At 42.8% G+C, this 123,014-nt stretch overlaps 1 protein-coding gene and 2 pseudogenes across 3 annotated transcripts; 2 read left to right on the top strand and 1 right to left on the bottom strand.

Annotated features, from left to right (window-relative positions):
- The first annotated feature begins 5,318 nt into the window (after positions 1-5,318).
- Positions 5,319-14,451, top strand: LOC138443252 (E3 ubiquitin-protein ligase TRIM36-like; annotated as a pseudogene).
- Positions 14,452-15,705: 1,254 nt separating this feature from the next.
- TRIM36 (tripartite motif containing 36) lies at positions 15,706-48,187 on the top strand. 3 transcript variants are annotated; one of them, XM_069595283.1, is made up of 11 exons: positions 15,737-16,261; positions 18,289-18,523; positions 25,326-25,346; positions 26,173-26,498; positions 29,003-29,149; positions 33,183-33,278; positions 36,537-36,790; positions 37,023-37,147; positions 40,541-40,831; positions 43,974-44,271; positions 45,865-48,187. In XM_069595283.1, the coding sequence occupies exons 1-11, from the start codon at positions 16,235-16,237 to the stop codon at positions 46,214-46,216; spliced, it is 2,172 nt and encodes a 723-aa protein (XP_069451384.1). In that variant the 5' UTR covers positions 15,737-16,234; the 3' UTR covers positions 46,217-48,187. The 3 variants fall into 3 exon arrangements, with proteins under 3 accessions (XP_069451385.1, XP_069451384.1, XP_069451383.1); XM_069595282.1 differs by lacking the exon at positions 25,326-25,346 and adding an exon at positions 21,884-21,913; XM_069595284.1 differs by lacking the exon at positions 25,326-25,346 and having other exon boundaries at positions 15,706-16,261.
- Positions 48,188-97,728: 49,541 nt separating this feature from the next.
- On the bottom strand, positions 97,729-108,236 carry LOC138444030 (GTP-binding nuclear protein Ran-like; annotated as a pseudogene).
- Positions 108,237-123,014: the final 14,778 nt, after the last annotated feature.

The raw sequence follows: 123,014 nt of genomic DNA, 5'->3' as shown, positions 1-123,014 counted from the left end.
TAGCCTAATGTCTTTAAGGTCTGTCCATATTGTAAACATATATCAGAAGTTCCTTCCATATTATAGACAAATAATATTTCATTATATGTATCTATTATACTATATTTTGTTTATCCAGTCATATGTTGATCAACATTTGGGTTGTTTATATCATTTGGTTACTGTAAAAAATGCAGCAGTGAGTACTTGTGTGCAAACAAGTATCTCCTGAGTCCTGCTTTCAGTTCTTCTGAGAGGTGGAATTGCTGGTAATTTTATGTTTAACTTTTCGAGGGACCACTGAACTCTTTCTCACTGCATCATTTTCTACTTCCGCCAGCTATATACTAGGCTTCCAATTTCTCCACAGCCTTAATATATTTAAAAAACACTGAAATCATTTTTTTAAATGATTTTTGTTCAAATTAGATGAGAAATCAACAGAAAGAAATATGGGAAATCTAAATTATTTAGAAATTTGGAATAATTTGGAAATTAAGCAATATATTTCTAAATAGCCTGTGAAAAGGGGAAATTAAAAAACATTTCTCTAAAAACATGTATGTATTTTTACTTTTGCCTGAGATGGGTGCTCGTTACTGTGCACAGGCTTTCTCTAGTCTTGGTGACGGGCAACCCTTTGCTGCGGTGCCCGGGCCTCTCAGCGGGGTGCTCCCTCTTCTTGGGGAGCAGGGCTCTAGGGCGAGGGGGCTTCAGTGGTTGTGGCACACAGGCTTAGTGCCCATGGCATGTGGGATCTTCCAGACCAGGGATCAAACCCATGTCCCCTGCCTTGGCAAGCGAATTCTTAACCACTGACCACCAGGGAAATCCAAGATTGTTTCTAAATGAGTAAAACAAACCCACAGTATACTAAAATTTATGGAATGTAGCTAAACCAATATTTATGGTTAAGATAGAGGGCTTCTCCCCTACCATTAGGAATTGGCAGGGGTGTCAATTCTTGCCACTTTTATTCAGTATTATAACAGAGGTTCTAACTAGAGTGATAAGGCAAGAAAAATCAAGGTATAAAAACTGGAAAGGAAAACGTAAAACTTTTTCTAATTATGAATTAATGAATTTTACAGTATTGCAAAATACAGTCTACCATGCAATTATTAGTTGCATTTCTATGTACAAACAATAAATGACCCCAAATGAAATTAAGAAATCAATTTCTTTCACAATAATAAGATACTTTGCAATGCATTTAACAAAAGCAGTGCAATATATCTGAACACTAACAGCTATAGAGCACAGCTAGAGAAATTAGAGAAAATTTCAATAAATGGAGAGCTATTCCTATGTTTTAGAAATAGACTATGAGATACCTGAATAACTCCATAATTTAATAAAAATTACTAAATTATACCCTTATAATTGGTGGGTTTTATGGTATGTAAATTATACCTCCATAAAGCTGTTAAAAATTGTTTTTTAAATGACCTTTCTGGGTATAGGTGCTTGATGCATTTGTGTCAGAAAGCTATATTTTATAATATGTTTGTACTCAAAGACTGCTGAAGTAAATATGCAAGTTTATTAAAGCCAAGGTATTTTTATATCCCTAATTCCAGTCTCTAAGTCTTAAACTGCTAAACATTCATCATCATAGATTTCAACTTCTAAACTTGTACAATTATTTATTTGTGTCCACAGCCATAAAAAAATTGGAATGGGTATTTTTTGTATTATTTGTTAAAACTACTGTATTATGTTGTGTACTACAAGGAAAATAAAATAGGGTGTCTTGGGTGAAAACGAAGCCAAAAGTTGTGGCTCTCTACACGTGCTAAGTTGCTTCAGGATTCTCCAGGCAAGAATACTGGAGTGGGTTACCATGCCTGGCTCCACGGGATCTTCCCAACCCAAGGACCAAACCCGTGTCTCTTATGTCTCCTGAACTGGCAGGCAGGTTCTTTACTACTAGTGCCACCTGGGAAGCCCGTGGCTCTCTATAGGTTACAATTATTTCAGTAATCCACATGGCAGTCAAGCCGTTATAGTGAAAAGTTATGTCCATTAGATGGAAACTGGCAATTAGATTTCCCACAGCGAGGGACTCCTCGATATTGCCAGACTTCTCAGTGTGAAAAATTCACACATCATGTAATCCCTCTATTAAATACCTTCCTTTTAGGTGAAGCAGCACCTGCCTTGTTACCTTTATTATTTTCCAGAAATGTGAATTCAATTTTTTCTTAATTTTGGTTTCTCTGGGGAATGAAGTTAGATATTACTTTGTATACTAATCTTACTGTCTTCTTAGAAGTAAGAGAAATAATAAAGCCAGTTTTGTTGGGTGCCTGACCCTGTGTCTTTGAAGTCCGTACAGAGGACTTCAGGAAGTGTTAATGCTGTTTTCACTTTGTATGCCCCTCATCTTTGAAAGGGCTTCCCTGGTGGCTCAGATGGTAACGAATCCACCTGCAATGCAGGAGACCTGGGTTCAGTCCCTGGGTTGGGAAGATCCCCTGGAGGAGGGCATGGCAACCCACTCCAGTATTCTTGCCTGGAGAATCCCCAAGGACAGAGGAGCCTGGTGGGCTACAGTCCACGGGGTCGCACAGAGTCAGACACGACTGAGCGACTAAGCACACAGCACATCTTTGAAAAGTTCTTAATGCTCCATAGTGCTGTTCACACACTGACTAAATAAAGAGCGGTAAATACCACCAGGCATCTGAATACATAAGTGCTCAGTGCTCAACTTGTGGACACCTATCTAGACTCTCATGGGCAGTCTCACTCCGTGCCTCTACAGCAGCTGATTCTAAGACCCTTGCCCCCAGTCCCATCTTGGTCTTGCAGGCGGAATTCAGGCAACTGTTAAGCATATTGTGCCTGAAGTATTTCCTAGTAGCAAGTGATTGGGTGGACAGATCTTTTATAATAGCAGTTTTTTTCGGGGAAAAGAGGAGCAGCTAGTGCTGCCAGGTGGCAAAGGGATCCTTAAATGGGAGATATTAATAGCACTAAGACCATGAAGATGTAGGTTAGAGACCGTTTAGTACAACATCAGTCATTTTACAAAAGAGAAAGTTGAAACTCAGGAAACTGAGTGGATTTACCCCAGGGGTAGCCAAAGCTGACAGTTTCCTACTCAGTATTTGTTCTTCTTCCTCACTAATGAACCCTGGATTTTGTTTAGAGTGGCAGTATTCCCAGAGTAAAAGAATCACCTTCTCAGCCTTCCTTGTGGCTAGGGATAAAGACATATGTCCCAGTCCTCACAAGGGAGATGTAAGCAGAGGTCACTGGATGGGGTTTTGGAGAGCTTTCTAAAGGGAGGCATCAGACTTCTTTTTGTCTCTTCCTTCCTCCTTCCTGTGTGCCATGCAGACACAAGACTAGTTTCTGATTTTTATTATTTCTGGGTGTGAAAAAACTTTCTCTTTTAAAGCAATACCTCTTTCTGGCAATCTATCAAATGTTGGTGTAGAAGGAAATGGCAACCCACTCCAGTATTCTTGTTTGGAAAATCCCATGGACAGAGGAGCCTGGCAGGCTACCGTCCATAGGGTCGCAAAGAGTCTGACATGACTGAAGCAACTTAGCATCAAGTATTGGAGGAATCCATTCATGAATGCTACAGCTGCTGCTGCTGCTGCTGCTGCTAAGTCGCTTCAGTCGTGTCCGACTCTGTGAGGTCTCATAGATGGCAGCCCACCAGGCTCGCCGTCCCTGGGATTCTCCAGGCAAGAACATTGGAGTGGGTTGCCATTTCCTTTTCCAATGCGTGAAAGTGGAGTTGCTCAGTCATGTCTGATTCTTAGTGACCCCATGGACTGCAGCCTACCAGGCTCCTCCATCCATGGGATTTTCCAGGCAAGAGTACTGGAGTGGGGTGCCATTGCCTTCTCCATGAATGCTACAGATCTTACTTGAATTCTGTACCTAGCTTTTCTTATGGAAGCAAAGGACATACCAAGGTTCTATAGAACCTGAGAAGGACAAGAAGCTTATCTGCAAGACATATACTTGTTTCTCAGTTTCTACTGAGCCCTCACTGTGAACCCCCAGCATATTAACTTTTGCTGCTCACTGTAAGAGGGGATCAGCAGCAACTCAGAGAGGACAGTAACACCACCACCAAAAAGGCAGAGAGGGAAGTAACTCACTGAAGAAGGAGCAACGTTCTGGTGGAAGAAAGGGGCAACGTTGTTAGAGCTTTATGGAGAAGTATGTATGGAAAAGAGAAATCATTATATACTTTTGGATTTCTGGGCCAGAGAAGAAAGGGGTTTTCTTTTTTTTTTTTTTCAAGAGAAAAGTTCATGCCCTTATCACTTTTCTCCTTTTCAAGAAAGATAAAGAGACTGCATAGAGTGCAGGAAGAGAGTAGGCCTGACTTTGTTCCGCCGAGTTTTCTTCTCAAGAGAAGCAAAGACTGTCAGGTTTGAGTGAAGCAGAGAGAAGCCTAAGAGGCCGGTTTCAGCTGCAGCCTGCTAGGGGAGCTGCTATTTTAAAAAATAAGTATAAAATGTGAGAAGCACAGCACTTAATGTTTAACTCCATGAAATGAAAATAATTGGCAAGTGCGTTAGTAGTAGCTAAAGGGTGAGAATGTTTATCCAGGAAGCGCACCTTGATGGCCAGAATCGTCTTTTTTTTTTTTTTAAATTAAAGGAAAGTTGAGTATCAAGAGGATATAGAGATATAATCGACCTTTACACACTTTGTGTGTTTAAAATACACCCCCTGGTGTTTGTTCTCATCTCAGGAGCGCTGGCTTGGTCTTTGTCACCTATCGGATTTCAGGAAGGCTGACTTGAGATGCGGCGTTGCCATTTCCTGGGCCCTCACTTATTCTTTTTCTCCCGGCGCTGTCAGCCAGATCCTTTGTTGTGCCTGCTCTGCGTTCATTCTCTCTGCCCTCACACCTCCAGACAGTGGGATGGGGATTTTTCCCGGGCCTTGCAGGAAGAGCTCCGGACGGCCACCGTCTCAGGCATCAGATAAAGGACAGCTTTAACCAGCCAGTGGGTGTCGGGGCTGGGTCGGCGCCGCGCCGGGAGCAGACACGCTTTTGCGTCGGTGTTTGTCTCCGCGGCCGTCTGACCCCCTGGCGGGAGGCGCGGGCGCGACCCCCGAGGAGGCGGGGCCTCCGAGCCGGGCTCCGCCTGGTGTGGCTTTCACGGTCGCCGCCGCCGCCCTCGTTTGTTCCCGTTACATCGCCCCGTCCTGAGCAAACAGTCGTGGCTGCCCAGGAGCCCTCCATGGCCTTCCTCCCACCCAACTCCGCGTTTTGCTTTCCCCCCTCGCTTTCTCATTTTTCCTCGTTAACAGCATCCTGGCGGGGCGCTTGGCAAAACTCAGGCTAAAAACAGAGAAAAGAGAGAAAAAGGACACATTCGATGCGCCTGCCTCCTTCCTCCAGAGTTTGCGAAGGATCTTAACCATGTCTGAGTCGGGGGAGATTAGTGAATTTGGCTACATCATGGAATTACTAGCCAGAGGCAAGGTAAGTGCCGGGGGCGCGGAGCTGCGGCCTGGGTTCCGCCCCCGACCTCACCCCCGCCCCCGACTCCGGGCGCTACTTGGCCTGTGGCTGCAGGTGTCCTGGGCCTGGCAGCCCCCGCGGAGGGCGGGACTGGAGTCCCAGGTCCGTGTTCTCAGCCGCTGCTGAAAGCAAAGCAGACATCTGACCTCCCACCCTCTCCACCCCCATTAATAGCGCGGCATCTCTGAAATGAGCCGAAAAGGAATTGGCCAGCTGGGTGACGGCGGGGGCTCTGGGGACCGAGAGGGGCAAGGGCTCAGCCTGCGAAGATGGGGAGGAGGGCCGGGCGTTGGCCAGGGGGCGCTCCTCGACGCGCCCAGGGCTGCTAAGCGTGGTTGACATCGTGTGGTTGACCTGGTCTGTCCCGGCGCAGAGCGCGGAGGGAAGGCTGGACCAGACGGTGGATAGGCTATGAGGGTGGGATCGGGTTCACGCAGTCCGACCTTACGGCGGATAAGTAGGGGCAGAACCCCGGTTCGCCCAGCCCTGGTGTTTTCAGGTCCTCGGCCGTTGTCCCAGGCCCGGAACATTTCAGGCCCCCTTCCTTTGGAGGGGAGAGGGAGATGCGAAGGCTCCGGGTTTCAGCCAGGCACCTGTTCTTTTCGGAGTCCTTTGGAAACCCAGGCTGGCGCTGTCGGTGGCGCCTGGTGACCCCGCCCTCAGCCGGGCGGAGTGGCGCCTCGCTGAAGCGGAAAGCCTTGCCGGAGTCTGCCTTCCGAGCTACATCTGAGAAAGCGCCTGTAGAGGCTCCTATGTGGTTCACAGGCGGGAAGAACTGGGAAATGTGAAAGTCCCGGGATTCGTCTGTGCCTAGAAAGCGAGAAACGGTCTTCTGCAGCTGGAGTTTCGAGAAAAGGTTATGGCACAGATGAGAAAAGGATGCCCTGCGCAAGGTCATCTTGAAAAGAAGGATGCAGCTGTGCTGTGAGCCCCTGGAGCATGAGTCTCATATCTCACCAACCCCAGCAACGCGGATGCTTCAGGCCAGACAGTCCCACGGCTGGGGAGCAGGTTAACTTCCCCCACCCCACCTCCCGCGACCAAAGGGTCCTGGGCTAACTGTGGGCCTCCTGAATTCCCTCTCTTGTGCAAACAGGGAATACACTCACCCAAAACAGAATGCTTATTCACTTTTCTTTAGTAGAGTCAGTGTTTCAGGCCACCCCTGCCATTTACACCTCGGACCAGAAGCAGGAACGGAGGACACCGGTTCGACTTTCTTTCGTGTCCCGAGGCTCCATCCTACACTTCGAGGAGCCTCCAGCACACGCGTAGGGACATTCTGGCCAGCATCTCCAAGCTCTTTATCGCCCCAAACAGCTTCCCCTTGGCCACGAGCACCTCCCTTCCCCAACCCCGGTCTGGAGTGCCTACCACAACCTTCTCCACCCTCTGGAGGATTGACCCTGGGGAGAGAAGTTCCGAAGGAAGTGCTGAGCGAGGAGGCTGGCTTCCAGGGGGCGAGCCTGGCCTGTCTAAAGAACACAGCAGGACCCTGGTTGCCCAGGAACCAACCAAACGGGGCAGGAGGATGCCTTCAGTTGGTTACAAAATCAATGGCCCACCCTAGGTGGGATCAGGAGCAGAATGACTGAGGAGTCAGTTCAGGCCCCTGGTGCTCAGGTATTCTTCAGAGTTAGCTGGAATTGTATTCCTTGGCTAATACTGTCCTTCAGTAAGCGGGCAACACTTGATATTAGGAGAGAATAGTTTTGAGGTAGGATCCAGGGATCTGCAAGTTGACATCCCAGGTGATTATGAAGCAGGCAGGTGAACTTCTCATGAACACTAAATGGGCAAGGAGGGTGGAATCATTAATGAACCCGTAAAACGTCTTATAATAAAGTCAGGTGAAGAAAACTAACCTCTTGCAATTAGCATTGTGTGTCAGAGTACGCTCACTGTAGTGAAAAAACACAACTCAGAACCTTCTGGCTTTATCCACTGAATTTCTCTGCCTCACTCTCCACTAGGTGGACCCTCTTCAGTAATGGGCCTGCAGCTGCAGTGGAGACGTGAGCTCAGCTGACTTCGAGAGTCAGAGGGGCAAGTGTGCCTGTGAAATCTCTGGAGTGGGAAAGTGGGCTCTCACAGTAGGGTCTCTACCTTTTATCTGGTGGAGTGAGGGGTCAGGAGTAGCCTCTTAACCATTACAACTCAAGCTGCTTCTTTGCCCTCTTTCCTTATAACTCTGCTCCTCCCAGTTACCCTCCTCATATATGTGATTATACAGACTTTGAACACTGAATACCTTACTGAGCATTAGCCATGGACTAACAGACCTTTGAGGTTTGACTTGCTTTCTTTTCCTCTGAGAAGTTAGGTTCCACCTTGTAGCTCAAGTTGGTAATGTAAAGAATAATATGAAATGGATCTAATTACACCAGGTTTGTGAAGTTTAAAACGAAAGAGTTGAGGCTCCTGTCTTCCTGCCCCCTCCCCTTTCCTCCCCTTCCTTCAAAGTTGGGACCAGTAGGTTGACCATCATCATAATTTCTTTCACTTTTCTCTGATGGCTTTAAAATTTTAAAACATTTAATATATGGTCATTGCAAAATATTCAAACTTTACCAAAAACTTTACAAAGTCAAAGGTGGATCTTCACTCCCACCTCCAATCTACTGTGTTTCTTTGTGTCTACTTCAAATTAAATTAGGCTGCTGCTGTGTTCTCTGAATGTGGGAGGTGAGCCTTTCATCTCAGAGTAACATAAAACCCACATGATGAGCTTGATCAGCTTACTGACTCTACTGTGACGATTACTTTAATATTTAAAGTACACAGTGATCTCTACCACTGTGGTCTTTCAGTTCATCCAACAATAGTCTACGAGTATGGGTGATACCTATGATTATTCTCAAAATCAATGTAAATGGACTCCTTATATTTCACTATCACAGAAATTTGTACCATTTCTGGAAGCCACTTTCTGAAGTTTGCGGGGGTTTTTTTCCCCCCCAAAAAAACTTCCTATTTTGTGTTGGGGCCTAGCCGATTAACAACGTTGTTAGTTTCAGGCGAACAGCACAGGGATTGTCATACATACACTTGAGCTTTTCTCCCCCAAACTCCCTTCCCTTCCAGGCTGCCAATGACATTGAGCAGAGTTCCAGGTGCTGTACAGTAGGACTTTGTTGGTTATCCATTTTAAATATAGCAGTGTGTAGATGCGGAGAAGGCAATGGCAGCCCACTCCAGTACTCTTGCCTGGAAAATCCCATGGACGGAGGAGCCTGGTAGGCTGCAGTCCATGGGGTCGCTAAGAGTCGGACACAACTGAGCAACTTCACTTTCACTTTTCACTTTCATACATTGGAGCAGGAAATGGCAACCCACTCCAGTGTTCTTGCCTGGAGAATCCCAGGGACGGGGGAGCCTGGTGGGCTGCCGTCTATGGGGTCGCACAGAGTCGGACACGACTGAAGCAACTTAGCAGCAGCAGCAGCAATGTGTAGATGTCCATCCCAAATGCCTTAACTATCCCTTCCCCCCATCCTTCCCCTGTACAGCCCGCTGGCCTGCCTCACCCAGAAGCCACAAGTTCCTTCTCTGAGTCTGTGAGTCTCTTTCTGTTTTGTAAGTTCACTTCTATCGTATCTTTTTAGATTCCACAAATAAGGGATGTTATACGATATTCCTCCTTCTCTGTCTGACTTACTTCACTCAGTGTGACAGTCTCTAGGTCCATTCATGTTGCTGCAAATGGCATTATTTTATTCTTTTTAACGACTGGGTAATATTCCGTTGACACAGGCACCACGCCTTTTTTGTCCATTCCCCTGTCAGCCTGTGAACATCCACGCTGCTTCCATGTCCTGGCCCTTGTAAACAGTGCTGCGATGAACACTGGGGTGCAGGTATCCTTTCAGATCATGTTTTTCTCTGGATATATGCCCAGGAGTGGGTCATATGGTAGGTCTATTTTTAGTTTTTTAAGGAACCTCCATACAGTTTTCCATTGTGGCTGTACCAATTTACATTCCCACCAAGAGTAGAAATGAATTCCCTTCTCTCCACACCCTCTCCAATCTTATTGTTTGTGGATTTTTTTAAAATAATAACCATTCTGGTTGATATGAAGTGATATCTCATTGTAGTTTTGATTTGCATTTCTCTAATAATGAGCAATATTGAACACCTTTTCCTGGGCTTCTTGGCCACATGTATGTCTTCTTTGGAGAAATGTCTGTTTGGTCTTCTGCCCATTTGTTGATTGGGTTGTTTGTTTTGGTGCTGTTAAGTGTCATGAGCTATTTGTAAATTTTGGAGACTAATCCCTTGTTGGTCAGATCATTTGCAAATATTTTCTCCCAACCTGTGGTTTTATTTCGTTTTTCTTCTGTAACTCATCTCTTTGGATGAAAAGAGACCTTTCCAAATCTGTGATCAAAATCTAGCATTGCACAATGCAGTGTTTTCACACTGTTTTGGCCTTTAGAAAGATGTACCTTATTAATTTGCTATCATCTTCACACATTTATTTTTTCCACACCATTGCATACTTTTCTAGAATCATATAATGAAACCTTGATGACAGGAAACCTAGAAGACTTTATATTTAGTGCACGTCTTTATTTAGAGTTTAAATACATTTATATTTATGTATTCATAGCCAGAAAGCACTTATTTCCTACAGTTCAATAGTTACTGTTAGGGCGCATCCAAAGAGTATGATAGTTTGAGCAAAATAGAGAGGCTTTGGAAAGCTTACATTTAATTTTAATAGAGAAACAGTGATGAATCCATTAGTTGGTGAATTATTACTTTTAACTTTGAATATCTTTGTCTCACAAAGAATTGAAGAACTTTTATAAACACAAAATTTGCTTTCAAACAAGATGCTTAGACATCGAAAGAAGTACGTTTAGAAAACCCAAAATCTAGTCAAATCTAGACTAATGTGAAGTCTTAAACATCTCCTGGGACTAAAACAAAAATACCACCAAATGATCTGTTTCCGAAGACTCAATAGATGGTTGCTTACACAACTGAATCTAAACTGGGTGATAATGCTAAGGTTGTATCCACTGCAAAGTGTTCTTTAAAATATTTTCTTATATCTTGGGATTGGGTAAAGTGTGTGTTTGTGGGGAGAAGGGAACACAAAGAGAAGATTTAGGTGTTAGCAATATCACTTGAAAACGGCTAATTTTGTAAATATTAGAATTTTCCTCTGATGTTTTTTCTATATTGCTCAAAGATAATTTGGGAGGGAAAAACTTTCTGTGAAATGACTTTGTCAAATAATGTTTAATCACATTTTCTATGAAATTGTAAATTATGTGTTAGTTGCTTACCTGTGGGCAGTGCTAAAGTAGGGAGGCTAGAGTGAGTCTCAGGTTTGAATCTTAGCTCTTGGTATGTAGGCATGTGTCCTTGACAGTATTACTTAATCTCTGGACAAAGCTGGAGAGAAGTTGTCATTGTTACATGTCCCCTCTGAAGGGAAGTATACCTATTTCACAGGGTTATTGCAAGGATTAAATGAATATTTTGTGCCAAGTTCCTAACGCTGTTATTAGCACCTAGTAGGCCTTCAATAAGTAAAGCTATTACATCTACTTACTTTGACAATAGGTTTTGGTCTTGAGACACCTTATATGCAAATTATGATCATTAACAATGGAAGGTAGAGGTGCCAGTTAAAATGCCAGATGTAGGGTTAAATTTGAATTTCAGGTAAACAACCAATTTTTGAATCTAAGTATATCCCATTCAATATTTGAGATATACTAAAAAAAGTTCATTATGTATGAGAAATTCAGATTTATCAGGGTGTTCTATGTTTTTATTTGCTAAAACTGGAAACCCTAAGTATAGGAATAGTGAGACGCAGTTATAGGGACCTGCTAACAGCTTCTAAAGTATTATTGATGTTCACCCTAAGTTGGCTAAAGGACCCCGTTGTCTACCAGTTACGCAGCCAATACACTCCTGTCATTAATGGGAATATACTCCTGTCATTAATGGGAACATGTCTACCAGGGCAGCGCTGTGTACCTCCTACCAACTCTGAAATTATTGGTCTGGTGCTACCAGTTAGCCAATGAATGCCTCCTGGATTTTCTTTTAAACAAACAAAAGCTTGAAATGGATGGGAAGATAACGTTTATAAAAACATCAAACACGAGTGTATGGAATAAGAGCATGTAATTGTGTAAAACTGAGCGGTAAGGGGTGCGCTCCAGCAGCTCAGAGTAAGGGGAACTGATCAGTGAGAACTAGACTCATGAGGATGGAGACTAGATCTGCAGCTTGAAAGGTGAGCAGGAGTTGGCCCACCAAGGGAAATCTGAACTTCCTGGCTGGCTGGACTCCTCTCCTCTGAGGTTGTTCCCATGGAAACTCTTTATGGCAGGTGAGCTTGGCCTGCCAGAGACTTAGGTCAATAACTGGTAAATGTCGTTTATTGTCCCTTTACCTGTAACTTCCTGGTACCCAGCAGCACGGACCGTGCATGTGCCAATCTACTGGGATGTCCTGTGGCTGACTTCATTGCCACCTTCCTCACCACCTAAGTCCAGTGCTCTCTTTATTGAAAACCCAGATCGTTTGCAGACAGGGGGCAAGGTTTAGGAGCATGCTGGCCATGTCGCCTGGTTGCTCATTCTTGCTCAGGATATACTCACAGAATGGTACTCTGGCTGTTTGACCTCAGACTGAACAGATGATGAGCCAGTGGTGCCTCATGGCACTGACTGAGATACGCACGATAGCCATCAGGACCTGACTCAGCCTGGAATTTAGTCTTTTGTTGGGTATTAGGAATCAGTGTGGAAAGAGAGCTGGTTAATTTAATGAATACTGTATAGCCTAAAGGGTATCAGGTTTATATTTTTAAGTGTGAGCTCATGAACATTTTTTGGGCCTCTATTTTACCAGACCTGAATAATATATGTGTGTGTGTAAGTGTGTGTGTGTGTGTGTGTGTGTGTGTGTGTGTGTGTGTTTCGGGAGTGGTGGTTGTTAGCAGGTGAAGGAGGAGAAATTGTCCTTTTGGACTTCATGAAACAGATAGATTCGAAACAGCTCATGGCCCTGTGATAGAAGAGCAATTACACAATGCCAACAAGCATAAGATATCATAATGTAGGCAAGAGTATAAAGGTCAAGGGACTGAGTGGGTGACAGATGTGGAATAGGCTTCCTTGTGTTGAATTTTGACCCACGTTTTAAAAGAAACTTGGAAAAGAAGGTACTAGGATACTCCAAACTGAGGGGGAGGAGGCACCAAGGGATAGTATATGCAGGACAAATTGGGAGAATAATGATTTATAAAACAAAACAAAACACATCTTTTGTGTCATTCCTACTTAAACATCTCCAAAAGCTTCCCAGTACCTACTAAAAAGCAGCATGGTAGTTCTAGGCCCTGCATACAATACTGGACTCTTGTGTTTCTGCAAGAGCATTTGAAGGCTGTCAGAGAGAGGTATGGGGAAAGCAGAGAGAAGGATTTTTAAAAATCCCCAAACCCACAGGATTTTCAGTTGAGCAACTGAGAAAGATCTTGGTTCTCTTGGATAACTGGGAGGCTGAGATGGATGGATGTTGGGAGAAAGTGATAAGATGACCCCGAGCATGGCAGCCATGGGAAGAGAAATGACTAGGTAGGTGGGAGACTGGTAAGTTTAGATTGGTGGTTTTCAAGTTTGCTGTCTTCTTACCAATATTCACCTGCTGCTGTTTTGCTTTTAAAAGTATATGGATGAGTTTACACAAGTATAAAAACGGTTATGGGTTAAATTACATTAAAGAGTTTCTATAACTAAAACAAGCACATATTATAAAGCGCAAACCATACAGTGTGGATGGAAAGTGTCTTCCACACCTGCTTCATCCCCCAGCTTCTTCGCAACACTGTTAGCATTTCTTGCGCTCTGTTGCAGACATTTTTATTTGCTTATTTGTGTACGTAAACAATATGCCTCTCTCTTTGGTTTGGCACTTTTTTTTTACACTATTTTAGACGTCCTTTCTCATCAGTGCATTCATTTTAACTGCTGGGTAGTATTCCATGATGTGAATGTACATTATGAATGGTAGATATTTAATTTCTACAAATAAAGTCCCTCAGAGATCTTTGTACGCATTTTTGTGCACACACGCAAGTTTTTCAGTGGGAAAATTATTAGAAGTGGAATTGCTTAAAAGTAGAAGCACTGAAATTTTTTGATAGGATTTGCAAAATTTCCCTTCAAATAAGCCAAACCAGTCTGCACTATCACAAAAACGTTTGAAGGTGCCTGTTTCCCCCATTCTCAACCAAGTGTATCGAGGTAACTTTTGAACTTGGAGAATAAGATGGAAAATAGCAACTCACTGGCACTTGATTTGCATAATGGAAGGACTTTCGAGTTGATTTTCAGCCAAATCTTGTCTCTACAGTTTTTTCCTTTAGTTCATGGTAACGAAACCTTCTAATCTCTTTTACTCTGTACTTTAACAGATTCGTTTTGGACTAACGCACTATTCAAGTTGGGTGGTTGTAAGATTAGAGCGACAGAGTAGTTATTGAACCCCCAAACCGTAATTAAAAACAGAGACTGACTTATGATGCTTATTAATGACTGAGCCTTTTAAAATCTATAGAGAACATGGTGTCAGACATCATACAGGTTACTGTTAGGCAGGCATCTGTTTTCCTCAGTTCCCCCGGATCAGGACGATTCAGACCCCGTGGGGAGGAAGCAGCCTCAACTCCAGCCCGTAAAGCCACGCAACCAGGCATTACTCGGGGAGGTGTCCATCCTCTCTGCACCTTATCTGTAAACAGGGCATTCCATTAAAGACCATTGCTATGGTCCGTTGCTGTTCTCAATTGTACCCTGCCTCACTGTCATTTAATTGTCGGCTGGAGAAGAGGCTACCTCTGCTGACAGTGCTGTGGGAAGACGGCGGAACTGGTCACAGCGAGAGGCTTGTCCCAAATAGGAAATAAAAGTGGGAAGCGGGTCAAAACCTAATCAGGATTCCGCGCTACAGCTCTGCGGTTCCCTCGCCCAGCTGTTTGTTTAGAGCGCCTGTTTTCTCAGTCTATACAGAAGAGAATGGAATTATTTAGCCCGCTGGAAGGGCAGGGGCGTGATCTAACAAGACGGCTTTCAACAGCCCCAGGTTCATTCGTTTTCGATTTGTCTTGAAATCTGGAGGAAACACGCTTGGACTTCAGCAGGTGAATTTTGCGCAGCTAGTCTTCGAGCTGGAGAAGGCAATGGCACCCCACTCCAGTACTCTTGCCTGGACAATCCCATGGACGGAGGAGCCAGGAAGGCTACAGTCCATGGGGTCACTGAGGGTTGGACACAACTGAGCGACTTCACTTTCACGTTTCACTTTCATGCATTGGAGAAGGAAATGGCAACCCACTCCAGTGTTCTTGCCTGGAGAATCCCAGGGACGGAGGAGCCTGGTGGGCTGCCGTCTGTGGGGTCGCACAGAGTCGGACACGACTGAGGTGACTTAGCAGTAGCAGCAGTCTTCGAGCTGGAGAAGCTGGGCCTGAGCACTGGCTGGGCGCGCCCACCAGCGGGTGCGTGGGTGCGGGAGCAGTTCAGGACCAGCTGTCCCCATTTCCCCGCACCCTCCATGCCGGGGCTGGGTGGTAGGGACCCGCAGAGCAGCGGCGGCGTGGACGGGACGCACACCCTAGGTCGGGTAGGAAGGCTGCCGCCTCTAATTCCTGGCTAGTACCCAGGGAGAGGGACTCCTACCCTGCGGCGTGTCCAAGCGCCACTTGGCAAGAACGTACCGTGCGTGACGGCGCCGCGCCCTGGTGTGTAAAAGAAGCAGCAGAGCATGAGTGCCTGGCGAGCAGTTAGGGGACGTGCAGCTCGCCCTGCGCATCGGGCCGGAGAGGAGGGGTGCGGGGCGGGGATAGGGACCCGCTCGGGGAATCCCCCGGCCCCGGGAGGGGCGGTGTGAGCCGGCTCTTTCCCTGGTCGCCTCCCCGCCGCGCGCGGCTTCGGTGCGACCACACGGGGAAGGAGGCCTGGGCTCGGCCTCGCCCCGCCGCCCCGTCTAGAGTCAGGAAGTGGTGCTTGTCTGTGATGCTCCAGGCGCGCTTTACCGAAGGCGCGGACGTCCGGAGGCAGAGCCGAGGGATGGCGCGGAGAAGCGGCCCAGGATGCAGGCGGCTGCGGCGCCGCGGGACAGCTCCACCCCGGCCCCGCCCCGGCTCGGCCCTCCGCCTCCGCCGCCCCTTCCCCGCCTTCGCTTCCGCCCCTCAGAGGCTCCCGACCCCGTCAGGGTGTTTCGGCCGCGGCTCGGGCGGGCGCGCCGGGCGGCGGGGAGCGGGCCGAGGCGGCGGAAAGCGCGGGGATCCCGGCGCGGGCCACACCCGCCCGCCGCGCGACCGCAGGCTTCCCCGCCCCTTTGTGCGGTGGGCGCTGTCGCCCGGGCGACGCCGCCGCCCCGCCCCGCCCCGCCCTCCGCGGCCCGCGCCTGGGTCTCCGCGCGGCCGCCCGCCCCGCCGCAGTCCGCCGGAGCCGCCGCCGCAGCAGGTCGCGGGCCGCGATTCCCGGGGCCGTCGCAGGAGCAGAGTTCGGCTCTCCGCGCCTGTGCTGTAGTCCGCCCTGGCCTCCTCCTGCCCGCGTCGGTCCGCTGGCCGGGGCCGGCTGACCAGCTTGCCCTCCGGCTCCGAACCGAGGCTCGGCGGCCGCCGCAGGGACCTGCCCGCCAGAGCCTCCCCGGGGCCGCGCGTCTGCCTGCTGGGGCCCTGCCGTTGATGACACCTGGCGGGAGGCTGCCATGGAGGGGGACGGCTCAGACTCGCTGGTGGGTAGGGGCGCGGGCGGCTGCCTCAGCCCCGAGGGCGGCGCGCCGGGGTCCCGCGCGCTCGGTCCCCGCTGCCCTGAGCCGGGAGCGAGCCTCTCTTCCCGAGGAGCGGGGGCGGGCGTGCGGTGGCCCCGCTTCCTCTTCGCCTTCCGCGCCCCGGGCCGGTTCCGCAACCCCGGGCGCCCCCTGTCTGCCCCTGGGAGGGGAAGGTCGGATTCGGGGTCACCCGGGCCCGGAAGGGGGCGCCCCTCGGGCGCGGCGGTGGCCCACCTGAGAGCCTCGGGGAGTTGGGGCGGGGCTCTCCCGTGGCCTTCAGACTGCCGAATTCGTCTTAAGGAGTCGGGGGCCCGCCGCGGCCCCGGGCGCCGGCCCCGCCGCCCTTTGTCCCGGAGCGCAGCGGGGCTGGCTCTCTAGTCCTCGGATCCCCGCGAGCCCAGCCTGCGGTCGCCGCGAGCGCAGCCTCTTCCCCGGCTTTGCCTGTCCGCGCGGGGCGAGCTTGCTCCGGCAGCTGTCGGGGTTCAAGTGCTTTTGTTTCAGGGAGTCGGGTGTGCAGTGCAGTTCTTCTCAACTTGTTGGTTTTCTGTCGAATCTCATTTATTTGGAAATGGCTTAATTGGGGGAGCCATCACACCACGTTTCTCATAATCAGATTGCTTCCCTTCAGTGTATGTAAAATGAACACTCGTTTTTCTTTTGCGTAAGAATTGCTTTATATCCATCGTGATTAGAAAGCTTACACACTGCTTTGTGTACAAGAAAAGTGGAAATAGTTTTAGATCTTCCAGTGAGAGGTAAACCTCCCATAAAATGGGGCGTGAGAATCCGTTTTGGATTTTGAAGACAATATTTCCCTTTGAATTAGATGTCAAATTCTTTATGAAATGAGATAGGATGTGAAGATTCTGTATTCTTGGGTGTCATTCTGAAGTGTGGCTATCTTCCAGATTTTTTAAAACTGACGTGATGCGGGCTTTTACTAAATAATTTATTGAGTGATGCAGCAAGAATCGCTGCATTGCACGACCCACGGATAAAGACTGTTGGCTGAAGTACTGTCGTCAGGGATTATTAGCTAACTCGGTGTCATTTTAAGGGGAATAGACTTGCATACATATTTATTTAACTAAAAGAAGTGAATTGATTCAGTTTTAATTTTCTGTGTGTTTCCAGTAGTTGAAATGGTTGACTAATGTTGTACCATTATTACAATTGCAAGGATGCTAAATACAGATTCATAGCACCTGAAGCTTGGGATCCGTGGAGGGAAAACTGCCCAGACAAAGGATGGGAAAGCTGGTATGAGGTTGTTAGACCTTTATAGTTGTGATGAGTCCTAAGTGTTTCTCATTGAAAATATTGCAAGCTTGTACCATGGAGAGCACTTATAGTGGTTCTTTGTAATCCTCCCTACCCTTTTAGTATTCCTAAAGTGCTTTCAAGATAACTGCTTTGGTATTCAGCCTGAGAACCTCAAGTATTTTACATACATTACAGTTTCTGCATGTGGAAAATGGCCACATTTAATGTAGAAAATTGCTGATAATTCAGCTTGTATGTAGATTTCAAATAGGGTCCAGGAACATAATGGCTAGTCCAGTTTTTACCAGCTCCTGTTACTTGTCAGTTACAGAGCTAATGTGCTAAATAGGAATAATCCTGTTCTTAGTGCTGTATCCTTTTTTTTTTGGTGCTATATTCTTAATTTTTATTAAAGTAATCTACTTTCAGAATTTCACTGAAGGTGAAATATTATGGATGCCAAATATTTTATGCTAATTTTTCCCATATTTCAAATATATATATATATATATTTACCATCTCACGTCCGTTCACTTCTAGGCCATGCAACGATGAGGGGTGGATAAATAATGGCATAGACTTTCATAGCCCGAAAAGAAACTTCAGATTTTAAAAAATCTTTAATTCTTTTCGGTAGTAATTATACATGTATTTATGCACGGGGTATAAGCAAGTTAACGTATTTACACACTAAAAGCCTTTTATTCTGATTTCTGCTTCTCATTAAGGTGACCATTAAGAATATCGAAAGAGAGCTCATTTGCCCGGCATGCAAGGAGCTGTTCACCCACCCGCTGATTCTCCCTTGTCAGCATAGCATCTGTCATAAATGCGTGAAGGAGCTCTTACTGATGCTTGATGATTCATTCAATGACGTGGGGTCTGACAACTCCAATCAGAGCAGTCCCCGACTTCGGCTTCCCTCCCCTAGCGTGGATAAAATTGACCGAATTAGCAGACCAGGTATGTGGCAGAACCGGGTGATGGAGCTTGTTTGTATGTTCAGAGATAATTGTAGAAGGGAAATTTCATCATTTTGGGGGTTAATCTTTCCAGGTGAATAACTTAAAACTTATAAAAGAATCTCTGTCTCTCTTAAAATGAACTTTTAAAATGTCAGAATGAACTTTTAATTGTCTTCTGATATTCATTTAAAGTGGATATTGGATGTTGAACACCAGCTTTGTGTTAAACCCATTGTTAACTGTGTCTGTATTTTAGGGCGTGTTCTATAACTCTGTGATGTCCTTTATAGGAGGGTTGAAATAATGGTCCACTGAAGTACTTAATAGGGACTCTTCTATGTTTGGTAATAGGTAAATACATATGCAAAGTTAAAGGATGAGACTGCGTAATGCCTAGTCCTGGAAGCCTTTTAGAGTAATGTTATTTGGCATCATTCTAATACATTTTATTCTTCAGCCATTTTTTGGATCCAGATTTTAAAATAACGATTTTGAACATCAGCTAAACAGTGGAATTCTGTAGTAGTTTATAGAAGTAGATCTCAGTTCACTTCAGTTGCTCATTCGTTTCCGACTCTTTGGGACACCATGGACTGCGGCATGCCAGGCTTCCCTGTCCATCACCAACCCCAGGAGTTTACTCAAACTCATGTCCGTTGAGTTTGTGATGCCATCCAACCATCTCATCCTCTGTCATCCCCTTCTCCTTCCACCTTCAGTCTTTCCCAGCATCAGGATCGTTTCCAAGGGGTCAGTTCTTCGCATCAGGTGGCTGAAATATTGGAGTTTCAGTTTCAGCATCAGTCCTTCCAGTGAATATTCAGGACTGATTTTCTTTAGGGTGGACTGGTTTGATCTCCTTGCAGTCCATGGGACTCTTAAGTCTTATCCAGCACTATTGGGATGGTGTTTGTTTCTTCTGAACATCTATTGCAGGATTAATGTAGATCAAAATGAATTTGAAATCACTGGGAACAAGGCCATTGGAAAATTAAGGGCCAGAACGAGCAGTGAGAATCAAGGGGAGGCAAAGGTTTGGATAGAAATGTCACAGCCTTAGGTTCAGCACTTCCTTCCTGTTGAGGAGAGTCCTCTAGTGGCCATGAGCACCAGATCTCAGGGCTTCAGCTCTGCCCAGTTTGGGCTTTGAAGTTTCCAGTTTCATCCTTTGTCCACTCTCTTTCTCTCTCTTTCGTTTAGGAGTAACTTTCTAATATTGTTAAAAAAAAAAAAAACAACCCAAAAACAAAACACTTTTTTTTGAATCAGAAAAGGATCTTTCTCTCATTTGCGTGTTAGAGAATGCCATCACTTTCGATCGTGCTGTGATACGGACTTTCGATCGTGCTGTGATACGGAATCTCCTTGGGCAGTATTTGTGTCTGTGTGTCCATTAGAGAGTGGATGAGAGGAGATTTGTTCTAAGAGTGGTACTATGGTATTTTAAATGCATGAGTTTTTCTTTAAATGGTAATCACTAGTTGCTTGGAGGATATTTTCCGCACATAAGAGTTGTATGTGTGTACATAAAAGGGAGCATTGGGTAACTGGGAGGTGCAGGGTGCATGAGGGTGGAGAGGGTTTTGCTCTTTGTGAAGTCATCTCTTTTATGTTTTCCTCCTGGGAGGAGACTGGTGTACTGAGGAGGGTCGGAAAGACGGTGATAGCTTGAAACCATTCTGCCAGATAAAAGTTCATCTATGAGTAGATTCTTAGAGAATAATTGGGCACTCTGGCTTGATTGATGAACAAGATCCACTTTTTGTATGTTACTGTTCAGCACAGTCCATTAAATGAGATTCTAGTTAAATACTAGTAGTTTTACTGATCTTTAGATTGGGCTCACGTGTTTATTTCATGAAATTCTTTATTATATTTAGGCTTTTAATCTTAAGACTTGGTTAGTTTTTATAGAATCAATATGAAATAGGAATGAAAAGTAGTTAACTGTTTCTGTTTCCAGGAACTTACCTAGCTCAGCAGCTGGTAGCCATTCAGTAAATATTTGTGGCATGGATGTTGAGTGGCAAACGTCTGCTATGAGATCTGTATAGAGCATGCCATAATGGCTTATCTTCATTGATAATGGCATTTTTTTCCAGGACAAGAGATCAAAAATAGATTTACTAGATATGTTCTTTCCTCTTCTTTAGGAAGAGCCCTTTTAAGCTGAACTGTGTCCTGACAGGGGACAAGTTAGAAAGCTGCTCTGTGGAGAGTGATTAAAGGAAATAAGAATGTTTAGCTGGGAGAAGGGTGTGACTCCAGAATATGAGGGCTCTCTCATGAAAGAGTAGTAGTGCTCTGGGTATCTTCGCAGCAGGCATTCCAGATCGTCCAGGATACTAGCCACATACAGCTCTTGAGCACGTGAAACACAGTAGTCTGAATGGAGGGATACACTTGGAACTCTTGGAAAAAATGAACACAAATATCTCTAATAATTTTATATTGATTACATTTTGAAATGATAGTTTTTGAATATATTGTATTACTAAGTGTGTGTTTCTAAAATTAGCTTCAGTTGTTTATTTTTACTTTTTTAATGTGGCGATTGGAAAATGGAGGAGGAAATGGCAACCCACTCCAGTATCCTTGCCTGGAAAATCCCATGGACAGAGGAGCCTGGCAGCGTACAGTCCGTGGGGTCGCAGAGAGTCGGACGTGACTGAGTGCACACACATTGGAAAATGTAAAATGATGTGTGGCTTACACTTTCACATGTATTTCTTTCAAATGTTTCATTTGACACATTTTAAAATAAAAGGATGCCTTGAAAGGAGAGCAAGATTTGTGTATATAACATTAGCATATTAAGTTGTAAAATCTAAAAGAGCTGTATAACTGTTCGTTTTGGGTCATATATGTGTGTGTGTATATATATATATACACACACACAAGATTTTTCTCCCATTTTGTTGTCATGTCCCATTTGTCTGTTGTCATTAAGATACAGTCAGTGTTAGTAATATTTATTTACTGTGCTAATTTTGGTCACTTAAAACAAGCAAAGACACTTTATTTTGACTTTGTATTTTCAACAGTCGCGGTGAGTAATTGTTTGAAAACACAAATGTGTGATTGTTTGAAAACACAGATCACAGGGCGAGGTATAGGCTCTTAATTGCTGCACCAACATTGTTGAATTCTGAACTGTGATAAAATAACCTTGATGAATGCTTTACATTGGTGGCTTTATATAAATACCATGTGTACCAGGAGGACCGCATTTTTTACTGTCAATTCAATAATTGTGTTATGTGTAGGACACAGTTACTGCTTTATCTTTTGTTAACATGTTGTGAATCTTCTCTTTGAAATTAAATTCTAAATCCAGCTTTCTGTTCATTGTTCACAGCATCACAACGGAGATCTTTGGGGTGGAGAGGTAGAAAATGCTTTATTGCTTGTGTGGCCGCAGGCAGTATAGTGTTGGATTTAAATTAAATAACTTTATAGAGATAAATTTAAAAAAGTCATCATCAGTGGTCAAGTCTTCAAAATCATGTAGAAAGTGAACAAATTGGGCTGACATGACTTAAAGGTCAACAGGACTAAATTTTCAAGCAAGTTCTGATGTTTTTAAAGGGGGTTCTGATTATTAGTGCTTGCATTCTGTCGTATTTGCACGCACATGTGTATGTATCCATGACGGGATATTTTTAAAGAAAAAGACATCCCCTTGTTACCGTTTTTAAATGTTACCCTAAAAATGCGTTACATTTACTTAATGGAGCAAAGCTTAAATTAACAGCCATATTGCTCCCTTGCGGAGGTTAAATAAGTCAGTACCTTAATTTGCTTAAATGTCTTGATAATTTCCTTGGTGGCTCAGATGGTAAAGCATCTGCCTACAATGTGGGAGACCTGGGTTTGATCCCTGGGTTGGGAAGATCCCCTGGAGAAGGAAATGGCAACCCACTCTAGTATGCTTGCCTGGAGAATCCCAAGGACAGAAGAGCCTTGCAGACTACGTCCATGGGGTTGCACGGAGTCGGACATGACTGAGCGACTTCACTTTGTTTCACTTTATTGATAATTTTGGTAGTTAATACCATAAATCTTTGCTTGTTTATGCATATGGTGTATTTTTGTTCATATTTTAAATTATTTGGGATCTAAGTTTTAACATTTGGGTCTTTCTCATTTGTGAATAATGTACATTGCTTTTGTGTGAAAGGTGGGCCAACTCATCATATTAAAATAATTTCTTTCTTTATTCCAGTTGACCTTTAAAGTAAAATTGGCTACTTTTTTTTTTGAGGGAAAATGCTGGTGATACCTTAAATTTTGGTGGAGAAAATAAACATCTGAAATATTACCCTTTTCTGTTTTCCTCACCTGCTTCTACATGCCTCGATTTAAAAATCTTAAGCCACCTCGAGAAGCCACACATAATCCATTCTCTTATAGGTTTTAGTGAGCCCCTGAGAATATGAAGTGTTGAAACTTAATAATTAGGAGGAGAGGTAGGAACAGTTTGCTTAAAAAAATAATTGCTCATTACCCACTTTTGGTTCAGAAGGTAGTCGAGAAAAAGTTTTTGCAGTTTGAAAATCTAATACTCAAAGGGATAATGTAACTCATAGGCATCAGATGGTCAGAATGTGGCTGCATTAAGGTGGTGCATAGGCGGCCGCTGTTGCACAACGCCAGGGAGCCAACGTGATGTCAGCTGAGGAGATACCGTCTACTACGTGGCCAGGTAGCAACTGTGGGGAGGTTGTTTGCAGCCAGAATATGGCAGAAGATGATGCAGTTGGAATAGGTCTGGAATTTGTGATGAATTCTTGTTTTGAAATACTCTATTACTATTTCTTACCATTTAAATGGGAAAATGTGATGGAAAGATGACTTTTGAGGGAGGATTTGCTATAAACCAGTTTGAAATAATTTTGGAGTCTTCATTTTTACGATTGTGTCATGGTTTATGCTTAACTGGTTTAATCTGTCTTTGAAGTTAAAGGTATAGGGGGAAAGTGTTGATTCTGTGAAATGACCGTGTTCAGATAATTAGCAGATATCATTAACCCCATGAATGGAGTTTGACTTGGAAAATTGTCTCGCTTGGCCTATTTTGCTGCTTTACCTTTCTAAGATGTCATTACTTACCCACTGTTATACCATGCGTTTGGGTAAGTACTGTCCATAGACCTTTGTATGATCATAGAAACGCTTGACCCTGTGCCATACAAGATGGTAACCAAAAATGGCTTTTGACAGTTTTAAATCTGAGTACTACCAAGGAATTGACTTTTTATATTAAATTTTAAGAATTTAAATAGCCGCACTTGGCTAATAGTTACTATATTAGCAGAGTTACAGAGAAATATTGGTTCTGTTAGATTTCATTCTTAGTTCTACTGACTTGATTTTTTTTTCCATCTGGCTTACTTCTCAGAATATCTTTAGATTTGTCTTGTTTTCTTTATTGCCCTGAAGTATATTTTATTGTTTATTTTTATGAAAACGATGGTAGAAGATAAGACAGACAAAAGTTCTTTAGTATTCATGAAAAAATTTTGAGAGCTTTTAAGATCTGTTTTGAAAAATAGCTAAGATAGATTGAATTAATGGTTTGTCTGGTTTAAGAAGTTCAGTGTGATGCCTTACACCTTGTTTTTTATTGTAAAAACAAAAGAGGTTTACAGAAAAGGGATAAAACTTGTTTTTGAAATTTCTGAACATGAGGGTCAAAATCCGGGTGTCGCCAGTGTACATGTTAAAGCATGATTTTACTGGCATAATTTACTTTTGTTTTTTCCCCATTACTTAATTGAGCACAACCTTCAGTTCATGAACCAATAATTCATTTTTTGACAACGTTGACTGTTAAGATTAGTTATCCATTTTAATTTTTATCACCTAGTTCATGTGTCGAAGCATGTAACTAAATATGAATTTCCATTTGTTTAAACTTGACCACTGCACTGTATCACTTCCAGAATTATTTGGCTTGTTTTTTCACTAAATGAAATTTTCATTGGCATGTGTTTTAAAAATAGTTCTGCTGCTTATTTTATTATGTGCCTGCTGTGGTGTGAAATATCTCATACTCTATTGCATGTTTTTAGAATTATTACAAGAATATATTTTACATAGGATTTTCACATTTTTATGTGACTGCTTTCTTGGTTATATTTTTAAATGTGAAAGTTTAAAAATGTCTTTAACTTTTCTGAAGATATTTAAAATTTAAAATAATGCAGCTGCATGCTTGTTGCATAAGTAGCTTTGGGGGCCGAATGCTGTATTGCATGTTGTAAAGCCACTTCAAATGTCTCATACCGTGGACTGATCACTAAATTTGACCTGTAGTGATTTATGTAGTGATATGCCAGACATCTTTTAAGACAGTCTTCAGTGATGATAGTAATGTTGCCTAGGCAATATTAATACAGCTGTTTAAAGACATTTTCTAAATGTGATTTACTAAATTTAACCACTCACTTTTGGTATTGGATAGTAGTATGAAAGAAGGCTATAGCCAAAACAGTTTGTGTTTATACTTAGGGAGTTATTTTGTGGGCAACCAAGACTACCTGCTTGGACTAGACTTATACAGGAGAGGAGGAAGCAGGGATAGGCATGCCCCTGTGTTAAGCAGACCACCCCAGACTCCTGCGAACCTGTGGGTAAGGACTGTCATGCCTTGGTTTCTTGATTTGGTAAAATCAGGACACTACTGAGGAAAGGTGTGATGTTTAAGGTCATTCAGTGTGTTGTAAAGTTACTTGTAGTATTTTTGGTGTATCTTTTGGATTACTGAATTAAACAATCTTAATGATTCTTTTTTTCAGGTCATAAGAAGATATTAAATGGTTGGTTCCTCTTAAAGTCACTAGATTCTAGGTTTATGAATAAGCTTTTCACTCTTTTATAGATTGCACTGAATTAACTAATGCTTTTGCCTACTGAATTTTCTAGATAAAACAATACTACAGTGGGATACCCTCTATTGTGGTGCTTCTTAACAGTTTTGTTGTCACGTATTTTTCTGAGAATCTGAGCTATGGATTTGATTGTTTTTAAAAATTTTTAAATTTCTTTTTATTTTTTTGTGCTATGGATTGTTTAACCAGAAACTATGTATGGATACATAGACACAAAATTTTGCATGCAATTTCAAATAGTTTACTAAACTATTTGAATCTTCCTGGAGTCAATCCATGGTCCCTGCCTGGGTGAAGGGCTCCTGCCCTTTTATGTGTAAACTCAGTTCCTATCAATCAGCTAAGGACATTTTCATTTAAATGCAAGCCACATTCAAGCCATCATTGGGTATGATGTATAAAAATAACCATTTTTATATAATTGTGTACTTTCAAAAGGTCTTGACCCTGTGTAGTATTGTATGCTTTGTCCACATACCTGATTTAATATGGGATTTACTATAGAATAATTTCTTTCATCTTTGATTTGATAATTTGGTAGCTTGGGCTTATCTTTTGTATACCAAGGATAAACCATTTAAAAAAAAGGATTTTCAGTATACGAACTGATTCATATGCAGCCACTTTGAGTATTATGTTTTTGGAATATATATGTAGATACATATCTTTGCAAAACATGACTCCTTTTTTTTTTCATTCTATTCTATTCATTTTCCTACCTATGTAACTAAACAAGAACTTATTAATTACACAGGCTGGAAGCGCAATTCACTGACCCCTAGGACAACCACTTTTCCTTGTCCTGGCTGTGAGCATGATGTGGATCTTGGAGAGCGGGGAATCAATGGTCTGTTTCGAAATTTCACTTTGGAAACTATTGTTGAAAGATACCGGCAGGCAGCCAGGGCAGCCACAGCCATTATGTGTGACCTTTGTAAGCCACCACCTCAAGAATCCACAAAAAGTTGCATGGACTGCAGTGCAAGCTACTGCAATGAATGCTTCAAAATTTACCATCCTTGGGGCACTGTAAAAGCGCAGCATGAGTATGTGGGTCCAACTACGAACTTCAGACCCAAGGTAAGTGAAGTTGCTATGAAGTTAGTGTATTAAACTTTATATGGTGAGATAAATTATACCAAGTCTAGAACCTGACAGAAAGAAACTAATTTTAAAAGCTGAGAGGAGAAATTAAGGCCTTATAGTTGGATTGCTGCTGCTGCTGCTAAGTCGCTTCAGTCGTGTCCGACTCTGTGTGACCCCATAAATGGCAGCCCACCAGGCTCCGTCGTCTCTGGGATTCTCCAGGCAAGAACACTGGAGTGGGTTGCCATTTCCTTGTCCAATGCATAAAAGTGAAAAGTGAAAGTGAAGTTGCTCAGTCATGTCCGACTCTTAGTGACTCCATGGACTGCAGCCTACCTGGCTCCTCCGTCCATAGGATTTTCCGGGCAAGAGTTAGTGTGTTGCTAAACATCCCCAGAGCTTAGAAGGCAGTAGTATTGTTCACTCTATTAAAACACAGGGATGTAGAATACCTGAATATTTGTAGTGATTACTGAGAAATAGAGGAATAGTTATGTCAGATATAGTCGATACTCTTAAGACTGAGATAGTTAAAGTTAAAAAGCTTTTGTCCTTTAATATGACAAGCCTGTCGTTGTCTAAAAGGTGTGGTTGGGCAACATTCTGACATTTTTAGTTACCTAAATTGTACCATGAATAAATAAGAGTAATTACAGCCTAATAGAAGCTTATGACATAATGGTTATATAGTATTGGAAGTGGAATTTGCCTTTTTAAATATTTGGGTAGTTTCTGTAATAATGTACAAAGGAACTTCATGAATGAAGTTATAGATGAAACAGAGTTGTCTCTGAATGGATATTTGTTGAAGCTAGATAAGGATACATTGTGATGTATTTTATTATTCTTCCAGGTAAATAAATAAATAAATATTACTCTTTTTTTTTTTTGAAAAAGGATTCTATGCATTGTGGTTTGCCCTACTATGTGATTCAAAAGCAGAATGTGTTTTTGATATCTTTACTTAATACTGCTTTCTGATTTATATAGATTTAAAACATGTAATTGATTCTTTTGATTGATGTTCTCATTCGCCTAAACCTAGTAACTTGTGTGAGTATGAATTCTATTTATGTTCTTAAACGTAAGACACTGCACATAAGACATTTCCATAGAAAAATGGAAAAAAGAAGCAATCTTCAAAGTTATCTTGAAACTGTGAGCTGAATACTTCTCATTTCATATTAAATGGGGTAGGACTGGTGGATTAAAACAAGAGCAGTCTGTGTTTGTGCTTTTGGAAATGACTTCTTTCTCAAATTATGCCAGTGTAGCAATAGACTTATTAAATACTTTAAAATTCGCTATTATATTCCTTAGCTCAGCTTAAATGCTCAACCTACTGTTTGATGTGTCTTTTAAAGTATTAATCAAATTGATTAGTACTATTCTATCATGAAGGAACCTACAATTATTATGTTTTTGGGAGTTAATTTCATGAAGTTGACCATTTTTGAGTATAAATTACAGTCTTGTTCTGTTTACAAATGTAAGATTGATAAGAGAATGAAATATGAATAAGTTATATCAAGAAGTTTTTTCCCTCCAAGTTTTATTCACTGTAGAAAAATTCTAAAAAGGTGTCTCTTATCCTATAGAATATTTACTTGTAATTTTGAGTTCTTGCATTCTTTCCATGAAGCCAAGCTTTATATTCTATTGTAATGGCTTTGAGAATGCAGGAACCTGGATATGCCTAAAAATTTGAAATCTTTTCCATTATTTTTTCTGGAGCTACAGATTAGTATTAGGACTTTTTGTATTAGAATTAAAAAAAAAATATTTCTAAGCTATCAGACCAGTTGTAGCTGCTTAAAATATTATCTTTTGAAATAATGAACAGCTTTTTGATTAAAACAATCCTTTTCTTCCAAATGAAAACAGCTATATTATATAAAATTCAATTTAACTATGATGATAGTTTATGGAATAAATAAAAAGGTAGAAACTAAAATCAGGAAAGCACAGTTCTAAATTTGTTCAGTGTGTGGGTAACCAATATGCAAAAGCAAACATTTGGAACCTTATATGATGAGTGTTCCAAGTTCCTTAGTAACAGATTTCTTGTGAGGATAATGAAGCGATAGGTTCTCATAGTTGTTTGTTTTAATACTTTATAAACATTGATCATAATCATGAATAATTGCCTAGTCTTTGTGGTCAGAGGACCTTTCTAGATTTGTTTAGGCATTTTACTGAAGTCTGATAGGAAAGGAATTTTCAACTTCTCAGCACTAAGTTTAGTGGAAATAACATTTACATAATTGAGCATTTGAACCCTTAAATTAAAAAACAATAATTCTAATGTAGACAATTTTCATACAATGGACCAAATGCTTTTATTTCTTTTTACACTTTTATTACTTTAAATGGCTTTAGTTAGTGATTTTATAATGCAAATCCTTGTGTTTTGGTACTTTATCCAATTACCTGATGTCTTTTGAGTGTCTCGTAAGCTATGAGGACCCTTAATCCCACTTTTATCCTTTATTCAATAGATTTTGATGTGCCCAGAGCATGAAACAGAGAGGATAAACATGTACTGTGAATTGTGCAGGAGGCCAGTCTGTCATCTCTGTAAGTTGGGTGGGAATCATTCCAATCACCGCGTAACCACCATGAGCAGTGCCTACAAAACCTTAAAGGTAGAGCTTATTTTAGAACTAAAATTTAATTCTTTATAACTTTAGACCTTTAACTTTTTTTCTGTATAAAATCATGGCAGACTGTGTGATCTGTTTTACTGAAATGAGTTAACAGTCTGAAGCATTACTTAATGATCTGCTGATGTTAGGTTGTTAGTATATGTGACCAGGCAGCTCTTTGTCCTTGTAATGTGCTAGTTCTAAAGTCTGAGTGCTGAGAGGGACAGAGGACTCTTCATTATGATCCATCCCTGTGTGAGCCCAGCTCCATGGCCTTGAGTGTGGTTAGTAGCTTTTTAAAAACGCTTGATTCTTGTTGCTTGCCAGTAGAATAAGTATAAACTTTCTTGTCTATTCTGTGGATACTAGCTAAACCTGAGTTACTTGCTGTCTGTTAACATTATACATGGCCCTCTTAATACTTTTAAATTTGTTTTTTTTTTTTTGTTTCATTCATTCCACCACCCATTTAAATTGTTGTCTCCTTTAACAATATATGTATGTGTGTTTTGGCCTGTATCTAGTTTGCATATCTACCTACAGTTTCGTGTTTTGTGTTTAATGGATCTGCCATGCTCAGCCTGGCCTCTTGAACACGTGGGTTACAGGTTTTGTTTATTGTCCACCTTTGTTTACCTAATTCTGTCAGCCTGTGTCATTTGTAGGTCAATTGTGACTGATTTTCCTCATCATTTTGAGTTGGATTCCCCTCCTGCCTTGCACGCCTGGCAACTTTTGATTGGCTGCCAGGTGTTGCAAAGCTTACCTTGTTGAGCACTGGTTGTTTTTGTATTCCTACAGTTCTTTGAGGGTTTTCTTCTAGTGTATGATTCATTTACTTGGGAACAGTTTGCTCCTTTTGGGTCTTAGTGTTAAGCTTTGTTAGGCAGGACAGAACAGAGCTTCGGTCTGGGACTAATTTTATCTGACTATTAAAGTAAAGTTGTTTGTTTACTCTTCCCAATACCCTGTGAATTTTGAGGGTTTTAATGTTTTTTTTTTTTTAGTCTGGCTGATGGGGAATAGGCGCTGTTCTCAATTTGAATGAGCTCTGAAATTGTTTGTTTCAATTCTTCTGGGCGATATTTTCCCCAGCCTGTGGCAATTTCCTTACACACATGAATTGACCAAAGCTCTTGTGAATAAAGAAGAGAGGCCCTTGGTAAATCTCTGGAGTTCTTTTTTTTGTGGCCATCTGTTCTTAGGCATTACAGTCTATAACCTCTGGCTTTCCCAGACTCTCAGCTCCATCTCCTCTTCTCACAGGAGATCCTGAGCCTAGTTTGAATTCTCTGCGTGTCTGCATCAGGTCTGGGAAGTCTTCTCCAGACAATAAGCTGGGGCCACCATATTCCCTTCTGGCTCTGATGGTAAAGAATCCTCTTGCAATGCAGGAGACCCCGGTTCCATCCCTGGGTCAGGAAGGATCCCCTGGAGAAGGGAATGGCAACCCACTCCAGTATTCTTGCCTGCAGAATCCTATGGACAGAGGAGCCTGGTGGGCTCCAGTCCATGGGGTCGCAAAGTCTCGGACTCAACTGAGCGACTAACACTTTCACCACTGGCTCATCTTGTTTCCCATCCCTCAAGGTCACTGCTTTTTGTTTCTTGACGTCCAGTGTCTTGAGAGCTGTTCCTTTGTTCTGTTAGTTGTTTCAGGTGAGGGAGTAAACCCTGTCTTGGTTTCTCTCTTGTGCCTCAGAGTGGCAGTACCACTGTTTGCTAATTTTAACTTTGGCTTCGTTTTGTTTCTTACTGGTTGAATATTACACAAGTTGTCCAAAAAAGTTTTTTTTTCTGTTACCTGAAATTAATCTTTGGCAATAATATACACCTGAGTTAACCTTTGCATTCTGTTGTTAATTTCTCTCATTTATGTTTCAGACTTTAGAAAAAATAGACTCTCTATGGAGTTTTTAGTTTATTCACTTTTTAGTAAGGATAAAATGATTTAAGTTGGCTAAAAATAGCAAGATCTCCAAAGATCGTCCTTCTTACTTGGTTTAGGTTTTACGTCAGAGGGCTTCATGATCTAGGTGACAGGTTTATGACATCATTTCAGTTTTGCTCGCTGGAGTGTTGCAGGGGGCGATTACACACTCTGGTGGGCCTTAGAGTCTCCTGGGACACTTAGTAAAGTTACAGAGGCCAGTGCTGACCTCCTTCAAGGAGCTTGGGCGTCTGTGTTCTCATGGGTTCTCAGGAGATTGGTACTCACCAGCATTTGAGAACCAAACTATCTTTGAGCAGCTTTGGGGTCCTTGAGAATTTACCCTCTCATCAGTTCCTGGAGAGCTGGGGTCTTAGTAGAACTAAGGGGTTTAAACCTGCTCCCCAGATGAGATGAGCTTCCCGGGTAGAGTGTCTAGTATCAGTGTCTGCTGCATATACTTTTTGGAGGCTTATGAATAAATGGGCCACTGATTCTTGGTTACAACAGATCTCGTCTTAGCATAGACTGCCCAGGTTTAAGGGGACTCAGAGGACTGGAGCTGTCTCAGGCAAAGGCTGCTGTGGGCTGTGGACTTGCTCTCAGCGTCACAGCTCACTGGAACCACTCAGACCGCGGACCGTGTTTCTGAATTCTGTCCTCTCTCCTCTAGCCTGTTTAGCCCTGCTAACACCATCTGTTGACTTAGAACTAAGTCCAGTTCAGTTTAATTGTCCAAATTCCTTTCTTTGCTGCTGTAGCTAAAAAGAGTGCCAGCACTGACACCCAGTGGGTTTGGTCCTAACGTGAGCCAGACAAGGGTGGGGTCCTGGAGGAACTGTGGTCTTCCTCACGGCTTGGTGCGGAGGCAGTGCCTCTGCCTGTGGCAGCGTGGTTAGTGTGCATGAGGAAGTTTCTAGTTCAGCTTCTTATGGTGTCGGGTTTGTGTTCAGCTTTGGTTTCCTCGTCTGGGAAATGCTGTATTAAGACACGAGATTTTAATGTCTCTTCTGATCCTTAACACCTGCAGTTTCCTTCTTGGTCCCATCCTGCCCTGATTCCTCAGAAGTCTTGTTCCTCCACCTAACAGGCCTTTCCTCTGTCCCGCTATTGAGTCATGAGGGGAACTCCCTGGGCCTGATCCTGAGCGTCCCAGGGAGTTGTAAAGGTGGGTCCTGCCAGAGAGACCTGTTACTTTGATTTCTGTGTTAGACCTTGTAACATGGTCTAAGTGAAAAAAAAAAAAAAAAAGATGATACAGGAAGGAGACTCATTCCTAAAGCTTTGATTCTCTGCCCTGCTTCTTAATAACCCTTCTCAGCCCTTGGTCACCAGTTGTGACCAGAAATGCCCAGATCTTCTGTCAGGGCTGCAGCTTGCGAGGTGTTTTCTGGATTTTCCTAGTCTTGCTTAGACTCAGAATACGTTGTCTGTCGCGATTTTTTAGCCCATCATGCTTCAGGGTATGATTGTTTTAAAATGTATTTTAGGCATACTGTGTTTTGTGGGCTGTGCTAGTGATCTCCCCAAAACCTGTGACTGTCTCTATGGTAAACTATGCCGGTGCCAAGGTGACTGCTTTATAAGCAAGTTATTCAGTAAGCTCTGAAAGTTGCCTGTCATTTAGACATCTGTATTTTCATCATCGTATATCGTGTGACTGTTTAATGACTATCTAGGCTGGGATGGACCATGAAGGTTACTTTGAAAGGGTCTCTGTTGCTTTTCTTGGTGTGTGTGGGGGGTGCCAGTGTTTCTGAGTGTGTTGTGAAATCTAATGGAAGAAAGCACTGTTTGGATTGCTGCTCTCCTGTTTACTTTGAAGCTTTGTGAGGAGTCATTCTGGGAGTAATGATGGGAGACAACAAAAATGTAGTCTGTAGACTCGGAATTCTTGAGTGACCTACCTTGCTCTTTTTGTTTGTGTGTTTTTAGGTAGCCTAGTTCTAATTGCTCATGTATCTTTGGGCCTGTGTGCTTAAAGCCAGTTAATAATAGTAATCACTGTAGCTGAGAGAGGAGGATGCTGTGTTAAGAAAATTCTGCAAGCCCTTTGTTACACTTCTCTTTCTACTTATTTGTGTTTCTAATATGTTCTAACAGGAGAAGCTTTCAAAGGATATTGATTACCTTATTGGCAAGGAGAGCCAGGTGAAGAGTCAAATTTCTGAGCTAAACTTGTTGATGAAAGAGACAGAGGTAAGTGATATTTTCCTTTTCTTTTATATGTCAGAGGTGAGGTTTGCATATTTTTTTCATTTATTCATCTAGATATTCATTTATTCATTCATAAAATCCTAAGGGTATTTTATGAGCTGGGAGTAGAGTTGTGTTAGATTTTCACCCCTGTTTTTCTGGAACTAGGAAAACAAAGGTAAGGAATGGAATGCTGTGTGATCAGTGCTGATAAGAGGTAGTGATTATCATGATACTGAAACACAGATGAAAACATTATTTTCCTTATGTTGCTACTTTTGAGACCTTTTTTTTTTGAGACATGTCTCAAAAGTAGCAACATAAGGAAAATAATGGCTTTCAAAATTATTTTTTTTTACAAAACTAACAAATTGCATTTGAAAGATGTATTGTATGTTAATAGGACTAAGTTTATTTAAATTTCCCAGATATTCTTAAATATATACCTATCATATGTTCACCAAAAGACATGTATTAGAATGTTCTTAGCTGCAAAAAAAAAAGAAGAAAAGGATGTTTGTAGCTGGATTATTTGTAATAGCCGCAAAATGGAAAGCGCTCAAAAGCCCGTCAATAGTGGAATATAAAGAGCGATGATGCATGAGCATCTACAACTGTGGGCAACAGTGTAGAGAAATCCTGCACTAACATTGAAGGGAAGAGGGCAGACACAAAGGAGTACTTGCTGTGGGAGGCTAAGAAAGGCAAAACCAGGCTGTGGTGCTCAGGATAGGAGCTGTTGAAGAGGTGGAGGGTTAGTGCCTGGAAAGGTAATCTGGGATACTGGTAGTATTCCTTAATCTGAATGCTGGTCACATGGGTGTGTTCACAAAGACTCTGTGATCCTTACACTTATGTGTACATTTTTCTCTTTGCATATTATTTTTCAGTAAAAAATTGGAAAGATTGATAGCATTTTAAAAATATAGCAAAAGAGGATAGAATTAGGCTATTTTAAAATTCTAAATATTCTTCATTGACTTTGATCCCTGTTTCTTTTCTTTATTTGAAATAAATTGAAGGTCGTTTACTCTTGATCCCTTTAAAAGTTTTTCTTTTTAAATGTTTATTTTTTATTTATTTATTTGGCTGCACAGGGTCTTTTGTGGCATGTGGGATCTAGTTCCCCCACCAGGGATCAAACCAAGGGCCTCAGCATTGAGAGCTCAGATTCTTAGCCACTGGACCACCATGGGAGTCCCTAAACGTTTTAATTAAATATAAAAATATTCTGACTAGCTTGAGACTTATGTCTTAAAACAAATTCTTTCTAAAAGTGGGTTAAATTATTGAAAAATTGGGTGAATTAGCATGTTACCAGTATTGCTTTAGTTTTTAATATTTTACTGATTGCTTTCACCATCCTAAGTAAGTTGGTTTTATGTGTGATTTAAAAGGTAGGGTTTTGCTTTTCATATTGGTGTCTGATTGACAAACTCTTCACAGTTTACTGTAATCCCCTAACACGGGGAGAATTATCACCCAGACAGTAGGTCTTCAGAGATTATCTTTCATAGTGTTCTCAGTCATCTGCCTTTACTTTTTAAAGCGTGTTTTTGGCTGTGCTGGGTCCTGATTGCTGTGCAGACTCTGTCGAGCTGTGGCGAGCGGGGGCTCCTCTTGGGTGCAGTGTAGGGGCTGCTCATCGCAGGGGCTCCTCTCGCTGTGGAGCACAGGCTCTGGGGCCTGCAGGCTTCAGTACTTGTGGCGCACGAGCTTAGTTCCCCCACGGCATACGGACTCTTCCTCGACCAGGGATCAAACCGCGTCCCCTGCATTGCCAGGCGGACTCTTAATCTACTGTACCACCAGCGAAGTCCTGCCTTAACTTCTGAGATAAGGAAATCCAGTGTTTATTTTTGAGTTTGTCATTCAGGAGCTTGAAAACTGAGGAATTCAGGCATTAAGTATTCATGTAGGCACTGACTCCTTGAGACCCCAGAGAAATTATTTAACGTTTTTTGTACCTTTGACCTCAGCTGTATTTGTAGGTTTATCAGAAAGAGTCTTCTGTGCTAGAAAATTTGTCTCCATTCTCGGTAAAGATTGCCATACTGTCTTTTTATCTATAATTATACTTTGCTGGAAACAGTCTCCTCTTTACCTGTGTATAATGATATTTCTGAATTTAATGTGATATGTCACTGAAAAACTACCAGAATGCCATCACCTTCTTTCTCTCCTCCCATCCCCCCTTTAAAAAATTGGCTGTTGGGGTTAGAAAACAAGAGAAGTAAATCTGGGAAAAATTTCCTTTCATTATGAATGTTGGCCAGAAGCCACTGAAAAATGTACAGCGCACTTGTGCCACATATTGTCAGCTTTTAAGAATGTTCTCGAAGACTCTGTACTGTTGGCTGCTGCTGTGAGTGTATTATGAGTGCTAGTCTTATTTCCAAAGTCAAGTCAATCTCTGATGTTGTGGACTTCCAAAATGTTCAATAGCATCTTACAGAGAGGATCATTTCACGGCAAAGTAGTGGAACAGCTGTGTATGTAGTGAAAATATGTGACATTGAGCTATGCAGTTATGTATTAATAATCTTTCTCAATCTTCAGAAAAGCCTGCGTGGTCTCTCTTATTCCTAGTTTTCAGAACAGAAAAATAAGACTAAAGAAGTTGATTTGCATAACATGTAATTAAATCAGTATTAATTAAATTACAATTTATTTATAGTTACTGGGTTGTCTGAAAAGTTCGTTTGGATTTTTGCATAAGATGTTACAGAAAAATCCAAATGAACTTGTTGGGCAACCCAATATATCACTAATACTAATTTGAAGAGAAAAGTTACAGTTTTGTATCTTAGTAATGTAACTTTTTTCGGTTTTATGTCTGTGGTTTACCTTTTAAAAAAATTGGAATATGGTAGAAAGAATAAAATTTCTTGAATTAGAAATGAATAAATAACTGCAGAATTTTTTTTTCCTGTGTCCTCAGTTAAATAAGATAATTTCTGCCTAAGTTCCTTCATATACAAATTGAACATTGCTTTTTATTTCATTGAATACACTGTTTATTGCTGGACTTTGGAGATTGAAAGCTTAAGGAAATAGTTATTATAAAATAAAAAACTATGTCTAAAAGTTGCTGATCATCCCTAATTAAGTGCATTTGATGTCAGGTTATTGTTCTGACAGCTTCAAGGCGTCAGACAAAATCTTCTTCCTTCCAGGACTTGGGTTTGTCGCGCTGAATTTTGACATGAAAAGACATTTGGATTTAGCAGATGAGCTAATGCTTTGCTTGTTTTACAATAGTGTAACGGAGAGCGGGCTAAAGAAGATGCAATTACACATTTTGAAAAGCTCTTTGAAATCCTAGAAGAGAGGAAATCATCTGTTTTGAAGGCAATTGATGCTTCTAAGAAACTAAGATTAGACAAATTTCAGACTCAAATGGAAGAGTACCAGGGGCTGCTGGAGAACAATGGGCTCGTGGGGTACGCTCAGGAGGTGCTGAAGGAGACGGATCAGTCTTGCTTTGTCCAGACGGCAAAGCAGCTCCACGTCAGGTATTTTGATTTGAAATGACAGTCTCTCTAGCAGCGTCATTAAACACTGCTCCGAGTTTCTTTTGTAGCTCTGATGGCTTCGGAATGCTGGGTCGTGTGCAGTACCTCTTGCTTCACTCTTAAACCGAGTGCTGAGTGAAGTTTTCTTTTGTTAATCTCATTGCAGATATTTAGTCTAATTTTTCTTCTCAAAGAATCATTTTTATATGAAACATTTTTTATCTGTCTATAGAATACAGAAAGCTACAGAGTCTTTGAAGAGCTTTAGACCTGCAGCTCAAACTTCTTTTGAAGACTATGTTGTTAACACATCTAAACAAACAGAACTTCTTGGAGAATTATCTTTTTTCTCAAGTGGTAAGTTTTAATCAGCATACCTTCGCCTTTTTGGTTGGAATTCACACTGTGTGGACTACACGCGGGCTTTCCTGGTGGCTCAGCGCTAAAGAATCCGCCTGCCGGTATAGGAGATGCAGGTTTGATCCCTGGGTCGGGAAGATCTCCTGGAGAAGGAAATGGCAACCTACTCCAGTATTCTTGCCTGGGAAATCCCGGGGACAGAGGAGCCTGGTGCGCTACAGTTCTGGGGGTTGCAACTAGTTGGACTTGACTGAGCGACTAAACAACAGAATCCACACAGATTCTCTTCAGCTTGACTTTATAAAGCAGCAGCTCAGTTGCCCAGACCTTCCTGTCCTAAAGTTGTATGCCATCTATGTTTTTATAATCATGTTTTTATGTCCAAAAGCTAGGTTCTGTTGGTTTGTATGTTTTTAGACATTGTGTGAATGGCATCACACTGTATGTGTCTTTTTTTGGTAAATTGCTTTTTTGAGAAATTAGGATAGATATTTGTTAATGTATGAAGTTCTGGTTTACAACTGTATTTTAGCTTTAATATTCCATCATATAAATAACTTTCCTACTGAGCGACAGTCTGTTCCTGTTTTTTTATCTATTGTAAACAGCTCTATCAAACATCTTTGTCAGTGTTTCTCTGTGCCTGGGTACGAGTTTCCCTAGGGCAGAAGCCTGGAAATGGTATCTCCAGGTTAAAGGTGACTCTAAGATGTTTAAGCGTTTACAGTGCTGTATGAGTTTGCTAGGGCTGCTGAAAGGAAACACCACTGATTGGGTGGTTTAAACGCCAGAAATGTGTTTTCTCAGGCTCTGGAGCCTGGAAGGCTGGGACGAAGCTGCTGGGCAGCGTTGGTCTCTCCTGATGCCTCTCTCCTTGCAGAGCAGCTGCCGCCTCTGCTTGTGTCTTCACATGGTCTTGCCTCTATGCGTATCTGCATCCAGATTTCATCTTGTAAGGACTCCAGTCATATCAGTCACGTTGGACTAGGTCCACCTTAATGACCTGATTGTAACTGTGGTACTTCTTTAAAAGCCCTCTCTCCAAATAAAGACACATTCTGAGGTAGTAATACTAGGGGCTAGAACCTTGGCAGGTGAATTTCAGTCCCTGATGTTTGCTTGTGTTTGTGTTCTGCTGCTCACCAATAGGGAGGTAGTCCGTTCCTCTTTCTTCTCACCTGTTCATCTCCTTCAGATTTCTCTTCATGGAGAACAATTACAGTCTTTGGAAAAGTATGTGTGTGTGTCCTTAGTTGCTCAGTTGTGTCCGACTCTTTGCGACCCCATGGACTGTAGCCCGCCAGGCTCCTCTGCCCATGGGTATTCTCCAGGCAAGAATACCGGAGTGGGTTGCCATGCCCTCCTCCAGGGGATCTTCCCAACCCAGGTCTCCCGCATTGCAGGCGGATTCTTTACCATCTGAACCACCAGGGAAGCCCAAGAATACTGGAGTGGCTATCCCTTCTCCAGGGGACCTTCCTGACCCAGGAACTGAACCTGGGTCTCTTGCATGCAGGCAGATTCTTTACCAGCTAAGCTACAAGGGAAGCCCTTGGAAAAGTATAAGTTTAATTATTGTGTAGATATAGATGTGTAGATTTGTATTTAGTCAAAGGAAATATGTCTTGTTAAAAAGTTACATACTGAAAGATTATTACTATGACCATCTTTCTCTTCCAGTCAGTGCCTGAATCTCCTTTTGACTATATACTTTTCTTATCTATTCTCTTTTTCCAAAATGTATACTTGAACTGCTTTTATATGTATGTTATTGCTTGTTTACTTAGGAGTACAAGGTCCTTCCTCCTCTGGGTCGGCAGGGGTGGGGGTCCCAAAATTGTCTTTGGAAGGAGGAGATTGAGGTTGGGTAATCTCAGGCTATGCCAGTGCATAACGAAGAACCAGTAAAACCTGTGGGTCAGGATGTAAAATGGTCACCCGTCTTCCGCCTGCTGGGTGCTCTCCTCACTGTTCCCTGCATGACCATTTTTTTAGTAAACTGGTTTAAAAAAAAAAGAAAAGAAAGAGGTATAGGCTGAGGCACACCGGTCAGGATAGCTGCTTTTAACTTTAAAATGTAGTCTGGCTGACTTTTTAGATCCCTTGGCTGCACAGAGACATACAGACAGACTTACGCTCTCCATTGCTTGCACACAGCTGGAGGATAACGGAGACATCTGCTTTTCACTCCGCGTGTTTCTCTGTGATTTGGTATACGTGTGTGTCTGTTTATGTGCGCGTGTGCACATACAGCCCTTTCAGCTTATTTTTACCATATGACTAAAGTGGTTAAGCTGTTTGGAATTTATGGAAAAGATTATGAACACACACAAATATTTAGCTGTGAAATTTTGATCATTGTGTTTTTAGTGAAAAATTAGAAACATGTTTCTGAAAATAGTTAAGTGTTGCTACAGTGGAATACCACTGGGAGAAAAATACTGGCAGGAGCTATACAAAATTATTGTACTGATAATCTTTGAGTTACTTAATTTGTGTGTGTGTGTGTTATGTAGTTTCTGATTTTCTTACAAAAATATGTATCTTGTTAATGCCAAGAAAAAGTCATTTTAAATTGCTTTGCAATTCTGAGAAAGATAATATGAAAGGAAATTATATAATATTTTGACATTTATTATTATACTAACCAAACTTAGATTTTAAAACACTTACTAAAATAACTTAAAAGAGGACAGAAATTAGAAATTTTATGTCCAGGGTTGTTATTTCAGTAGATGGGCACTGAAGGGTATATGGTTAAAAATTTTGATTTATGACATTTTAGAATTAATTTGGAAAGCTAAAATTGTTTTACTAAAATTGTCTTATTTTTCATTCTTCTTTCCCCTTTCAGTTTTAAACATAAATATACACCTTTAAAAATCTCTTTTTTTATTTGAAAATTTTATTGTGACAAAACTTATCCTGAGATCCACCCTCTTAAATTTTTGGTATAGAATGTGGTTTTGTTGTCTATAGTCACAGGGTGTACAGCAGATGTCTAGAGCTTATTCATCTTGCTTAGCTGAAACTTTATGCCTGTGTATTAATAAGTACATATTTCTCCCTGCCCCCCAACCCCTGGTAACCACCATCCCACTCTTTGATTTTGTGAATCTGGCTATTGTAGATCCCTCACATAAGTGGAATCATGACATCGGCATTGGTCTTTCTGTGTCCTTCTCGCTTCATTGAGCCTGTCCTCAGAGTCCATCCATGTTGTATTTGCAGGAATTATTCTTTTACTTATACACTTTATTCTAAATATAGAAAGGTCTTGGACAACAGAGAAATCCTTTAGTTTTTGTCAATAAATCATTTTTACTGAGGAAAAAATAAAGGTTCTGAAATAATAGTTTAATGTTGTTTTCTGTTTTATAATTCTTTCAGGTGTAGATGTGCCAGAGATCAATGAGGAACAGAGCAAAGTTTATAACAACGCTTTGATAAATTGGCACCATCCAGAAAAGGATAAAGCTGATAGCTATGTCCTTGAATATCGCAAGATTAATCGAGATGAAGAAATGTTGTCTTGGAATGAGATAGAAGTTTGTGGCACAAGTAAAGTTATTTCTGATCTTGAGAGTAATTGTAACTATGCTTTCAGAGTAAGAGCCTACAAGGGTTCCATCTGCAGTCCTTGCAGCAGAGAACTGATTCTTCATACTCCTCCAGCTCCAGGTAGTGTGAATATTGGGGATAAGAAAAGCGTACAGTTGGAAGAGACCATGATAAAAAATAAACCTGCTGATATGTCTGTGCAGACCTACATTAAAGCCACCTCTCATTTGTAAAAGATTCTAGAAAAGTAGATTCTATATCCAGCTAGGATTTAGAAATAGAATGAATACTTGAATTTCACCATGTAAGCTGAGAATAGGATTAGACTTCTAACTGATGACAGGTACAGAATAACATGACATTTGAATGTTTAGGGTTATTAATTTAAAATTAAAATAATGTAAATGCTACCTTACAAATTTTAGATAGTATAATTCTATTTTTTTGATCAGTTTTTAGAGATCTCTATTAGCATAGGATCTGGGTAGGTATTTTAGACATTTATTGGTGTAATAACATGAAGTATAATTTTAGTTAACCTAATTCTGACTTGTCTGGCTTTTCTAACCCAGTGATTACCAGCCCATGGGGATGGAAGGCACGTATTAAAGCCACATGGATGGCCCTCCTTCCCCTTCCCCCACAGGGAGAGCGCCTTCTACCCAGCACTGCCTCTCCTTTCCAGCTTGGTAACCCCCGGTACTACTTAAGCAAGGCCTGTACATGTTTATAGAATGAGAATGACTTACGGGTTAGCTGATGTTCGCTGACAGTGTTCCCATGGGTAAGGGACATACAGAGGCAGAGTTACGCTCGTGCTGGTGAACGGGTAATCACTTTGCCCTGAGATGTTCCTTCACTTGGCTCTTGGACCCCGTCGCTCCTGTCCATTTTTTGTGGCTTATGTACCCAAATTTTGTGCACTCTGCCCTTCCTTGCCGTTTTGTCCAGGTGTGCTAGTCACTCTTTGTTTTTCATGTATATTGTAGCCAATTAAGAAAAAACAACCACCACCACCAAATGCATAAGGTTGGCTAAAATTATTTTTCTTGAATTTTAATAATATCCAAAAGAGAGTTTTAGGGTGCATTTACAAGTATTAAGTAAACATTTTATGGTTTATGCAGTTTCCACTTTGTTTTCTAGTCTGACTGAAAGTGGAAGGAAAAATAAGCCTGAAAGTAGCTGCTGTTTTCAGCGAAGTGGAGAGGGGTGGGGGAGGGGAAACATGGAAGACTGTCTTCCTTTTCTCCGGGAGAAGCCATATGAATAGGGTGACCATCTAAATTTATTTTGCAAACTGGGAGACATTTGAGATTGAAAGCAAGTGTGAATTGTCATCCCAGGACAATAGGCATTACCGGGAAGACTGGTCAGATCTCATTCATGGAAAATGGTTTTAGCTTGTTGGCAACATAGCAACCCACTCCAGTTTCCTTGCCTGGAGAATCCCCATGGACAGAGGAGCCTGGCGGACTACTGCAGTCCATGGGGTCGCAAAGAGTCAGACATGACTGAATGTTAAGATTTGTCATTTCAGCTGTTTTTAACTGGATGCATCAGTGGCATTAAGTACATTCTGTGCACCCATCATTATAGCCTCTGGAACTTTTTCATTTTTCCAAATCAATACTGCATCCATTATACAGTAACCCCTCCACCCACCCTTCCTCCAGAGCCTGGCAACCTCTATGCTGCCTCTGCCTCTGTGAATCTGCCTATTCTAAGTACCTCGTGTGGGAATGGATTTGCACAATCCTTTTGTGACTGGCTTATTTTCAAGGTTCCTCCATGTTGTGACATGTGTTAGAATTTCCTAACTTTTTTAGGTTGAATGGTATTCCATTGTATGTATATCCCACTGTCAACTTGAAAAAAAATCCCCAATGGGAGAGTGTTATTGGGGGCAAAATGAGGACTGCAGTCTGGGAAAGCAGCCGCTCAGATAGCTCTGAGAAACTGCTCCAAAGAGGCAGAGGGGAAGGTCAATACATGTGTGATTTTGGTGAAGGGAGAGTCCTTGCAATCAAGCACATTTTTTTTTTTTTCCTTCAGAAGGTTTCTGCTAGTCACAAGGAGCAGTCGTCACCGTGAAGGATTTTAGTGCTTTTTTAGATAGGAGGCGATAACAAGAACTGGGCTCATAAACTAGGCTCCTGAAAATAGAGGGGTCCTACAGTCCACCCTCCCCGCCTGCCCCCCCCGCACAGAGGGCCTCATTTCTGCTCTCCACTCTGAACTCGCATCAGGGGTGTTGAAAACCAGCAGCTGCAGCAGCACATGATTTAATCCTTGCAGAGATGGATGGCAAGTGCCGGTGGCAAGTGCCAATTTGAAGTTGACACCACATTTTCTTTGTGCATTCATCTGTTGACCGGCATTTGGGATGTTTCCACTTTCTGGGCTAGCCGCCAATGAATGTTAGGCTTAATGGGTTTAAGTTGAGAGGCTTAGGAGAGTAGTGTTGTCTCCATTCCGCAGTTGAGGAAATTAAAGTTTAGGTTAAGCTCCAGTTAAATGTTTGAGCTAGGAATTCAAACTCAAGTGTCTCTGAACCCAAAACCTGTGCTTTTTTTTTAAAGCAAAACACTGTTTCTCGTGCCTGCCATCTTGATTGGTAAGGAGAAGACCTTATTAAAATTGCTAATATTTTCCGTATTTATAAAATTTGGGCTTCCCTAGTCGCTTGGTTGAGAAAGAATCTGCCTGCAAGGCAGGAGACCTGGGTTTGATCCCCAGGTCAGGAAGATCCCCTGAAGAAGGAAATGGCAACCCACTCCAGTGTTCTTGCCTGGAGAATTCTGTGGACAGAGGAGCGGGAAAGGCCACAGTCCATGGAATTGCAAAGAGTCGGACACGACTATGCTAACTTAGAGATAAAATTTGGAATAAATTTTAAGAAAACGTGCAGATATCTTTGAAAATACACAACCCCTTATTTTAGGATAGAAGAAGAACAGGTTCAGTAGTATAAGGTGTTTGGGGGTTTAGGTTTGCTGTGTCTGTTCCAAGGAGCTACAGACATAAATTTCTCCTACACCGAAAATGTTTCTTCCACTTTGAAATTTCTGAAAATTTTCAGGTGTAGAGAATTATTGGAAATCATTTCTAAGTTGGGGTTTTGATTTGTGAGTAGGGTAGAATAATATTCTTCCTCCTATCTCTTTTTAGTAATTTCTATTTGAAAACCTGTTAAATTTTACCATAGAGTGCAGAAATGCTAGTAAATAATTTGCAGGCTAATTTTAAGCTCTGTTCGCAGTTTTCAGTTTCCTCTTTGATGAAAAATGCGGCTATAATAATGAACACCTCCTGCTGAACTTGAAGAGAGACCGTGTGGAGAGCAGAGCTGGATTTAACCTCCTGCTTGCTGCGGAGCGGATCCAAGTGGGTTATTACACCAGCTTAGACTACATCATTGGAGATGTTGGGATTACTAAAGGGAAGCACTTTTGGGCCTTCCGTGTGGAGCCATATTCGTACCTGGTGAAAGCGGGCGTCGCTTCCAGTGACAAACTGCAAGAATGGCTCCGGTCTCCCCGGGACGCAGTTAGTCCAAGGTAGATTCTTTTATTGATCTAGATGTTGATAATTCTTTAATTCTGTAAAATGTAAATATCCTGGTTTAGCAAGGCAAGCCTGAAAGTGGACTTGGATTTACTTTCTGCATTTAGAGTATTTAGTATTTAGAGTATGCCTTTCTTAGATTCAGATGTTTTGGCTGTGCTTATGTGGCTGGCTAAGAAAAGATGTCATGTTATCTTGTATCACACCATGACTAATGAGCTTTAGCAGTTAAATTCTAATGCTGTGAGGAAACAAGTCTTTTTTGGGTACAGCTCTTGATTATGGTATATTTTCACAATTTAGAATACTCAAAGGCTTTCATATCAGTTGTCTTAATTATAAATAAAATTGCATAAATAATGTTTTTTATTTATTTTAGTCGCTCAGTCGTGTCCGACTCTTTGCAACCCCATGGGCTGTAGCCCTCCAGCCTCCTTATTCCATGGGATTCTCCAGGCAAGAATACTGGAGTTGGTTGCCTTTCCCTTTGCCTCTAAATGCCATATTTCACAATTGGTGCTAAATGGATACAATTTCTTTAAACTGTCCTATAAGTACTTTAAAAATTTGGTCACGGAAAACATATTCCCATGGCAAAGAATTTCAATTTCTTGAGAGCGACTATTTAATGTTCTGTACAGTTTAGTTTTGTTACATGATGTGGTGTGAACTCGTCCAGACAGATAATTTCTGATCACTTAGGTCTGCAGAAATCCCAGAGTAACAATCTAAGTGACAGGAAAAACTTGTTGCCCTAAAATGAGAAATTGAAATAACAGCGGAAATTGAAATACGGAAATAGTTACGTAAACATAGTGGCATGTCTACTTGGTAAATTACTAACAATGTTAAAAAGTTTATAACGTGAGAAATGCTGGAAGTGAAAAGACCTGATTGAAATGGCTGATGTGCTGTGCTCACAAATGTACTGATAGGAGGAGCACACTGCCTAGGGAGAAAAATGGAGGAACTTTGCATCAAAATTTTCTTTAAGGTGTTACTGTTTTGTAATCAAAGGAGAATAAAACTGTTCATGATACTTGCTTGCATCACAGAGCCATGTAGAAAATCCCAACCAGGAAACGACAGTTCTTGGCAGGTGAATGAAACATGCTTTTCTCTCCTGCTTTATTTTGTAGCGCCCATTTATTTTACATAGTCTGATAAAGTCTTTGGATTAGGGGGTCTGTGTTGGTTACTGTTTTCTTATATATGATTTTATGCTATAAATATTTAATATTTGTCAAGTCTCTTCCATTTCATCCCCCTCCCGCTTTATTTTTGATAGGCCAAAATTACTAATAATTTTTAACTTCTCATCTGTTTGTTTATATATATAGGTAAAAATGGATGATACTTTATGACAGAATTTGGGTCTGAGTCTGTGGTTTAATTCTGAGTGACATTGTGTAGTCCTTATGTTTCTAACTGATTATGGTTTAACAGAAAGGTTTTGATGTAAAAGCAGTTACAGTTGATTTTAATTTAACTCAGTGTATATTATCTGGTGAAAATGTTCTGAAACGACTTGCAGGCCTTTGGATGAGGATGCAGATGGATTCTGCTCTGTCTGTGCTGTGTTTTAGGTACGAGCAGGACAGCGGGCACGACAGCGGCAGCGAGGACGCCTGTGTTGATTCTTCTCAGCCCTTTACGTTGGTTACTATAGGTATGAAGAAAGTCTTTATTCCCAAGTCACCTACTTCCAACGAACCTGAAAATAGAGTCCTTCCCATGCCAACAAGCATAGGAGTTTTCCTCGACTGTGATAAAGGCAAAGTGGCTTTCTATGACATGGATCACATGAAATGCCTCTACGAGCGCCAGGTGGACTGCTCCCATATGATGTATCCAGCGTTTGCCTTGATGGGCAGTGGAGGAGTCCAGCTCGAAGAATCCATCTCAGCAAAGTACCTAGAATACCAGGAGAACATGTAGTCTACGCATTTGGTGTGATTTAGGATGGAGAATGAGCAGAATGCTGCCTCGGTGTTGCCTTCGTAACTAATTATATATCATCTGAGTGTCGTGTCACCACACTTATTTTTTGTGTATGTTTCTTCTTCAAACACAGAAAACCTAAGCAGCCTTTCTGCCTTTCACAAATGCTGGGGAGAGACGTTCTTTCCTAGTTAACACTGAGATGGGTGACTGGACTTTCTTTTTTATGCACAGGAAATCTAATTTATTTGTATCAGCTTGTGTTGCTGTTACTTAGACATTCCTTGTTTTGGGCTGGGGGGAAGGGATCCAAAAGTATTTATTACTCTTCCTTTGGGTTTGGTTTTTCATTTTTGTATCATGTTTACGTCCTCAGAGAAGATATTTTTTAAATGCCTTATGGATAGGAAGTGTAGTACTAAGCATGGTGTTGTGCATTTGTTTTTAATAGGAAAACAAAGGTATAGATAGATAAAATGAAAAAGGCCATAGAAATAGTAGTATATTTAAATGGAAAATTATGTATTTAAGAATATATTGCCTAGAAAATGAATACTACTGTTTGTTCTTTTCTGAGACCACAGACTATAAGGACATTTTAAAGAGTTTTCTTGGCTGGTAATGCCCGTACTTGCATGTGTAAGAAATATGGTTTATCGCAGGAAACACAGAATTCTTGGCTAACACATGCAGCTTTTCACTTTGTATGATTTTTTGGGAAATTTTTTTCTTCAATTTTTTTTTTAGTTACTCTGTGAGCATATTTGAGCTTGTATCAAATACTTATTTTTCATAAATACTAGTGACAATAATGATGCCATTCTTTTGCTTTTTGTGTCTTGTAATTTTCATTTTGGGACACAAACATTACATATCAGATTGTCTTGGTTTATGTTTACATGTTTGAAAACTTCACAGTATATTTTCAGTGTCATTAAATATATTATAAAATGTGAAGTAACTATCTGGTCAGTTGTATGGCATTTTCTATGGCTCATTGGTAATAAGCATTTATTCTATAAGGAAATAAAAGTATAGATTTGTTTAGAAATAATAACTGAAATCATAATGACTGTGTATACCCTTCTTAAAAGTCGAAAGTTCTTTGAAGAATTACATTTTATCTAAATTTTATCCTCATTTTTGAAGGATACTCTTTTTTGGGTGGTTTTATTTAAACTGGTTAGTTTTTTTTTAAGTTAGAGTATTCAGGAACTAGACTGTTAAGTATATTTAGCGTTAATCATTTCGGAATTCTTTTGATACATTTTAATTGACTAACCAAAACTCTTAGCTCTGGCTTTTTTGTTGTTGTTATGTACATATATTAATGGAAATCTGTTATTCAGGTTGGTAGCACTAAATTCGTACCTTTTCCCCCAGACCCAGGAAGGAAATATCATGGAGAGTTTCAGTGTTGAGTAAGCTTTGTTCCTTTCTCACCTGTGAATAGCACTTTATGACATAGGCTGAACTAAACAAATATGCAGTGTTACGTGGATCGTTGTGCAATAAAGCTGCTAACGTCACGTATATGGTGATGTCTGATGGTCTCAAGCCTGTGAAGTGCATATCATGTAGACATTTTAAATATAAAGCTTCAATAGGGATAGGAAAGCTGCTTAAAACATTGTATGCTGCTGCTGCTGCTGCTAAGTCGCTTTAGTCGTGTCCAACTCTGTGTGACCCTATAGACGGCAGCCCGCCAGGCTCCCCCATCCCTGGGATTCTCTAGGCAAGAACACTGGAGTGGTTTGCCATTTCCTTCTCCAATGCATGAAAGTGAAAAGTGAAAGTGAAGTCGCCCAGTCCTGTCCAACTCCTACAGATCCCATGGACTGCAGCCCACCAGGCTCCTCCGCCCATGGGATTTTCCAGGCAAGAGTACTGGAGTGGGGTGCCATTGCCTTAGCTGCATATAAATTGTTCTCTTGAACTTCTTTCATTTTTAATAAAAATTAAAAGTAAGTCACATGTCATTATTGAAGTTTGCATTCCAGGAGTTCTCAGTATGGAAAATAGAAGCAGTGTATGAAAAGATGTTTGACTGAATATATTAACCTAGAGGTAAAGTTCTATTTAAAATTACTTGAGGCATTTGCTAGCTTTAATTCTTGTGGAAGGAAGGGATCATTAGAAAAGCTTAACATCAACAGGGACTCTTGAATAATGCAGAATTAGGGGGGGTCCCCTCTGTATGCAGTTGGAAATCCCAGTGTAACTTTATGATTGGCCTTTTGCATCCTCAGTTCTACATTTAAGGACCCAACCGACCGGGGATTGTGTAGTACCATAGAATGTGTTCATTATAAGTGGACCCCTGCAGTTTAAACCTGTGTTGTTGAAGGATCAACTGTCTACACTGATCAGTTTGTCTAATATTTCTTTTTAAAAAGTTATCTATTGTTTCTGACTGCTCTGGTTCTTCAGGGTGGCACGTGGGCGCTTCTCCTGATGTGGCTCATGGGCCCTGGAGCACACAGGCTTCGGTAGCCGTGCCACGTGGGCTTAAGGTCCCTGGCATGTGGGGTCTCAGTTCCCCGACCTGGAAGCAAACCCGAGTTCCTGGCACTGGAAGGCACTTTCCTAACCACTGAACCACCGGAGAAGTCCCATCATATTTCTTCTTTGATCTATAGTAGGTCAGATATTTTTCAGATGAGTAGCCCCTCTGTTCACATTTATACTCTTGGGTTATGAGGCTCTGGTAGTTAAGTCTGAATTGCAATGAATTGTTACTCATGGTTGATGGGCCTTAATTTTAAAATAAGAATATATTCACAAATATCCCTATAATAGTGTGTAATAACTTCATTCTCATATTCACAACTGCTTTCTTGAAAGTAGTAGAAATCAGACTACTTCTGGGGGATTGAACACCATCTGAACCTGTTACTTTTCTAATAGCCCCCGTCATCTGATAGCCCCTGACAATGCACACTGTGTGGGAATAGAATCAATCATTGGATTGCTACAGGAAGCAGTTGTGAACTAGTGTTGTGGGTAGGAATACTCTTAAGAAATGATGTTCCACCAGACAGATTTGCATTCATTTTAAATGAGTTTTACCTGCTTATGGGAATAATATCATATAAGAATTGGAGGGTGTCTTGGGACTTGAATTAAACTTGAAGGACTCTTTTTCCAAGTTTGACTTGGAACTATGTCATTTCACAGAAGTCTTGGACTCCTGCTCTTATTAGACGCTGTGCTGTGTAATGGGTAAAAAGTGAACGAGAGAGTCTGGTTAGGTTCCTGCCTTTAGGAGCTTTCTAGGAAGGAGAGATGATAAAAATGAAAGGGACCAAGGGGGTGCTGGAGGTGGGAGCTAATACTCGATTTGCGGTCAGGGGAGCCCCTCTGAGGAGGGTGATAGGAGTCTGACACTTTATCTCCAGGAGCTGGTCGGTGTACGAAGGGCTGAGTGCTGAGCATGGTAGGTATAGTGAACATGAAGTGCAAAAATGCTTTGAGATAATAGAGTTCTGGCTGGTAATAGAATTGCCCTAGCTGGTTCAGTTGGAAAGAAGTTAATAGAAGAGTTGCTTAGAGATAAGGCAGCCTTTAGTCGTGAGATGGCTGGCATGAGCTAGCCACAGCTTAAAGCTATTACCGCATCTAGAGCAAGGAGGACAAGGGGAAATAGTGTTACTAGATCCCAGGGAGAGGGAGAACGGGAAGGGGGGGTTGCCATGGAGGCAGCTGTCGCCACGGGTGGGTGCCAGGCGGGGAGGGGAGGAAGATATACCGTCCTCCGGATCTGCTGGGCTGCCTACTGACCAGGCCCGACTGGCTGCTGCCGGTGCCCTCTGGAGATGCTCACCGCCGGAGTCTTCCTGGGGCAGAGGTGGGGTGACGGGTCTGTGGTGGTTGTGGTGGGGTTGGTGTAGTGGGAGAGCAATGAGCAGAGTGGGAAGGAGTTCATTGTCTTTGAGGGAGAAGAGGGGAAGCTATAGGCCACTGTCCTGGCTGCTTAAGTGAGGGCATTTATAATCTGAAATGTAAATGAAAGGAGGCATTTTGATTCCTAAAGACTTAGACAGCTAACGCACTTTCCCCTTTTAGCTTCCTGGTACTTCTCTTCTTTGCTGCCTGTTCTTTACTGAGATCTGAGTCTAATGATGTTGCTTTTTTCCCCTGAGTTTGCTGTCTCTTGTCTGAAATACCTTTGAATAGGGAAGAATAATTAAGTGTGATGGTTAAGAAAAAAACGTTTCCTTGAAGTTCTGGGCTAGACTGATGCCTGCATGTAGAAGTAAGTTTGTAACATACTGTCAACATAAAATTGCAATGTCCCATAAGTGAATTTTAGACTATAGACTACCCGTGGATACTAAAAATATTTTTAATACAATTATTTCCCTTTTTTTAAAGGTGCATTTATTTATCTTATCTGAACAGAATGGTTTATTAGTTTTTCAAATGTCCTATTGCATATTTTTAGAAGACCTGAAAAAGTTCCTTGGCTTTGTTTATGTTGGGATGTGGTTCAGTTGAGTTTGAATCTCTGCTCACTGGCCAGATTATGACTGTTTCTGAAGATCTGCTTGCTTTTCTTCCAAGTCTTGGTCTCATTAAAAGACTGTAAATCTTTTAAGTGCAGAAGTAATGTCCTTTGGAATAGTGTACCTGACATGTGATACTAAAACCGTTGGAGCAACACTGATTTTCTTTTCTTGGTAGGGTGGTGAGTACTCTTAGCTGCGGTAGAAATGTTTTTTCTCTCTTAAGTAAAATCTGTATGTCTCCAAAATAATAAGTGCAGGGTGTATAAAGTTAAATAATAGTAAAAAATGCTTAACCAAACCCAGAGACCTCCCGAGCCCCCACCTGTACCCCTTCTAGCTCCCTAGAGTCAGTGGCATTGGCTCTCATTTGTTTCTTCTGTATTTATAGTAATGTTCGTTTCCTCCTAATACGAGAGATTCCTTACTTCGCAGCATCCTGTAATACTGGATGAAGGTTTTAGCTCTCTCAGTAAACATTGCTCCATACTCAGCTAGGTAGGTCTGCTACGTCTGTCTTTCTTGTACAACTTCTGTTTCTCTCTTGGAATTAATAATTGCCTGTTTTGTTGACTGAATTTTCTTTTGCTGTCTGTCTCGCTAAATTGTCCTACCTCTATCAAAGATTTGTAAAATGCCTCTAATATGGCAATTCCAGAGGTCAAACATATTTCTATGTTTTTATTTTTCCTGAGGAATCTGCTAGAGCTGTGTCCTCCTGCTCCAATGTGGACTGCTTGGTTCCTGGGCCTGTTATGAATACATAGCTCTTTTGGGGCTTCCCTTTGCCTTTATGCTAGGAATAACCCATCCTTCTAAGTTGAACCCCATTTCCTGGATCCCATATTTTTCTTGTAATTGATTTATGCCCTCATTTTATAAGTAAGTATAAGTAAGTATCTTGAGAGATGGTTCAGGGAAGGTAGAATTTTTTGGAAATCTTGCATTCTAAAATTTCTTTATTCTAACCTCCCAGTTAACTATTCGAAATAATTCTCCTGTTTTTCAAGGAACTTGTATCTGGTGAGTAGATTCAGTATTTGATAAAATTGGGGCATTTTAAGACACTGTATGACACCTTAATTTGTTTTACCTATTTGAAATCTTTGTACCCAAATGCTCCCTCCATTTTTAAGCACATCTGACTTAAGTGGAAATATTTGTATTATAGAAGTTATTTTGCTGGTAAAATTTCTTGGGTTACCAGTTCTGCCCATAACTTTGACATGTAAGCATTTGAATTCCTTCTTGGAGAGTCCCTAATACTGAGCAACTTTCATTTTCACTTAATACACCCTAAAACTGCTAAGTGACAGAGAACATTTAAAAATATTGTGAACGTCAGTACATCACGGTATCTAAAGGGTGATATGTCTAAGAGCAGTTTATAGGTATGGAGGAAAGGGGAGGACTCCGTGAGCAAATAAGTTTGGCTGATACTCCATAAATTTAAGTTAGATACTTGATGTGTTTTTGATTGCAGGAATTTTCACAGCATTTACTGCCTGTTGATTTGGCTCAGTCTCAGAGAATTCTGTGGATCGCATGGACACAGTAGCAGTGGTTATTGTGAAGTTGTGGCTTGGACTTATATCTGAGATTTGTCATTTAATAACTGTATGACCTTAGACAAGTTCATAGCCTGTGAGCTTTATCTTATCTGTAAGATAGCTCTAGTGCCGTGTACTGAGGCTTGATAATGTGCACGAAGTACTTAACACAGTGTCTTGTGTACAGTAAGTACTTCTATATATATGGTGGCTTCACATACACATTCTGCTTTTAAATAGCGCTTCTGAAATAGTATTTAACTTTATAAAATATCTTTTACAAATGATAGAAATATATGCGAATACAGAATTGTACTAGGGAAGTCTTAGAGTTTTCAGCTGCTATTATTTGCTTATAAAGTTCAAAACCAAACTGGAGAGGTACAGCGGTCCCCCCTATCCACATGGAATATGTTCCAAGCCCCTCTGGATGCCTAAAGCTGCAGATAGGGTTGAACCCTATATATATATATATTTTTTTTTTCCTGTACATACATACCTACTGTAAAGTTTAATTCATAAATTAGTCACAGTAGGAGAATAACAACAAACAGCAATACAATATAACATTTGCAACACTGTGTGTAACTTAGTCGCTCAGTTGTGTCCAAACTCTTTGTGACCCCCCTGGACTGAGTCCTGCCAGGCTCCTCGGGATTATCCAGGCAAAGAATGCTGGAGTGGGTAGCCACTCCCTTCTCTAGGGGATCTTCCCAACCAGGGATTGAACCCAGGTCTCCTGAACGGCAGGTGGATTCTTCACCATCTAAGCCACCAGGGAAGCCCCTTTGTAACACTATCCTGTAATAAAAGTTACCTGAATGTGGTCTCTCACTGTATCTTATTTGCCTGTACTCATCCGTCTTGTGAGATGTTAAAATGCCTACATGATGAGATGAAGTAATGTGATTGATGGAGGCATTGTGACTATCGCTAGGCTGCTGTTGATCTCCTGATTCTGGATGTCTGATGTGGACAGTGTTGGTGGTCAAGGGTTCTGGGCAGGGGGCAGCCAGACAGCATGAGTACATCCCTGTTACTCAAAGCAGCACACAGTTTAAAACTCATGAATTGTTTCTATCTGGAATTTTCCATTTAATATTTTTGAACTCTGGTTAGCTGTGGGTAACTGAAAAAGCAAAACTGTGGCTGAGTGGGGGACTATTGTTTATGAATAATCAACGAGGAATAATTCAGCCAGTAAGATAATTCAGTTTTCTGTGAGATCAAGATAATATGGTCCATGTGTTTCTTTGCTTGTTACTTAACGGGCGAGAGAACGTAAAAACACAAAGGAAAAGGGCTCGTAGCCTGTGTCGCCGCTTCAGGGTCTCAGATAAACTGAGTTCACCCTGCATCTTTCAGTGGCTCCTGGAACATCATGTTAATTAAAACGCAGCATGCACAGGGCTTCCCAGATGGCGCTAGTGGTAAAGAACTCATCTGCCCATGTTAAGCACTGTGGGTTTGATCCCTGGGTGGGGACGATCCCCTGAGGGAGGGCACAGCAACCCACTCGAGTACTCTTGCCTGGAGAATCCCTTGTAGAGAGGAGCCTGGCGGGCTGCAGTCCATGGGGTTGCAAAGAGTCGGACACAACTGAAGCGACTTAGCACAGGACAGCACACGTGTACTGCGGGGCAGCGCTTCACTGTACCTCTTCAGTTAACACTACAGGCAGTGTTAACGTGCCTGTGGGTCACCTGGGGGCCTCATTAAAATGCAGATTTTGATTTGGGAAGGCTGAGCGGGAGCTTAAGAGCCTGCATTGCTAGCTGGCTCCAGGTGAAGCTAGCTTCTACAGACCGCAGTGTGAACAGCCGGATGTGGAGAGCAGGACACGATTAAGCGACTAAGCAGAGCCCAGCCCAGCCTAGCGAGCAGGATGGCTCCTCTCTGCGAGTGTGGCTGGGGAGCCCCGGGGTAGAAGAAACTATAAAACATAAGGCAGTCTCAGCGCAGCTGGACTGGGAATTATCATCTGAGTTCGGCTTCATGAGATTTACAGGTAAATCTTCTTTATGTGTTAAAGAAGCTTTTGTTACGCCCAAGTCGCGAAATCTCCCAATGACCACCAGGGAGCCGATATCCGATGCAAAAGCAAGAGAGTTTTTATCACCAAGCTCGAGCTGGGGCCCCCACCGTTACCGACGCAGTGGCTATAGGGAGGAGCCCCGGGTTTTGGGTTACATTGCTTATATAGGGAGTGTTCATGACAAAAAGAATTTCTAGGTAGGGGGATGTCTGATTGGTCACTTTCTTTTGAAGGGTTGTGTGTTGGTTTTTGATTGGTCCCTATTTCCTAGGTAGACCACAAGTTCCTGAACCTTAAGTGAGGAGATTCTGGGCTGGGGTCCGATTGGCTCGTGGGTGGTGGGGGTGAGGTCAGGGTATTTCCAAAGGCTTTTTTCCTGGAACCTTACAAAATGGAGTTTTTCCTGTTAACAAAATGGAGTAGCTTAGATTCTTCACTTTGAATCGACTCCACACTTGGGCAAATATTCAATTGAAATTTCCAAGCTACTGAGCTTTATGGTATTAAGAGTGAGTTTGGGCTTCCCAGATTAAGTCCATGGGTTACAGAACCCATCCATTTAAAACAAACCAGCTGAACTCAACACGCGTCTTTGAGAATGTACCTTGTGTAAAATTGCTTGATCCTAAACTAAGATCATGGCATCTGGTCACCCATCACTTTATGGCAAATAGATGGGGAAACTGGAAACAGTGACTGACTTTATTTCTCTGGGTTCCAAAATCACTGTGGATGGTGATTGCAGCCATGAAACTAAAAGACGCTTACTCCTTACACCTCCTCTTGGCAGAGAACTCGAATTCTGGTTCTGGTCTGGTCTGATTTCTGGTAGGGCCGAGTTCGAGTCCTCCCTTCTCTGGAGGCCCAGGGAAAAGTGCCATAACACGAGTATCTGTAGGTGGCAGGAGACGTCTGTAAGGCCACCCCTTTTGCCCCCCTCTCCTGCCTCCTCCCCTTTCTTTCATACTGGCTTCCTTTCCTCCCCTGAAATCTTTGATGTTAGTACTTGGATCTGAAGTTCTGTGTCTCTATAGGAGGTTTTCTGAGAGACTATATTCTTGTATTTAAGGGCTTCCCTAGTGGTGCAGAGGTTAAAGCGTCTGCCTGCAATGTGGGAGACCTGGGTTTGATCCCTGGGTGGGGAAGATCCCCTGGAGAAGGAAATGGCAACCCACTCCAGTATTCTTGCCTGGAGAATCCCATGGATGGAGGAGCTTGGTGGGCTACAGTCCACGGGTCGCAGAGTCGGACACAACTGAGTGACTTCACTTTCACTTTCTCCTTGGAAGGAAAGTTATGACCAACCTAGACAGCATATTAAAAAGCAGAGACATTACTTTGCCAAAAAGGTCCATCTAGTCAAGGCTATGGTTTTTCCAGTAGTCATGTATGGATGTGAGAGTTGGACTATAAAGAAAGCTGAGTGCTGAAGAATTGATGTTTTTGAACTGTGGTGTTGGAGAAGACTCTTGAGAGTCCCTTGGACTGCAAGGAGATCCAACCAGTCTATTCTAAAGGAGATCAGTCCTGGGTGTTCGTTGGAGGGACTGATGCTGAAGCTGAAACTCCAGTAGTTTGGCCACCTGATGCAGAGAACTGACTCATTTGAAAAGACTGATGCTGGGGAAGATGTGGGCAGGAGGAGAAGGGGACGACAGAGGATGAGATGGTTGGATGGTATCACTGACTCGGTGGACGTGGGTTTGGATAGACTCCGAGAGTTGATGATGGACAGGGAAGCCTGGTGTGCTGCAGTTCATGGGGTCGCAAAGAGTTGGACACGACTGAGCGACTGAACTGAACCTTTCGTCCTTGGTAATACTAGAATGAGGTAACTGCAAAATACGTCCACAATTAGCTAAAAGATTTGTTAGAAATTTGTTATCATTGATTGACTGCTGTATTCTTGGAACTGTGCTTACAACTATGTGTATATATATGTATATATGCTTACGACTATACATAGACCTTATTTTAATTCTCATAACTTTCATAAGTGTTTTGTTTTACCTATTTGACAAGTAACCCCCCTAATGTCTCAATGCTAGTTGGTGGCAGAGGGGGATTTCAACTCAAACCTTACTACAAAATCTAAATATTGAACCGTTATCTAACTTTCTTGTTAAACTCACTTAAATGTTGAGGAATGTTTGTAAATAAAATGATGACAATAATTGAAAATAAATTATGCCATCAACTCTTAGAAAAGTTTTAAATGACTCTATAGCATTTAATTGTTGGATCTTGTTGAGGTCCTTTAGTGAACCAGAACCTGGTGGTCCAGAGTCGACCGATAAGAAAGTAAAGGAGAGAGAAAGAGGCTGATATTCCTTGGTTTACACAGAAAGCCAGTAAAGCCCGTGCACGGGGCTTGCTCTGTTCACGAAGGCCTCAGGCACCCTCTCGATGGGGTGAAGGTGCAGAGCGCCTTCGGGAGAGGGTCTTAGAAGCCCGGGCAGGAAAGTGAACTCAGAGAGCCTCTGCGCTCCAGGGGATCAGCCTGAAAAAGAGAGAGGGGGAGAGAAAGAGAGAAAGAAAGACATGGGTACCAGAGCTCTGATGGAGCAAAGGTGTTTTAGTCAGCATGGTGTGGGCATATATACTGTCTTACAAGGTCGTTATTCTCAGCAAAGATAAAGATTAAAATTCCAGACTTAGAAAACGTAGGCGATCCATATTAAAGAGAGAGAGAGTTGTAGACAGTCACTTTTACTGTATGGCTCACAAGAAGGAAGAGGGTACTTATCACCGTATTGAAAAACTAGTGAAGGAAATGCCTGGATTCCCCAACCCCCCGGGAGAGCCTTGCCTCTCCTCTTAATTCAGGAGTATTCAGGAATTAATAAGGAACAGAGAATTCCTGACAGATCCAAAACAGCACACAGGAAGCCTCCTGTTAAATGCTTCCTGACAGCTTTACCTATTTTACGAGTAACCCCCCTAATGTCTCAATGCTAGTTGGTGGCAGAGGGGGATTTGAACTCAAACCTTACTACAAAATCTAAATATTGAACCGTTATCTAACTTTCTTGTTAAGCTCACTTAAATGTTGAGGAATGTTTGTAAATAAAATGATGACAATAATTGAAAAAAATAAATTCTGCCATCAACTCTTAGAAAAGTTTTAAATGACTCTATAGCATTTAATTGTTGGATGATAGATTTTCTAGTCTTTGCTCTTGTTCATGTTGCTTTGAAGAATGTCCTTGGTACAGGGGTTTCAAAGTGACGACTCCATGAGGAATGTACCTGTATATATATATTTTCCTCATCTGTAGTGGGAAAAATGCCCATCTTGTAAAGAAACAAAACTTGAATTTGGACATTTTTCCGCTTTGGGGCAGGGCATATACTTTGCATTTTAGGGTCACATCTAACCTTTGTAACTTGCCCTGCCTCTGAAAGCCTTTCAGTTTTTCAAGGCTCATATAAAGTTTTGAAGAGATGTTGTTGTCATCTTGGAAGATGAGAAATAATCAGTCTTTTCAGTATTTTTAGTAGACTCAGCCTTTATGTGTTTTTGAAAGAAACCATGCCTAAGTTGGTGTTAACACAAATGGTTTGATAATTCTGCTGATAAGAAATCATGTTCATAGGCAATTTGCAGTTTCATCGATTCTAAAATGGTTGGAGTTACTAGATTCAAGCTAAGGAAAAGCTAATTATCTGCAAAGTGTAGAGATGTGTGTACTTCCGTGACAGTTCTCAAATCTGTGTTTATTCATTATTTGCTTTGTCTGCAATACCCCATGCCTTTTCCCTTTACCTTGAAATAGAAGTTGCTTCAGAAAAGAATTTAATCTCTGTGTAGTCTTGGTTGAGTTCTTTGAGAAAATTTCCCTAACTCCTCCGAAGCTCTTTTTGTTTCCTCAGTTTTAATTCAACCGTCTGCTACAACCACTTCCCTACAGTTTTTCACCTGTCCACAGTCCATTTAGTTAGTAAATTACTATGTATGTATGTACTTAGTAAAATTACTTTATACTTCAAAGGGTCATTTGTGAAACTAGAAAACTTCCGGTCTGTGTTAACTTTATTCTCTCTATATGTTAGCATTCCACTGATGTACAGTTTAATTTAGGGACAACTGAAATGAAAAAGGCATTGATTAAAACAAATCACATTGAAGATAGTCAAAAATATTTTGATGGTGGAGATAAATGTTACAATTATTTGAGTCAGTTTTGTCGGTTCCTAATCTCGTAATGTAATTGACTCACCTGGACTTAACTTTTGGCTTTTAATAGTCTTGAATTATGTTGACCCATGAGTTTGAATTTTTTCCCCCAATTGATCAGTTTCCTAAGGATATTTCCAAGTCTTTCCCATCCAGGCTACCTGTGAATAGGGACGTGAGCAGTTAGGTGGCTTTAGATGGGAATCTAGACATCTGAGAAATCTGTCCTTGTATTAATGGAAGACAGCAGCAGCCACAGAAACGCAGACTAAAGGATAGGTTCCTACAGGTACTGTGAAAAGATAACTGAAGTTAGGCTGCCTCTCCTGGTCTCCTGTCCTGAAAGACTGGATTGCAAATGAGTTAATTTGAAGAGATTAGATCTCTTATAAACAATTAAGTCTTTGGAGGAAAAACAGAGACTCTGGATCATGGCGTTTTTCTGCTGCTGACATTCTGGGAGAGAATCTTGAGTCATTTTGGACCATCTGTGTTTGCTCTGGGTGTTTAGGACTTTGTAATTCCAAACTCTGAATTGATTAACACTGGAAGCAGGGTGGGGCCCTGACTCACACATCATCTTAATCCCTTAGGTGCTATCATGTTTGCACCTGGCTTCAGTCATGTTTCCATAGTTTATTACCTCCAGCCTGTATCTCTCCTCTATTACCCAGACCATTTATTTAACCGCCTACTTGCCGTGGACAAGTCAGGTGTCTCAAGAGTCCCTCAGAACTAAAACTAAGCTGCAGTTTCCCAGGGCTCTTGACCCTTTTTCTCCCCAACCAAGCAATTCATTTTAAAAAGAGAGCTACTAAGTTGTTGTTGTTGTTGTTGTTGTTGTTGTTTTTAAGACAGACTAGTGAGTCAGATAATTTAGATAGAGGGTCCTTTGGGGATCTTCAGCTGCTCACAAAGTGCACCAGAAAATCACGTCAGCAGTTCACCGTCCCTCCTCGGAAAGCCTAATAGATGGTGTAGAATAATGGTTTCTGTGGTAAATTCTCCTCACCTCCCCAGCTCCTGTCAGTGGGACGCAAGTTCTGGCTCAGTTGCTTTCCTGTTCTTTAGCAACAACATCCTCATTTGGCATGCTTACTGGATCCACTGCCTAGGGATTGTGGTGCCATGTAAAGAATTTCATGGTGAGGTTGTGTATTGTTTAATTGCTCAGTCATGTCCACCTCTTTTGCGACCCCATGGACGGTAGCCTGCTAGGTTCTTCTGTCCATCGAATTCTCCAGGCAAGACTACTGGAGTGGGTTGCCATTTCCTTCTCCAGAAGATCTTCCCAACCCAGGGATTGAACCCACGTCTCCTGTACTGGCAGGTGGATTCTTTACCACTGAGCTACGAGGGAAGCCCGTGGAGCAAGGTAGACAAGTTCAAATCTTAGGTCCACTACTTTTTATGGAATAGCCTTTGCACAGTTTCACAACCTCTCAAAACTACAATAACAGTAGTTATAAAATGAAAGACATCCACATCATAGAATTTGTTGAGTATTAGATGAAATAAGTATGCCTGGTGTAGAAACACTCAGTGAATATGAATTCCCTCCTGGTTTCACAAACTGGGAGCAAACGTCACAAGGTCCCTGTTTCTCTCTAATTGTCCCACACAGTAAAATATACTTGTTGGCTTCCTTCAATGACATGAGCATCTCTCTCGGTAGACTGAGGAAGTGAAATTCTTTCTTCTGTTTTCCTTTTTTTTTTTTTCTCTTGTAAAGTGTCCTAATAATAGAGTATGTTCAAAGAAAAACAGTTTTTTTCCTGGTAATTTAACAATTTTATTTTTTAAGCTAAACCAATATCTTGAATCAGACGATAAAGAGTTGTTTTTAGATTGTTGTTTTGCTTCTATTAACAATTACCTTGAAATTACCTTTTGAGGTGACTTCCTCCTGTAGCTTTCTTGACATAGTGTCTGACTTATTCAGTTCAGTCGCTCAGTCGTATCCGACTCTTTGCAGCCCCATGAACTGCAGCACGCCAGGCCTCCCTGTCCATCACCAACTCCCGGAGTTCACTCAGACTCACGTCCATTGACTCAGTGATGCCATCCAGCCATCTCATCCTCTGTCGTCCCCTTCTCCTCCTGCCCCCAATCCCTCCCAGCATCAGAGTCTTCTCCAATGAGTCAACTCTTCTCATGAGGTGGCCAAAGTACTGGAGTTTCAGCTTTAGCATCATGCCTTCCAAAGGAATCCCAGGACTGATCTCCTTCAGAATGGACTGGTTGGATCTCCTTGCAGTCCAAGGGACTCTCAAGAGTCTTCTCCAACACCACAGTTCAAAAGCATCAATTCTTCGGTGCTCAGCCTTCTTCACAGTCCAACTCTCACATCCATACATGACCACAGGAAAAACCATAGCCTTGACTAGACGGACCTTTGTTGGCAAAGTAATAGTAGATGCTAAACAAATTCTCAACCTGATTAGCTGGTGGTACAACTGTCATTGTCTCAACAATAACACCTAGGGACCTCCCTGGCGGTCCAATGGTCAAGCCTCCACACTTCCACTGCATGGGATGTGGGCTCAATCCCTGACTAGGGAACTAAGATTATGTATGTCTTGTGACATGACCAAAAAATAAACAGTTAAAAACAGACCGATAATATCTAAATTATGATAACAACCCGTAGACTTGCAGTATCAGACATATGCTCAAGATCAGGTTTGCTCATGTATTTCACTGTCAGTGAGCAGACTAGACACTTCGGAAAAGAGGAAATCCAAAAGACCAACGCATGTTTAGAGATGCAAAACAAGATGACATCGAGACCACTAACACCTCTGATTGTCTGACAAGTACTTGTAGAATTGTGGATTTTACAGGAACTCAGACATGGCTAGTGAGATGGTAGATAGGTGGAACCCTTTTTGGATAGTGGTTTTATTTTCTAGTAAATTTGAGTGTTTGCCTATCTCAATTGCCTAGCAAGTCTACTCGTAGGTGTATGTCCTAGAGATTTCATTCTCCTGTCCATCTGGATACATACAGGAGAAGACTCAAGAGTCTCAAAGCAGATACAAACCAGATTGTCCATCCATAATGGAATGAAGAAATATGAAATATTTGTATGTGGGATACTGTGTAGCACAATGAAATGTTATCTATAGCTAACATAATGAAGTGAATATCACAATGTACAGAAGAAACATGGTGCTATATGTCTGCGTGATATTTATATCAAGTTCACAAATTTACTAGAATGTAAGCTTGGTGAGGGGAAGGATCTTACTATTTCACATGCCTCAAACAGAGACCCTGGCCCCATAAGATAGATGCTCAATGAATATTGAATGAATTGAGCCATATTGTTCAGGGATTTGGATGTGGATATCAAAATATAAACCTTTAACATTAAAGTCAGGATAAGGTTACCTCTAGGGGTGAGGGCAGTGGTTATGACTAGGAAGGGACTAATGGAAAGTTGTCTTCTCAAGTGCTGGTAATTTCTTGACGTTTGTGATTGTAGGAATGATCACTTTATACGTTTGTTTTATATAATTTCTTATATGTGGTGTTTCACAATGAAATGGCTAACACAGCGGCCTTGCAGTTTATCTGGTTTCATTTTCACATACTTATTTTGGAGCGTAGGTGAGAGGAGGGTGGGGACAATCACCAGGCGGCTCTTCTCCCTGGGATGGCATTGGGGGTCGGATTGACAATGGCGACCATACAGCTTTTCACTGTCTGCACCAGGACATCTTAGGAGATGCTTGGACACTGGGGACTTGGGTTTGATTCCAGCTTTACCACCCACTGGCTGTGTCACGTGGGAATGAGGCAGGCTCCTCAGCTGTGAAGTGGGCATGATAGCAGCCACCTCATAGGGGTGTAGTCATTAACTGAGGATTAAACAGGATAAACCATGGAAGGCATCCTCACTGGCAGGGTCTCTGCTAGTCCACTGGGTGCTTTGCAGGAATTAGAAGAGCACCCTCCTTCTCACAGACACTGCCTTGGGGTGGGGGGTACACAGCTTGGTGAGCAGATGACACCATTGTGTCCGTTAGAGGAAGAGGCAGTGCTGAATTTGGGCCCCTGAGCTGAGTCCTGCTGTGCAGTAAGTAAACTGCAGAACTCTCTGCAGCCGCCTTGGCATTTGGTGTAGAGTAAATGTTTCATGTACCTGCCGTGATACAGATGCAAATTGCTATCCACTCCAAACGTGAGCTTGTACAAGGAATCAGCTGAATTAACCGTGGTGGAAATGGAGTCTCAGTTCTTCTGTTGGAGAAGTTTTATTTTACACCCCCTGGAGGAATCGTTTTCTGTCAATTCTATTAGGATGTTTGTAAATACAACTTCACTGAAAAGAGCAATGTTTTGGGGTTCCCCAGGCTCTGGTCTCAGAGCCGAATCTGCAAGCTATGAATAGGAACTAAGTTTCTGTTTCCTCCTTTCTCAATGGGAGTTGCATTGAAAACTGTGGTCCATGTACCTGCTGGGTGAAAGACAGGGGTGCTTTGAGGTCAGCGGGACCAGATGTGATGAGGGTAGGGTCCTACTCTTGGCACTTAAGAACAGAAGTCATTCACACTGGAAATCACAAGTTCTAACTGCCCAAGTGAAAATCAGAATTCAGGGGCCACTCTTGGGAGTTTTCACAATAGTTGGAGAGCAAGTCTTTCCCAGTCCCTAAGCGAACTCTGAATGGCATTTTATTTTATTTTAACCTCTGGATTCTTCCCTTTAATTGGACAGATGCCCTAATTTGGAGGAATAAAGTCACAACAATGTGTGAGGTGTGTGCAAGTGCGGCTCAGATTCTGAATGAGGCTGGTGCCCCCTAGTGCCGAAAGATAGCCCAACAAGGAGCACCCCCTTCCCCAAACCGCAGCTGCACACTTTTGCGCTTTTCACATTTGCCCCAAAGACCCTATCACCCTGATTTTGATTTGATTGTGGGTGCTCAAAAGAACTAATGATAATCACACAGTGTGAGAGAAATGTGTAACTAACAGTTACTATTGCCGCTTTGGGTGCTAGTTGGAACGCGAGCACGGCCATTTTCAGGGACGGGGCTCTCGTGTATGAGAGGTGGCAGGAGCTATGCAAGTAAGCAGCTCATTTCAGAAATGAATTTCAGCTCACGAGGTCTTCCACATTTGTGGTAAGTGTCTGGGTGCTTTGGGGCATGAATCTGGCCACTAGGATGTGGAACTTACTGTCCTTCATGAAAGAAAATCTTCACGTGCCCTTTATGTGCCGTGTATTAGACATCACTGGTGTCAGATTCTGTGAACAATGTCAGAATATTGGATTCAGTATTTTCATTTGGAAAACTGGCCAGGTCAAAGTCTTGTCTGGGTTTTGTTATCAGGTAGAGCAAGTGTGTGAGAATGGCTCCTCCCTCTGAGCACCTGTGTCGGTCAGGGTCTAACCAGGAGACAAAGACCGTACAGTAATTTGCAAAGGAAATGTTAAAGTGCAAATATTAACTATTACTGGGGTTGGAGTAACAGGAAATTGGCTAGTAAGGAGGACAAAACCTTCATGAATGAGAGTAATACCCTCACCAAAGAGGCCCTGAGCACACCCTCCCGTTTCCACCAGCAAGATGCTGCGGTTATGAACCAGGAAGTGGACCCTCATCAGAATCCAAGACTGGCAGCTCCTTGGCCTCTGTGTTTTAATTTCTGATATATATCGGGTCTGCCTATGAGATGGTGATCAAAGAGGCTGCTGCTGCTAAGTCACTTCAGTTGTGTCCGACTCTGTGCGACCCCATAGATGGCAGCCCACCAGGTTCCCCCATCCCTGGGATTCTCCAGGCAAGAACACTGGAGTGGGTTGCCATTTCCTTCTCCAGTGCATGAAAGCGAAAGGTGAAAGTGAAGTCGCTCAGTCGTGTCCGACTCTTAGTGACCCCGTGGACTGTAGCCTACCAGGCTCCTCCGCCCATGGGATTTTCCAGGCAAGATTACTGGAGTGGGGTGCCATTGCCTTCTCCGATCAAAGAGGCTCTTTTACTTAAAAAACAAATTCCCTTTTACCATGGCTAAAAGCCCAGTGAAGCCATGTGCCTCAGGTCATTTAAAATCCAACTCCCGCCAGCCTCCCCTTCTCTCTGGCGCCCACGCAGAGTGTGAGTCTAGTGGCGGGAGAGACTGGAGGCACAGGCACTTCTGTGACGCTCAGTTGTGTGCGGTCTCTCTTCTGAGCTCCCAAGTCCCTTGTTACCCATCCTGAAAACTCAGAAGATGCGATAACTGAGGATCTCCAGATAACTGACGTGAGACATCAGGTATCATTTCCCAGGTACGCCTCCCACGGTTTATCTTTTCTTCTGCATTCCCCCTCCTCCATGCTCCTTCCTCCCCGCTACCGCCTGCGACACTCCTCGGCACGTCCCTGGAGAGCTTTCATACTGTCTGTCCTTTTTCTATCCCCACCGCTTCTTGTCATCATGCTCCATTCTGGCTTTCATCTCCATTCAGGGATGGATGCTGGTTTGTGGACCTGAAGCGTCTACAATTTTCTGGGTAGGGAAGCCTCTGTAAGAAAAGATCTAATTATGAATACAAAACTATGAAAATAAATGTGTGGAGTGAAAAATAAATCACTACAAATTAAGATTTTTTTTAAAGCTGGTAGAGATCACAAGCATTACAAAATAAAAACAAATTTTAAAAATAAGTATCTGATGTACCTGTATATAACTTGTCCCTATCTTTATTGGTCCTGCACGTTGTCTCCTCATATGACAAAATTCTGTAATATAATTTTCTACAGAGGGATTATAAAGATAATTTAGTCTTTCCTCTAGCATAACTGACCACACTTTTAAAAATGATTCTTTTTGTTTATTTATTTGGCTCCATTGGGTCTTATTTGGGGCGTGCAAACCCTTAGTTGTAGCAAGTGGGATCTAGCTCCCTGATCAGATATTAAACCCAGGCCCCCAGCATTGGGAACTCGGAGTCTTGGCCAATGGACTACCAGGAAAGGCTCAACATTCGTGTCTTTTTATTGGTCCTTGGGCTACATAAAACAGACAACTTGGCACATCACATTTCATTGCTACAGGTTTATACCCAACAAACACAGGGACTCTGACATTCTATTTTATGTGATTCACAAAGAAAAGGAAATAGCATATTTAATAGTTGCCTTCATAGCAATATCAAGTGTATTCTTGATAGAGAATTTCCATGTTGACGGTGTGTGGGTGATGAGAATGAACACCTTGCTTATAACTGGGGACTTGGCACAGGCTCGTTTCTCACCCCATGTACCTCGAGCCTTTTCTTCCACACCACCCAACTATTCCACGTGCAGGCTGCCAAGCCCAGAGGCCCCTCGTCATCCCTCCTCTGTCACCAGGACCAGGTCACTCCCTTCTCAGTTCAGTCCAGTCACTCAGTCATGTGACTGACTCTTTGTGACCCCATGGACTGCAGCACGCCAGGCTTCCGTGTCCATCACCAACTCCCAGAGCTTGATCAAACTTGTGTCCATCGAGTTGGTGATGCCATCCAACCATCTCATCCTCTGTCATCCCCTTCTCCTGCCTTCAACCTTTCCTAGCATCAGGGTCTTTTCAAATGAGTCAGTTCTTCACATCAGGTGGCCAAAGTATTGGAGCTTCAGCATCAGTCTTTCCAATGAATATTCAGGACTGATTTCCTTTAGGATTGACTGGTTTGATCTCCTTGCAGTCCAAGGGACTCTCAAGAGTCTCCAACACCACAGTTCAAAAGTATCAATTCTTCGGTGCTCAGCTTTCTTTATAGTCCAACTCTCACATCCATACATGACTACTGGAAAAACCATAGCTTTGACTAGATGGACCTTTGTCAGCAAAGTAATGTCTCTATTTTTTAATACAATGTCTAGGTTGTTCATAACTTTCCTTCCAAGGAGCAAGTGTCTTTTAATTTCATGGCTGCAGTCACCATCTGCAGTGATTTTGGAGCCCAAGAAAATGAAGTCTGTCACGGTTTCCATCACCCCATCTATTTGCCATGAAGTGATGGGACCGGATGCCATGATCTTCGTTTTTTAAAGGTTGAACTTTAAGCCAACTTTCTCACTCTCCTCTTTCACTTTCATCAAGAGGCTTTTTAGTTTCTCTTCCCTTTCTGCCATAAGGCATATCTGAGGTTATTGATATTTCTCTGCATATCTGGGGTTATTGATATTTCTCTGCATATCTGAGGTTATTGATATTTCTCCCAGCAATCTTGATTCTAGACTGTGCTTCATCCAGCCCGGCATTTCACATGATGTACTCAGCATATAACCATCAGTGAGCTTCTCGGGGAAAGCTCCCTTCTCAGGAAAATACTTTTTCTCTTGGGTTCCATGACTTTGCCTGGGTTTTTCCTTTTTTATAGGCACTTCCTTCTCTGTCTCTTGTGTGCGTCATGAGGCTCAGCACAGGCTGCAGCTGGATTATATTCACTCTTTGGTGATCACTTCCAGCCACATCATTGCATGTACTGGTTAGAAAATGATGCCTCCCAAATTTACACTTCTGGCCTGGACTTCTCCCAGAGCCTGAGACATATTTACCTACTCATGATCCCGCCTGGATTCAAATGAGCATCTCAGAGAAATCAGTATGTTCAAAATGACCCCCATTCCCAAACCTGTCCTCCCCATTTTAGCAAATGCCTCCCTCCATCATGACTCAGCAGCTCAGTCTAAAACCAAGGAGTCACTTGATTTCTCTCTCATAGGCATTAGTCCATTGGCAAGTGCTGTCTGTCCTACTTTCAAAATAGATTCTGAATCTCACCATTTTCGCCCCTGCCCCTCCAGCCAGCTCATTCAAGACCATCACCATCACTGCCTGAACTGGTGGTGTTGCTCCCCATTGGGGAGCTTTACCCCATATAGATTTCCTTCATCCCCTGCTTGAAATCCCCCAGTGGCTTCCTGACACATTTAGAACATAATTGGAGGTCTTCTATGAACAGAGTTGAAGCAGTAACCTTGAGGGTGGCCCGCAGCCTGTGCTCCCGGCTGTGCTCCTGGTGGTTCTGAGTGGGCTCCAGTGCGTCCCGTGGCCTGGCTCCCGGCTGTGCTCCGGGTGGTTCTGAGCGGGCTCCGTGTGTCCGCGTGGCCTGGCTGGTGGCTGCTCCTCTGCCCTCCTGAGCCCAGCCCCTCGCTGCTCCTGCTCCTGCGCCGGAACACGAGGCACGCAGTGCTCCCAGCTGCGGCTCTTGTGCTTGCCTAGTCCGCACCTTTCTCTCCAGCCGCCGGGTGACTCACTCCCGCTTCAGATGGGGCTGTGCTCAAGAGTCATCTCCTCAGAGAGCTGGTCCTGGCCACCCTTCCAACGTCACTCGCCCTTTCCCCTTTGCTCACCCTTGCATATTTTTCTTCATTGCCCTTGTCACTACCCATCGTGACTTTGTGTTTATCATCTCTCTCCCTGACTATAAGCTCTACGAGGCTAGGGATTTTTTTCTGCCCCCATCCAGGCTATCTCTAGTACCTAGAACATTCTCTAGTACATTAGATGCTCAATAAAGGCTTGTGGAATGAATGAACGTACTGATGGTATTGGATTAGTGCGGGAACCACTTCTCATCTTTCTCTATTTTTTTCTGCAGTAAGAATCTTGTGAGTTTATGCAGTCCCCTATTATTAATAGATTGACTTCTGTGGACCTTAGCCCACTTTAGGTGCATTTTATTTCATATCCTCACACCTAAGAGTGGGGTGATGAAGTGGAAGAGGCCCCAGATTTAGTGTCAGTCATCTTGTGTTTTCCTTTGCTCCAGTTGCTGACTTTGGGAAGGAGTTTGAGCCCAACAACACCGCCTCCTTCTTTGGTGAGATAGGGGCAGTTACACCCACACCCACAAGAGGGGTACAGTGAAGCGTAACTGCATGTAAGGCACCTTTTGGGGGCTTCCCAGGTTGGTGCAGTGGTAAAGAATCCACCTGCCAATGCAGGAGACATAAGAGACTTAGATCCCTGAGTTTGGAAGATCCGCTGGAGGAAGAAATGGCAACCTACTCCGGTATTCTTGCCTGGAGAATCCCATGGACAGAGGAGCCTGGCGGGCTACAGTCCATGGGGTCGCAAAGAACTGGACATGACTGAACACACACCCTGGCATGGGTAGGAAGGTTCTAGAGAATATTAGTTTTCTGTCAAATTTAATGTTCTTGGTTTCTGAATAGGAGTGATTTCCTCAGAAGGTGATGGGAATGGCCCGACCATCCCCGGTTTAGAGTGAGGAAGATTCGAGCTTGCTTAGAATGCCCAGTGCAAAGCAGTTCTTCTGAAGCATTTAGCATCTGGAGGTTTTGCCAGCTTTTTTTTCAGAAAACCTCTCTTGCCTTTCCTGAGGCGCTAACTCATCTGTGACCAATTGTTTTCCCTGTTAAAACCCAGCAAAGTGTGCAGATACAGAGAAGGGCACACAGTGGCTGTGGTGAAGTTGGAAAGTTCACCCTCGTGAAGAGGGTGGGTGTGTGGATTTCCGAGGAGGCCCCAGAGACTGAGGGTTAGTGCCAGGAGTGACGACCTCCTAGGCCCGTCATGGGGGCCTTATCCCAGCCAGCAATCACACTAGAGCAGTCAGCTTCCTCTGGAATCTAGAGGTGTTTTCTTCCGAGCCGCACACCTTCCAGGCGTGCCTGTGAGTGTGCATGCCCCGGGGCAGGCCAGCTGGCATCACTGGGATGGTTCAACGTGTGTATTTTCCCCCTCCCAGATCTTCCCATTTTAAGGTTCTCACCTCAGTCTCTCCTCCCCACTTCCCTTCCCTGACTGTACGTTGAGAAACATCTTCCCCAAAAGGTGACGGTTGGAAATGACTTTCCATGGATAGCCTTGTTGCTACTTGAGTAAGAAACCAAAGTCCTTTGCGAGCTCGGTGGACTGAATTTCAGGGGTGGACACGGAGACACGCTCTCCACCGGCAGCTTTGAGGGCCCCTCCCATTACTGCACTGGTGTCTGCCTCTCTGTGGTTAGCAGTCTCTGAGGAATGCAAGGCGGTGCTTTCCTCTGTGCTCTGCGAAATCTCAGGCTTTGATGTTGCTTTCATTTTTACCAAAATAATTATCTCACATTTTTATTTTGTGATTATTTCCAAGCTTGCCAAAACCAACCAACCAACCTATAGAATTGTCGAAACATTGGCTTATTAGAAACAAAGCTATTATTGAATGATTCCCTTATTATTCATTTTCCCAATAGCTTGCCTGCTGCTGCTGCTGCTAAGTTGCTTCAGTTATGTCCGACTCTGCGCGACCCCATAGATGGCAGCCCACCAGGCTCCCCCGTCCCTGGGATTTTCCAGGCAAGAATATTGGAGTGGGTTGCCATTTCCTTCTCCAACGCATGAAAGTGAAAAGTGAAAATGAAGTTGCTCAGTCGTGTCCGACTCTTAGCGACCCCATGGACTGTAGCCCGCCAGGCTCCTCTGTCCATGGGATTTTCCAGGCAAGAGTACTGGAGTGGGGTGCCACTGCCTTCTCCTGCAGTTTGTTAACTGTTAGAAAGCCCATGGTCGCAGGGTTAAATGCTGTTTAACAGTTTAAATATACGACTTCAGCCCTGACATAACACTTCCCTTTCCTTATTTTGCTCGGTGTAAAGCCATGGAAATGAGCCAATACTTTTCCTGGATTCCTTCACAAAATCTAGCAATTTCACTGCCCTTGATAAAAGCTGACTTCTTTTTACCAGAAGTTTTCTCTTAAGTCAGCATAGAATTACAAATAATCTGCTGAGAGCTGACATTGTCTTTCAAGGCAAATAAGTTGGTAAAGCTTATGAATAAAGATTGTTCACCATCTATCTGTTGTTTTTATTTATTAGGGGTATTAACCCTTTGTCATAGTATATATTACAAGTAGTTTTTCCAGTTTATTGTTTAGCTTTTGACTTTCTTTTTATGGTGTGTTTTGTCCCTCAAATCTTGTATCGTATATGGTAATTTGAAAATGATACTGCTGGTCTAGCCTGTGACATGTGTTAATTTATTTTCTCTCAGTGAAAAGGGAAATTTCAGTGACAGAAGCCACATGAGGTCATCATTTGGTGGCCTAGGTGCTTTCTGCTCCACTGGACTCAGAGGGTGGGTCAGAATGGCTTGATTCTGCAGGCTGGTGAGTCTTGCTCCTTGTTTCCCAACGTGGTGGTTAGGCTTTTCTCCCATGCTGGAGTTTGTTTCCAGTGGTTGCACATAGTGTGGCTTCTCCCATCTAGGCCTTCTTAAAACCCTAGCAGATTCAGCTGAGCTTCCCCAGCCTGCTCTCTGGGAGCACATGAACATCTTTGGGGGAAAAGCACTGGCTGGACCCAGGGTGGTGGTGGCTTTGCCCCTGGCTGTGGTGTGTGAGTCTCTGCTGAGAACTCTGAGAGCAGTGCTATGCACAAAACCCTCAACAGTGTGACCCTCTCGTTCTCCCTCCTGGAAGGACTTTCTTCCTTCAGCTCTAGAAAAGCAGTGGTCAGTCTCTCTATTCCCTTTTCAAGCATATGCTTTCACATGCTTGTGGTTGTAAACACAATAAACAAAACAATTGTCTTTCAGTTAACATGATAACACAGGTCCCTTTTTGTATTCCTATGTATATATCATTTTTAGTGATCACATAATTTTTTTAATTGGATATATCAAAATTTTTGGAGAAGGGAATGGCAACCCACTTCTGTATTCTTGCTTAGAGAATCTTGCTTAGAGAATAACACAGGTCCCTTTTCGTATTCCTATGTATATATCATTTTTAGTGATCACATAATGTTTTTTAATTGGATATATCAAAATTTTTGGAGAAGGAAATGGCAACCCACTTCTGTATTCTTGCTTAGAGAATCCAGAGGAGCCTGGCAGGCCACGGTCCATGGGGTCGCAGAGAGTCGGACATGACTGAAGCAATACACATGTCAAAATTCCCCTCACTTTCTGGTCTTAGCCTGAGTTTCCCCTGAAGTAGACTGAATCAAGGATTTGAGTGTAAGAAGTTCATCTGGGAGGTGATCCCAGGAAATACTCAGAAGGAATGGGAAAGTGAGACAGGAAAAGGAGGAAACCATTTAGGTGGCATTAAACAAGGGTTTTGTTTGGGGGTAACTGGGACTCAATCTTGTTGGGAGTCCTCTAAGAAACACAACTCAGAGTTGTGCCACCCAAAGGTGAGAAAGCTGGGGTCATTATCAACTATAGAATCAATGCCTCTCATTGCTTGAGATTCACTCAGGGGGTGTGAACTCCCTGGAGCTTCCGCCTTTCCCCACAGCGGAGAGCCAAGCACTCTTTCTGTGTAGAGAATGCTCTCCGGCAGAGAGATGCAGGAAGCCAGTGGACCATTGGGAATGACTATCTTCACATGAACCCCAGGGGTGTCAAGGGGACAAGGGCAGGACATGGATGCATCTTCCCCGGTGCATTCCTTGAACTGCTCATTGCCGTGCCCCACAGTAAGTCACTCTGGCCCTGACTCTCCTTCAGGATGGTTTTCAGTCATATCTCTAATATAAGGATGTAATAGCAGGAGAGTTAGTGGCGCACAGCTGCAGTGTTCCCCAGGCTATAATGATATTCATCCTTTTTCTCCTAGATACTCAATCTGGATTTCCCTTGCTTTGTTTATCATTTTCACTATAGATTGCTAGCCTGATGGAATGACCCGGACCTTCTGCCCTGCTGAGACTCCCTAGTTATATTGCCCTTGTAAGGCTGTGGAAGCATTAAGAGGCACTCCAGTGAATCACCCACATTCTTAGGCATATTTCTTCCTGCTGCAATTATGTGGTACCCACCTTTTCTTTATAATCACATTTAGTTACCCCTAGTATATATGGGGCTTCCCTGGTAGCTCAGCTGCTAAAGAATTCACCTGCAAAGCAGCAGATCCTGGTTTGATTCCTGGGTTGGGAAGTTCCCCTGGAGAGGGAATAGACCACCCATGCTGGTGTTCTTGGGCTTCCCTGGTAGCTCAGACAGTAAAGAATTCACCTGCAATGCAGGAGACCTGGGTTCAATCTCTAAGTTGGGAAGATCCCCTGGAGGAGGGCATGGCAACCCACTCTAGTATTACCTGGAGGGTCCCCATGGACAGAGGAGCCTGGTGGGCTACAGTCCATGGGGTCATAAAGAGTTGGACACAACTGAGCGACTAAGCACAGCACAGTACTGTGTGAACTCCTATAGAGGAGCCCCAAGTGATCAGTTGGCATTGGTAACTAGATTCCGTGGAATTCTGTACTGTACTGCAGACCTCTTTTGTGACTATTCCTGACTGTTGCTCTCTTGCTCCTTTTAGGCCTCTGACCAACCTACCGAGTCAGTTGCCACTTCCCAGGAGTTCTTGAATATCCTGACTTCTGATTGCTTCTCCCTCTATACAAAGTTAATGACCATGTGTGCTGCTTGGGGAATTTTTCAGGGTGCCTTTTACGGTGGTAGTAGCACATTTTAAGACCCATTCATGAACCAGGCTGGCTGTTCTTTTTTCTTTTATCATCAACTGATATTTTGGACCCTTTCATAAGATCATACATGAGAACTAAGGGAGGGACATATGTGCTAAGTTGCTTCAGTCTTGTCCAACTCTTTGTGACCCAATAGACTGTATCCTGCAGGCTTCCTCTGTCCATGGGATTCTCTAGGAAGAATACTGCAGTGGGTTGCTATGCCCTTCCTCAGAGATCTTCCTGATACAGGGATCAAACCCACATCTTACATCTCCTGCGTTGGCAAGTGAATTCTTTACCATTAGCGCTACCTGGGAAGCCCTTAAATACTGAATGTTGCTCAGCCATGTCCAACTCTTTGTGACCCCATAGACTATAGCTCACCAGGCTCCTCTGTTCATGGAATTCTCCAGGCAACAATACTAGAGTGGTTAGCCATTTTCTACTCCAGCGGAACTTCCCAACCCAGGGATTGAACCCAGGTGTCCTGCATTGCAGGCAGATTCTTTACTGTCTGAGCTACCAAAGGTTGGCAGCTTGGGGTCTAGAATGCCTTTTCATGCAACTTTGTTGTGTCTTCCAACCTGTTTGGGCTCAGTCCAAATATAACCCTTCTCTTGTGCCAGCCACTCATGTTGTGCCTGCCTGACCTTAGGACTTCATGGATCTGACCACACCCAGTTCCTGAATGGCAGCTCTGGTCACGTGGTCTCTTGATTTTTTTTTTTTATAGTCAGCCATGCAGACTCTAGCAGCATGTTAGAGCTGCTTTCCAAATGCTGAACAGCTATTTGTTTGCTGCGATTCTTCCATTTGGGCTCTCCCAGCGACTTCACTTTCACTTTTCACTTTCATGCATTGGAGAAGGAAATGGCAACCCACTCCAGTGTTCTTGCCTGGAGAATCCCAGGGACAGAGGAGCCTAGTAGGACTCCCACTATGGGGTCGCACAGAGTCAGACATGACTGAAGCGACTTAGCAGCAGCAGCAGCAGCAAAGACTCCATATGGGAAGTTTATTTGAGAGGTGGTTGCAGAAATTTCTATGAGGGATTGTGGGAACAAGACAAGGAAAGCCATTAATGAGCCGTGGACAACCATGGACAAATGGATCTTCATTGTGCTGGGGACCACAAGAGAAATTTGTCTGGGACACAGCTCTGAACTGTTCCACTGAGCATCAGGAAACCAGGACATTTACCCACCAACCTCCCCCGCCTCTCATCAGGCATTACATCCTTGCCCTTGGTCTTGTACAGGTTGGTTGACAGACTCCCGTGGCCTGATGGAAACTTTGGGGCCTAGAGATGCCTGAAACCAGCAGTGGGAATAAGAACCACCTACAAGTGCTCTCCAAATGGCTCAGTGGGTAAAGAATACACCAGCAATGCAGGAGACACAGGAGACGTGAGTTCAATCCCTGGGTCAGGAAGCTCCCCTGGAGGAGAGCATGGCAACCCACGCCAATATTTTTGCCTGAAAAATCCCATGGACAGAAGAGTCTGACAGTCTACAGGCCATGGGGTTGCAAAGAGCTGGACATGACTGAATGACTAAGCGCAACCCCTTCCAGGGTGGGCTGAGGTTGTTAACACAGGGCAGCATAGCACTGGCTTTGTGTGTCTCTATTCTATCAGCTCTTACTGCTTTCACAATGAATACAACACAGTCTTTCCTCAGAGGGGTTTATAGTTTGATGGGGAACTAAAGAGGATATAGGTAATGTTACAGTGGAAATGTAGGAGAATTAAAGTGTACGTGGGATCGTCCATCATGGAGAAACTAAACCAGATTCTCAAAGTTCCCAAGAATACCTGAAAAGAGATATTTTTCAGGTCAAGACCAGAGGAAGTCAGTTGGCAGCATTAATTAGATGATTTGGAGATAAGTGCTTCCATAAGCATGTAAAATTCTATAGGAATGAGCTCCATTAGACAGTTTGTTTGGTCTTAAGGGGGTGCTCAGTTGCTCAGTATGTCCAACTCCTTTTGCTGGACATGACTTAAGAAAGGCTTGCCTCTCTTAAGGGTGACATAGTGAAAACTGAAAGTGTTAGTCTTGTCTGACTCTTTGCAATGCCATAAACTGTAGCCTGCCAGGCTCCTCTGTCCATGGGATTCTCCAGGCAAGAAAATAGAGTGGGTTACCATTTCCTTCTCCAGGGAATCTTCCTGACCCAGGGATATAACCTGGGTCTCCTACATTGCAGGTGGATTCTTTACCCTCTGAGCCACCAGGGAAGCCTGTGTAGGACATGGAGGCACAACAAAATAAAAATTGAAGACTTGCCTCTAAATAGTGAAAGAAAGTGAAAGTGTTAGTCACTCAGTTGTGTCCGACTCTTTGTGACCCCATGGACTGCAGCCCACCAGGTTCCTCTCTCTATGGGATTCTCCAGGATATTGGATGGGTTGCCGTTCCCTTCTCTAGAGGATCTTCCCGACCCAGGGATCAGACTCGGGTCTCCTGCATTGCAGGCAGATTTTTTTTTTTTTTACTTGTTTGATCCACGAGGGAAATCCAAATCATAAGTTACAGATGAACTCTGAGACCAACAGAGGAAGGAGGGGGATGCCATGCACACACCTCTTTCCTAAGCTATTGAGTCTCTGTATGAATTGTCTTGTTTGCTTCTGTTGGGTGGTTCGAAAACTGGGGCAGTTTCCTCAGGTGAAGTTTTTGGTTTGTTAAAGCTAGGGGAAGGTGAGTGAAGTTGAAGGATAATTGCCTCTGGATAGTAGAACCAAGAGAATTAATTAGCAAATAACTAGGCCACCGATCAACCTCTCTCTCTCTCCATCTTCCCTGCCCTGCCCTGCCCTGTCCAAGCCCGTGTCTCCCTGCCCAGCCTCAGACTGTCTGCCTCTCTGTTAAGGGTGACAGATTGTCAGAGAAAGCCTTCTTTTGCCCTGTAACACCATTTCTTGTTGACTTTATTTCAGAGCCCCTGTGGCTGTTGAAGCTTTAAACAGCAGCCTCCCCAGGTCCAGTATTTCTGTTGTATTTGGACAGCCTGGACTTCTGGGAGAGGCCACTGGCTTTCCTGGGAATGCTGTCTTCAGATGGCACCTCCTCTGAAAGTCTTCCCTGGTCTTTTGGGTAGAATCACATTTCTACAAAAACTTTGTTAACACACACCGTACAGCAATTGTTTCCAATTTCTGTTCAGAATTGACAAGCACTCATGGAGGGGTTGCCATGAGGTATCATCTAGGCATTTTCACAGACTACCTCTTAGAGTCTTAGATATACATTATTGACAACTCTCCTCTCTTTGTTCAACTTTAAACTCTTTGAGATGAAAATGTGTCTTTCATTGTTCTTGTCATTTTCAGTCAAGTGCTTATTGTATTGGTCTTCCCTGATGGCCCAGATGGTAGAGAATCTTCCTGATAACTTTTTAAAAATTATAAATCTATTTTAATTGGAGGCTAATTACTTTATAATATTGTATTGGTTTTGGCATACATCAACATGAATCTGCTATGGGTGTACATGTGTTCCCCATCCTGAACCCCTCTCCCACCTCCCTCCCCATACCATCCCTCTGGGTCATCCTGGTGCACCAGCCCCAAGCATCCTGTATCCTGCATCGAACCTGGACTGGGAGATTCATTTCACATATGATATTATACATGTTTCAATGCTATTCTCCCAAATCATCCCATCCTCTCCCTCTCCCACAGAGTCCAAAAGACTGTTCTATACGTCTGTGTCTCTTTTGCTGTCAAATGGCAACCCACTCCAGTATTCTTGCCTGGAGAATCCCAGGGATGGGGGAGCCTCATGGGCTGCTGTCTATGGGGTCGCACAGAGTCGGACACAACTGAAGCGACGCAGCAGCAGCAGCAGCATACAGGGTTATTGTTACCATTCTGCTAAATTCCATATATATGCACTAGTATACTATATTGGTGCTTTTCTTTCTGGCTTACTTTACTCTGTTTAATAGGCTCCAGTTTCAGCCACCTCATTAGAACTGATTCAAATATATTCTTTTTAATGGTTGAGTAATACACTATTGTGTATATGTACCACAGCTTTCTTATCCATTCATCTGTTGATGGACATCTAGGTTGCTTCCATGTCCTGGCTATTATAAACAGTGCTATGATGAACATTGGGGTACACGTGTCTCTTTCAATTCTAGTTTCCTTGGTGTATATGCCCAGCAGTGGGATTGATGGGTCATATGGCAATTCTATTTCCAGTTTTTTCAGGAATCTCCACACTGTTCTTCATAGTGGCTCTATTAGTTTGCATTCCCACCAACAGTGTAAGGGGGTTCCTTTTTCTCCACACCCCCTCCAGCATTTATTGCTTGTAGACTTTTGGATAGCAGCCATTCTGACTGGCATGAAATGGTACCTCACTGTGGTTTTGATTTGCATTTCTCTGATAATGAGTGATGTTGAGCATCTTTTCATGTGTTTGTTAGCCATCTGTATGTCTTCTTTGGAGAAATGTCTGTTTAGGTCTTTGGCCCATTTTTTGATTGGGTGGTTTATTTTTCTGGAGTTGAGCTGTGGGAATTGCTTGTATATTTTTGAGATTAGTTGTTTGTCAGTTGCTTCATTTGCTATTATTTTCTACCATTCTGAAGGCTGTCTTTTCACCTTGCTTATAGTGTCCTTTGTTGTGCAGAAGCTTTTAATTTTAGTTAGATCCCATTTGTTTATTTTTGCTTTTATTTCCAATATTCTGGGAGGTGGGTCACAGAGGATCCTGCTGTGATTTATGTCGGAGAGTGTTTTGCCTATGTTCTCCTCTAGGAGTTTTATAGTTTCTGGTCTTACATTTAGATCTTTAATCCATTTTGAGTTTATTTTTGTGTGTGGTGTTAGAAAGTGTTCTAGTTTCATTCTTTTACAAGTGGTTGACCAGTTTTCCCAGCACCACTTGTTAAAGAGATTGTCTTTTCTCCATTGTATATTCTTGCCTCCTTTGTCAAAGATAAGGTGTCCATATGTGTGTGGATTTATCCCTGGGCTTTCTATTTTATTCCGTTGATCTATATTTCTGTCTTTGTGCCAGTACCATACTGTCTTGATGACTGTTGCTTTGTAGTAGAGCCTGAAGTCAGGCAGGTTGATTCCTCCAGTTCCATTCTTCTTTCTCAAGATTGCTTTGGCTACTAGAGGTTTTTTGTATTTCCATACAAATTGTGAAATTATTTGTTCTAGCTCTGTGAAAAATACTGTTGGCAGCTTCATAGGGATTGCATTGAATCTATAGATTGCTTTGGGTAGTATACTCATTTTCACTATATTGATTCTTCTGATCCATGAACATGGTATATTTCTCCATCTATTAGTGTCCTCTTTGATTTCTTTCACCAGTGTTTTATAGTTTTCTATATATAGACCTTTAGTTTCTTTAGGTAGATATATTTCTAAGTATTTTATTCTTTTCGTTGCAATGGTGACTGGAATTGTTTCCTTAATTTCTCTTTCTATTTTCTCATTATTAGTGTATAGGAATGCAAGGGATTTCTGTGTGTTGATTTTATATTCTGCAACTTTACTATATTCATTGATTAGCTCTAGTAATTTTCTGATGGGTTTCTTTAGGGTTTTCTATGTAGAGGATCATGTCATCTGCAAACAGTGAGAGTTTTACTTCTTTTCCAATTTGGATTCCTTTTATTTCTTTTTCTGCTCTGATTGTTGTGGCAAAAACTTCCAAAACTATGTTGAATAGTAGCAGTGAAAGTGGGCACCCTTGTCTTGTTCCTGACTTTAGGGGAAATGCTTTCAATTTTTCACCATTGAGGATAATGTGTGCTGTGTGTTTGTCATATATAGCTTTTATTATGTTGAGGTATGTTCCTTCTATTCCTGCTTTCTGGAGGATTTTCATCATAAATGGATGTTGAATTTTGTCGAAGGCTTTCTCTGCATCTATTGAGATAATTATATGGCTTTTATTTTTTAATTTGTTAATGTGGTGTATTACATTGATTGATTTGTGGATATTGAAGAATCCTTGCATCCCTGGGATAGAGCCCACTTGGTCATGGTGTATGATCTTTTTAATGTGTTGTTGGACTCTAGTTGCTAGAATTTTGTTAAGGATTTTTGCATCTATGTTCATCAGTGATATTGGCCTATAGTTTTCTTTTATTATGACATCTTTGTCAGGTTTTGGTATTAGGGTGATGGTGGCCTCATAGAATGAGTTTGGAAGTTTACCTTCCTGTGCAATTTTTTGGAAGAGTTTGAGTAGGATAGGTGTTAGCTCTTCTCTAAATTTTTGGTGGAATTCAGCTGTGAAGCCATCTGGACCTGGGCTTTTGTTTGCTGGAAGATTTCTGATTATAGTTTCAATTTCCATGCTTGTGATGGGTCTGTTAAGATTTTCTATTTCTTCCTGGTTCACTTTTGGAAAGTAGTACTTTTCTAAGAATTTGTCCATTTCTTCCACGTTGTCCATTTTATTGGCATGTAATTGCTGATAGTAGTCTCTTATGATCCTTTGTATTTCTGTCTTGTCTGTTGTGATCTCTCTGTTTTCATTTCTAATTTTATTGATTTGATTTTTCTCCTTTTGTTTCTTGATGAGTCTGGCTAATGGTTTGTCAATTTTATTTATCCTTTCAAACAACCAGGTTTTAGCTTTGTTGATTTTTGCTATGGTCTCTTTTGTTTCTTTTGCATTTATTTCTTCCCTAATTTTTTAAGATTTATTTCTTTCTACTAACCCTGGGTTCTTCATTTCTTACTTTTCTAGTTGCTTTAGGTGTAGAGTTAGGTTATTTATTTGACTTTTTTCTTGTTTCTTGAGGTATGCCTGTATTGCTATGAACCTTCCCCATAGCACTGCTTTTACAGTGTCCCACAGGTTTTGGGTTGTTGTATTTTCATTTTCATTCATTTCTATGCATATTTTGATTTCTTTTTTGATTTCTTCTGTGATTTGTTGTTCAGCAGTGTGTTGTTCAGCCTCCATATGTTGGAATTTTTAATAGTTTTTCTCCTGTGATTGAGATCTAATCTTACTGTATTGTGGTCAGAAAAGATGCTTGGAATGATTTCAATTTTTTTGAATTTACAAAAGCTAGATTTATGGCCCAGGATGTGGTCTATCCTGAAGAAGGTTCCATGTGCACTTGAGAAAAAGGTGAAATTCATTGTTTTGGGGTGAAATGTCCTATAGATATCAATTAGGTCTAACTGGTCTATTGTATCATTTAAAGTTTGTGTTTCCTTGTTAATTTTCTGTTTAGTTGATCTATCCATAGGTCTGAGTGGGGTATTAAAGTCTCCCACTATTACTGTGTTATTGTTAATTTCCCCTTTCATGCTTGTTAGCATTTGTTTTACATATTGTGGTGCTCCTATGTTGGGTGCATATATATCTATAACTGTTATATCTTCTTCTTGGATTGATCCTTTGATCATTATGTAGTGTTCTTCTTTGTCTCTTTTCACAGCCTTTGTTTTAAAGTCTATTTTATCTGATATGGGTATTGCTACTCCTGCTTTCTTTTGGTCTCTACTTGCATGGAATATCTTTTTCCAGCCCTTCACTTTCAGTCTGTATGTGTCCCTTGTTTTGAGGTGGGTCTCTTATAGACAACATATAGGGGTCTTGTTTTTGTGTCCATTCAGCCAGTCTTTGTCTTTTGGTTGGGGCCTTCAACCCATTTACGTTTAAGGTAATTATTGATAAGTATGATCCTGTTGCCATTTACTTTATTGTTTTGGGTTCAAGTTTATACACCATTTTTGTGTTTCCTGTCCAGAGAAGATCCTTTAGCATTTGTTGGAGAGCTGGTTTGGTGGTGCTGAATTCTCTCAGCTTTTGCTTGTCTGTAAAACTTTTGATTTCTCCTTCATATGTGAATGAGATCCTTGCTGGTTATAATAATGTGGGCTGTAGGTTATTTTCTTTCATCACTTTAAATATGTCCTGCCATTCCCTCCTGGCCTGAAGAGTTTCTATTGAAAGATCAGCGGTTATCCTTATGGGAATCCCCTCATGTGTTATTTGTTGTTTTTCCCTTACTGCTTTTAATATTTGTTCTTTTTGTTTGATCTTTGTTAATTTGATTAATATGTGTCTTGGGATGTTTCGCCGTGGGTTTATCTTATTTGGGACTCTCTGGGTTTCTTTGACTTGGGTGCTTATTTCTTTCACCATTTTAGGAAAGTTTTCAACTATTATCTCCTCAAGTATTTTCTCATGGTCTTTCTATTTGTCTTTTTCTTCTGGGACTCCTATGATTCGAATGTTGGGGTGTTTAACATTGTCCCAGAGGTCTCTGAGATTGTCCTCATTTCTTTTAATTCGTTTTTCTTTTTTTCCTCTCTGATTCATTTATTTCTACCATTCTATCTTCTACCACACTAATCCTATCTTCTGACTTTATTCTACTGTCGGCTCCCTCCAGACTGTTTTTGAACTCATTTATTGCATTATTCGTTATATGTGTGTTAGTCGCTCAGTTGTGCCCGACTCTTTGCGACCCCATGGACTGCAATCCACCAGGTTCCTCTGTCCATGATTTTCCAGGCAAGGATTCTGGAGTGGGTTGCCATTTCCTTCTCTAGGGGATCTTCCCAACCCAGGGATTGAACCTGGGTCTCCTGCACTGCAGGCAGATTCTTTACCGACTGAGCTACAAGGAAAGCCCCTATTCATTATATATTGACTCTTTTATTTCTTCTAGGTCCTTGTTGAACCTTTCTTGCATCTTCTCAATCCATATCTCCAGGCTATTTATCTGTGACTTCATTTTGATTTCAAGATTTTGGATCGTTTTCACTATCATTATTCAGAATTCTTTATCAGGTAGATGGCAACCCACTCCAGTACTCTTGCCTGGAAAATCCCACGGACAGAGGAGCCTGGCAGGCTGCAGTCTATGGGGTTACAAAGAGCTGGACACGACTGAGCGACTTCACTGTCACTGTCCCTATCTCTTCCTCTTTGGTTTGGTTTGGTGGGCATTTATCCTGTTCCTTTACCTGCTGGGTTTTCCTCTGTCTCTTCATCTTGTTTATATTGCTGTGTTTGGATGGCCTTTCTGTATTCTGAGTTTGTGGAGTTCTCTTTATTGTGGAGTTTCCTTGCTGTGGGTGGGGTTGTACAGGTGGCTTGTCAAGGTTTCTTGGTTAGGGAAACTTGTGTGGGTGTTCTAGTGGGTGGAGCTGGATTTCTTCTCTCTGGAGTGCAATGAAGTGTCCAGTAATGAGTTACGAGATGTCAATGGGTTTGGAGTGACTTTGGCCAGCCTGTATATTGAAGCTCAGGGCTGTGTTCCTGTGTTGTTGGAGAATTTGTGTGGTATGTCTTGCTCTGGAACTTGTTGGCCCTTGGGTGGTGCTTGGTTTCAGTGTAGGTATGGAGGCATTTGATGAGCTCCTGTCGATTAATGTTCCCTGGAGTCAGGAGTTCTCTGGTGTTCTCAGGATTTGGACTTAAGCCTCCTGCTTCTGGTTTTCAGTCTTATTTTTACAGTAGCCTCAAGACTTCTCCATCTATACAGCACCGTTGATAAAACATATAGGTTAAAGATGAAAACTTTCTCCACATTGAGGGACACCCAGAGAGGTTCACAGAGTTACATGGAGAAGAGAAGAGGGAGGAGGGAGATAGAGGTGACCAAGAGGATAAAGGGGGGAATCAAAAGGAGAGAGACAAATCCAGCCAGTAATCAGTTCCCTAAGTGTTCTCCACCGTCCAGAACACACAGAAATTCACAGAGTTGGGTAGAGAAGAGAAGGGGGAGGGAGGAGATAGAGGCAACCTGGTGGAGAAAAAGGATAGTCCAAAGGGGGAGAGGGATGTCAAGCCAGTAATCTCGCTCCCAAGTAAAAATGGGTACTGAAGATTGGGTCCTTAAAGGTACAAAATTGATAACAAATACCAAAAAGCAAAGATTAAAGGTCTAGAGTAGAAGTTGGATTTTCAAAAATACAATATTAATGAAAAAAAGTCACAAAAATTATAAAATGTATATATATGAAGTTTGCTTTAAAAAATAGGGTCTCTCTTTTTTTTGCAAAGTAATAATAGGTTATAAAAATGAAAATTAAAGGAGTAATAGAGGACTTTAAAAAAATTTTAAAATTAAAGAATGATAGTAAAAATATATCTAGAATTTTCTCTGGTGTTGTTGTGGGCAGTGTGAGGTCAGTTCCTTTTCAGATAGTTCCTTGGTCTGGCTTATATTTCTCAAGATCTATAGGCCCCTTCCTATGTACTCAGTACTAACGACAGGGTTTTAATCTGTTGCACCTGTCACTTTCAAGGAGGTTCCCTCTGTTTTAGCTTCTTCTGTTTGCTGGTCTCGTCACTGTCTGATTTCCGCCCTGACACAAGGGGGCGGTGGTGGACACTTTTTTAGGCTCACTTGTTCAGTCGTGCTGTGGGGAGGGAGGGACGCTGCAAACAAATAACACTGGCATGTGCTCGCAGTGTCTCAGCCACACTGGGCCTGTCCCCGCTCACAGCTCATGTGCCCTCCCTGCCCACACTGCTCAGGCTCTAGGTTGCTCTGCTGGGAACTGTCTGAGGCCGGCCCTGGGCTGCATGCACCTGAGGTCTAAGCCGCTCAGGTTCAGGCACTCAGGTAGTCCCCAGAAGCACAGACTAGGTTGGGCCTGCATTTTGTGTCCTTCCCAGATCCGAGCAGCTCAGGTGACCAGGTGTTTGGCGAGCATGGTCGCTGCGACTTATCGCCTCCCCCACCCCTGCCGCTCGGTTTTCTGGCTGTACAACCAGTGCACCTTCTCAGGCGGATGTTGATCATCCAGAATCCCAAGAAGTCTTGGTTAGTGATGAAGCCTGCTTGCAGTTTGTAGATAATGCCTCTCTGGGGCTGAGATCCCCCCTTCCAGCTCTGGCTGCCCTCGCCTGCCTGTCTCCGGAGGGGGATAGGCTGGTCTGCAGCCGGCTAGCTCTGCTCAGTCCTTTGTTCTGTGAGCGGGCCTGACTGGTGTCTTACAGCTTTTCACGGGGTAGTTACCCCACAGTCTGATTTGCTATCCCAAGTTAGTTCCCTCAGATTGACCTTGGGGCATTCAGGCCGGGTCCTTACTCTAAGCAATGCAGCTGGCGCCTCCCTGCCCAGCCTCCGCTTGCTAGTGGTGGGTGCAGGCATCTGAGCTGCTTCTCTGCTGGGGGAGTTACCACTGGGCATGTAATCTGTGGGGTTTAATTATTTATTTATTTTTCCTCCCGATTATATTGCCCTCTGTGGTTCCAAGGCTCGCCACAGACTCGGCAGTGAGAGTGTTTCCTGGTGTTTGGAAACTTCTCTCTTTTTTAAGATTCCCTTCCGGGGTCCGAGCTCTGTCCCTACCTCTTTTGTCTCTCTTTTGTCTTTTATATTTTTTCCTACCTCCTTTCGAGGACAATGGGCTGCTTTTCTTGGTGCCTGATGTCCTCTGCCGGCATTCAGAAGTTGTTTTGTGGAATTTACTCAGCATTCAAATGTTCTTTTGATGAATCTGTGGGGGAGAAAGTGGTCTCCCCGTCCTATTCCTCTGCCATCTTAGGACCGCCCCCTGCCTGATAACTTTTGAGTGAATGTATGATGTAGCAGTAAGGAATCTGCCTGCCATGCAGGAGACGCAGGAGCCTTGGGATCTATCCCTGGGTCGGGAAGATCCCCTAGAGTAGGAAATGGCAACCTACTCCAGTATTCTTGCCTGGAAAATTCTGTGGACAGAGAATTCTGATGGGCTGTAGTCCATGGGGTTGCAAAAAATCAGACATGACCGAGTGACTAAGCATTCACACACTGAGTAAAAATTAATGACTGCCTGGGACCAAGCAGCTTAAGCCTGCAAGGTTATGCATATAAGAAAAATCGCTTAGTCTTGCCACATAATGTGGATGGCAACAAATGGCTGGCTGTTCCATTATCCCCGATTTAATCACCAAATGCTATTTTAATTAACCTTTTTTATGGTAGTAAAAATAGATACATTAAAATTTACCTTTTAAATGGTTTTTAAGTGGTGTTAAGTACAGTACCATTGTTGTGTAACCATTCCCACCATGCATCTTCTGAATTTTTTATCTTCAAAATGAAACTCCTTCTCAATTTTCATTAAAAAAATATTTATCACAGCAACACATGCACCTAATTTAAAAATAATTTTAATACAAGAAGTCTTATGAAAAAGATCAATTCCCCTCTCTTTTCATCTGAGAAGCAATTACTTTCTACTCTTTTAATGGTTTCTTTTGATGTTTATCTGCATATTTACAAGGAATAATTTCTTACCTCTACTTTCAAATATATCAATTTCACATTATTTCTAGACTACTGTGATAGCAGTTAAGACTCCAACTCTCTTCTTTCATCTCTGCCACCTACACTCTCTGAATCTTCCCTACAGTTATCCCCAAATTTTTGGTTAAATCAGTAATGTCTGTGACACAACTTTGATTAAGTGAATAATTAGTGTTTACACCGTTTGAGTCCACAGTGGTGTGTAAACCTGGACGCCGGTATTCAAGGTGCAAGTGGAGGAAGGATGGGCTAAGTTCACTCTGAAGTCTTTTATTTAAGCCTTTTTATTTTTCAAATTTTTTGCCTGGTGCCACATCAAATCCTTTGCTGTGCTAGGCTTCCCAGAATTCTGAGCCTCTCACACTTGCTTTCCATGGAGAATAAACCTCTGTTCCAGAGTGGGCAGGGAGGGGAGCCCGGTGGTGGGTGAGAACCAGGCGTGTCACCTGATTCTGTGGGGATGGGGTTGGTGGGGGCAGTGGCAGGAACTGGCTTCTAACTTCACTCTCTCTAGACCTGATTCCAGCCTGCACACACACAGATCTCCTCAGCGACCCTGCAGGCTCAACTCCGGTGCTTCTCTGCAGCACTGATTCACATGGGCAGTTACATGGAAATACCAATCCATGCATGTGCCAAGATGTATGGACTGAGGTCCGTCAGTGCTCAGGGCTCCATACAGATGCCAGGATCTTTGTCTGCTGTTGCCTCCTCTTGAATTCTCTTTATCCTTGGGGGTGATGTCTTTTTAATTTTGTCATTGTGATTTTAGTCAAGTGTTGGGAGGGAAAGGAAGTGAATACGTCTGGTCAATTTGTTGTGATTAACCTGAAATTCATACGCACATTAAATGGAGAGAAGATCCCAACATTTAAAATTTACTTACAACCCATTAGAGGAGTTTCTAACAAGTGAGAGCAGAGGGCAGTGATGGGCCCATCTTTCTCCCTTATTCTCACTTTTTCTCAGAATGTGGAGAAGATTAGGGAACAAGATCAAATCTTGAAAAACAAAGTTATTTTTGGAAGGATGCCCTTTTACTGAGATATTCGGGATGTTGCAAGGGTATGGGTCTGGAAAAAGAAGACCTTGAAATCAAATTTGCATGATATATTTTTGATATGTTTAATGTAGAAATTTCTATTTTTATGTGAGCTTGGCAAGGATATTATTATTTTTCAGAGACTCTTTCCATTGAAGGTCAGTAAGAGAATTAACATTAGGGTTTAGTTTGGTCTGTAGCATGTTACTGGCATTCTTTCGAGTTGGGGTTCACCAGTTCAAGCTCCTGGAGAGAGCAGTGAGCTTCTATCTCAGCCCTTTGCCCACTGGCCCCTCAGCTGCAAGCTTGTGTATTCTTCATGCTGTCAGCTGGCACACTGGATGCATGAAACTCCTCCTGGCTTGTCTTCTGGAAATTTCTCTGAGATCTTCATGCTTGCCCCTTATTTCTGATGCTTTTTCTTAAGTGGAAGAAAATTTCCCACCAAACAAGGGCACAAAGGCCATTCACGTGTCAGAGGGTTTCTTTAGAGGGACACAGACATCACCAGCAGCTTGAGAGTGAGAATTTGCCTTGCCCCAGCCTTTCTGTGGCTGTCCGGAAGATCTGGGCCTTGGAAGATCTAAGAACATGAGTATTTGGTAGAGGGCAGCTGTCTGGTTAACTCCTGTCTTTCTTGTCCTGTGTCCTAGCTCCTGCTTCTTACCAGTAGGTGGCAAGCTAGGCCTGGGGAAAAATAGCAAGAACCTGATGGTTTTGTGGATTCGGTTTGATCTGGCAAGGCTGTTTTCTGCAGACATGTGGGGTGTGAGGAATTCTCTGAAGGAAGCAAAAGGATTCCTGGAGGTCTATCATCAGGCTAGTTAGTGGGTCATCTTAGTATTAGCTTATTATTATTTTTTAAATAAAGGGTATCTGTGTCTAACACACATTTTTGATAGGAAGACTTTCTTAGCTCACGTGCTGATCGCTTCCAGCATGCAGTTCAGGAGATGGGCTTCCAGACCGACGGACAAAACTACTCTGGAAGGGTTGATTAGAGGTGAGGATTTGGGATAAACGAGACCGGAAACTAGACATCGAAGTCATAAACAGAGAGATGAGAGTCAGTGCAGCAAGTCAAAGCTAGGATCCTGGAGGGTAAGGCAGTAGCCAAGCAGGGCAGAGGCACCAGAGGGGACTACGGCAGTGTGGACTCACCAGCTGGCACAGCTAGGCGGAAACACGCATCTGGGGGTGTCCCTGGCACCAGCTCCTGTAATCCTGTTAACTCTGGGTATGCCGGTCTGCCTCTTGGCAATGTGTCTAGCGTGGTGGTGAAGAGCTTTGGCTTTAGAGACTGAGAGTGGGTTGGAATTGCAAATCTGGCAACTCCTAGGACTGTGAGATATGGCGTGTTGTCCGCCTTCTCTGTGCCTCTGACGTCTCACTGTCCAGATGTATTACTACTCAGCTTGAGGTTGTCAAATTTAAATGAAAAATTTTATTACTAATTCTAGAAAGGAATAGGGGCTTTATAAATAGTATCTTGGATTAAGCTTATTCGTGGATTAAAGTGTAATGAAAAATTAAAAAGAAGCATCTCATAAATACACTCTTTGGTCACCAGGGGAGATAAATATGAGAAAATAGCACTAAGCAACTTTCTTACCCTGAGAGGGTGTTTCCCCTCTTCCCGTTTTCCTCAAGAGAGCGGTGTACCTTTCTTTGTGATGGGTGAGAAAATTCTGAGCACAGAGCAGCAGATTATCTTGAAGGTGGCAGAAAAACCACTGTTGAGCTTGTCCAGAGGCACATCCCTAATTTCTGTCTTTTTATTCAGATAGCAATGATAACAGTATTTTCTAGTCCAGACATGTTTAGCTTCATTTAGGAAGAAGATTCAGAAGTATGTTCAGAGCATTTGCAGATATAGTTTTTTGGTTGCTGTTTATTTGTAGATTTCTTTTGATGTGGGCTCCCTTTTTCCTTAAGTCTTAATTGAAATTATTACAACAGTGCTTCTGTTGTCTGTTTAGCCACCAGGAATGTGGGATCTTAGCCTCCTGACCAGGGATGGAACCGGCACACCCTGATTGGAAGGCAAAGTCTTAATCCCTGGATCACCAGGGAAGTCCCCCACATATACTTTTAAATAAAATAAGGAAGCTGCATAACGGAGGGCAGACACAAGGTGGAGGTGCACCACGCCTCTTTTCTTTCCTGGCTTCCTACCCGGTTCTTCACTTCTGGGGTGAACAGCATCACCCCTCAGACCCACACACCAGCCTAGGCTGTGGGGAGGTTTTGCTGTCTCAGGGGTAGAGTTTCTTGTATGTTCCAGTGTGTTGAATGTGCCAGCTCTTACATCACTGACTTGAAATAAAGACATTCTAGATTTTATCTCTCCCACCTCTAATTTTATTGTGCTCCAGCGTATTGGTGCTCCTCAGTTAAAGCCGATCATGATGGTCAAAGGGTAAAGAATCCTCCTGCAATACAGGAGACCCAGGTTCAGTCCCTGGGTGGGGAAGATCCCCTGGAGAAGGGAAAGGCAACACACTCCAGTACTCTGGCCTGGAGAATCCCATGGACAGAGGAGCCTGGCGGGCTACAGTCCAGGGGGTCACAGAGTCAGACACAACTGAGCGACTAACACACAGACACACACACACAGACACACACACAATGATGGATGTGTTTAGAGGGAAGCCGTGGTCTTCTTTTCCAAGTGCTGTGTTGAAACTCCTCTGGTGACAGCTGGTAGGCATGATGGGGATGGAGATGGAGACTTCCACCCTCAGTTCAGTTCAGTTCAGTTCAGTCAGTCATGTCTGACTCTTTGTGACCCATGGACTGTAGCCCGCCAGGCCTCCCTGTTCCTCACCAACTCCTGGAGTTTACTCAAACTCATGTCCTTTGAGTCGGTGATGTCATCCAACCATCTCATCCTCTGTCATCCCCTTCTTCTCTTGCCTTCAATCTTTCCCAGCATTAGGATCTTTTCCAATGAGTCAGTTCTTCACATCAGGTGGCCAAAGTACTGGAGTTTCAGCTTCAGCATCAGTCCTTCCAATGAATATTCAGGACTGATTTCCTTTAGGATGGACTGGTTGGATCTCCTTGCAGTCCAAGGGACTCTCAAGAGTCTTCTCCAGCACCATAGTTCAAAAGCATCAATTCTTTGGCACTTTTCTGTATGGTCCAACTCTCACACCCGTAGATGACTAACCCTTCCACCCTATTGCTAGCCAGTTCTGCTCCTTAGAGGTTAACTCTACTCCACGGCCACAGCATCTTTCTGAATCCAATAAACAGAGCTATGTGGTTTGAGGGAAGCATCATGATAAAAGCCCAGGAGAAGAACCCAGGCCTCACTGAAAAGTCACTGTTAGAACCATCATCCCATTCAACACACATCAACTTGTTATCCATTAAACAGAGGCCAGCACCCTCACTTAACATACATATTTTTACATTTCCTAGTCACTGTTACAGTGTGATTTTATTGAACCAGTTCTGTGAAAATACCACTTCACATGTAGTTATGGTTTAAAAAGAAGGCAATCACCGATTTGCTCTAAGAGGAGCTGGGGAGGACTCATGAAAGTGACATTTCCTTTGTTCTTTGGATCAAAAACTCAACAGCAAGTAACCTATAGACTGAAACATTCCTCGGTAACTTCCTGCCAAGCTCTGGAGCCCACTCCTCTGGACTGGATCACCATTTGATCTGATGTCGGTTCTAAGTTTCTATCATTAAACATCCTTTTGATTCAGTTCAGTTCAGTTGCTCAGTCATGTCCGACTCTTTGCGACCCCATGAATCGCAGCACGCCAGACTTCCCTGTCCATCACCATCTCCCGGAGTTCACTCAGACTCACGTCCATCGAGTCCATGATGCCATCCAGCCATCTCATCCTCTGTTGTCCCCTTCTCCTCCTGCCCCCAATCCCTCCCAGCATCAGAGTCTTTTCCAATGAGTCAACTCTTCACATGAGGTGGCCAAAGTACTGGAGCTTCAGCTTTAGCATCATTCCTTCCAAAGAAATCTCCCCAAGAAGATCCAGGGTTGATCTCCTTCAGAATGGAGTGGTTGGATCTCCTTGCAGTCCAAGGGACCCTCAAGAGTCTTCTCCAACACCACAGTTCAAACGCATCAATTCTTCGGCGCTCAGCCGTCTTCACAGTCCAACTCTCACATCCATACATGACCACAGGAAAAACCATAGCCTTGACTAGACAGACCTTAGTCGGCAAAGTAATGTCTCTGCTTTTGAATATACTATCTAGGTTGGTCATAACTTTTCTTCCAAGGAGTAAGCGTCTTTCAATTTCATGGCTGCAGTCACCATCTGCAGGGATTTTGGAGCCCCCCAAAATAAAGTCTGACACTGTTTCTACTGTTTTCCCATCTATTTCCCATGAGGTGATGGGACCAGATGCCATGTTCTTCATTTTCTGAATGTTGAGCTTTAAGCCAACTTTTTCACTCTCCTCTTTTACTTTCATCAAGAGGCTTTTTCGCTTCTCTTCACTTTCTGCCATAAAGGTGGTGTCATCTGCATATCTGAGGTTATTGATATTTCTCCTGGCAATCTTGATTCCAGCTTGTGTTTCTTCCAGTCCAGCATTTCTCATGATGTACTCTGCATATAAGTTAAATAAGCAGGGTGACAGTATACAGCCTTGACGTACTCCTTTTCCTACTGGAACCAGTCTGTTGTTCCATGTCCAGTTCTAACTGTTACTTCCTGACCTGCATATGGATTTCTCAAGAGGCAGGTTAGGTGGTCTGGTAGTTCCATCTCTTTCAAAGTTTTCCACAGTTTATTGTGGTCCACACAGTCAAAGGCTTTGGCATAGTCAATAAAGCAGAAATAGATGTTTTTCTGGAACTCTCTTGCTTTTTCCATGATCCAGTGGATGTTGGCAATTTGATCTCTGGTCCTTTTTATTACTATCTATAATTTTTTTTTCCACCAGCACCTCAATAGTAAGCTGGGTTTATGAAAGCATTTCTCAGTTTCTTTTCCATTAAAGCATTCAGTATACTGGTCTAAAGTGCTGGTTATATTTTAGCATCTTTGTGGCTGTAAGTACGATGTCTATTATGACTCTGCATGCATGCTAAGTCACTTGAGAAATGTCTGACTCTGTACAACTCTATGAACTGTAGCCTACCAGGCTCCTCTGGCCATGGGATTTTCCAGGCAAGAATACTGGAGTGGGTTGCCATGTCCTCCTCTAAGGGATCTTCCTGACCCAGGGATTGAACCCACATCTCTTATATCTCCTGCAGTGGCAGGCAGGTTCTTTACCACAAGCGCCAACTGAGGAACACACGAAGATTCCTCTCATTAATCTTTCAGAGGTTCAGGAACCCCAGTTTGGAAATCACCGTATTCAATAGATCCTGTATTCTTTTCATTTCTCCTTTCTTCCTTCTTTCTTTCATTGCAAATAACCTACAGTATCTACCAGTGAGTACTTTGGACATATGACTATAGGATGAGATATTTGAAACTGAAGTTGTCCTGGAAATTCTAAGATACATGATCTTTTTATTTTTTTTATTTTTTATTTTTTTTTTTTAAGATAAAATATTTTAGTTTTTTATTTTTTAAAATTTTAAAATCTTTAATTCTTACATGCATTCCCAAACATGAACCCCCCTCCCACCTCCCTCCCCATAACATCTTCCTGGGTCATCCCCATGCACCAGCCCCAAGCATGCTGCATCCTGCGTCAGACATAGACTGGCGATTCAATTCACATGATAGTATACATGTTAGAATGTCATTCTCCCAAATCATCCCACCCTCTCCCTCTCCCTCTGAGTCCAAAAGTCCGTTATACACATCTGTGTCTCTTTCCCTGTCTTGCATACAGGGTCGTCATTGCCATCTTCCTAAATTCCATATATATGTGTTAGTATACTGTATTGGTGTTTTTCTTTCTGGCTTACTTCACTCTGTATAATCGGCTCCAGTTTCATCCATCTCATCAGAACTGATTCAAATGAATTCTTTTTAACGGCTGAGTAATACTCCATTGTGTATATGTACCACAGCTTTCTTATCCACTCATCTGCTGATGGACATCTAGGTTGTTTCCATGTCCTGGCTATTATAAACAGTGCTGCAATGAACATTGGGGTACATGTGTCTCTTTCAACTCTGGTTTCCTCAGTGTGTATGCCCAGCAGTGGGATTGCTGGGTCATAAGGTAGTTCTATTTGCAATTTTTTAAGGAATCTCCACACTGTTCTCCATAGTGGCTGTACTAGTTTGCATTCCCACCAACAGTGTAGGAGGGTTCCCTTTTCTCCACACCCTCTCCAGCATTTATTGCTTGCAGATTTTTGGATCGCAGCCATTCTGACTGGTGTGAAGTGGTACCTCATTGTGGTTTTGATTTGCATTTCTGCACAAAGACAGACATATAGATCAATGGAACAAAATAGAAAGCCCAGAGATAAATCCACACACATATGGACACCTTATCTTTGACAAAGGAGGCAAGAATATACAATGGAGTAAAGACAATCTCTTTAACAAGTGGTGCTGGGAAAACTGGTCAACCACTTGTAAAAGAATGAAACTAGATCACTTTCTAACACCGGACACAAAAATAAACTCAAAATGGATTAAAGATCTAAATGTAAGATCAGAAACTATAAAACTCCTAGAGGAGAACATAGGCAAAACACTCTCAGACATAAATCACAGCAGGATCCTCTATGATCCACCTCCCAGAATGCTGGAAATAAAAGCAAAAATAAACAAATGGGATCTAATTAAAATTAAAAGCTTTTGCACAACAAAGGAAAATATAAGCAAGGTGAAAAGACAGCCTTCGGAATGGGAGAAAATAATAGCAAATGAAGCAACTGACAAACAACTAATCTCAAAAATATACAAGCAACTTATGCAGCTCAACTCCAGAAAAATAAACGACCCAATCAAAAAATGGGCCAAAGAACTAAATAGACATTTCTCCAAAGAAGACATATGGATGGCTAACAAACACATGAAAAGATGCTCAACATCACTCATTATTAGAGAAATACATAATCTTTTTAAAAAATTAATTTTATTGAAGTAAAGTTGACTTACAATGCTGTATTAATTTCTTCTGTACAACAGAGACTGTTATATATGTAAGTATACATTCATACGTATATTCTTTCTCATATTCTTTCCCATTATGGTTTGTCACAGGCTTTTAAATGTAGTTGTCTGTGCTATATAGTAGGACCTTGTCATTTATTCATCCTATGCATACTAGTTTATTTCTGGTAATTCCAAGCTCTCAGTACATTCCTCCCTTTTCAACCACAAGCTTTTTCTCTCTCTCTGTGATCTATTTCTGTTTCATAGATAGGTTTATTTGTGTTGTAATTCAGATTCCACTTATAAGTGATATTATACAACATTTGCTTTTTTTTCTTGACTTGGTTCACTTAGTATGATAATCTCTAGGTCCATCCATGTTGCTGCAAATGGTATTAGTTCATTCTTCCTCATGGCTGAGTAGTATTCCATCACATATATATCTTTATCCACATCTTCTTTATCCTGTCATCTGTGATGGACATTTAGGCAGTTTCCTTGTCTTGGGTATTGTAAATAGTGCTGATATGAACATAGGGGTGCAAGATACATGATCTTTTTCCTCAACCTCTTGATTTTCATGACAATATCATGATTTATAGAATCTTTACTGTAAGTATTGTAATCAATTAATTAATAAAAAGAATAGCTACTGTTAGTATTATAGAGAATTTACTGTGTATCTTGGGCTAGGTCCTTTACATACATTAGTCTTAAATCCATAATAATACAATGAAGCAGATAACAGCTTAAACTGCCTATTGAGGGCACAGAGGCTTCCATTCTACTAGTAGGAAGAGGAAGAAGTGGGACTCAAGTTTTCTCAGACTATGGAGGACATGCTTCTCTTGCTCCTCTGTAAGTGGAACCTGAGAACTCTCAGGTTATGATGGGGAAGATGGTTTGCTTTTGACTTTCTTTCTTTCTAGAGAGAAAAAGGAGGGCAAGCACCAACTGTGAGAGGTGGCCTTTGTCTTGGATCCTGAAACAGTGCAGTGAAGACCACAAAGCCTTTGATGGTAACATGGGTTGTTGTAACTGACTGTGATCTTTCTGTGGCTGTTGGATTTTCCATCTGACAATATAGGTGAAGAAAAATATTTTTCCATGAAAACCTCTGGGATGCAGCTCAGTGTTATTTGGTTTGGCTTCAAGTGTTCTTCACCTGATAATATTTGAGAAGAAAAATATTTCCTCTTGAAAACCTCTGGGAAGCAGCTTAGTGTTATTTAGGTTTGGCTCCATATGTTCCCCCATTTGTGTAGAAACCTGCAGTACTGTTTTTCAATTCTGTACTGATGTCCTAGGAATGGTGAGCAATTGGTCTTTCTATCTGTGTATCTGCGCTTCCCTGATAGCTCAGTTGGTAAAGAATCCAGCTGTAATGCAAGAGACTCTGGTTGGATTCCTGGGTCAGGAAGATCCACTGGAGAAGGGATAGGCTACCCACTCCAGTGTTCTTAGGCTTCCCTTGTGGCTCAGCTGGTAAAGAATCTGCCTGCAATGTGGGAGACCTGGGTTCACTCTAAATATCGATCATCAACCTATCTGTTGATCTATCAGTCTGTCTCTCCATATCTAGGTCTCTCTATCTAGATCGATCTATCCATATCTATCTTTTTTTGTATCTATCTGTATCTTTATAAGGGCCCAAGTGGCTCTAGTGGTAAAGAATCCACCTGCCGATATAGGAGATGCAAGACACACAGGTTTGATCCCTGGGTTGTGAAGATCCCCTGGAGGAGGAAATGGCAACCCACTCCAGTATTCTTGCCTGGAAAATCCCATGGACACAGGATCCTGGTGCGTTACAGTTCATGGGTTGCAGAGTCATACACAATTGAGCTTATACATACACGTATATTTATAAAGTATTAACTATTTATGTAGTATATAATATATACTATATACTGCATTAAAATATAATTATATTACATTTAAATATAATTTGTACATACAATGTTAAAATATATTTATATTTTAAAATGTTTATAAATATTAAAAATATTTTTAAATTATAGATATGTTTTGTGTTAAGCATGGATATGTTTAACCTTAATCCTTCCTCATCGGAAAAGTATAACTGACTATTTTCTCTCAGAAAGGATCGATAAAAATCTCACTCCCTTTGAAAAGGATTTCTGAACCGTAGGGTAGTCATCAGTTTCTCTGATTTGAATTAAAATGTCTTCTTGGATTCATGTCAATGTATGGCTAAACCAATACAGTATTGTAAAGTAAAATAAAGTAAAAATAAAAATTTAAAAAAATGTCTTCTTACTTTCAGCCCCTATCTTCTAGTGTCACCTGTCTGTGTTTGCAAGGTAAGGAATGTAGTTAGGTGACCTTGCTACCTAGGGAACTGAGTTGCGGCTCTCTGCTTTCCCATAGCCCAGTTTACTCCTCCTTCAGGAACATTCAGTCTGTTTTCAGGGACTCTGGGTCCGTTCATGAAAATGGAAAACTGAAGTTTCAGGAGGGAAATGATGGGAGGAAAAAAGAAGGGGGAAAGGAGGATTTACTGGCATGTGGTAAGGAAATGAATACTGTTTCTTATAACCCAGCATGTCTTCACTTCCTGAGCCATCTGGACTTATTACTTAAATGGAGAATGAAAGAGTTTCTAATGACTTTGAGCTTTTAAGAGCTGCATGCTCCCTTTTTACTAAATGAGTGAACTTCATTTCTGGTTCAGGGGCTGTCTGGTTCTGGTAGAATGAATTTGCCAAATGATACCCCAAAAGCCAGTCTCCCCAGCATTGTCCCCAACTAGAGATAACTGGTGAAAAGATTAGATTCCAGCCGGAGGCAATGCTTTTTTTAAAAGTTAATTTTTGTTATTTTCCCCTATCGTTTTTGTCCGTGGAGCTCAGTTATTAAATTTAGGGACCTTGTGTCCAGTTCATGGCTTTAAAATCACTTTACAGATTTCACTACCAGGCAAGACAAGAGTACATTAATTGGGATAGAACAGTAAAGATAATGTTTCTATTCTCAGCATCAACTGCTCATTTAGTTTTTAGAAAAATGATCAAGAAGTCTTTCTCTATTCTCGGAGAGGTGTTTCTGAGGGGAATAGAAGGTCCTTTGGTCCAATCCACCCTCACAACAAGACTTTAAACCAAGAGAAGCAAAAAGAAGTTACGAAGCTATAAGATAGCTCCAGCTGCAGGAACTGAAGTCTATGGCTTAATTTGTTTGAATAGAAATAGAAATAGAAGCTCATGTTCTTTGAAAATAAAACATCCAGTAGGTTGAGGATCTATGAACTTCCTGTGATTTTCTTGCATTTGCAGTACCCAAGCTAATGGCCAGACTTTCTCATCATTGACTTTTTGGGCAGCTTGAGTGGGAATCAAATGCATCACTGGTTATCTGAGAACAGCCCAGTAATACTTTATGAAAGTGAAGTGTGCTGTACTTGAAGTCCAAAGATGCTTTCCACCCACCCTGGGAACAACCTGTGCTTTTCTTCTCTAGCCAAGGTGTTGACTTTGTAGAAATCCACCTACAGCCTGTTCTGTCTGCCTCGGGACTGACAGTTCCCAAGGACAGGGCTGTGAACAGGGCGCAGGGTACAGGGTACCTTCCCAGCACAGTGTTAAGACCAGTGGCTCCAAAGAGACTCGCCTTGGTCTCCAATGAGGCTGTACAATTCAGACAACTTCCACAGTATCACTGGAAAGATATCTATGAGTGAAGAGGGAAATATGGGTGAATTTCTACATTTTAGGGGCCTAGGAAAGTTGATGAAAGAAGGCAAATATCAAACTCAACTACAGTTTATGATACCAAGCCTAAGTAACAAATATGCCTTAATGAAACTCCCATCACCCAAGGCTTACGCTTTTAAAAATTTCTATTTTATTTTTTATGAGTTGCTTTTGAAGTCAGAAAATATAAGCAGAGTAAAAATATGTCTCCATGATGTCAAATCTGGGTAAAAAGTGGAACAAATCAGACAGGCAGGGAGTTTTCAGTCTGCTTCACAACAGATATTGGTCTTTTGACTTTTGTAATTTTCTTATCTTTGGTGGCTGGCCAACTACTAAGTTTGTTGTTCTTAGGGAATGCTGAAAGTGGTGCTGACAGGAGTCAACTTGGTCTTAATATGTTTTTGTCATTTCCTGGTGGGGGGGGGGGGAAGGAAAGGATAAAGAGTGAGATGGGAAGTGGATAAGATTATTAGCAGAATGTTTTTTAATTTTTTAATAAAATAAAATAGAATATGGGACCTCACTGGGAAAATGCAGAAACCATTCTCTGAGGATATCGGTCTCTTTGTCCCTTGTCTTTCCTTTATGTTGAGGTATCCAGAGAGGAGCATTCTTAGTGGAAATTCTGAGGCCCAGGATGAAGTAACTAAGCTTTAGAAGTACATGGATCTCAGCTGCATTAAGTCTTGAGGCAGATCTCAGAGACACAGTGACTTATCTTAAGGTCACACACTTGCTAGCAAGCCCAAGCTGGCTGGTTGAGCACCGACTCTTCTTTACCTCGAGGGAAACTGCCCCGTATGGATACGGATCTGCATCATGGTCAGTGAGAAACGTCTTCCTGGAAGTCTGCTGTATGGAAAGCACTTGCTGGGCTCTAGGGATTTAGGGAGGAATTCAGCATGGTCTCTAATGGTGAGCTTTCCACAGTTACAATTTTGTGTGGAGTAGAAATAATGTAATAGTAATTACTGACAACAAGAGAGTTCCAGATGAAAGCTACAGATGAAAGCATTGTTGCAGATAGTAGGTATTTGGTAAGTCTTTGAGTGAGTGAGTGAGTGAATGCTGAATTTGGGTCATCAGTGAAGTACCATCCTATCACATCTGTTGGGAAGAAAGCCCTCACATAAATGGTTTTAAAGGAAAAATAGGACTTGACTGGATGGTCAATGAGGGAATCTCACCACTGGAAATGTACTTATTATCTGTAAGATCTGACTCTTTAGCATAGTTAAATGTGGGAAAATCCAGTCCATTCCCCTTCAGCGCTTACTTATCATGGGGCAATGCAGAGCAACCTATTGGTTGGAGACACAGTTTTAAAAAAGTTGTGATGCTGTTGTGGATGATGCTACTAGATCTGGGTAAAAATTCAAATGTCAGGTATACAAACAAATTTGGAAGCCGGGAATAGAAAATATTTTAGCAGCAGGTGACTGACGCCATGAAGCCAGTGCTAATTAAGAAGCTGAGTAACACTGAGGTGTCACAACAAACATAGTAATGAAACTGGCTAACATAATACTTATGGAGCTTTGACTATGTGCAGACACTGTGCTATCTTCCTTCATTTCACACTTAAAACAACCCTGAGAATGAGCTTTCATTGTTACACTAATATATAAGCAATGAAGTCAAGGCTCAGAGAGTTTAAATTACTTGCCCAAGGATACATAGTTATGGAGACGTAAAAGAAACCCTCTAATTCTGCCTGTTTTTCTCAAGGACTCCCTCATCCAGCCTCTTGCAGGCCAACCAGGAGACAGAAAGAGGAGAGTCTTGTATCAACTGTCCCGTAGGGCCTGAACGATGGAGACTTTCAGGAGGCAGGCTGAGATCAAGACCTTTCTCAGTTACTTTGTCAGAGCCAGGCTTCAACAGTATGTGAACTGAGAACTTCCAGATGTTCAAGCTGGATTTAGAAAAGGCAGGGGAACCAGAGATCAAATTGCCAACATCCATTGGATCATGGAAAAAGCAAGAGAATTCCAGAAAAGCATCTGCTCCATTGACTACGCTAAAGCCTTTCATGGTGTGGATCACAATAAACTGTGGAAAACTCTTAAAGAGATGGGAATACCAGACCACCTTACCTGCCTCCTGAAAAACCTGTATGCAGGTCAAGAAGTAACAGAACTGGACATGGAACAACAGATTGATTCCAAATTGGGAAAGGAGTACGTCAAGGCTGTATATTGTCACCCTGCATATTTAACTTATATGCAGGCTATATCATGCAAAATGCTGGGCTGGATGAAGCACAAGCTGGAATCAAGATTGCTGGGAGAAATATAAATAACTTCAGATATGCAGATGACACCACCCTTACGGCAGAAAGAGAAGAATTAAAGAGCCTCTTGATGAATGCGTAAGAGGAGAGTGAAAAGTCTGGCTTAAATCTCAACATTCAAAAAATGAGGATCATGACATCTGTTCCCATCACTTCATGGCAAATAGATGGGGAAACAATGGAAACAGTGAAAGACTTTATTTTCTTGGGCTCCAAATCACCACAGATGGTGACTGCAGATAAAAGATGCTTGTTCCTTGGGAGAAAAGCTATGACGAACCTAGACAACATATTAAAAAACAGAGACATTACTTTGCCAATGAAAAGTCTGTATAGTCAAAGCTATGTTTTTTTCCAGTGATAAGAGTTGGACCATAAAGAAGGCTGAATGCCTAAGAATTGATGCTTTTGAAATGTGGTGTTAGAGAAGACTCTTGAGAGTCACTTGTACTGCAAGGAGGTCCAACTAGTCCATCCTAAAGGAAATCAATCCTAAATATTCATTGGAAGGACTGATGTTGAAGCTAAAGCTCCAGTACTTTGGCCACCTGATGCGAAGAGCTGACTCATTATAAAAGACCCTAATACTGGGAAAGACTGAAGGCACGAGGAGAAGGGGACACCAGAGGATGAGATGGATGGATGGCATCACTGACTTACTGGAAGTGAGTTTGAACAAGCTCTGAGAGATGGTGAAGGATAGGGAAGCCTGACGTGCTGCAGTTCATGGGGTTGCAAGAGTCAGATATGACTGAGCGACTGAACGACAGTTACTCAGGGGATTCACTGACTTTTCCTAATTTCAGGTCTAAAATTCCTAAGAAAGCAGAATCTCTAAAAATACAGCCAGGTCTCAAGTCAGCTTATTGTTTGACTTTTCTTTGAATTCCAAAGAAGTCTTCTTTATTAGCAAATTTATTAGCACAATGGATGCCCTCAGGGTCTGCTGTGCTGGGTGTTTTTTTGAAATCATCTGGCTTTTGAAAATAATTGCTAAGTGGCCCATTTTCATTTAACTCCATCCTTCTCTCAAAGATGACTTTCCCATTGTATTGTATTTTAAGTTTTTTAAAACCTGAAACCACTCAATATTCTTTGAAACTAGGAAATAGCTTTCAAAATTGTTATACTGGTTGAGGCTCTCCTGTCAGAAAGGCTGTTGGAAGAAGGTTCTAGACTATTGCTGTGTTTCACAGACATGTCTGCTTTTACAAGGACCTGCAATCCTTATGAAATAAAACACCTATGCCTTGGCCCCTAGAGACTCAGGTTCAGTAAATATCCAGTGAGGCTCAAGAATTTGCATGTTTGAAACAAGCGCCGTGGTGACCCTTGCTCAGGCAAGTGTGGGAACCCTGTGGGGGTGAGGAGGCTATGGAGGGATACCTGGAGCTTGGGCTTCTGACCTTGTTTCTGTCACAGACCTGTGTGAGCTCGGGTGAGGCCAGTTTAATTTTTTTTTAATTTATTATTAAATTTTAAAAAATTTATTAGGGTACAGTTGCTTTACAATGTTGTGTCTGTTTCTGGTGTACAATGAAATGAATCAGCCACCAGTATACATGTCTACCTGCCTCTGGCTCCTCCCTGCCGCCGTCCTTCTTCCCCATCCCACCGTCCAGGTCGTCACAAAGCACCGGGCGCTGAGCTGCCTGTGTGATACAGCAGCTCCCACGGGCAGTTTCACACGTTATACTGGATCCATGTCCACCCTAGTCTCCCAGTTCATCCACCCTCCCTCCCCCGCCCGTGTCCACATGCCTGTCCTCTGCGTCTCTGTTTCCTGCCCTGCAAAGAGGTTCATCTGTACTATTTTTCTAGATTCAGTAATTCCAATATTTCATGTGATGTTCTGCGGCAAACACATTGGGGTCTTGTTTGCAACTTGTTCAATTGGTTTTTTACCAGAACGGATTTTTTGGATTGAGGTCTAGTTGATGTACAATATTATGTAACTTTCAGGTATATGGCATAGTGATTCACAGTTTTAAAGGCTATAGGTCGCTTGTAAAATATTAGTATTTTATAAAATATTGGCTCTATTCCGTATGCTGCCTCCTTGCAGCTTGTTTTGCATGTAGTCTTCTGCACTTCTGAATCCCCTACCTTGTTCATTTCTTCACGGGGCATCTGTGGAGCATCTCTGAGGCTGGAGTCTCTGCGGCCAGCAATGGGTCTCAGCCTTTCAGGCCTCTGTCTGCTCCCAGAGGCTGCCTCTCCCCAGAGCTCGGGCTGTGAGAAGTGGGGGCCGGAGCGGTGGCCTCCTGTGGCCTGGCCCTGTCAGCTTCCTTAGCACCCAGCCTGTGGTGGAGGGGAAGACTCCTCACAGAGGGACTCTCGGTTCTCCCTTCACCAGAGTCACTGCTTCTGCCTGGCCTTCCGGAGTGCCATGCTCTGCTCTGCAGGTGTTGGCTGGGAGCTGGCCCCTCCTGGGAGCTGGACCTTCTGCTTCATCAAAGGGCCTGGGAGCCACTTGGCCTAGCTCTACTCACTCTTGGAACAAAGAGGTCCTTGCGTCACTCCTTATCCCCCTCCCCGACTTACTGTTCTGACCAGCGGGCGGGTGTTGTTAACTCCCCTGGGGCTCTAGCCCTGTGAGCCGGAGGCAGATGGGGTTGGGGTGTTTCGGTTCCATGTAGTTTTCTGACCTTCTGTGGTGGCAGCCAGGTTGCAGAGATGGACAAGATGCTGCTTTGCTGGGGGCTGGCAGTCCAGGGTCTGATGGTCTGTGCTCTCTCGCTGTGTGACCTGGAGCAATTTATTTGAGCTTTCTGAGCTTCAGACTCCTCATTTGTGATCTAGGGGTAATGAAAGTACTAATCTTGTGGGATTATGGTGAGAAATAAATGGCAGCATGCAGATAAAGCATTTTAAATAGTGCTTGGCATAACAGCGGTGCTATAAGGGGGACTATAGCATCCATATGGTATTCTAGGGGCTTCCCTGGTAGCTCAGCTGATAAAGAAGCTGCTTGCCATTCAGGAGATCATGGTTCGATTCCTGGGTCAGGAAGATGTGCTGCAGAAGGGATAGATTACCCACTCCAGTACTCTGGGGCTTCTCTGGTGGCTCAGCTGGTAAAGAATCCGCCTGCAATGCAGGAGCCGCAGGAGACATGGGTTTGATTCTTGGGTGGGGAAGATCTGGAGGAGGGCATGGCAATTTTTAATTGGAGAAAAATTGCTTTACAGTGTTGTGTTGGTTTCTGCCATACATCAACCCACTCCAGTATTGGTGCCTGGAGAATCCCATGGGTAGAGGAGCCTGGTAGGCTACAGTCCAAAGGGTGGCAAAGAGTCAGACACCCCAGGAGCAACTTAGCACGCATGAACCCATGGTGCTCTAGAGCAGTGGTCCCTAGCATTTTCGGCACCAGGGATCAATTTGTGGAAGACAGTTTTTCCACGGACGCTGGGGGTGGTTTGGGGATGATTCAAATGCATTTCATTTATTGTGCACTCTATTTCTATTATTATCATGTCGGTTCCACCTCAGATCATCAGGCATTAGATCCCCGAGGTTGGGGACCCCTGCTCTGGGGGCTGCCTCTTGTGTGAACTCAACAAGATCAAGCTGGCGCTCAGAGCCTTGCTCAGCTCTGTTTTTCAAGTTTTACTTTAAACCATTGATTCCACCCACAGCTTGCACTGACGTCCTTCAGCAGCTGCTGCTCTCTGACCCCTGTTTGTCATCTTCTTTCCATTTCCCATCCTCAGGTCAAGAAAGCATATGATTTCTCCTAAATTTACTTCCTCTGGGGGCACAGAGCCCCAGGCAAGCTCAGAGAGTTTGGGGAAGCATACTCAATTGTTTTTACTGTTTTTTTCTAATTTTTAATTGGAGAATAATTGCTTTACAGTGCCATACAGCAACATGAATCAGCCATAGGTATGACATGTGTCCCCTCCCTCTTGAACCTCCCCCCACCTTCCCCTATCCCATCCCACTTTTCCGTGTTGTCACAGATCGCTGGGTTGAGCTCCTTGCGTTATATGGCAATTTCCTACTAGCTATTTTACAAATGGTGATGTATTTGTTTAAATGCTCCCCTCTCAATTCATCCCGTCCTCTCCTCTCCCACGGTGCCCACAAGTCTATTCTCCATGTCTGCATCTCTTTCCTGTCCTCAAATTGGTTCATCAGTACCGTTTTTCTAGATTCCATATATAACATACACATTTTTTTGACCCATTGCCTGATTTTGCTGTTTTTCAAGAAATTTTTGTTTCTTGCAATAAAAGAAATACTACCATTGCTTTACAATGTTGTATTAGTTTCTGCTGTACATATGCGTGTACATATAATACGTCCCCTCTTTGTTGGATTTCCTCCCCTTTTGGTCACCTCAGAGCGTTGGGGAGAGTCCCCTGTGCTATGCTTGGTTTCTCTGAAATGCCTGGCATGTGGTACCGTGTTTACTTTGGGGGCTGTCCCCTTCAGAATCCCACTGTCGCATGATTCTGGGTTGTGGGCGCGAGTGGCAGGGAAAGCTTCAGTGTGGATGGAAGCACTGGCTTTCCCAGAAGAGCCAGGTGGGTCTCCTGGGCTCACTCTGGCCGGCCGTGGCTGGCCCTTGCTGTGGGGAGTGAGGAGAAGAAGCGACATGGCTAAGCACAGGGTTGCCAAGGGGCCTGGAGAATATCCCGCTGGATAATCCTGTTGTTGAACACAGGGTGAGCTGCAAAGTGTGTGTCTCATGACGGGCAAGCCCCATGAAACACGCTATGAATTAGAAATATTTGAGGCTTGCCTTTATGAGCTGCTTTTTAAACTGAGAGTGGAAAAGTTCAGTGCTACGAGCAGGTGAATCTCTATTGCTTGTCTTTAGGGACTGAAAAAACCTCTGTCCTTCTTTTGTCTTTTTCTTTTTAAACATTTCTAATGAATTTGACAAAGTGGTATCTTTGTACAGTTACCATTTTTTCTCCTTTCCTTTGTCTCTTGAGCAGCACAGTTATTTATAAAACAGAAGTCTGCAGTGATCTTGACCTTACCTCCAGTCGTCTGGGTCCAGCCAAGTGCACTGGTGGGGCTCAACTAGAAGGATGCCTGAGGTCAGCCTGATGCAGCCCTGGCTGGGGACAGGGCAACCGTGGGATGTGGACAAGGGGCTGCCTCAGTTCCACTGGGGGTTTTGTGGCTTGCTTCACTGGCTTCATTAGTGTCTCTGTCCCTGAAACATAATGTGAGGAGTTTAAATTGACTGGAGTGAGCCTTTTGTGGGCACTGAAACTCAAGGTCCGCTCCTCTCCTGGATTCCCTTTCATCTCTGCTTTCCCTTGAACCTTCTTCATCATCATAGACACTGTCTACTGTCAAGAGAGAGTCCTTCACATTTATGTTGGTTATTGTTGGCAAAGATGTATTTTTTTTTTTTTAGCATTTATGCTCAATGCCACTCATGATATTAAAAAAAAAATTGTGCTTGGAGTTCTCTTGATAAACATTCTGATCTGAATTTATCAGCAAACCAGAGGAATCTTGCAGCGGAGTTTATGTTGTTTACTCTGGGAAAAAGTGAAAGTGAGAATGTTAGTCCCTGAGCCGTGTCTGACTCTTCGCGACCCCATGCACTGTAGCTGGCCAGGCGCCTCCGTCCATGAGATTCTTCAGGCAGGATTACAGGAGTGGGTTGCCATGCCCTCCTCTAGGAGATCTTCCCATCCCAAGGATTGAACCTGTGTCTGCTGCATCACAGGCAGATTCTTTATGGTCTGAGCCCCCAGGGAAGCCATTCTAGGAAAGGAGGGGGCCTAATTCACAGCTCCTCAACAGGGACCCCAATCGCTATTCCTGGAGAAAAAAAAGTTGTTGATGGTTTGACTACAATGTGCTGTGCTGAAATTCTGTGCCCTTGCTGTTAGGAGCTCCCCTCCACCATCAGAGCCCCATACTCTTTGTGTCAATTCACAATATAATACAGGCTTAAGTGATATCAGAAGATTGGATGCGGGTGAAACTAGGAAGGACCTGGGAAAGAACTATATTTCAGAGACCAGGCAGACCTGTTAGGGAGGGCAGGTCATGCATCCCAGGGGTGGGGGGTACCGTTAGGCAGGAAGGTGCTTGGTGGCCTCTGGTCCTGTGCCACTGGGCTTCATGTCACCTCTCCATTCCCACCATGTTCATTTGACATTGTGCTCTAACCCCCCAGCTTTCTTTACTCTCCCTAATGTGCAGCCCTCTGCTGCCTCAGGACCTTTGCACATAGTTCCTTCAACACTTGTCTGCCTACCTTCCTCCCATCCCTCTCCAGCTCTCTCAGGGTCACCTTCCTTCACTCCACTCTTGTAGGTCAGATCCCCTATGATGTGCTTTCTGGCACCCCGGGCTTTTTCCTTGACATCTAGAGTAGTCTGTTTCTTCGTTTGGTTATCAGCCTTTTGTCTTTAACCACGAGGTCAAAGATGGTCAGTTTCACTGACTGCTGCAGAGGGCAGGGTGCTTGGTGCACAGAGTGTTCAGTAAGCATGAATCTGGATGGACCAATGGGAAGAAAGAATGGCTCCTTGGTGGTCTCAGTGTCTGTGATGGTGTAGACCTTGGTGGTCTGGTCCCCCTGATGGCGGAGACCCTGTATATTTTCCATGGCTTGACTGCTTCCATGCTCTAGCCAACCATGTGCTGGTTGGGACTTGTTGCAGTATCTTTCATGACTGTGGACTAAAGGGGAGAAGGTGATGAGACAGAAAGAAAATACAGTAACTGAAAAATATTTTGTTTAAGACACAAGTACATGCATTCCCATAATCTCCCTGTGAAACTTCTTTAGTATAAACGTTGCGCAGACAGAAGCGCTAAGGCTCAGGAAAAAAGTTGAAAGAAGAATATCTGTTTCTCAAATTTCCAATTTCAAATGTGATGATTTGAACAGAGAATTTTGACCCACATCATTTTTACTCTCTGGTTGTGTTGGTGAAGGACCAGCATTCTGTACCTAGAGAGGCTGAATGCCTGAGCTCCATCTGCTCAAGAACCTCCTGCCTCTTCTGCAGGGTTTAGAGTTGGATCCTTGAAAAGGCTGCGAGTCTTCTTTCTAGTACCAGCAGGATGGCCTGTGCTTCCCAGAAGAAGATTCTGAGACCAAGGTTCATGTGCAGGAGATTATTGAGGAAATGATCCCAGGAAAAGCCAGTAAGGGGGTGGGGAGGCAAGATGGGGAGGGTGAAAGAGAAAAGCAAGGATGGCATTTCAGCTTGATCCCACCAGAGAACTCAGAGTTTGTCCTCATACAAGGCAAGAGAGCTGGACTTTCGTACTGTACCTGTCATTCTCCAGACTCCAGTAGCCTGAGGTGTCACCTAAGAGAGGTCCAGGTGCAGACTGTCAGAGGACAAAGAACACAGTGTCCAGGAGAAGAGCAGTCAGAAAGGAGAAGGGAGACTGAGGGCATGCAGGGAGCACTGACGATGTCCGGGAGAGATAAGAAATGATGCTACAATGTAGTAAACAGATCTCACATGAAGGTATGTTCACATGCTCTCTCATTAGTTCTAATAACATATTATTTATTTAAGCTGATGCTCTGGGCTTCCCCAGTGGTGCTAGCGGTGCCTGACGAGGCAGTAGACACAAGAAACACGGGTTTGTCCCAGGTCAGGAAGATCCCCTGGAGGAGGGCGTGGCAACCCACTCCAGTATTCTTGCCTAGAGAGTCCCATGGACAGAGGAGCCTGGCGGGCTATGGTCCACAGAGGTGCAAAGAGTCCGATGTGACTGAAGTGACTTCACACACAGGCACATGTCAAATACTGTGCAACTGTTTTGCATATATTATCTCTAATTATTATGATATTCCTATAATAATGTTACTATAATTACTCTTCTTATTGTAGGGGTGAGGAAGCTGACTTCCTTTTTAGATATTTGAAATACAACTTTATTCTGATTCTAAATGAAAAGGAACGGGAATGACAGTAACAAACAAGATTTCACCTCTCAATAATGTCACGTGACTATGCTGCTGCTTCTAAGTCGCTTCAGTCGTGTCTGACTCTGTGTGATCCCGTAGATGGCAGCCCACCAGGCTCCCCTGTCCACAGGAGTCTCTAGGCAAGAACACTGGAGTGGGTTGCCATTTCTTTCTCCATGTCATGTGACTATAGCAGTTTTATATTTGAAACTCAAGGAGGAAAAATTGTGTTGCAAATCACCTAAATATCAGGTCCAAAAATGAAAGTTTTTTTTTTTTAACTGCCACATTCACTCCAAAGCTCATCCACCTCCTTCAGCATCCAAACATTAAGCACATGTTCTGCTTAGCTATGTAATAAAGTGGCAAACACGCTGCACTGCTGACATCACAGGACACTGGCCTATAAAACTAGACTTCTGACGCTGGGCCCCAGCCTCACCTTCCCACAGGCCATCATCTTCATCTGTGCAACCTCTAAACCGTGCTTGTCCTGCACTGCCAAGGCTGGGTCCCTGACCACATCTGGGAGGGGCAAGAGCAGGCATGGCGACAAAGTCCACGTTAGGGTCTCCGATCAGTTTTCTAGCAAGCCAGAGGAAGGGCTCTTCAGAGCTGCAGTTACTTTTGGCAGAAATGTCATAGTACTGAACAGTCTTCTTTCGGTGGAAGACAGATGACTTTGCCTCAGCCTTTCTGTCCTTAATGTCCACTTTGTTGCCACACAGCACCATCGGGATGTTCTCACACACTTGTACCAGATCTCTATGCCAGTTAGGCACTTTCTTGTAAGTAACTCTCGATGTTACATCAAACATTGTAACGGCACACTGAGTTTGTATATAATAGCTGTCTCTCAGTCCACCCAATTGCTCCTGACCGGCTGTATCCTATATGTCAAACATAATACATCCTCTGTTGGTATGGGACACAAGAGGATGGACCTCAACACCCAAGGTAGCTACATACTTCTCAAATTCACCAGTCAGATGATATTTCAGGGATGTAGTTTTTCCAGTACCACCATCACCAACCAATACCAGTTTGAACTGAACTTGGGGTTCTCCTTGGGCAGCCATCGTGATGTTGCTTCCAGAAGCATCTCTGTGCCTGTGTGACTGAGCAAAACTGACTTTAAAGAATTCAAATGGCTTGCCCAAATTCTCGCAGATAGAAGTAACTTTCAGGCCTAGGCTGACAGGACCATAACTCCAAACTTTTAAGCAATACATTAAAGCTGTCATTACTCTCCCAGGCAAATTCAGAAGGACATGGATGGATGTAAGTACTCCTCCTGAGGCTCAGGGTTAATACAGTATTTAAGTCCTCTGATGGTTTGACAGGGTCACACTCTCCATTTGTTGCGGGCCTGCCTTTGGATAGAGAGGAAGAGGGCAGGATGGAGGGAGCACCGTGGGGACACAGATCACACAGCTTTCCCACAGAGTCTCCCCCCATCCCTACTGCTTGCCTCCTCCTTCGTGGCCTCCATGGTGAACTCTTGAGGTGGATTCCTCCAGCTGGGCTGAGAGCCGCTCTTCAGCTCCCACATGAAAGGGAGACTTGGCTTTTTATAATACTCGCACTTTAAGCAATGATCCAGATTATCCCCAAGAATTCCAGAAACACTGGACAAGTTTTCCTCAGGAAGCCATGGTGTGAGTATCTGAGCAGAGGCTCTGAGTCTATGTGCTCCTTGCAGATCCAGGAGCTTCTGAGGTTCCTCCTCATCAGGGAGCAATGGTTCTCGTTAGAATAAAAGGAGAGAATATAACAGAGGGTTGGGGGCAGACACTGGCCCGGGGCATGTGCTCTGAAACTGATAGCCATTATTTTTAGATGTGATTTAGGAATTTTGTTTAGGTAAGATGTTTGCTGGGCCACTGTACTGAAATATCCTAGAGTGGGTGGCTTACACAACAGTAATTTCTATCTCACGGTTCTGGAGGTTGGAAGCCAGAAGTCAGGGTGTCAGCAGGGTTGGTTTCTTCCCCTTGGCTTATAGATGGCCATCTTCTCTCTCTATCTTTGCACAGTCTTTCTTCTGTGTGTGACTGTGTACCAGTTTCCCCTTATTATAAGGGTACCGGTCAGGTTGGATTAGAGCCCACCCGCATGACTTATCTTAATTACTTTTTTAAAGCTTGATCTCCAAATACAGCAACATTCTGAGCTACTGGGGGATCAGGACTTTTAACACTTGAATTTTCAGTAGGTTGGGAGGAGGGGGAGCACAGTTCAGCCGTAACAGAGGAGCATTTCCGATAAGCAGTGAGTGGGAGCTTGATTTCAGACTAGACTGGAGAGGGAGGCAGGGGCCCGGCTGTGTCCTGCCTCTTAGCTCATGTTTGACAAGAAGGCAGTGGTAGGAGGATGGGATTTGCTGTTCAAAAGGTCACTCTGGTTGTGTTAGGGACAGGGGTGTGTGTGTGTATGTGTGTGTGTGTGTGTGTGTGTGCACACGCATCTGTGGGGTATTTAGCTTAAGTGCCCAGAATCTTAGGAGGATAGGATGGGGGCAGAGTAAACACGGGTGGAGCAATTGGGAGGATCATGCATTGGTCCACAGAGGAAGTGGCCAGGACTGGGGTGGGTGGGCGGTGTTGGTGGCAGTGGAAGAGATGGACTGGAGCCAATGAATTCTAGAGCCACCTAGCCTGATTTTAGGAGGTAAAATCAGCTGGGCTTGGTTATAGACTTAATAGTGGGACTGAAGAAGAAATTGATGTCAAAGGGAATTAGATTTTTGACCTGAGCAACTGAATGGGTGGTGGTGTCATTTTCAGGGATTGAAAATGTTAAAAAAAAACAAAAACAAAAAAAGCACTGGATTGTGGGGGAATAATCATGACATGGGTTTTGGACATGTTGAGTTTGAGGTTCTTTTGAGGCATCCAAGAAAAGACATGGAAAAGATATTCATAGGTAGGGTCACAGATGAGGAAACAGAGGTTGCTATTGCAGGAAACATTAAGTTGCTCAATGTCCTAACTAAATTACACCATTATCAATTGACAAATCCAGTTTCGAGGTCTCAGATCTCCTGATTTACTACTCCAGCGCTCATTCCCACACCAGTGCTTCCTTCCCTTACATAATTTTTAAGGATAAAGGACAGTGAGCACACATCCTTGGGACTCTGGGTATCCAGTCCAGATCAATCTGCTAAAACATCACATTTATTTGAAGTTGTCTGCATTTTTTTTTGAAAAGTCATTTGACTTTTTTGTCATACTGTATAACATTGTTATTTCTATATAGTAATGCCATTAAAAATGACTGATCTTGGAGAGGAATTTCTGCTCCAGGAGGATGCTTTGAATATATTCTGGGATAATGAAACTTTGTGCCAGAGGATGCAGTGCCAGGGCTATGCAGGTGATACAGATGAAGATGGTTCATTCTGCGATGTGCCACCCACACCTACTTTACAGCAAAAGGAGTGAAGCAGTATACTTCTGACCATAGGCTCCACTGTTCCCACTACATATTGTACCTCCAGCCCTAATGTACCATGGCACCTGGAAGCTGCAGCCAAAGAGAGCAAGAGAATGGCCTTTCAAAGGCATAGCTGTGGCACCAACTTTGAGATGATAGCGTGCAAGGATGGGGTCATTCTCCAGGATGCAATAGGCGTTCTATATCAACAGCCAGTACATGGTGCTGTGACCAGAGAAGGCAGAATACTTGAGGGTAGAAGTAGAAGGTGCCTCTCTTGGCATCACTTCAGTGACCCACTTAGGGAATTTCTGTTTCTCATCCCCGCAACTCTGGGCTCCATAGGTTTAGAAGTCATGGTTCCCAGAAGGACATGTTTCCATCAGGAAACACAAGAAGAGTCTCTATGAAACTTCAGGCCACGACAGCCGTTAGTTACTTCAGGTTCCTCATGCCAGGATAGCATGAGGCAAGGGAAGAAGTCACAGTGTTGGCAGGAGCAACAACCTCTAGTCATCAGGGGGAGGTAAACCTGCTGGATATGCATTTTCCCAGCAGTCTGAGAAATTGGCTGCCATGGTTCATGGCTGAATTCCAACGTGAGAATCGCCATAAAGGGATGTGCTTTCACTCAAGATTATGCCCCTTCCCTGGGGGTGACCTACAACCAAAGGTGGGTAAATCTTGGGGTATGAAATCTGAGCCTCCTTGGCCCAATTTGGAACAGATTTGAAGGATCATCAGGTTCCTATGACTGAGTCTTTGTTGGGGCTGCAACACAGTTCAGCCACTCCTTGTCTTGATGCAGACATCACTGCTTCCCAGGTGGTGTTCCTAAGAGCACCCCCAATAAACCACCACGTGGAGATCTCCACCTTGGATTCTGCTTCCCAGGGAAGCCAAGCTAAGCAAGATGGCTCAGGGACATGTCAGATAAATAGCTGAAAATAGAGGCTGGCATTTAGAAGAAAGATCTGTGCTGCAGATATAGACTTGGACATCATCCATCTAAGGACAATAGTGAAACCATGCTTGGATGAGTTTGCTAGGATAGTGATAGATTCTGACAAAGAAAAGGAGGACATCTGCTTTAATAGATTGGAAGTAATAGTAATATATGGCTCTATAAATATTGCTGTTTGGTATTGGGTAAAAGGCCTTGTGAAAAGGAGGGAGGTAATCTTGGAGACCTTAGTATTTGAGGTTTTTTAAGTTAGATTGAAAAAGCCTCTTGATGAAAGTGAAAGAGGAGAGTGAAAAAGTTGGCTTAAAGCTCAATATTCAGAAAATGAAGATCATGGCATCTGGTCCCATCACTTTATGGGAAATAGATGGGAAAACAGTAGAAACAGTGTCAGACTTTATTTTTGGGGGCTCCAAAATCACTGCAGATGGTGACTGCAGCCATGAAATTAAAAGACGCTTACTCCTTGGAAGAAAAGTTATGACCAACCTAGATAGCATATTCAAAAGCAGAGACATTACTTTGCTGACTAAGGTCCGTCTAGTCAAGACTATGGTTTTTCCTGTGGTCATGTATGGATGTGAGAGTTGGACTGTGAAGAAGGCTGAGCGCCGAAGAATTGATGCGTTTGAACTGTGGTGTTGGAGAAGACTCTTGCGTGTCCCCTGGACTGCAAGGAGATCCAACCAGTCCATTCCGAAGGAGATCAGCCCTGGGATTTCTTTGGAAGGAATGATGCTAAAGCTGAAACTCCTGTAGTTTGGCCACCTCATGTGAAGAGTTGACTCATTGGAAAAGACTCTGATGCTGGGAGGGATTGGGGGCAGGAGGAGAAGGGGACGACCCAGGATGAGATGGCTGGATGGCATCACAGACTCGATGGATGTGAATCTGAGTGAACTCCAGGAGTTGGTGATGGACAGGGAGGCCTGGCGTGCTGCGATTCATGGGGTCGCAAAGAGTCGGACACGACTGAGCGACTGAACTGAACTGAACTGAACCAAGATAATGGAGAGAGGGCTAAAGAATATCTGAATTATTGTAACTCTATCTTGTAATATTTTGTAATTCTTGTACTATTGGGACTTAAACAAGGAACAGAGCTAGAACAAATAATTTCACAATTTGCATGGAAATACAAAAAACCTCGAATAGCCAAAGCAATCTTGAGAAAGAAGAATGGAACTGGAGGAATCAACCTGCCTGACTTCAGGCTCTACTACAAAGCCACAGTCATTAAGACAGTATGGTACTGGCACAAAGACAGACATATAGATCAATGGAACAAAATAGAAAGCCCAGAGATAAATCCACACACCTATGGACACCTTATCTTCGACAAAGGAGGCAAGAATATACAACAGATTAAAGACAATCTCTTTAACAAGTGGTGCTGGGAAAACTGGTCAACCACTTGTAAAAGAATGAAACTAGATCACTTTCTAACACCATTCACAAAAATAAACTCAAAATGGATTAAAGATCTAAATGTAAGACCAGAAACTATAAAACTCCTAGAGGAGAACATAGGCAAAACACTCCCTGACATAAATCACAGCAGGATCCTCTATGATCCACCTCTCAGAATACTGGAAATAAAAGCAAAAATAAACAAATGGGACCTAATTAAAATTAAAAGCTTATGCACAACAAAGGAAACTATAAGCAAGGTGAAAAGACAGCCTTCTGAATGGGAGAAAATAATAGCAAATGAAGCAACTGACAAACAACTAATCTCAAAAATATACAAGCAACTCATGCAGCTCAATTCCAGAAAAATAAACAACCCAATCGAAAAAATGGGCCAAAGAACTAAATAGACATTTCTCCAAAGAAGACATACAGATGGCTAACAAACACATGAAAAGATGCTCAACATCACTCATTATTAGAGAAATGCAAATCAAAACCACAATGAGGTACCACTTCACACCAGTCAGAATGGCTGCGATCCAAAAGTCTGCAAGCAATAAATGCTGGAGAGGGTGTGGAGAAAAGGGAACCCTCCTACACTGTTGGTGGGAATGCAAACTAGTACAGCCACTGTGGAGAACAGTGTGGAGATTCCTTAAAAAATTGCAAATAGAACTGCCTTATGACCCAGCAATCCCACTGCTGGGCATACACACCGAGGAAACCAGAATTGAAAGAGACACCTGTACCCCAATGTTCATCGCAGCACTGTTTATAATAGCCAGGACATGGAAACAACCTAGATGTCCATCAGCAGATGAGTGGATAAGAAAGCTGTGGTACATATACACAATGGAGTATTACTCAGCCATGAAAAAGAATACATTTGAATCAGTTCTAATGAGGTGGATGAAACTGGAGCCTATTATACAGAGTGAAGTAAGCCAGAAAGAAAAGCACCAATACAGTATACTAACACATATATATGGAATTTAGAAAGATGGTAATGGTGACCCTGTATGCGAGATAGCAAAAGAGACACAGATGTTTAGAACGGACTTTTGGACTCAGGGAGAGGGAGAGGGTGGGATGATTCGGGAGAATGGCATTGAAACATGTATACTGTCATGTAAGAAACGAATCACCAGTCTAGGTTCGATACAGGATACAGGATGCTTGGGGCTGGTGCATGGGGATGATCCAGAGAGATGATATGGGGTGGGAGGTGGGAGGGGGATTCAGGATTGGGAACTCATGTACACCCGTGGCTGATTCATGTCAATGTATGGCAAAACCAATACAGTATTGTAAAGAAAAATAAAATAAAAAGAAAAATTAAACAACAACAACAAAACAAACAAACAACAACAACAACAACAAAATAAGGAACACACTCAAAGTGCAACCAGGGAGGACAGAGGTCTTAATAGACTGTAGATGGTACCTGCTGGGTCCCTGGTTATTGGCATTAGAGATCTCTTCTTGAAAATGATATTATGAGACAAGTCAAATGCAAATAAATCAAACAATAATGATAAATGGATGGTCTTTGATCAATCTGGCTGCACCCTGGAGGAGGATCTGGAAAGGAATTTGCAAGGGTCACAGGATGGTTAGAGTGTCATAGGGGTTGTAAACAAAGTTGTAACAAAGGACAGATCAGAGTTTTCACACTTGGAACTTCCTCTGTGCTATAACCTGTCCTGTCTCTTGTTGTCTTGGTGTCATGAAGATAAGAAGAATGTTTTTACGTGTGTGTGTTACCACTTTTTTTCTTCCTAGTGATCATTGTTGCTTGGAATGGAAGCCCCAGAGGCAGGGTGTAGAATTCGTTCTCCTGACATGGTCGCTTTTGTGAACCGATTTGGGTCAACAGCAGTTGTCATTACTGTTTGCTGCCCCTCAGAAAGGTTAAACCTTCCCAGTGGAGTGAGGGTAGGAGGTAAAAGTCAGCAGAGAGTGTGTAGGGTAAAAAGAGAAGGGGGCTGAGGACAGATCTCAGAGGTTACCTGAGGGAGCTTTCATAACAGCTAAAGCTTTAAAGGCTTTAATCCAGGATGGGGCCAGCTCTTGCCCTAAACCTGGTTTCCCAAGAAAACAGTCTTGTATTTTCAGTTTCCAGTGCATTTTGTTGCCAAACTTTTCATTTCTCTGCCAGTCCTCCTTTCTTTGACCATGTTCAACTTCTACTTCAAATCTGGGAGTCCGTAACTCTGCTGAGAAACTCCTTGGATGAAAGGAAGTGTGTCACATACCACTCCCACATCTTGGGAGTCAGAAAAAAAGAGAAAAAGAAAAAAGGAAGGAAGGAAAGGAAGAAAGAAAGAAGCAGCAGACACCTGTCTGGTATTTTCAATCTTACTCTGGATCGTATGGAATTTCATCAGTTTAGTGATGCTTGGATACCCAATCTTCAGTTCCAGTGGAAAACATTTCAGGGACATTTCTGCATCAGGCAGGGGCAGGTATAGTGTTTGGGACCTTCCTACTCACAGACTCTGTGGTCCTACCAGGCATAAGACAGAAACAAAAGCCTGAGATGTCAATTTTTATAGGACATCAGACTTGGGGAATGCTCTGCCCAGCCGATTCCGTGGCATTCTCAGCTGTTTCCTGTCTTCTTTCTTTTCCTGGCACCTTCGGGTACCAGGCTAATGGTAATGCATTTCTTTGTTTATTCACCTTCCCTTGTTTTGCTCTTACCCAGTTTCTTCCTTTTCCTCTATTCTTGTGGCTTTCTCTCTGTTTAACTCTTCTCTCTTTTTGCTTCATATGTTGACTTGCTTTGGTCAGTCTCTGTCTATGTGAATAAAGTCTGTTTGAAAGTTTGTAATGATTATTGAAGTTAAGGGGCTTCCGTGGTGGCTCAGCTGGTAAAGAATCCACCTGAAATGCAGGAGACCTGGGTTCAATCCCTGGGTTGGGAAGATCCCCTGGAGAGGGCAAAGGCTATCCACTCCAGTATTCTGGCCTGGAGAATTCCATGGACTGTATAGTCCATGGGGTTGCAAAGAGTTGGACACCATTGAGTGACTTACACTTTCACATTGAAGTTAAAGTATAATTCCAAAGTAACATGGGTGTTAAGATTCCAAAGGGCAATCCAAAGAGATGTCATGAAACCACATACCAGCAGAGAGGGGAGTCTCTGTTATTGTAAACTACAACTGTTGCCTGACACTTTGATCCAAAAATTGCTACCTCAGTGATTCATGTAATTAGCTTTTTGTTTGATTTTAGTATTTAAAAACACCTAACATTGCTCTTTGGACAGGGAGGCCTGGCGTGCTGCAATTCATGGGGTCTCAGAGTTGGACAGACCGAGCGACTGAGCTGAACTGAACATTGCTCTCTGAGAACAGATCAATGCTGTTTTTCAAGTTGCATTCATCTTTTTTTTTTTAATTTTATTTTTTTTAATTTTAAAATCTTTAATTCTTACATGCGTTCCCAAACATGACCCCCCCTCCCGCCTCCCTCCCCACAACATCTCTCTGGGTCATCCCCATACACCAGCCCCAAGCATGCTGCACCCTACGTCAGACATGGACTGGCGATTCAGTTCTTACATGATAGTATACATGTTAGAATTCCCATTCTCCCAAATCATCCCACCCTCTCCCTCTCCCTCTGAGTCCAAAAGTTCGTTATACACATCTGTGTCTTTATTCCTGTCTTGCATACAGGGTCGTCATTGCCATCTTCCTAAATTCCATATATATGTGTTAGTATACTGTATTGGTGTTTTTCTTTCTGGCTTACTTCACTCTGTATAATTGGCTCCAGTTTCATCCATCTCATCAGAACTGATTCAAATGAATTCTTTTTAACGGCTGAGTAATACTCCATTGTGTATATGTACCACAGCTTTCTTATCCATTCATCTGCTGATGGACATCTAGGTTGTTTCCATGTCCTGGCTATTATAAACAGTGCTGCGATGAACATTGGGGTACATGTGTCTCTTAAGTTTTCCTACCTCTCATAATCAGATGAATGTTTTACAGATGTTAAAAAACATCACTTTAAATCAAAAATTAAAGACAACCTAACATGTGGACTAGTCTTCTCTTTTTGGGCTTCGGCTTGTGGGTTTTATAGTTGAGCTGCTTAAGAAAACTTTTTTAACAGCTTGAGCTACTTTTTAACTTTAATATTTTTTAGTAAAAATTTCTTCAGATATTTAAGGGAAAAGGTATTCCCTGTTGTTTTCTTTTGGTGAAGTAAGGAAAAGCTCCAAGCTTGGTGAAATTAATTTTGGGTGAAGAATGGCAATTTTTGGTGATTCAGGTAAAACATGCAGATGAAAGAACATGTGCTAACTTTTATTAGTAAGAGAACCCTGACACCCTGGGAGAGCTCTTCTGAAAGGTGTATGAATTTGGTTAATTTCAACCACGCTGTTTCTTCTGGATTTTTAAAAACATTTATTTACTTATCTGACTGTACTGGGTCTTGGTTGTGGCCTGTGGGCTATAGTTCCCTGACCAAGGATGGAACCTGGGCCCCCTGCTTTGGGAGCATGGAATCTTAGCCCTAGACTACCAGGGAGGTCCCTCTTTTGGATTTTTTTTTTTTAACCAAAAGTATAGTTTATGAAACATCTGGTTGGGGATTGTGTAGGGACTACTCAACACCTACTCTGCTGACCCTGAAATGTCAAATGCTAAAAGGAATTTTTCTCAAGCACAGAATGTACCAACTGGGGTATATGGCGGAGGGGCAGTTACTCTGAGTCTTGGACTGACTGAGGCCCCACTGTCTTGGAGCTCGACTGACTGAACAGTCTTAGGTTGCTGTGAACAGTGGAGGGGCGCAGAGGGTCCTGCAGGAAGCTTTTAAGAGCCAGGCTTGCAAGTGTCCTACTTGACCATTGCAAACAGTCTGTTCACGAGAACCCAGTCCTATTGACCCACCAACTACAAGGGAGGCTAGAAAAACTGGCTTCCCTGTGTGCTCAGGCAAAGGGATACGAACTGGGAGTTTGTCAAAACATGGAATTGTCTCTGCTCAGTCTGCCTTGCCAAAGATCTTTTCACAGTGGATTAGAGTCACCTTCTCTCCAAGGGAGTCCAAACTTTAAAAGAATATATATATATATTTTTAGCAGCTTGAGATAGTATTTTCTTTACATTTTCAGTAAAAACTTCCTCAGTTATTTAAGGAAAAAGGTATTCCCTGCTTTTTTTGGTGAAGTAAGAAAAAGCTTCAAGATTGGTGAAACTAATTTTGGTCAAGAATGGCTATTTTTGGTGATTAAGGTAAAACATCTGTATGTTTTACCAGTTACTTCACCCAGCTCTGAGTTTAGGATCTCCCAGTGAATTTCAATAGTTTCTTTTAATTCAGTAGACTCCCCCCTTGGTCCTATAAACTAAAGAGATAAGATTTTTGCCCTCTTGTTTTTCAGTCTCTTAGTAAGGACGGCTAAACCTCCAGAGACACACATTATCCAAGAATAGCCAGGTCTAATTAAGGTACAGTCCACCCTTCCAGAATTAGGGAGCCTTCACAATGTCTGCCCAGTGGGATTTCAGAATCCTGTAAACCAGTGACTGCTGTAGGGCTGCCATTCTTCCCCCTTCCAAATGGGAGTTAAAAAAATGGCTCCACAATTATAAATGAGGGTAGGGGACAAAAATTTATAATTATTAAAGAATTATGTATGAAGTAGTAGTCATGTACAGATGCGCGCGTTGGACCATAAAGAAGGCTGAGCACTGAAGAATTGATGCTGTCAAACTGGTGCTAGAAAACTCTTGCATCCCTTGAGTAGCAAGGAAATGAAACCAGTCAGTCCTAAAGGAAAGCAACCCTGAATATTCATTAGAAGGTCTGATGCTGAAGCTGAAGCTCCAATACTTTGGCTACCTGATGCGAAGAGCTGACTCATTGGAAAAGACCCGGATGTTGGGAAAGACTGAAGGCAGGAGGAGAAGGGGGCCACAGAGGATGAGATGGTTGGATGGCATCAATGGACACGGACATGACTTTGAGCAAACTCTGGGACATAGTGAAGGACGGGGAGGTCTGGCATGCTGCAGTCCATGAGGTTATGAGTCAGGAAATTTTTGAGCAGATGAGTGATGTCATTGAAGCTGCACTTTAGGAAGTGCATTTTGGTCAGAGACAGTAGTTAGGAAGCTATTGCATAAATTCAAGGGATAGATTCAGATAATCATCCTCTAAACCAAGAGGTCAGTCAGAAAGGGGGAAGTGGTGACTGTGAGAAGCATGTTGGAGGCCACATGGGTTTGCTGGCTTGCAGGTGGGGCAGGGAGGAGGGGAAAGGAGCTCTGACTCCAAGGACTCACTCCTGGGTGACAAGGAGAGTGGTGATGAGGCTGGAAGTCGAGAGTCAGTGCTGACTTTGGGGAAGATGGGTTCAGTTTTGGCCATTCTTTGTATCTTACCCACTCACACAGGGGCTTCCCTGATGGCTCAGTTGGTAAAGAATCCACCTGCAATGCAGGAGATCCTGGTTCAGTTCCTTGGTTGGGAAGATCCCCTGGAGAAGGGAAAGGCTACCCACTCCAGAATTCTGGCCTGCAGAATTCCACAAGCCCATGGGGTTGCAAAGAGTCAGACACGACTGAGTGTTTTCCACTTTCATATCACTTCACTTCACTTCACTTCACTCTCATAGTGGAAATGAACCCATGTCCTAACTTCATCAATGTCCTGGAGCTTCCTGGTTATACATTTTAGTGGAAAGTCTTTTTTAGGTTTATGAAACTTTACTTGTAAAATTTTTAGTTAATTAATTTTTATCGTTTTTGACTGCCAGCTCTTCACTGCTGTGCGAGGGCTCTCTCTAGCTGCAGCGAATGGGCATTACTCTAGCTGTGGCCCTTCTCGTTGTGGTGACTTCTCTCACTGCAGAGCACAGACTCTAGGCATGCGGGATTCAGGAGTTACAGCACTTGGGCTCAGTAGTTGTGGCACATGGGCTTAGCTGCTCCTTGGCATGTGGGATCTTCCCGGACTAGGGATTGAACCTATGTCCCCTGCATTGGCAGGCAGACTCTTATCCACTGAGTCCAGGTTTAAGAAGCTTCAAGTACCCACTTGTTATACATGATGAACAAGTACTCAGTGAGCCTTGTAAGTTACTAGCATGATGCTGGTATTAAAATGGGTCGTGTTGTTATTAAAATGCCTTGATTGTGTTTTACCTTGGGAAAGTTTCCTTGGCATGGTCTCTACTTTGTGCTCCTTGAGAGAAAATTTCTCTCTGCTTTTGATGGGCATCCCCACTATGGTTCTGGTTGTTGAAAACCTCCTTTTTTATATTGAGCTAAAAGTAGTTTTCCTGAAACTTCTGCTCCGAGTACCCAGCTTTTAACTCCAGAAATCCACAAAACAAGTTAACATTTTGGAGTCTAGAGGGTAGCAGCTGTGTTCCCTTATCTTCTTTCATTGTGCTCCGCAAGGCTTGTCTCTCCATTGCTTTTTAAAAATTAATTTACTGTATTTGGCTGTGCTGGGTCTTTGTTACTGTGCTGAGGCTGCTCTCTGGTTGTGGTGTGCGGGTTTCTCACTGTGGTGGATCCTCTTGTTGCGGAGCATGGCCTCTAGGGCACACACTCAGTAGCTGTGTGTGGTACATGGGCTCAGTTCCCCCGTGGCATGTGAAATCTTCCTGGACTGAGGTTGAATCTGTTAGGTAGGTAGAACAGGGAAAAGGAGTCCAAAATGGCGGTGGCTACCGACAAGGAAGGGAAAAGCCCGCGAAAATGAAACAAGAGAAGGTCCGGACCGGAGTGAGGACCTCAGGTAAAACAAACAACACTCCTGGCTGGCCCAATTTACATAGGACAGGCCCAGGGGGAGATAGGCATATAAATAGAGGAGCCAGAGCCAGCGCGCGCGCGCTCTCTCTCTCTCTCTCGCTCTCTCTCTCTCTCTCTCTCTCTCTCTCTCTCTCTCTCTCTCTCTCTCTCTCTCTCTCGTGCGCTGGGGTGCTCTTCTCCTGTCTCTTTAGATTGACGTGCCCTCACACCTGAAAGATGGATTTTCCTGCTATCTTCTAAATAAAATAGAGCTGTAACACTGAGCTGTAACACTGATTTGTCTAAGAGCTATAACACGGTCCATTGGAGACCTGAGAGCTATAACACGGTCTATCCAAGACCTGAGAGCCGTGACACGCCGAGGGGGCTTTAATGTCTGTCACTCCAAATCTTTGTTGTGACGAGACAAAGAATCGAGGAACATACACTCTTGTGACAGATCCATGTCCCCTGCGTTGGCAGGTGGATTCTTAACCACCGGACCACTAGGGGAGTCCTCGCCATTGCTTTGGTGTGAGTTCCTCTGCAGGAACCTCCACAGGCTGCTGCTGGAGGCATTTGCAGAAGCTCCTGCGTGCTTCCCAGGAGACGCTGCCCCTGGGGGTCCTGCCGGGGGCAGAGGCTGCATATACTTCACATGGTCTGAAGGTCTCTCTGCTCTGTGATAATCTGGTCAGGAGTCTGATGAAGGGACCCTTAACTTTCAAAGACTTTTCATTTGTAAACCTTCCTTTAGAAGCGGACTCTGAATTCAAGAAGCGATTTAGAACATGTTACTATCACCCTCCCTTGTATGCATTAATAGGATGCTTGATGACTGCCTAAGGCAGGCACCACTGGGGGCCCACCGGATAGCCCTTTCCTCCTTCTTGCTTTATTCAGGCCTCCATCCTTCTTTCACATGTGCTTCAGGAGAAGCTGTCTCTACTTCCAGATCTAGTGGTGGTTGCTAGTTGATCCCCAACAATACTGGGAACCCCAGTCTCTCTGTGCACTGCTGCTTCAAGGGAAGGCTAGCGACCTGGGTCTGGTAAGAGACGTAAGGGGAGACGCAAGGGGAGCATTCTGAGGATGGGGTTCCTGGGCGAGGCTTCCTCCTTCCTCGGCAGAAGCTTCTGGGAGAAATGACACCCACCATTCTGCTTCTCTGCGTCTGGATGTGAAGCTCAGAGCTCTCCCAGCCATCTGGAGGATGAAGCCAGCTCATGGAGAAGAATGAAGCCAAGTGAGTCACAGGAATCGGATGGCCAGATTTCCAAACTTCTTGTATTTAAAGGTAACACATTTCAGTGTCATCCGTGGTGGTTTCGTCTGGAGTTTTCAGTTACCAGCAACGGAAGGCAGCCCAGCTGATAGGATGACTCTTTTAAAATGAGGCACTGGGAAGACAGTGCCAGGACAGTGGGGACACCGCCTCCCACGTTTCGCCCACTGTACTTCTGGACGGGGGGATGCACTCCGAGGCTGAGTGAGTGATGGACTGACTCCAGTACACGTTTATCACACAGGGATCCTGAAGACAATTAAGCCCTTCAGGTTTTTTTTTTTTTTTTTTTGTCTCCACTAATTCTATTTATGTGTAAATAAGATTCCTGAAAACCTTTTTTTCCCTTCGGCTGTGACTCCAGGGAAATGGTTGGGAGTGGTCAACTTTCTGACTGATGAGGAAATCTGTAAGAGAGCCTATGGATTGCCTTGCAAGTCCATGCATGCAAGGCCATCTGTGGAGATAGGGGTCACTAATGCCTGATGGAAATGTCTCCAGATGAATAGGCACCTGCAGAGATGGCAGTGGTTTAGTTGCTAAAATCGTGTCTAACTCTTTGTGACCTCATGGACTGTAGACTGCCAGGCTCCTCTGTCCATGGAATTCTCCAGGCAACAATGCTAGAGTGGGTTGCCATTTCCTACTCCAGGGGATCTTCCTAAGACAGAGATCAAACCTGTGTCTCGCGATGGCACGCAGATTCTTTACCCCTGAGCCCACCAGGGCAGCCCGGAGATGGCAGTGCCTACCTCCAACATGCTGGAAGGAGCAGCTCTGTATTTAGCTGACTGTGAACTTGTCAGAGAGCTTCGGGCCTTCCTCCTCACCCTACTCCCTCCTCCAACCATGCAGCACCCAGCTTGGACAGATTCCAGCCATTCTGCCCTTGCCAGGGTCCCCTTCCATTTACATCCCCAAACACACTATAATGTGAGAACTTTCCCCTTGCCTACAAACAATCAGTCTAAGCTCATTTCAGAGG

The sequence above is a fragment of the Ovis canadensis genome, chromosome 7, assembly GCF_042477335.2.
Source record: "Ovis canadensis isolate MfBH-ARS-UI-01 breed Bighorn chromosome 7, ARS-UI_OviCan_v2, whole genome shotgun sequence".
In the NCBI taxonomy this organism is placed as follows: Eukaryota; Metazoa; Chordata; class Mammalia; order Artiodactyla; family Bovidae; genus Ovis; species Ovis canadensis.
The sequence above is the reverse complement of the archived record's forward strand: the minus strand, read 5'-3'. Positions and strand labels throughout refer to the sequence as shown.

Coding starts and splice junctions, on each gene's coding strand:
- TRIM36 (XM_069595282.1), top strand. CDS start 16,235: ATGGAGGGGGACGGCTCAGACTCGCTG. Junction 18,524..21,883: donor TGACCGAATTAGCAGACCAG/GTATGTGGCAGA, acceptor CATTGTTCACAG/CATCACAACGGAGATCTTTG. Junction 44,272..45,864: donor CGGGACGCAGTTAGTCCAAG/GTAGATTCTTTT, acceptor GCTGTGTTTTAG/GTACGAGCAGGACAGCGGGC.